Source organism: Balaenoptera acutorostrata, chromosome 20 (genome assembly GCF_949987535.1).
Source record: "Balaenoptera acutorostrata chromosome 20, mBalAcu1.1, whole genome shotgun sequence".
In the NCBI taxonomy this organism is placed as follows: domain Eukaryota; kingdom Metazoa; phylum Chordata; class Mammalia; order Artiodactyla; family Balaenopteridae; genus Balaenoptera; species Balaenoptera acutorostrata.
In genome coordinates, this window is record NC_080083.1 from 62,436,089 (window position 1) to 62,578,428 (window position 142,340).

The following is a 142,340-nucleotide window of genomic DNA, read 5'->3' on the forward strand; positions in this document are numbered from 1 at the left end:
ATATTTTAATAGAAATATACTATTCACTTAGGAAAGACAACATATACAGATCTTTCGAACATGTTTTCACAAACATGATTTTCACAAACAGAATGTGGTGCATATATTTTAAATCATTAAATTGTTTAAAGAAGCAGAATTTTGCATCACAGGCACACGTTACTCACTGTTCAAGCAGATGGCTTCCTGAAGAAACCTGAGTGACTTTGCACTATGTGGCCCTCTCCATCAGACCTCCCTGACTGACCCAGCTGTGATCTTTCTTCTTGTCAAGGTGCCCTCCGCAATCCAGTTCACCTGTGCTTCAGGCAGACAGAGACAGGGTCTCCCAAGCAGCCTTCCAGCTTCCTCTGCCCCCAGGGAGGAAAGTCTTTGTGTGACCACTCAGTACCCTATCTTTCTGCCCCAGGTGCAACTTCACGGAGGTCCAGCTGGATGGGGGCTGTAAACAGAAAAGATTGAACCAAGTCACTTGCATTGTACTCCAGCTCGAGAAAGAATATGGGGAGAGCATCTCTGAAAGAGATGTTCAAAGAGACAAAATGGCTTATCTTGTCTCTAGCACCATGGATGAAAGTGCTTTTACCCAGGAACATGAAGATCTAGCTAACCTGACAGGTACATCTGTAGGGTGAAGACACCCAACACCATTAAACTTGGGTATCATTCTTGTTCTGATTCCATGCCATGTGTCTCCAATATGATATACCCATAGTATATGAATCTGGACTCCCATGTAGATCTTCTTTCAAGAAGGAACACACTGTTGGTGAATAAAGTTTGCCAGCTGCCTGATAGTTACATTTTTCACTAGAAAGGAATTACCTTACACTCCGGGTTTATACATTGGTCCCTTTTGAGTTTGGTTAGCATTAGTGTGTCCTCTGGAGCCTGGTTATCTCTGTGCGAACAGTGTAGGTTTCTGGCCCTACAGGATGGAGGACCAGACACTGGAACAAGGACACTGTAATGTCTTGTTACTGTCATCCTTAGGCAGGTCCTGCTTGAAACTGCAAGTTTAGTCACATACTGGTAAGTCACTTCAAAGCTCCCCTTGATAGAGGTTTGCACCAAACACATGAAATTGCCTTAAGAGCTTCTGTTGTTACTTCAGCAGCTAAGTCATCGTGAATAAAGCTGAAGACAGTCCCTGTACTAAATTTTATTCTATAATGTTAGGGCAAGTTTCGAGTGAATGTCACTTCATATATACATACAACATACTTAAGTGTTTCTTAGCTACATTCTATTTATAGCAGGAAATGTTAATCATGTTTTACTAAAGTAGGTCCTTGAACAAATGTCCAAGGTTTGTCATTCAGAAGCCCTGAATTGTAGAATTTCCACTTGGAACGATCCGTGTTTTTCAAAGTAATTATTCCTATTGCTTTATGAATAATATGCTGATAATACGCTGATATTACTGGTGCAGTGACGTTAAGATGTTATTTACTGTCCATGATGTACGAAGGAGGAAGGGTGAGGAAGGTTCACTTCCTTTTCCGAATGTTAACGGCTTGTAGTACTTCATTATTTATGGACCAGTTTCTCCAATGTTTGTAAAACTGAAACTATCCTTACTGAAATCCAGTCAGGCGATTTTCAAGAAGTAGTTCTGAAATGTCTTTTGAGAAGTGAGAGTGACTCTTGCACAGGTCTGTGCTCACGTGAATGATTTATGTCAGCGTCTCCCAAAAATGTGTTCTGGTCAAAACCGCGTTGGGGAGATATTAATAGGGTGTTACTCAAGTTTCTGTGGTCAAATGCTTGAGAAACACCCGGCTCAACAGAGTTAGATGAGTTCCATTACTGCAGAGCCTCTCAGAACAATTTAATATTCTATCAGTAACTGTGGCGAGAGACCGCAGTTCAAATCCCAAGCTTGTCCATCTTTTATTTTCCCCTCAGGAACACACTGCGGTGAAAGTTTCTTTCTATGAAACATTCCCCCAACACAGTCTTCTAGTATCAGCGAAGGTAAATCCGGTTCACTAAAGAACATATGCTACAGTACAATCACACACAGTAGGACAGGATTACACACAGTAGGACAGGATCACATATGGTAGGACAGGATCACACAGTAGGATGGGATCCCCCCCCCCCCAGTAGGACAGGATCCCACACAGTAGGATAAGGTGATACATAGTAGGACAGGATCCCACAGTAGGACGGGATCTCCCCAGTAGGACAGGATCCCACAAAACAGGATGGCCAATACCATCCTCACTTTAGAATCGAGGACACTGAAGTCAAAGTCTCGGCAGTCAGCGCCTGTAGCGAGCTTGGTCCTGGAAGAGGAAGAACCGCGGCCAGTGCTCCGCAAGGATCTAATCGCCAGGCCCACTTCCGGGCGAGAGCTCGGTTCTGAGCCTCACCCTGCCCGCCCCCCGCCGGGGGAGGCCGTGCCGACCTTCCGGGCCGCCCTCTCCCCCGGCGCCCCGCTCCTTCCAGGGCGCAGGGCCTCGTCGTGCGCCCCAAGTCCTCCCCCCGCATCTGCACACGACGAAACACGAAGACACACTTGTTTGTTTTAGCTACTTGACTGTTTTTCACACAGGCAGCCGGTCGTTCTCTCAGATACACCAAGACAAGCCTAAATCACGTATTTTTAGGGCGGGTTTCACCACGGCCCGAGGAGTTATAACGAGGAAACAAGTCCACAGCGCTGGGGGTTCCAGGGGCCGACCCCGACCCCCCACTTCGGGGAAGGGGCCCCAAACTTCCGGGGTCCGCGCCGCCCACTAGCTTCCCGTAGGAGACCCACACCCAGCCGGCGCCCGGGCCCGGAGGGGCGGGGCCGGAAATGGCCGCCGCCGGAAGTCCGCCGCCGGGAGCCTGCGCTTCCTCCCTAGGACTTTGGAGGTATCCGCGCCTCTATGCTCTGGGCGGGCCCGGCACCTCTGCGGGCAGGGAGGGGGCGCTGGGGACCGCGGAACCCTTCCCTGCCGTTTCGTATCTGCGCATCCGGCCGCACTGCTAGCAGAGAGGCGGAAATTCCCCTCATCACGATGTTTAAAAACGGCGATGCAGGAACACAGTAGGGTTCCCCCAAACTCCCCATCAGTTTTCTAGCCGGTTTTTACCAGAGCAGGCGCACATCCATTTTTTAATGACGTGGAGTCTAGCTTTCATGCAATCACACAGCTGAAATGACCCTAAATAATTTTTTTTAAAAAAGGTTTTACACCGAAGTGCCTTTTGAACGTGAACCCCAGTCTGGGTGCTGGACCTGCGGCTCTTGTTTTCTTCTCCCAGACGCAGCCCTCTTGTCCCCTAAAACGGCAGGGATGAACGGGCACACCTGTCCTTGCCTCGCGCCGGCGCCCCCTCTGGCTCACCTGTGGATTCAGAGGGTCACGTTAACAACTTTGAGATAGTACCCTCTTATTTGGATTTTCTGGTCTAAGAAGGGAAAACTATGCACGTACAAATACAGAATCTAGAAAAATTAGAATTGTCTAGGTATAAGAAACGTAATAGCACCCAACACAAACAAGGGCGTGGTGAAATTAGTTCATTCTGGGCAAACGGAATGTAAATATGCGATCCTGCTGAAAAACTACTTGGCGCTCTGTGTCAGAAGCCATTGAAGAAGTAAGTTCAGACTCTTGACACATGAGATGACCATCTGTGGAAAACTCATCCCAGTCCAACAATCCGAGAGAGAGGAAAAGCTGCATTTCTGAGGTGACTCTACCATGGACAGCTGTTGACTTTGCTTGCCTAGCACCCAGTGTTCTCTGTTTCTGGTTTTCACACCATGATTTTTCTGTGGGAAACCAGCTAGCTCTCAGTTCACGACTGAGGCGGGCACGGGACGCAGTTCCTGGCCGATCCGAGGACCCTGGCATCGCGTGGAGGTGAGGTGTGAAGTCAGAGGCCAGGCTGCCTGGGTCCCAGTCCTGGCTCTGATGCTTAATAGGGGCAAAAACTTCAGCTTGTTATTTTTTCTCTTTACTCATTAAAAAAATTTTTTTAAATTTTATATTGGAGTAGAGTTGATTTACAAGTGATTCATATATGTACATCTATTCTTTTTCAGATTCTTTTCCCACATAGGTTATTACAGAGTATTGACTAGTGTTCCCTGTGCTATATGGTAGGTCCTTGTTGCTTATCTGTTTTATATACAGTAGTGTGTGTATGTTAATCCCAATCTCCTAACTTATCTCCCTCCCCACCTTTCCCCTCTCTTGACTCATTTGTTGACTGGGGGGTCTTAATAATAGACAACTACTCCTAGGTTGTTGTGAGCCCTCAGTGAGTGGGCAGGTACACTAAGGCCTGTTATGCGAAACCATTACGATTTCATCTGAGCAGTCTCTTACCACCTTTCTGTTCTTTCCTTTTCTTTTTTGCCTTCCACATACTCCCACACCATCCACTGCACTATCCCAGAATTATATTTTATGTCTTTCTTTTCTACTGGAGACATCTTCAAGGCAGGACCGTGTCTTATTCACCTTTATACCACGGGTGCTTGACATGGTTCCCAGCCCAGAAAGGGTGCTCAATCAAGGTTTGTTGAACAAAACTGAGTACTCCCTGACACAGAGCAGAGAACGCTGGAACAATGAATGAAAATGTCATGAATCCTAGAGGAGACACAAAAGGGAAATGGCGAAAGCCACACGAAACTAGAACAATTTTCTTAACAAAAATGGTGTGATCCCTGGAGATTGCAGACTCCATTTCTTCCTGGCCCTGGACTTGCTGTCTTATGGTGGGCAGGTGAGTTCCAGCAATACACTGGTACCCAAGACTGACTTTCTGAATTCCTGCTGCTTTTTTTCTGCCTTGGCACCTATTTCTTCCCTTGGGGACTGGCCAGGAGAAATAACCGCCGCCTTCAAGGAAATCAGATCTACCCGCAAGATATCAGACACCGCCCTGCAAGCCCAACGTTCATGTGCAAAACTTCACACATACGATGCAGAGTGAAGAGTGGGCTTAAAAGGGCAGGCTTCCTTAGGTACGTGGAAGAGGTGGATCGGGGCAGCCAGAAAACCCTTTCTAAGGGGTGATTGCCCAGCCTCTGAGGGTGATACTGGGTGAGCGATGCCAGCCATTCAAGACTCCCTGGGAACCACACCCATATGAGACTCAATCATTCTCAGAGTCGGAAGAGATGCAGCCATTGAGTGTAGTGTAGGTCTTGTCTACAACATCCTAGACCATGGCCTCTTAAGCCGCGAATATTCCAATGACTCCCGGTTCTCCTGGTCCATGAGATCACCTCTGAAGTTTCTGGAACAGTTCTAGTTGCTATAAAGTTTTCTGCTCAGTCTTTATGTAACGATGCTCCGGTTCAGGTTTTGCTAATCCTTTGCAGTTTTTGGTGCTGCAAAATGAATCCAACAGATACAGAAGGACCTTCACCTCCCGTCCAGTGATTCTGTGGTCACTGATGTCACATTAACAGGAGTATTTGCACCTCAGAAATTGGCAGTGCCACAATCAGATCTACCCCCTGCCAGAACCAAAACCAAAACCCAGAGACCGCTGCTCACAAGCTGCTGGCTGACCTTATTCTTGGTGAAACTCATCGATTAGCAGGGGATGTAAGATGTTCACCAATGATGTCCCACCCAAATTTGTGCGTGGAGAAATGCCACGGGGATGGCATCAACTCAGTGGTGAAGGAATGGGGAGGAGGGAGGTGTCAGCAGAACACCTGGTGGGAAAGACCTGGGGGCAGAAAATCCACCACAGGCTGGTGAAAAAGCAGACTTCAAGGCTGGCGAGAGAAAGAAACTCCATGTCGAGAGGCAGTGACACTACAGGTGACAGTTCAGATCGGGCCAGACTGGGAGAGAATGAATTTTATTAGGGAGGTGACAGGGAGCCGCTGAAGATTGTTGAGAAAGAGAGGGGGGCCTTATGATAGCAAAACCTGGGGAAAATTATTTCTCTGAGCTTTGCACTTTAAAAAATTGAGGTATAATTCCCATACCATTACAATTCACCGTTTTCAAGTGTACAGTTCTGTCCTTTTAGTCTATTCACAAGGTCGTGCAACCATCACCACTGTCTAATGCCAGAACATTTTCATTATCCCCAAGAAGAAACTCCATACTCATTAGCAGTCATTCCTTCCTCCCCTAAAGGTTTGCACTTTTTGCAAAACACCAAATTTGGTTGTCTGTAAAGTGACTTGAGTTTGAACCCAGGAGGGCTGTGTACCAAACATAAAGAGGGAAAGGGAAAGAGCAGAACTGGCTTTTCCAAGGTTCAGGTGCTGTACCAGACATTATCTATCTATCTATCTATCTATCTATCTATCTATCTATCTATCTATCATCTATCTATCTATCTATCTATCATCTATCATCTATCTACCTACCTACCTACCTAGAAAGAGAAGAGAGAGAGAAGAGAGAGAAAGCAGTACTAGACCCACACATGGGAGCAGAGAGCATGGGTGAAGTTGATCTTCAAATGCAGCATCTGGGTGACGTGGAAGCTATGGGTGTCAGAAGAAAATTCTTTTTTATTTTTTATTTTTAACATCTTTATTGGAGCATAATTGCTTTACAATGGTGTGTTAGTTTCTGCTTTATAACAAAGGGAATCAGTTATACATATACATATGTTCCCATATCTCTTTCAGAGAAACTTCTCTAGTAACGAACTATAGAAATGATCCCTGAGAGTATAGTCTTAGAAGAAAATTCCTGCATGGGCTAATATTTTTATTTCCTTGGCATCTCCTGTAGCGTTCATCTTCCTGTACCCTTCCAGACATCGCTGTTCCTGGGGAAGCCAAGGGAAAGAGAAGACGCAGGAACTTTGGAAGCCCTAAGAAAGACACTTGCTCTCCGTGGACAGAGGTGGCCGCTGGGAGCAGGACAGGGGCTGGGAACCCAGGGTTTTGGAGGCTGAGCCACCCCACAGGCAGGGGGAGCATGTGAGTATCAGTAGACGACCCTCGCTGGCATGCTTTGGGTTTAAAAATCCTTCGCAGGATGGGCATGTTTGACAGAAGAGAAGGATTTCGGTAAGATTGACGCAGATGGGGTGCACCAAGTCACACATTTTCTTGGGGTCTCTTCTCCTAAGGTGGGTCCCTCTTGCCCCTCTCCCCCACCCCTCCCCGAGCACGTGTGGCACGAATGGTTGGGGGCACGTCCATGGTGGCACTCAGCTCTTCGGCTCTTTTGAGTGTCTGCCACGTGGAATCCCGTTTTGGGGTGGCCGGTCTAAGTCCAGAGAGGCCTCGCTTTGTAGGGAGCGCTAAATCCCGCGCTGCCAGCCTTCAGGCTGATTGAGCTGTGTATTTATTTACCTTCACTTATTAAAGTCATGTGACTTTCAGTTTGGAGGGGAATTTTGAATTCATCAAGTCGGACTCTTTCTTATTACTACTGAGAAAGTAGAGACTTGGAGAGATTAGGTAACATGATCAGATTCACTCCTCCCACTAATTCACGGTGACAGAAGGCAGGTCAGGGGTTGCCTGGGGACAGCGGGGGGAGGGATCACAAAGGGCATAAGGAAACTTCGGGGGGTAACAGATGTGCTCCCCATCTTGACCGTGGGTGTAGTTTCATGGGGGTATGCATATATCGAAACTCATCGAAGTGTGCACTTCAGATACATGCAGTTTAGTGTGTGTCAGTTATCCCTCAATAAAGCTGTTAGAAAAAAGTCTCACATCCGGTGAGAGGCTGAGCAGGGACCAGAGAGGCCTTCACACTTCCCCTGAAGCCCTCAGCTGTCTTAAAACGAAAGCCTATTTCAAGTTGTGAAAATGCCTTTTCCCATAATGCCATTTTTTCCTTTTCTAAATTAAAATTTTTTTTAAAAATTGAAGTATAGTTGCTGTACAATATTATATAAGTTACAGGTGTACAATATAGTGATTCACAATTTTTAAAGGTCATACACCATTGGTAGTTATTATAAAATATTGGCTATTATGAAGTATTCCCCATATTGTACAATATATCCTTGTAGCTTGTTTGATACCTAATAGTTTGTACCCCTTAATCCCCTACCCATATTGCCCCTCCCCTCATCCCCCTCCCCACTGGTAACGACTAGTTTGTTCTCGGTACCTGTGAGTCTGCTTCTTTTTTGTTACATTTACTAGTTTGTTGTAGTTTTCAGATTCCACATATAAGTGATATCATACAGTATTTTTCTTTCTTTGTCTGACTTATTTCACTAAGCATAATGCCCTCCATGCCCATCCATGTTGCTGCCAATGGCAAAATTTCATTCTTTTTTCATGGCTGAGTAATATTCCATTGTATATATGTACCACATCATCTTTATCCATTCATCTGTTGATGGACATTTAGGTTGCTTCTATATCTTGGCTATTGTAAATCGTGCTACTCTGAACGTAGGGGTGCTTGTATCTTTTCGAATTAGTGGTTTTTTTTCTTTTGGATAAATACCCAGGAGTGGAATTGTTGGGTCATATGGTAGTTCTGTTTTTAGTTATTTTTAAGTTGAAGTAGAGTTGATTTACAAAGTTGTGGCAATCTCTGCTGTACAGTAAAGTGACTCAGTTATACACATATCTACATTCTTTTTTTTTAATATTCTTTCCTATTATGGTTTATCCCAGGAGATTGGATGTAGTTCCCTGTGCTCTACAGTAGGACCTTGTTCTCCATTCTAAACGTAACAGTTTGCATCTACCGACCCCAAACTCCCGATCCATTCCTCTCCCTCCCCCCTCCCCCTTGGCAACCACAAGTCTGTTCTCTCTGTCTGTGAGTCTGTTTCTGTTTTGTAGGTAGGTTCATTCATGTCATATTTTAGATTCCACATATAAGTGATATCATATGGTATTTGTCTTTTTCTTTCTGACTTAGTATGATAATCTCTAGGTCCATCCATGTTGCTACAAATGGCATTATTTCATTCTTTTTTATGGCTGAGTAGTATTCCATTGAATATATAAACCACATCTTCTTTGTCCATTCATCTGTCTTGGTTATTGTAAATAGTGCTGCTATGAACATAGGGTGCATGTATCTTTTAGAATTAGGGTTTTTTGGTTTTTTTTTTTGTTTTTCTTTTTTGGATAAATACCCAGGAGTAGAATTGCTGGGTCCTATGGTAGTTCTGTTTTTAGTTTCTTGAGAAACCTCTATACTATTTTCCATGGTAGCTGTACCAATTTACATAATTGTCATTTTTAAAAGGTCCATAGCTCCAAATTTTCTATAATGAAAAACAGTACTGCCCTTAACAAAAAAAAAGTTGCAGATGCCATTTACTCGTTGCAGCCTGACCTGCTCCACAGGTAGACAGAAGTGCACCCTGTGGAGTTGGGAAGAGAGTAGGGACAGAGGGAGGCGTGATCGTGTTCTATTTTCCTGTGTTTATCTCTAGCCATGCTTGTGAAAAGTATCACCTCTGGATGCATCCAATGCATTTAATTTAGGAGAAGACAGATAAGGATGGGATTTTTATTCTAGGACTGTACTAGGTGGTGGTACCTGGTAGCCCTTGCTGGGCCAAAATAGTTTCCGAACAATCCCCAGTTGATGAAGAAGCAGGAAACCTTCCAGAAAAGTTCCCCAAAGTTCCTCTTTTTCTCCCTCTCTCCCGGGTCAAGCACTCAGAGCCACACCAGGTGTGGTCAGCTTATGAGGGTCTCAAGTAGCTTCTTGTGGAGAAGGTGAAAGGCAGGGAGAAGCATAGGCGTGGGCTATGTAGGGCTCCACCCACACTTCCCTTTATTGCTGAACTGGCGCTGACCAGTGGGTGTGCAGAGAGGGTCTGTCCACGGGCCCAGTGTGCTCACTGCGTGGAAATTAAGGCCCTCTGAGTTCCCTCCCAGAATATGTTTTCATGAGCTATTGCCTCTCTCAGGGGAGCTAGGAAGAAACATTCATGCATCTAAGGTTTTTTTTTATATATATGATCTTTTAGAATCGCCAGTGTAATACACACTTGTGACAAAATGCAAACGAGACAGAATTATATGAAATGCAAACATGGCCCAAAGCACGGGCAGTGGCCCAGCGAGTCAGGTGAATTCAACATGACTTCTGTCTGAGTCAGGGAGACGTCTGTGCGGGGTGGGTGGTGCTGTCACCGAGCTGTCCAGAGTGCTTGGGGACACAAAATCCAAGATCTGTGCTCTGGGCTTCCACGCTATCGAAGACATTGAACCCATGGTGCTGCTTCTTCACGATTTGCCTCCCCTAAGTCCTTCCCACCCCCAACCCTTTGCCCTTCTCTGCCTGGCTGTGTGCCCTGGGAGGCTGATCTTGACAGGCTGCATCGCCGGGCCTCTATCACCCTCTGGCTTCCGGTCAGGACCGACAAATGGGAAGCACTCAGAGGAGAGAGAGTCGGGGTATTTATTCCGCCAGCACCCTTTCTAGCCATGGCTGTGTCCCTCCAGGATGACAGCCCCAGCATGGCAGCCCCCCACCAGGGCTCCGGCTCGCCATCCCTCGGGCCTGGGTGAGGGCAGTGGCGTCCCACGGCTGCTCGAACCTGACCCCTCTAAGAAGGTCTCTGCCTGCAGGCAGTCTGAGGCATCCGTCATGGAGAGATGAACTGTTGATGATTCTGCCCCTCCTCCCAGTGTGGGAGGAGGGCACAAGGGCTGAGAGCAGGACGTTTTAAGTTTTATCTCCTGAGCGCTAAGCACAGTGGACTGAACTGAATTGTTGAGTTGACCAGAGGTGTTGGGACATTTTCCTGGGAGGTGACCTTGGAACTGGGGTTTAAAGGGCACTGCTGTGTAAATGACCATATCATTGTGCTTGGATGAGGTTTATCCTACAGGGGCCAGGCTCATGGAGATCCCATTGTATGGTATCCAGGGCAGCAGGACCCCCATATAGGTCCCGAATCACACCTCTGTGTTGATGAGGAGGAGGCTGCGGATGACTATAGTGATGACGGTGGTGATGGTGGTGATGGTGATGGTGGTGATGGTGGTGATGATGGTGGTGATGATGATTAGATGTCCACTTACCTGACCGAGTCACAGGAGAATTTCATTTTAGCACGATGTCCCTCTGCTGCCTTGAAAGATAATACTTGCTTTTTTGGGTCAGTCTTTTTATTGAGGTATAGTTTACAGACAATGTCATGCTCCAATTCTAAGAGTACAGTTGGATGAGTTTTGACAAACATGATTACCTGTGTATAACCATCACTCCCATCCAGATAAAGAGCATCTTAAACAACAAGGATTTACTGTAGAGCACAGGGAACTATATTCAATCTCTTGTAATAACCTCTAACAGAAAAGAAACTGAAAAAATAGACCAGGCAGCTGGCCCAGCAGGGACTTCAACTTTCCTTCTTTATTCTTCACGTCCTTTCTTTTGTTAACCAACATCTTACCAATTCCGCGTAGAATTTGCTTTTCCCCTAAACACTTCTAAACATTTAAAAAATTTTTAATTTTTTTATTGGAGTATAGTTGAGTTACAATGTTGTGTTAGTTTCAGGTGTACAGCAAAGTGATTCAGTTATACGTATACATGTACCTATTCTTTTTCAAATTCTTTTCCCATTTAGGTTATTACAGAATATTGAGCAGAGTTCCCTGTGCTGTACAGTAGGTCTTTCAGGATTATCTATTTTATTTTATTTTTGCCATAAATGTCCTTTTTCTAAAAAATAAATTTTATTGGGGTATAGTCGTTTTATCTATTTTAAATATAGTGGTGTATATATGTTAATCCCAAACGCCGAATCTATCCCTTCACCCCCCTTTCCCGTGCCTTGTCACCCTTCCTAACCGAAGCCCCATCCTCCTTAAGGGCTCGCCCTCGGCCACAGAGCCTCCCACGCGGGTCCCGGGCGCGCGGGGCTCACCTGCGGCTCCGCGGGCCCCGGCGGAGCCCGACACCGCCCCCTGGCGGCAGGTGGGCGCCGGCGCGGAGCACGCCCGGCCCGCGGCGCGGCGCGCTGATTGGCCGGCGCGGATTCGGGCAGCTTCCCGGGGGCGCCGCAGTCCGCACCACCCCGCCCGCGCACGGGGACGCCGGCGCGCTCTCCGGGGGCTTCTTCTTCCCTCCGGTTGTGTCCAGGTTCTGCGTCCGCCAGGGTCCAGGATGACAGTCCGACACCAAGGCCAGCAGTACAGGCCGAGGATGGCATTTCTGCGGAAGGTGAGCGCGGTCCCATCACCTGGGCCCGGGAGGGGCGCGGGGACCAACTCCGGGAAGTGCCGGCGGCGATGCGGGGAGGGGCGGGGGGCAGCCCTTGTGGTCGGTTAGTGCCGCTAGATGTCATTAAGTGACTTACTTGCCTTGTGTTTCTGTCTGTACGTCTTTTCAAGACTCTAATGGTTAGGTTTCCTTGTTACCTGTTTGTAGTGGAGAATCTGCAGCCGAGGGCGATTGCCGGCTGGAGGCTGGAAACAACCTGTTACTTGGGAGAGCAGGCGGGAAGGCAGTTCAGCCAGGCTGGGTCAGATTTGAGACAGCCTCCTGATACTGTTAGAGGCTCCCAGATGTTAAATTAACACGTTTGCTGTTTTTCTGATTCAACACTGCAGTATTTTAAAGCGTGTGTGTGTGGTGAGTGTGTACACATAGACCGTGAAAACGGTGTGATTTGCAGGCTAAAGGGACACCCCACTTGCAGTGCCCCTAGATTCCTTATTCAAGTGTGTGTATTTGTGCATCTCAGGTCTCTCTGTGCGCAACGGAAGTCAGGACCCTCCCCATGCAAAGGCTTTCTCAGAGCAAGTGGCTGGGCACAGGGGGTGTCCATACTGGGGACTTGTGCGGGGTGGAACGCACCTTGTGGGGTGATGTATTTGGGGATGAAATGGCTCGTTTTGTTCTGGGCTTTTGAGGTGACCAGTATCAGAATAGGTCAGCAGAGGATTAGGTCCTGGGTCACTTGCCCGCCCTTCCTCCCATTTGCAGCCACTTTTCACAGTGTGGTGTCCACCGTCTTAGGCTTGTCTTGAGTAGAATTAGCTGAATGCTTTGTGACAGTAAGAGCCCTGCCCTGAGCCCTTGGAGCTCAGCAAATTGGCGTAGTCAAAACTGTCCTGATTTGTCTAAGACTTTCAACGCTAAACCCTGGACAGTCCTGGGCACCCTGGGACAGTTGGTCACCCTCGGTCCACCTGCTTCAATAAGCTTGTGCGTATTCCAGGTGGTAGAGGTGTGAGGATATAAAACAGAGGCGGAGTGTGGTCTCGCTGGGAAAGAACCCTGAGAGTCTCTACTGCAGACACCAGCGCCTAAAATCAGAGAAAACTGCCCAGACTGGATCTCTGAGAGCCATCAGTCATCTTCCAGGATTCCCCAGGACTGCCTTCTTCTCCCAGACAGGGCAGCTCTGGCGCTGAGGCTCTGAGAGCAATTGTCTGGAGACATGCTGTTTGTTTTTGAACCTCAGACATTGTGTTTCATCATGACTGTTATGTGGTCGACATACCTGTCTTTACCTGGGCCTTCTGACTGGTGTCTTGGTCTCCAGCCCATCCTCCTCCACCCCAGCCTCCTCTTTTCCACCTCAGCCTCCCGTCCTCCACCCCTGCCTCCTCTTTTCCACCCCAGCCTTCCATCCTCCACCCCAGCCTCCCGTCCTCCACCCCTGTCTCCTCATTTCTACCCCAGCCTCCCGTCCTCCACCCCAGCCTCCTGTCTTCCACCCCTGTCTCCTCATTTCCACCCGAGCCTCCCATCCTCCACCCCTGCCTCCTCTTTTCCACCCCAGCCTCCCGTCCTCCACCCCAGCCTCCCGTCCTCCACCCCTGTCTCCTCATTTCCACCCGAGCCTCCCATCCTCCACCCCAGCCTCCTGTCTTCCACCCCTGCCTCCTCTTTTCTACCCCAGCCTCTCATCCTCCATCCCAGCCTCCCATCCCCCACCCCTGCCTCCTCTTTTCCACCCCAGCCTCCCGTCCTCCACCCCAGCCTCCCATCCTCCATCCCAGCCTCCCATCTTCCACCCCAGCCTCCTCTTTACCAACCCGGTCTCCCGTCCTCCACCCCTGCCTCCTCTTTTCCACCCAGCCTCCTCTTTTCCACCCCAGCCTCTCATCCTCCATCCCAGCCTCCCATCTTCCACCCCAGCCTCCTCTTTTCCACCCAGCCTCCTCTTTTCCACCCCAGCCTCCTGTCCTCCACCCCTGCCTCCTCTTTTCCACCCCAGCCTCCTGTCCTCTACCCCTGCCTCGTCTTTTCCACCCCAGCCTCCCGTCCTCCACCGCTGCCTCCTCTTTTCCACCCCAGCCTCCTGTCTTCCACCCCACCTGCCGGCCTCCACAATACCATTCACCAGCATGTTGGGTTTCTTTCCCAAACTGACGCGGATCCCCTCGACCTGAAACCCTCCGCTGGTTTCCCACGTGCACAGGGTGACGTCCAGCCTTCCCAGCCCGGCCACTGAGGATCCTGCTCCCAGCCACCCCTCTGGCTTGACCTCCCGCCGGCCTCCTGCACCTGCCCTGCAGGGACACAGAACAGAGCAGCCCCCCTCACTCAAGGGGGCTCTGGCCTCTACGACTTCCTTGTCTTTCCAGGAACCCTGTGCCCTTCAAGCCTCAGATTCCTCCACTGGGAAAGCCCTACTGCCCCTTCTCACTGGCCGACCCCCCCGTCCCCCCCACTCCCAGACCCAGCTCAAGGGCCCCTCCCCTGTGACGGCCGGCTCTCCCCAACCCCTCTGCCCTGCAGACCCTGCCCGCACCTCAGCGCTGCTCTTTCCCTTTGCCTTGTTGGATGGGGGGTGACCCCCGTCTGTCTGTGTCTTCCGAGGTCCTTGGTCAGATCACAGAGCAGGTCCCAAGAGCCTGTGCCAGGGGGCCCTCAACCGTGAAGCAGCTGAACGAGGTGCCCAGCCTTCGGAGAAGGACCCAGACCTAAGGAATGTGGACTTGGGTGCAACTGTCACCCACCACTCAATGGATATTTTTGAAGTAGGCTGTGTCCCCAGTGGGAGCCGTACATGCGTGTTCTCGTCTGTTCCATGAGACAGACTTATCATCACGATTTTACAGAGCAGGAAGCTCAGAGAGGTGAAGTCACTCTCCCCAGTCGTAGCCGCTAAGTGGTGGAACCAGGAAAAACACAGGTTGTCGCCAAGTGTGATCCAGTGCTGTAAGCTTTCCTGTGATGTTGGGTGCAGGGGAGGCCGTGGGAAGGCCTGACCGAAGGTGCCTGGGGGACGCGGAGCTGAGAACTGAAGGATAAATGGGGGCTCTAGGTGGAGAGAAAGAAGGCTGTTCCAGGCAGGGGAATGGCGTGTGCTGAGTGCATGTGCGTGTGTGCGTGCGTGTGTGCGTGTGTGTGTGTGCGTCTGTGTGTGTGTCTGTGTGTGCGTCTGTGTGTGTCTATGTGTGTCTGTGTGTGTGTCTGTGTGTGTGCGTGTGTGCATGTGTGTGTGTCTGTGTGTGTGTCTGCGTGTGTGTCTGTGTGTGTGTCGTGTGTGTCTGTGTGTCTGTGTGTGTGTGTGCGTGTGTGTCTGTGTGTGTCTGTGTGTGTGTCTCTGTGTGTCTGTGTGTGTCTCTGTGTGTGTGTATGTGTGTGTGTGTCTGTGTGTGTCTGTGTGTGTCTTGTGTGTCTGTGTGTCTGTGTGTGTGTGCGTGTGTGTCTGTGTGTGTGTGTGTCTGTGTGTGTGTCTGTGTGTCTGTGTGTGTGTGTGTGCGTGTGTGTGTGTCTGTGTGTGTGTCTGTGTGTGTCTGTGTGTCTGTGTGTGTGTCTATGTGTGTGTGTGTGTGTCTGTGTCTGTGTGTGTCTGTGTGTCTGTGTGTGTGTCTATGTGTGTGTGTGTGTGTCTGTGTGTGTCTGTGTGTGTCTGTGTGTGTGTGTCTATGTGTGTGTGTGTGTCTGTGTGTGTGTGTCTGTGGGATGACGCACGGTGGACCGCCTCCCGTGGCTCCTGTGGGCTCCTGTCCTAGTGCTGGCCCGTCCCCCCCCCATCTCCCCCCCTCCCCCGTGATGTCCGGATCTCCATACCAGCCAGGAGCAGCTGCTGCCCTTGGGATGCACCTCAGGACCGACTGTCTTGGTGCCTCATGGAGAAGCCTCGACTGCTTTGCTTTCCTGTGTGGCGTCCGGCATCTCCTTTTGCTGCGGGGCGAGGGGGTGCGGAAACAAAAGTGAGGAGACCTGGGCAGAGCACGGGATCTTTCGCTTGTATCATTCTTTCTTTCAACACGTGCACAGGGTCGTGCGCGTCTGTGCTGGGCGCCGTGCCTGATGCTGGGGACACTGTGGGATTAGGACACGGCCCCTTCCTCCTGGAGCTTAGGGTCTAATAGAGAAGGACCGCTGTATAAGCAAGAAGAATGTTCTGTAGGTCGTGGGAGACGTCGTTAGAGGAGATGCACGTATATAAAACACAAAGCAGGGAGTGGTCAGTGCCATCTGGGGTGGGGACCAGCAGCCTTCACAGGGGGGCTTGTAACTGAGTGGAGGTGTGAAAAATTAGTAGGTGTTTTTTTTTGCCAGGAGGATGGGAAGATGAGTGGCATTTTGGGGAGTGCAAAGCTCGGAAGTGTGGAATAGCGCTGTGCTGTGGGAGAGTCTTCAGGGGTTGGGGTAGCTGGCCGGGGGGCAGGGGTGGGCAGGAAGTTGGTGATGGAAAGGCTGGTAGTGAAGGAGGCTCCAGACCTGGGGGCTTCGCACGTCCAGCCGGGGGTTTGACGCTTTCTGTGTTCGCTGAGAAGCCGTTTGACGTTTTCAAATCGGGGACGAATAAAACGAGTTGGTCCCCATGTTGGAAAGATGATCCTGATCAGAGGGTAGGAGTGCTTCTCTTCCCTGGCTGCACTTTAAAAAACATTGTTATCAGGTCACCATCCTTAGAGTTTCTGATTTACTTAGGAGATAATTAAGTAGTTAAGTCAGATGGAGTCCAAACATTGGTTTTTTTAAAAAAAGTATTTATTTATTCATTTGGCCGCACCGGGTCTTAGTTGCGGCATGCGGGCTCTAGTTCCCTGACCAGGGATCGAACCCCCTGCATTGGGAGTGTGGAGTCTTAACCACTGGGCCACCAGGGAAGTCCCAAAACATTGGTGTTTTCAAAGAAAAGCTTCCCATGGACTTCCCTGGTGGTCCAGTGGCTAAGACTCCACACTTCCACTGCAGGGGGCAAAGTTTCCATCCCTGGTCAGTGAACTAAGATCCCGCATGCTGTGCAGTGCATGTATATATATATATGCATATGTATAAAATCAAATACAGAAGAGCTTCCCAGGTGATTTGAATGCACAGCCCAGAGGAAAGCCCCAGGACATTTGGCGACATCTGGGGTTGTCCCAGCTGGGGAGGGGGCTACCCCTGGCAGCTGGAGGGAAGAGGCAGGAATGCTGCTAGACACCTACGGTGCACAGGACAGCCGGCCCCAAATGTCAACAGCACCGCCACTGGAGGGCGCCCTGGAGGCTGGGGACCTGCCAGGCCCAAGGCAGAGGCCAGTTGGGCCGAGCCTGACGGTCCAGGAGGGAGCTGAGACGTTCCACAGAGGCCTGTTAGGAGACAGGTCAGAAACAAAAGCAGTGTCCGCAGAAGCTGGCCGGGGTCGCGGAGGGTGCTTCCTGGGCTTCTGGCTGGGGTGGCCTAAGCACCGACCAGAGTGTGTGTGGTGCCCGCGAGGGTCCGAGAGGCTTCGGGGTGAGATGGCCCAGGGGTCCGCTGGCCTCTGGGCGGACAGGCTCCTTAGTGGGAGCCTCTTGTGTTTGCCAGACAACCCCGTGGTTCTGGGTCACTTGCTCCCTCTCTGTACAGAAAAGTACTGATTATTATCATCCCCCGGGGAACCTTCTCCGGCTCAAAGGAAAATCCCAGCCCGAGATCTCGCACAGGGAGTGACAGCCAGGAGCGGCGTGGGCGTGGAAGGTGGGACGTCGAGGCCTTCGGAGCCGTTGTTCCTGCTGCTTGGTGACACGCCTGCAGTCGCGCGGAGGCACGTGGCATCGATGCCCCCATCCCGCCCCCAGCTCGGGGTCACCCGGGGTTCAGCACCGCCCGGTTACCCCGCCGTCCTCGTGCGGCCCAGGATCGCGGGGAGCTGAGTCTGGGAGACCGGAGGGGGCCTGACGTTTGGGGCCGGGGTGGCCGTCCCTCCCCGTCTCTGGAGGGATGCCCACCAGGCACAAGGAGGAGGGGGTGAGAGTTGGCAGCAGTTGGGAGCAGACAGGCAAGGGCTCCTCACCCTCTGGGGACCTGGGGACACAACTCGGATTGTCCCCTGTCTGGGATGGGCAGAGGGGCTTTTCTGCTGGAAGCAGAGCTGGAGCGCAGAGCCTGTATGGCTGGGCTGGGGCCGCCATGGCAGAGCACCGCAGGCCCCAGGCAAGGTGTGGGCGGCTGGTTTCCGGCGGCCTCTCTCCGTGGCCTGCAGATGCCGTCTTCTCCCCGTGTCCCCACGTGCTCGTCCCCCGTGGTGTCTGTGTCCTCATCTCCTCTTCTTCAAAGGACACCAGTCACACTGTCACAGGGCCGCCCTAGTGACTTCCTTTTAACTCAGTTACCTGGTCAAGGACCCTCTCTCCCAATCCAGTCACATTCTGAGGTCCTGGGGGTTAGTTAGGACCCCAACCTATGAATTTGAGGGGCGGGCGCCATCCAGCCCATAACAGAGTCTCTCAGAGACGGGACCACCAGCCAGAGTCCCATGGTTTCCTTGTTGGGTGCCTGGGGAGACCCCTCAGAGGAACTGATACAAGGAAAGTTCTGAGGAAAATGGATCCAAACCCCAATGGGCCGAACTCCCTCAGAATGTTCTCGAGGCCCCTGTGACACGCCCTGCTCCCCCAGCCCTTCTCTTCTGTGAAGGTGACACACCTGCCAGAAAGAAGTCTGACTCCCCTCATTGTGTTTTTAAAATAACTCTCATTACTCCTCCTCTGAAGGTTATTTTCAAACTCTTTATAACTAGATTTTTTTTTTTTTTTTAATGCGGAGAGAAGGAATCAAATCCTCTGACTTTCTATCGGAGAAGCTCAGGTTTCTAACTCATAACAGGGGTTTCTATTTCTTCTCCAATATATGGGCTCCCTGACTCCATGAAATGCTGCTGTTTCAGCTGATAAACGTTTTGGAGCAAATGTGGACGTTCCTCTGGCAGTTACCATGGGCAAGGGGGGGCCCGGGCTCTCACGTCAGAATGGCGGGCAATTCTGGCAGGAGCAGGTGAATCCGAGGCTCACGGTCAGTCAAGAATTCCAGAAAACCATAATGGGAGAGGATATGTATAAAAAAGAATGTCTGTATGTGTGTAACTGAGTCACTTTGCTGTACAGCAGAGACCGGCCCAGCACTGTAAATCAACTGTGCTTCAGTTAGAAAAACAAACTCCAGAAAAGGTGACCCCTGCCGCCCATGGGGGAAGCAGCCGCCCTCCGGCCACCTCCTGGGGTGTCCCCGTGCCCCCTTCTCCGCTGGGAGCCGCTCGGTGCCCCCGTGGCCCGAGACGCCCCCAGGCCCCGACCTTGCAGGAGGCCAAGCACTGCAGCTCCGAGTGGAGCGGAAACGCGTCATTTCCGTTCCAGAAGGATCCTGCGAGCCGAGAGCGCGTCTGTGCGGACGAGCTCACGGTGGGTCTTGCACGAGGAGCCCCGGGCGCCCCTGGGCCCCGGCCGGTCCCGCGGGCGGCTGAGGGGCCGGCGCTGGGCCCGGAGCGGCCGTGACCTTGGCCCTGACCTCGGCCGCTTCTCAGGATTGTGGTTCTGCTACCGGTGCTGGTTTAGCAGCAGGTGGAAATAAGACAGCCCAGCCCTCGGCGCTAACCTAGGACGTCCTGTGTCCCCCCTCCTCCCGCCCTGGGGACATGGGGGGCCTACCAGCCTCCGGGGTGGCGGGTGGAGTGTCTCCAGTTCAGGGCTCCCCGCATGACCTTTCACCTCCAGCGCAGCCTGGCCATCTCTCTCTCTCTCTTTTAAAAAAAAATTCTGTTTTATTGTGGTGAGAACACGTCACACAAGAAACTACCCTCCTACATTTTTTAAAGTGTATAATTCACAATGTTGTTAATTATAGAAACAATATTGCAGGGCAGGTTTCTAGAACTTACTTCATGTTCTTGACTGTAACCTTATGCCCAGTGATTGCATCTCCCCGTCTCCCCCTCCCCCAGGCCCTGGCAACTGCCCTTCCACTGGTTCTGTGAATTAGCCGATTTTAGGTAGTGGAATCGTGCAGTCCTTCCGAGACTGGCTTATTCACTTAGCATAACGTCCTTCAGGTTCATCCGTGCTGTCGTGGGGGTCTGGCAGGAGGGGTGGCTGAGGTGGTCTGCCCGCCCCTTAGGTGGTGTTGAGCGCAGGGGGCCTGCGCAGGACCCTGCTTTTGCTCCCGGCTCTTCGGAAGTGGCAGTTGGGTTTTTTTGGCCTTTTTGTATCTTTTTGTCCAGAATTTGCCCCAACTGGGCATGGGTGCAGTCATTTTTCGTCCCTTATAGTTTCTTTGTATTTTGTTGCTTGAGGCGACGTGTGTCCAGGTGCGGGCACTGCAGCAAAGGACCCCAGGTCCCAGCCTGTCTCAGTTCTATTTTTAATTTTGGGAGGAACCTGCATACATTTTGCATTCCCACCAACCGTGCCCGAGGGTTCCAAATTTAGCCGTTCACTTTCCTGCGTCAGGCAGCCTGGGGCCCCTCGCACCATCCCTCCCTTGCAGTACAGCGGCCGGCTGGGAAAATCCTTCTCACTCTCTGCGTGTGATTTTTGGGGATCATCTCAGCCATCCTCTTCTTCTCCTGGCTCTTACTCCCATCACTGCTTTCCCTATTTTTTGGTGCGTAATTCAGTCTGCAGTTGCTGTCTAATAAATTCTTTGTGCGTAGCATGGTATTAGGTGCTTTCAGTGCTTCGTCTCCTTTGATCTTCACAACATCCGTCTGCTGATGTAGGTACTGTGCTCATCTCTGCTTTGCAGAGGATGAGTCTTAGTGAAGTTTAGTGATTTACCTCGCCTACTCATTGGAGGGGGATTTGAACTGAACTTTCTTCGCACGCAGATCCCTAGTGTTTGTCTTAGTTCATTTGTTTATCTTCATACCAATATCTTCCCGACTCTCTGAGGACTGGGAGCCTGTCTTTTACCATCCCCCCTGCCAGGGCTGGGCACCTAGTACATGCTCAATAAATACCTATATTTGGATGATTGGTGGAGCAGGGTTTTTATTCCCAGGCATCTAAAGACAGCTCTGCGTGCAAAATTTTAAAGATGCACTGATTATACGAACACTACTGATATTAATGATTCTACCCCACAAACACTAACAAATATCTCTCCTTATAAAGTGTATATCTTTATATATCTGTCCCTACAAAGCATTTTTACACAATTACTTAGATTCTAAGAGGTAACAAAACGCTATCAGTCGCGAATATACTGTCACTTTATGGTAGAGGACGGGAATTCAGAGAGGTTGAGCGGACTCCTGCAGGTAGGAGAGAACCTTGAGGTCATGAGAATCTTGGGTTCCTTTTCTCTGGGCCACCAGCACACGCAAACTCTAAAAGGACTCTGGAAATTGTAAAGGGCTGTACAGTGTGAGGATGAGTTATTTTATGAAGCTGCAGGAGAATAAGGGTCATGTAACCAAGCTAGTTAAACTGGGGAAGCGGTGGCTCAGTGAGCCGTTTTGCTTTGGGTCGTGGTTGGGACGTGGGCAGGTTGGGTTTGAGGGGCGACCCTCCATGAGCATCTGTCCAGCCGTGCGCAGCTGCCCTGACCTCAGGAGAGGGGCTTCCAGCCGGAGGAGGACAGGAGAGGTCTTTGTTTCCACCTACTCGTTCGTATTCTGTGTTTTTGCTTTTGCTGCTCACTGAGCCTTAGGGTCCTTGCCTGCCATCCTTTGCCCTTTCTGCCTCCTAATTCCTGTTCGTCTTTTTACGACCACTCCAGGAGTGCCCATCCCGGCCACCTCCTGGCACAGGTGTGTTCTCAGGACACCGTGGCCTCACCCTAGTCGCTGTACTTCCCGTGTCGTCCTGTAATATCCTTGCACTAGACGGTGAACTCCTTAAGCTCAGGGACCAGATCTCTTTGGTTCCCTGAGTCCACCACAGCTGCCTGGTGGTTGAATGACGGACTGATCGTTTGCAAGCACCTGGGGAGCTGGGGGTGTGCACGATTTCCCCCTCGCAAGGAGTTCCCTGGAGGAGCATGAACTTTGAAGCGTCTGCATGTGAGGCTTTGTCGATGCCTGTCATCAGCATTGACCAGAGAAGCGCTTGGGTGTCTTTTTGCAATTGTGCCAACCCATCCGGTTTGTTTTAAAATATCCTTCAGTTAAGTTTGCTCCCATTAATTTTTTCAAGTGGAAAAATATTTTGTATTCATCGGTGTTAAAAAAATACTCTAAAGACAATCAGGGCTGTCCTTGTGGGTGTCTTCCTGCACTTCCAGCTTCCTCCGATGGTTCATGGATTCCCTCTGGTGTCAACTCTCGCGTCGATGTTCGTGAATCGAGTTCATATCTCTGACCGTCGTGTCCTTTGAAGTTGGGACATTCATTTCCAGTCGCCTTCCAGACGTTGTGGCTATCCCAGCAGCCCTTCACAGTCAGCATTCCAAAAGCCGATGTGTTTGCTCTCTCAAAGTGCTCCTCCTTTTGAAACTTCTATTTTGGTAACTGGCAACTCGGATCGTATAAGTTATAAACTTTGCCGTTATTCTCTGCCACCCTGACTGATCCAGTCAGTCACTTGCATGTACAGTTAATTCTAGGTAATTAGAGCCAGAACGAGGGCTCTAAAAGCCATACCTTCTTATCACCTGCTCTGCCCCTGCCTTTATTTATTAATTCATGTGCCGGCTGTTTACTGGGTACTGTCCATGTGCTGGGCGCTGTTCCAGGCAGTCACAAAACAGCAGCAAACAGCAACAGACAAAAGATTTGCCCTCGGGACTTCCCTGGCGGTCCACTGGTCAAGATTCTGTGCTTCCGCTGCAGGGGACGCGGGTTTGATCCCTGGTCGGGGAACTAAGAACCCACATGCTGTGCAGCGCGGTCAAAAAATTAAAAAAAGACAAAAAAGAAAGATTTGCTCTTGAAGACCTTACTTTCTCGGAGCGAGGGAGACACATGGCAAACGTTATGATCGCAGGTAGATTATTTCATACGTTGGAAGGTGAGTGCTATAGGAATGCCGGGGGGAGTCCGAGGTTGCAGCACGAAGTAGGATGCAGCTGGGGGTGGCCCCTGAGCCTTTTAGGGGGAGAGTCGGGGGGAAGTGGCCCCAGCCACGTAGACCAGTAGGAGAACTTGGCCCCTGACTGAGTGGAATGGCCCTTGCGGGGTTTCAAGCGGAGGAGAGATACAGCCTAAAATAATTGAAAGTCTCGCACGGGCTGCCCTGCTCAGGACAGGCCGAGGGGCGGAAGTGGGAGGGGTGGAAGCCCCATCGTCTTGTGCCTGGACGATCGCAGTAGTGTTGAACAGGCCCCTGCTTTTCTCTGTTGGGGCGGGTTTCTTCATGCTTCGACGCGCCTCTCTCAGGTGTGGGCCACGTTTCCAGATGCGGGCCTGATGGCGCTGCTCCCCAGCCAGAGCTGCTGGGACAGAGCCCACGCTCTGGGGGGGGACATCCAAGGCCCCGTGAGACCCGGCCCCTCCCCTCCCCCCGTCCCGCTCCCACCCTGGGCGCTGTCGTTCTCCCGTGCCTTGTAGCTCTCTCACTTTCTATCCAGCAAAACCCTTTTTTTGCCAGGTCCCATCTTCTCCTAAAAGCCTCTGCAGCATCTCCTTGTCGGAATGAATCCGTCCGAGCTCTCACACCTGGGCGGGTGTTTGTGCCTCTGATGCACGCGTTTAGTTCTGGCTGCCCGACAGCTGCGCGCTGCCCATCTAGGCGGTGGGCTCCTGGTTATACGTGCCCTGCGTTCCGCTTTGCATCTTTTGCTCCCTTGGTGCTGCCAGAAGGGCCTCACTCAGCCTTCGAGATGGTTCTGCTTAGCCAGCTTTGGCGGTTCTGTCTTGCAGATTGAAGCCCTCGTCAAGGACATGCAGGACCCAGAGATGGGGGTCAGAGTGCAGATCCAGAAGGTCACGGTCATCAGCGTCCCTCACGCCATGATGGGTAATGTATCTTGTGATTTGATCTTGGCCTGGTACGGACCGTACACAGAGGTTGGCAAACTATAGCTCGTGGACCAAATGCGCCCCGTGTTCTGTATCTGTGAATAAAGTTTTATTGGAACAGATACATGCCCCCATTTATGTATTGTCTGTGGCTGCTTTTACTCTGCAATGGCAGAGTTAAATAGCTGTGCAGAGACCGTAACATGGCCCACAAAGCCGAATATACTTACTGCTTACTTGCCGATCCATGCACCACAGGTTCCTTCTGGGCAAGGAGTCAGAAAGGAAAGAGAAAAGAATCCAGTAGGTCACCTTGTGAAGCCATTCCTCCTCCCCAGGAGGTCATTTTAAAAACCTTTACTGTTGTTTTTTATTTGATTGTCTTGTTTGATTTGTTTTAATAAAATCAAGTAGCAGGAAAAATACTATTTAGCAAAAAAATAAAAAGAATTGGCCTTTGTTTTCTCCATCCTTCCCTGTCTTCTAATTCACATTCAGACCCTTCTTGACTCCTCAAAGGGCAGGGCACCTTAGTCTCCTTTCTCTGGGGGTGGGATAAAGGGCGTCATTTCAGGATATCGGCAGAAGGGGCTGGACCCCCAAATAAGAATGCATTTTGATCTGTGCATTGCGTTTGTTTTGTGATTTTGGTTTTGCAGTAAAGAGTCCCTTTCCCACCGAGTCGTGTTGTTGGCAGAGGGGGGCAGCTTCTCAGAGCACGTGCCTGGGACTCGCCACTGTGCTGAGTTCCTTGTGAGCCCTCGCTCTTGACCTCACCCATGACCTGAGTATTTGTCACTCAAGGTACTGGGGTCTCTGCAGAGGCAAGCTGGCCGGAAGGAGGCGTGTCCCAGCCAGCACAGCGTCTGTTGGGTTCCCTGTGAACGACAGAAGGCCAGCTCTGGCTGGTGGGAGCAGTAGAGGAATGGATTGGCATGCGACAGGCTAGCTCACAGAAGAAAAGAAAACTCCAATGGTCTAGACTTGGGAAAGACTAGGACCCAGAGGAGCCTGGGCGCCCCAAGACTTTGCAGGCTGTCTCTGACCCCTGACCCCACCCCCTCTCGGCTCCTGGTCGTCATGAATTCTGGCTTGAATTCTCCACTGGGTTGGGCAGCCCTCGAGGGGAGAGATCTCGTCTAGCTCATCTGAGTAACCCCTGCGCTTAGTGCAGCTGGGGGTCAGGGTGGAAGTTTAATAAAAGTTTATCGAGTGCATGAATCAATCCTGGTCTCGAACTGTCCAAAGGGCGCTGACGTTGAGTCAGGCACCCTGGGATTGAATCCTTTGGGTGCCTTTTCTTTTTCTTTTTTTGCTGTGTAGCCCTAGTCTCCATTTCCTCATTTTACAAGCAGAAGTAGTGATCCCTGCCCCAGGGGATGCCTGCAGGAACCAGACAAGACTCTCGTGTACACGTGGCCGGTGCTCAGTGACGCTCCACGGGCCCCATAGCTGGCAGTGTCCCGCGCTGTCACCCACGATGAGCGTAGGGACAGATGTGACCCCCCCAGCCCTTTCTTGCAGCCGGGGACACGGAGATGCAGAGTTCCAGCATCTTGTCCCCAGGTCACTAAACGCACCCAGGGCTGAGCGTGGGCTTGAGCCCAGCTACACAGCTCCAGCGTCCGTGCTCCCATCCCCTGTCCGGGTTTGTGAGCTGCTTTCCTTCCTGGCACGTGGGGCCCCTGGTTTCCTGGATTGGTTCGGGGGCTGCCCACCCAGCCATGTTCTGCCTTGTTCCTCCTACTCGGGTGAATCCCAGCTGCGGTTGGAACCCAGGAGGAGCCCTGTCCTGCAGTGTCGGCACTAATCAAAGCAAACTGCATCAGTGCCACCCGACTCCTCAGAGGGCAGGTGACTCAGGGCTTAAGGGGACGACGGTGGCCGACGGGGGCGCTGAGCAGCCTGTGGTGCTGTCAGCACAAATCGCGTGGCGGACACACCGGGACCCCCGTGATCTCATTCCATCTATTTCAGGAAGCGGTCAAGTGGACGAGAAAACCTTCAGCCCCTTGGTGGGGAGCGCTAAGCCGTCTGCTGTCCGCCGGGGGCTCTCTTTCCTGGTCTGCACACCACCATCTAGAGACTTGGGGTGGAAAGTCTAAAACACCCAGTCCTGGGATTTTTAAGTAGGGGTTTAGGTGAAGAATTTTGCTTTTGAATAAGCAAAGCGCTGACTAAAGCCAGGAACCACAGGGGACCCTCTGAAAGCCGTCGTGGGGGGCACGTGGGCACGGAGAGCTGTTGGCTGGATGTCTGTGGCCCAGGGCGTGCGCAGGAAGGGCAGTTACAGGGGGTCCATCCTCAGACACACTGTGGGCAGCTCCTTCAGCCCAGAGAGGGGGAAGGGGCCCTAAGCCCTCCCACCCCCCCGCGGGCTCAGAAGAAACGCCCCTTCGCCACCTCCAAGCAAGCGAGGAGGTGTCCTTTGTGACAGTCCAGCTACAAGGACACAGGCAGTGGGGTTTCAGACCCTGACCCTCCTCCTTGGTGTGTTTTGTGGGCTGGTTTCCACGCAGGCAGGGGACGCAGCTCGGCCTCTGGAAAGCAGGCCGGGGTGGCTGGAGAATATGGTTGTTGGCAGTTGCAAGATGATGTCGGAGTTGGGGTGCATCTTTCTCCCGAGATGATCCCGCCCGCCTCCTACAAGGAGCGTGTGTTCTGCCGACGGGGCCAGAGGGCCCGGGCCGAGGAGGAGGCCGCAGCTTCCCTGGGGTCCTGCATCAGCTCTGGACTTGGTGGGACCCGGCTTGCCTTGGCCCTTAGGTCGATCTGAACACTTGTGGGGGGCGGTGGGGTGCACATTCCCTCCTGATCTTGTCCCCGTGTGCCTCCCCCGATTTCTTCCACGCCGGCCTGCAGTCTGCGTTGTTCCCAGGCCAGCCCCTCGGCCTCGCAGGGCCCAGGGCGAGAGGGCACACGGAGCCCGCATGCCATGGTCTGAAGTTGTAAATCAACCCACAAAGTGTTCCTAAAAAAGTGTCTCATCTTCCTGCTTTGACAAAAGCGTCTTTACAACGACCTGGGAAGCCAGGTTTGGATTTAGAATTCTCTGACCCCTCAGAGTTCTGCCTGGGGACTTGGGGGTGTGGGAGAACCAGCCCTGCCCTTGGTGCACCCCTTTCCCCTCCCATCCCTGGCTCTGATTTACTCCCCTGGGTCCGGGCTCCATCCAGAGTTCCACGGACAGCTTGCTTTGGGTCTGTTTCTTTTTTTTTTTTTTCATTGTTAAGTCTTAGTCTGTTTACTTCCTACTCGGTGAATGACAGTCCAGGCACCAATTATTGTAAGGAAAGAGAATAAGTATCACAAGAGAGGTGAAGCCTGAAGGATGTAGGGGATGTTAGGCTGGAAATCTGGCCGGAGTCGGATCATGGATGGCCCTGAATTATGGGCTGCAGGGTTCGGGCTGAACTTTGTTGGGGGGGGAGGGGTGGAGGGGAATCCCTGAAGGTTTTGAGCAGAAGGACGAGATCACGGCTGAACAGGGAGGAGGCCAGTTGGGCAACCGTGTGGAGGAGGGCGTGGAGGTCGGGGAGGCTCTGACGGTGGCCAAATGCTTCTGCTTTGCAGGGAGTGATGTTCTCCAGTGGATCACCCAGCGGCTGTGGGTCTCCAGTCTGGGTGAGAGCTCGTCTTTTCCTCCGAGACCAAGGGCTGCTGTATGCGCGTCACCCTGGGGGCATCTCTGGAGGGTAGAAGCTAAACGGGGGCTGAGCCCCCCGTCTCTGAGAAACTGACATTTTAATTGGAGAGATGAGAACTTCATGGGTAATCAAGAAAGAGTTCCTGGAGGGGGTGATGCATACGTACCCTTGGTCTCGAAACAAGTGTTAACCTGTGAATCCTGGAGGGAAGCTCAGAGGGTCTGTCTTCTCAGCGGGGAAATTAGCAAAGACGTAAACATGGAATGAACGAGGAATGGAGCGGTAACAGGGGAAATGGGGAGTAGTGACTTCAGCTGGGTGTGGAGGGCAGTGGACGGGTGGCGTGCACCTGGTACATTCTTGGATTCCAAGTTTTACCTGGGAGAGAGGCAGTGTAACCCGTGGAGGGTTTTGCAGCGTGGCGGTGTGTACAGTAATCACACTTAAGCTGGGATGTTAGGCAGCAGTCTGAAGGATGGATTGGAGCAGAAAGACTCGGGGACCTGACTTGCCACTAGCGAAAGGGCTGTTGGTATAACGAGGGTCTGGTCTCTGATAGAGGGAGGGAGGGTGGGGAGGAAGCCTCCCCACTCCTGGGAGGCTGAGCTGTGGGACGGGATGTGGGTTGGGTCCCTGGGCCTGCAGGATGGGAGGGCTGGGATTCTCTCTTGGTGGTAGAAAGACACCTGCTCTCATTGGTGCCTCTGAGAATGAACCAGGACAGTTTTCCTTTAATCGGTGCAAATCCAGAACCAAGGCTGTGTTTCTGAGCAGACTGGAGGCGGGTGGGAGTTGAAGGGAAGTGGCAAGGAGCCGAGGGTCTGGACCCAGGGTGCAGGCAGAGTTGAGCTTGGGGTAGAAGTTGACCATAAACACAGCCTCCCCTTCCTGCCCCTCTCGGGATGAAGACGTTCTCTCCCTGCTCCTCTGGACTTCTCCAGACCCAAAGGGCCCAGCGATGCTCCTCCAGGATTTCCCCATCCGTCACCCCAAATGCCTGCAGTGGATGACCTGTGGCACTGTCAACACTGGGGTCACTGACTCCCCTCCAGACTTACTGAGTTGTCATTCGGGGGTTGGGCTGGGGGACCCTCCTTTTAGCCTTGGCTACCCATATGATACCTGTCCACAGCTAAGTTCAGGAACCACTGTCCCCACTTCTTGGCTGAAGTGCTGTTAGGATGGGGGTACCTGCCTTGAGTTTGGGGTGCTATGCGGGGGCGGGGCTGTGAGCTTCTGCTCTTGGCCTCCGCTCTTAGCTTCCTTGTCTCAACTGCTTCTCCCCAGAGGCACAGAACTTGGGCAACTTTATTGTCAAGTACGGCTACATTTATCCCCTGCAAGACCCCAGGAACCTCGTTCTCAAGCCTGACAGCAGCCTCTATCGATTTCAGGTGAGCCTTGGCCTTGACCTTGGGTGTTAATGGGGGTTAGTGTCATCTGAAAAGATAATTGGTTGGCTTCACATCCTCACAGATCTTTAGAAACAGTGGAGGGGGCTGAGGCAGCTTTATGTTTTAAGCTACAGGGCTGGGGGCCAGGGGTTCACAGCCCAGTGTGTAAGCCTGGTTCCCTGGTTTCTCTTGTAGACACCGTATTTCTGGCCCACCCAGCAGTGGCCGGCTGAAGACACAGACTATGGTAAAACTCCGCCCCTCCTCCTATGCCTTGGGGAGGGCTTACCATGCTGCTTATTTACTTGCTGCATTTTGGTGACATTTGTCTTGCTGTCATCACGACAGTCAGTTCTTTACATCAGTTCTCATCTGTATTAGGAGTGATTCCCAGGGGAGGGACTGGGTCTGCTGAGTGTCCTCTTCACTGAGCTGAGCACAACAGGCTCACGCATAGAGGGGTTTTGAAATATGATGATGATGGAAAATGTCATTGTTTTCTTTTCCAGCCATCTATCTGACCAAGAGAAATATCAAGAAGAAAGGGGTTTTAGAAGAATATGAAAAGGTATAGAGATGCTTTCAAGTATAGGTTCTTATAATTGAGTGGAATATAGTCTTGAGTTGTTTTCCCCTGTTCCCCCCATTAATCGATTCATATGTACCATCATCCATCCATCCCTCATCCATCCATCCCTCCATCCCTCATCCATCCATGTCTCATCCATCCATCCATCCCTCATCCATCCATCCATCCCTCCGTCATCCATCTATGCCTCATCTGTCCATCCATCCATCCCTCATCCATCCCTCCATCCCTCATCCATCTGTCATCTGTCTGTCGATCCCTCATCCATCCATCCCTCATCCATCCATCCATCCATCCATCCATCCATCCATCCATCCCTCCATCCCTCCCTCATCCATCTATGCCTCATCCATCCATCCATCCATCCCTCATCCATCCATCCATCCCTCTTCCATCCATCCATCCCTCATCCATCCATATATTTAGAAGCAGCCGGCTGAAGTAAATTCTCCTCCATGTGGAGGTTCAGTTTCTCCTGCTGTAACTTACGCCCTTGCCTGGGCACACAGTAGCTACCACTTTCCTTTTGCTGTCCCAACATAATAGGACTTAATTAGTATGTGTGATAATGCATATTACAGGATGGACAAATTTGAACTTGAGTTTGAGATGGGAAAACAAGAGTGCAGACTTTTGTTTTAGGCAGGATGAGTCATATTTCTCAAAGAACACACCCTAACCCTCAAAAGGCTAGATTTCTGGGCAGAAAGCAACAATCTTGCTGGTTTTTTTTTTTTGCTTTTTACAAACATGTTTTTAGAAAGCCAGCATCACACCAATGTTAGGGCTTAGCTTTTTGGATTTGTTGTGCTCTGTTGTTGAATATTAAGTTCCCATATTCTCCTCCACGCTACCCCCCTCTTCCTTATCAGATTTGGGATACATTTATTAAAACAAAATCCAACCCGAGGGTTAAAAACAAAAACAAAAACAAACAAACAAAAAATCCAAGCCAACCTGTGGCTTCTGTTTTGAAGGCTTGTCGAGAATTCGGTGCTACCCTTTGAATGACTGCCTTTGCACAGCTGGGCTGGGAGACCGTTTGGCTGCGTCTCGTTGTTGACTTAGGACTTCCTGCCCTCTGCACACAGCATAGGTTGTGGGGCTCAGTGTTCTCATTTTGTTTTCCTCCTCTAGGAAGATTATAATTTCTTGAACAAAAAAATTAACTACAAGTGGGACTTTGTCATCATGCAGGCCAAAGAGCAGTACCGGTGAGTCAAAGATCTTGTTGGTCCCCCGGTTGTCTTTCCTCCTCCCTTCCTTCTTTGTTTCTTTTTAATGAAACTAACTTTTATTGGGTGTGTATGTGTTAAACAGTGGGTGAGACATAGGGAAGGTAGAGGCATCGTCTAGGGAGCCCAACAGACAAGCAGACAGGACATGATGCCTCAGTGAGTTGAGAGCCCCACGTCGGGGTTTGGAGAAGGAGCTGCAGAAACAACATTGAATCTGGAGGCTGCAGAGGGTGTATCCAGGTGAGGGATGGTGGTGGTGGATGGAGAGGAGAGGTGGGAGGGAGGGTGCTCTAAGCAGACAATCAGAATCTGCGGGCATGGGAGTGCCCGCCTGATGCCGTCCCTTGGAGCTGGCACAGAGAGTGCAAAGCCCCAAACTGGCGGAAGTGAAGAACAGGGGAGAGCTGTCATCAGAGTCACCTGTTAGAGCCACTCACTGCTCGCCCTCATTTGTCGGTTCAAAACTGGACCTGAAGTTCTCCCTGGGGGCCCTGCCTTGTCTGTAAGGGCCAGCTATACATGTTGGGGAGCGTGTATCAGTCAGGACGAGGTTAGGCTGTCGTAACAAACATCACCCAGCAACAGAGGCATGAAACCACAAGGCTCATTTCTTGCTCGTGTCACGTGTCCACCGTGGGTCAGCTGGGGCCCTGACATGCTTGCACCCACTCCAGGACTCACGTCACTTGTGCTCACAATTCACTAGCCAAGGCAGCTCATGTGGTTATGCCTGCTTCAAAGGAGGGTGCACGGGGTGTGCAGTCCTCCTGTGTGTCTGAGATGCAGGAGAGTCAGGAATATCTGGGGACCAATACCAGTGATCACCAAAACAGTGAGTCCAGCTGGCCTGGCCTCACTCACCCTGGCAGGTCCAGACCCCGGGAGGTCTAGAGTGGCTGGCACATGGTTGGGCTGGATGGTGGAGACCCCGTCCTCCTGAAGCAGCCCTGGAAGAAGAGCAGTGGTGGGTGAGTCAGGGTTCTCCAGAGAAACAGAATCTCGATGTATTGATCTAGCTAGAGAAGAGGTGGGGGAGGGGAAGGAGGGGGGAGAGAGAGGAGAGAGACTGAGATTGAGATTTATTACGAGGTATTAGGTCACACAGTTGTGGAGGCTGAGACGTCCCAGTACCTGCAGTCGGCCAGCTGGACCCCCAGGAGAGCTGATGTTTCGGTTGGAGCCTGAGGGCAGGAAGAGACCGATGTCCCAGCCCGAGGCCACCAGGCATGAGGCACTTCCTCTTCTTTGCAGGAGGATCAACCTCTTTGTTCTATTCAGGTCTTCAACTAAAAGCACCCTCATCCAAAGACACCCTCACAGACACCCGCAGAATAATGTTGACCCATCACCTGGGCACCCCCGGGCCCATAAAATTAACCATACCAAGTGGTGAGCACTGTTATGCAGGAGGGCCATCCGGGAAAAACAGAAATCCGAAAGGCAGAATGGCTTTATTGCTCACGTGGGGAAAATTTGTTCTCAGGCCTTAATTCATGCGGAGGGGCATTATGGGGAGAGCTGGCTCTGCGCTTTCACCACGAACATGCCTCTGCCTGGGTATTTTTGAGACAGAGCGGCAGGGGGGATGTTTGCTAATCTGTTGTCACGTGCATTTGTGTGTGAGGCTCCGCTGGGTGGGTTCCGTGCACTGTCTCATCCCACGCTGGGGCGAGGAAATGCCTGGAGCAGTAATTCTTGTCGCCCCTCACATCTGCAGCTGGGGAAACGGAGGCTTAGAGGGGTCAGAATACTTGGCCAAGGTCACTTGGTGAGGTTGTGGTCCAGCCTGGCCTAGTGTTACTCCCACTCAGTGGGCGGTTTTTAGTGCCTACTGGGTTCCAGCACTGGGCCGGGCCCCAGGGACACAGAGTTGGCTGGGATATGCCCCCGCCCCACCCCTGACCCCTCTCTATCTTCCTCTGCCTCTCTACTCCAAGCAGGAAGAGCCCATGACCCAGAGGACTGTGGACCCCCGAGCTGCCTTGCAGCACAGAGGTACCCCCAGTGGCCCCCGTGAGCCCCACCACACAGGCCTGAGTGTAAAGCTCTGAGCTGCCCACATCATGGGGCAGCCCCTTGGCCATTCGCTTCTAGACGCCTTGGGATGAGTGCTTCCTGAAAGCCACTCTCCTCCTGAGATGCTGGCTTTTCCCCACTGATTCTGTTGCTTCACTCAAAGGCTGCCTCAGATTTCAGGTTTAGGATCTGTGATGGTTGATTTTATGTGTCCGCTTGGCTGGGCCACAGTGCCTAGAGAGTTGGTCCAATACCCATCTCAGATGTCACTGTGAAGGTGTTCTTTAGATGAGATGAGTATTGAATCAATAGACTTGAAGTAAAGCAAATGACTCCCCCAACGTGGGTGGGCCTCATCCAAACAGTTGAAGGCGTTACAAGACTGGGGTTCCCAGAGGAAGAAGCAATTCTGCCTCTAGACGGGCTTGGACTTGAGTTGCCGCATCAGCTCTTTCCTAGTCCTCCAGCCTGCTGGCATGTCCTGCAGAATTTGGACTTGCTAGCCTCCTCAATCGTGTGAGCGAATTCCTTGAAATAAATAAATTCTGTCTCTGGCTCTCTCTGTTTATTCTCCTACTGCTTCTGTTTCTCTGGAGAAGCCTAACTAACACAAGTACAAGATCTCACCACAAAAGCAGGTTGGCCACGTAGTCTGGCTCATGAGGCACCCATTTCGTTCCCCTGAGTCTCTGCACACAGACCTCTCTCCTGAATCCCAGACTCAGCATCTCAGCTATAAACTCAACATCTCACGTTGACATCACACCTCAGCCTGACCTTGTCCATACTTGAATGTTTCCGCCTCGCTCCCCAAGCCTTCTCTCCCTTCAGCGTTATGCGTATCAGTACAACGAACCCCCATTCACCTCTCCCCGACCCGTGTCCTGTGTTCAGTCATCCAGTCTCGCTGGTACCGCTGGCAGAATCTCTTCTGCCACACCTGTCCACTTCTGTCTGCTTCCGTCACCCTGGAGCCAATCTCACTGTCAGCTGGACCATGGCAGCATCCTCTGCTCCCACATGCCCCCAGTTTTGAAACACAAACAGGATCCTGTCCCACCCTTTCGAGAGAGAACACTCAGTTCAAATGTCATGTGCTCAAAGAAGCTTTTATTTCTTTTTTTTTTGTTTAAGTTTTATCGGGGTATAGTTGGTTTACAATGTTGTGTTGGTTTCAGGTGTACAGAAAAGTGAATCAGTTAGACATAGACATATATACACTCTTTTTTAGGTTCTTTTCCCATTCAGGTCGTTACAGAGTACTGAGCAGAGTTCCCTGTGCTGTACAGTAGGGCCTTATTAGTTATCTAGTTTATATACGGTAGTGTGTGTATATCAATCCCAATCAAAGAAGCTTTTCTGATTAGCTGTTATTCTGCTCACAATCATCCTGAAACTCCATGGCTCAGAGTGGCAACAGTATTTTATTATCTCTAAAGTGTTCTGTGGGTCTGGAGTTTGGGACGGCTGGGCTGGGCAGTTGTGGATCAGAGCCTCTCAAGTGCTTGCAGCCAGAGGGCTGGAAGGTCTGCCTTGGGCTTCCTCACAGCACCAGGCATATAACACTGCCTACAGGTGGTTGGAAGCCCCAAGGGCAAATACTTCACTGAGGAGGGTGGCAGCTGCCCCACCTTCGATGGCCCAGCCTCAGAAATCACACAGTGCCGTTTGTGATATACTCTGTTGGTCAGCACAGCCACAAACCCCACCTGGTCTCAGTGGGGGAAGACATAGACCTACCTGGCAATGGAAGGAGGGTCACAGGACTGTAGACATACTATTTAAAAAGTACCACACTGGCCATCCCTGATTCTGCATTATAGTACACTGAATGTGTCCTCACAGCTCATGACACTATTTGTAATTTTATATTTATTTCTTGACTATTTGTGGAATGTTTAGACCTAAAGGTACTCAAGGAAGGGCAAGAAATATGTCTTTGTCAGTCTGCTCAGGCTGCCGTATCAGAGTACCATAGACTGGGTGTCTTTTTTTTTTTTTAAAGTAACTCTTTTTTTTTTAAAGGATTTTCTTATTTATTTATTTATTTATTTATTTATTTTTGGCTGTGTTGGGTCTTCGGTTCGTGCGAGGGCTTTCTCCAGTTGCGGCAAGCGGTGGCCACTCTTCATCGCGGTGCGGGGACCGCTCTTCATCGCGGTGCGCGGGCCTTTCTCTATCGCGGCCCCTCCCGTCACGGGGCACAGGCTCCAGACGCGCAGGCTCAGCAATTGTGGCTCACGGGCCCAGCTGCTCCGTGGCATGTGGGATCTTCCCAGACCAGGGCTCGAACCCGTGTCCCCTGCATTAGCAGGCAGATTCTCAACCACTGCGCCACCAGGGAAGCCCTAGACTGGGTGTCTTAAACAACAGACATTTATTTTCTCACAGGTCTGGAGCGGGGGAAGTTCAAGATCAAGGTTCTGGCAGGGTTTGGTTTCTGATGAGGACTCTCTTCTCAGCTTGCAGACAGCTGCCTTTTTGTTGTGCTCTCACATGGGGGAGAGTGACAGACAGAGAGACAGAGAGACTCTTCTGGTATCTCCTATTACCAGGGCACTAATCCTGTCATAAGGGCCCCACCCTCATGACCTCATCTAATTACTTCTAAACCCTAATTCCTTCTTAAAGGCCCCATCTGCAGATACTGTCGCATTGGGAATTAGGGCTTCAACGTATGAGTTTTTTGGGGGTGCAAACGTTCAGTCCATTACAGTCTATTTGGCTCACCCGAATTCTCCCAGTGTTTGGAACATAGTGGAGATCAGTAAATACATGATTGAATCAAAGTGTCATTGATGAAGGGATACTGTTGCTGTAAAGATCACAACATGACAAACTAAGATAATTCTTCGTTTACTGGTTCTCTTGAACGCCGTTCATCACCACTCTCCTCCAATAACCTCTGTCACGCAAGAGCACAAGAGCAAAGCCAGAAAGGGCATTGCAGTAAATTAGCGATCAACTCTATTGCCAAGGTGGTCCAGCATTATGGAAAGTCCACAGTGCCTCAGGCCATCTGCAGCCCATCTTCCTGAGGACACGGGGTAGTTAATGCGGTAGAAAATCCATTTCAGTTGGCAAGGGGGAAGTTGGAGTGACAGTGTTTATAGTTAATTTCCAGAGGAGGCTGCAAAACACCCCACTGGAAGGGCACTCTCCACCCACCTGGCTCTCTGGATATTATGTTACTCACAATACATGAGCTGGCACATAAATCCGCCGACTCTGTCTCGAGGAGGGCGCGTGCGTCATCCTGCGTTGCCTGGGCAAACAAGCATCACCGAGCGGAGCGCAGGTCGCCGTGGCAATGGCACTGGATGGGGTATGATAATGAGCCCTGCCTCACCCCTGTCATTTCCTACCTGTAATGGGAAAGAGGGAGACTGGGAGATGAGAGGGAGCGTGAATAACCTTTCACAGTAATCAGCTGGGCTCAGAGAAACCCTGACTTGGTGCGAACTCTTTGAAGTGACAGAGTGGAACTGACAGAGAGAAACCAGAACTCCCCAGAGCCTGCGTTTTCCCCATCTCAGGCTCTGGCATTGCCGTTGCCTCCTGACTCAGGTGTTGATTATGTTGTTTATCAGAGCAGGGAAAGATCCGGAAGCCAGGTGGGCCCAGAACGTCATCCACGCTCACTCCAGTGGCGACGCTGGTGGAGGTGGTCTGATCATGGTGGCACGATCGCATCTCACGCTGGTGCTCTCAGGGGGAGCTGGACTCTGGGACCAGATTCCTGGTTCAGGTCCCACCTCTGCCCCCTGGGGACAGCACGACCCTCAGTGGGACATTCAACCTCTCCGTGCTTCAGCCCCTGAACTGCAAATTGAGAATTGCTCACTGGGAGGATCCGAGTTAATATGTATAAAAGTATTTAGCAGGGTATTTAGCACATAAGTATGATATTAATGTTCGCTGTTTTCATTATTCTCATTATGGCAAAAGCACAGATTATTTGGGCAGATTGAGAGAGTGGTCCGGAATGCGGTCCAGCAGGAAGGGGGTCCATCAGTGAGCAAAAGATGCAAAACCTTACTGGCCTTTAACGTGGCTTTTGGCTTTTCAGGGCTGGAAAGGAAAGGAAGAAAGCAGACAGGTACGCACTGGATTGCCAGGAGAAGGCGTATTGGCTGGTCCACCGATGCCCCGTGAGTGCCATCCTCCCTGGTTTCACCCATCTCTTCTTGCGCCTGACCACTCCCAACCTTACTCCCCATCCCCCTTTTGTGGCTCATCTCTGCCTGGAGCTAGAATTGAATCTGCAGGAGTTGCTGCTCAGTGTTGATTAACATCCAAGGGCCTCTGACTGGAAGAGGAGATTCACCATCTGGATGGAGTCTGCCCGTGGCCCATCCGTTGCTCTTAGGACTGAGTGCATTTCCGTAGCGGAGGGACCTGAATGAGTCTGCCTTGTGTGAGGGCTAGGACTCGATGCCTTAGAAGAGGAATGTAAGAAGAAAAAAGTAGGACACAGGCTCCACCGCACGAAAAAAATCACACGTGTAGGGAACCGGAAGCCGGCCTCGCCACGGCCATGCTGTGTCTCTTGCTGCCCTCCTTTTCCTCTCTGGATCTGGTCCCCGGCGGAGATGGGGGCCAGGGGGTAAATGTGTGCTCAGCCTCATGGCTTAGAACACGTGGCGTCTCTGGCTTTGGGACGTTAGGTGGCCTAGAGGCACAAGCTGTACATACGAGATGCGACTTGTAGCAGCTCATTACTTGGGAGGGAAGCCACATCCCCAGCGCGGAGAAGCAGGCTGTAACCGCCACCCACCGCGGGGACCTCTGCCGCCTCGGTTCCCTCCTGCGTCAGACCCGTGTGCTGCCTCCCGGGCACTGGAGGTGGGAGATATGGAAGGAATTCTGCAAAGTGGAGCATTCGGAACACACGTTTCTCCTCTTCCTCCTTTAGTTTTCTTGCCTGGCCGAGAACCAAGTTCTCAGAACCAGAGAGCGAACCGCGTCCCTCACGGGGCCAAAGCTTCTGGAGTTTTGAACTTGGAGCCCATCGGATTTGGGCCGTTTTGCTACTTTTCTTTCTGCATTCAAGACAGGCAGCCCATAAGGTGTTCCAGCTGCGAGGGCATTGGTTTGGATGCCTTGTTGCCGAGGTTAAGGCCCTGGGGTTGAGGCGTGTTTGGTTTTGCTTTGTTTCAGGGCACCTCCTCCAGCTAGACCACTTGGCCGATGCCCGACCCAGGTCCCTGGGGGCCTGAGCGGAAGGCTGGTTGACCTAGCACAGGGTCCCGGAGGTCAGAGCCCACACCCGCCGTCCCGCTGGTAGCGCAGGAGTGAGATCTTTGTGTGAGAGGGAGCCAGACCTTGCGCAGCCCATATTATCTTCTGATCCTGAAGGGGGGGACCCTTGGTGAGGAGAATGGCGAATGGTGGATAAGCCTCTCAGATGGTAAGGGGCGCTGGTGCCCCGTGGCACCCGTGACCGAGGCGGTCCTGCTCCTTGTAGGATGGAAAACGGCCTCCGTATCACATGTGGAGACTCCATGCTGTGGGATGCCCATGTGCCTGCATCCCTTGCCAGGCGACAGAGTCTGACTGTGCACGCGATCTGCCCTGGGACCCTCTCCTCCCCTCTGTCCCTGCAGCCAGGAGGTCTACAGGGACACGACGAGAAGCAGAATATCCGTGTTGTTCTCAGGCCTCCTGGGGCAGCTCTCAGTCCCGACGCCGGGCAGGTGGCCGAGTGGCTCTTCCCTGCGTGATACAGAAGCACAGACGTTCAACAGTGTGTCCCTGGCAATGGCTTCTACCACCACCTCCCCCATGGTCCCCACTTCCTCCACCTCCATCACCTCCGTTGTCACGGTCACCGTCACCGCAGACCTGAGTGGAGACCTTACGGTGCCCCGGGCTGTGGGCCAAGCATCGTTCTGCACGCGCTTTCTCGTTCCACCTCTGCGGCCCTACCTGAGAGGCCACGTAATTAGTCCCGTTTTGCTGATGAGGAAGCAGAGGCCCAGGGCTGCTGCTGACTCGCCAGTGACAGCCAGTGAGTGAGCGCCAGGGGACCTGGACCCACAGGCTGCAGAGCCTTGCCTCCTGGTCTCCGTGCTCCTTTGCCTCCAATGACAGTGTCACGTGATGTTGTTGTGCGTTTAGGGTCTTTTGTCACTAGAGCATCACGTGGTTGCTGCCACTGTCATGCATGTGGTGTAGGGTTCAGAGGTGCCCGTCCCTCACTGGTGGCACTGGGGAGCCCACGCTCAGAAGGAGGCCTGATGCGCTTGGAGCAGACATGAAGCTCCCCGGACACAAAGCCTCTCTCCCCGCCCCGGCCCTCTCACCGCCGATCCCCTCTCGCCCAAAACCGGACCAGGAGTCGGGGACGGGCCCTGGTGGCCCTGGCTCCTTCTCTCCCTGACTTTCGTAAAACCTTCAGCCTCTCGGTGGCCCAAGAGCGTCAGGATGAGGGACGCGTCCTGTGTGAAGAGCATCCGGTTTGAGGTCTGCCTCGGCTGGAAACTGCGCAATCTGACTGACAACCCAGCAGCCCAGGCGCTTGGGGGCTGTCAGACCGTCTCCAGGGGCCCCAGACACACTGTCAGCTGGGCGGGAGGAAGCCAGCCGGGCAGACAAAGCGTTAGGCTGGGTGGGGTGACCTTAGCCAGCTGCCGTACTTACTGAGCAGATTCATCCCCTGTTCGCTGGTCTGTCCCTGAATCCGCGAAACCTTCCTGGGGCCCTGAGTCTGCACGAGCCGAGGAGCCGGGCGCTGGGTGTGAGGTAACTGCTGAAGGCCGCTGAGCACCTGCCACGTGCCTGGGCTAAGCTCTGGGTCTGGCTGATCCCATGGACCTGACGGAAATGCTGTGACACAGGGGTGTCATTGCCCCGTCGTTCAGGTGGGGACATCGGGGCTCTGGAAGCTGCAGCGGCCCGGGCAGCACTGGGACGTGAACACACCTCTGTCTGACACGCTGCTGCCGTGGGAGGTGCACCCACGGGTGGGCCCCTCTCTCAGCTCAAGCAGCTCCAAGTCCAGACTGCTGACCCTGGTGAGCCACGCCCTCCCGGAGCTGAGACCTCAGTGTGAGGGGCACAGCGAGGGGGGATGGATTCAGGGAGTGGGGGGCATCCTGTCACGAAGAAAAACGAGGTTCCTCTCACATTTTTCCCCAGTGGAACAGGGTACAGATCTGGGCACGATGCAAACAACGGTTCATTGTGTGTAAACGAACAGAAGGAGAAACGGTTCCTTTAGAAAAGTCACCTTGGGGCCTCCCGTGCATCGTTGCTGTGGCATCCGTGTCTCCCCAGGACACAGGCCGCTGACACGTGGGCCATGGGTACAAGGAGGGTGTGGTCTGGGGACAGAGGCGGCCTGTGGCACGTGTGCTCTAAGTCGGGCGGTTGCTGGTCTGAGCGTCGAGCTGAACGGCCTTTGTTTCAACCACGAGTGCAGACACTCACCCGAGAGGATGCCTGTCCTCCACTTCCCGCTGAGGTTGGACTGAATGTCCAGAGAGGGGCAAAGTAAATTAAGTTACAGCTCCGTGACTGAACGCTGTGACACTATGAAAATAATATTTTCGAAGGCCATTTGTGAACCTGGGGAAGTGGTCTGACATACAACGTTTTACCATTAAAACAGGATGGGAGAGTCCATTGACTCTGATCCAAATTAAGAAGAAAAACCCCAAGCATCTGTTTTGTGAATTTCCACTCTGTGCCAGGGGCTTAGGAGGCAATGGGGGTCTTTGCCCTGGGAGCCGAGACAGACGTGGCCCTCAGGGAGCTTACAGTCTGGTGGAGGGTCTGAGACTAGAACTGCTGCACAGCAAATGTGTCCTGTGCGGATGCGGGGACAGCTGTGAGGGGCGGGGTCCTGCTTCAGATCCGGGGTCTGGGACCAACTCTCCGTGGAAGTAACGTTCACGCCAAAGTCAGGCTCCTCCAGCCCTTCCCTCCAGTTCTGTCTCTCCCTGCGTCAACCTCATCTCTCTCTCTGTCCCCTGTTTTGTTTTGTTTTTAAAACGATCTGGTGTTTTATTTGTTCTTTGTTTTCTGTGCCGTGCACCAGAAAGGTCCAAACTGTACGTTAGGGGAGAGAGTGATGGTGAGAAGAGGAGAGAACAAGACAAGGGACGGGAGGGATGTGGTGCAACCATGTGTCACCGGGACGTGACACCAGCGCCCACCCCGGCCCTGCTCTGGGACCGTCCCCTCCTCGTGGGCAGCCCTTGGGGGTACGAGGGTCCTTTCCCAACCTGAGTTAAGGAGCCGTTAGCAAATTGTTTCTTTGGCTTTCGCGTCAGGGATGTTCTCGGGCATCACGCCCTGGCGTTCACACTTCCTCCGGCTGGAGGCGGTGGTGGTGGGCTTGGCGTCTCTGGGCAGGCGGGGCTTCCTGCACTTGGCCCGGGCTGCACGCGGCTGCATGGCTCCCTGTCTGCTGACAGCCCACCGCCAGGCCCCCGTGGCCCTTGTGTCCTGTGCGCTGACGGTCAGCTCTGCGGTATCTGCATTCCGGCTGCCTCTTGCATCCCAGAAACTGTATCAGCGGTGGCTCTGGTGACTGTTGTGGAGAGCAGAGACCCCCATGCTACCTGGTGAATGAGTGGATGGATGAATGAGTGAGTGCATGAGTGGGTGAATGAATGCATGCCTGAATGAATGAGTGAATGATGAATGAGTGCGTGAGTGAATGAATGAGTGGATAAGGGAATGAGTGAATGAATGAATGAGTGGATAAGGGAATGAGTGAATGAATGAATGAGTGCGTGAGTGAATGAGTGGGTGAATGAATGCATGCCTGAATGAATGAGTGAATGATGAATGAGTGCGTGAGTGAATGAATGAGTGGGTAAAAGACTGAGTGAATGAATGAATGAATGCATGAGCGAATGCAGCCTGGGAGTCTCCCAAAACAGCAGCAGGAGAAAGGCAGCCCCATGCAGAGGTCTGAAGGCAGGGCCCCGGGGTGGGACTGCAGCTGGATGGGAGCGGCTGAGAGGTGAGGAGAGGCCGGCAGGGACCGGCCGGCAGGACAGGGGCCGGCGGGGACCGGCCGGCAGGACAAGGCCCGCGGGCGGCTCCGGCTCAGGGTCCTGCGCCGATTACACAGGTGCACCGTGTAGCAGCTGAATTCACATCAGAGTGTGGATCAAGTTCAGAGCCAAGAGTTGGAGAAGGGGCCCAAGACGCGAGCAGACGACTGCGCGGAAGCCCCTGAGGCTGGAGGGCCTGCTGGGGGGCAGGGGCCCCGAGGGCGCGGGCCGGGGGGGAGCGTGTGTGTGTGCGTGTGCGTGGCTGTGCCGGGACGTACGTGTGTGAGCTGCAGACGTGAGCACATGTGCCTGTGTTCGAGCGTGAGTGCATACCTGTGAGACTGTGAAAGAGTGATGATGTGAGTTGTGAGTGGGAGGGTGTGTGTGCACGTGAGCGAGTCTTTGAGCGTGAGAGTGAGTGTGTACGTGTGAGTAGTGTGAGAGTATGCGAGTGTGCATGTGTGATGTCTGTCTTCCGTCACCCTGGGGGGATTTCTTTGTCCCAGACGGGTGCCCGCACCAGACAGACAGAGGAGGTGGAAGACCCGAATTGCTGGCCCCGAGGGTCTGAGAGACGGAGCAGGACTGGCTGGGGAGGTGGCTTCCTGAGGGAGACAGACAGACGCTGAGGCCGGCTTTGGGCCCGGTGTTCACACACGTGATCCTACGATGAACACAGCCTTTGCTTGGTAACAGGGACGCTCTGCTGAGAGCTCCATACTCCATCGTGCTAAATCCTCACAGGAACCTGACAGGCAGCAGGGATCGTCTGCAGTTCTCAGGGGTGGGCAGGGCAGAGAGGAGAAGTGGTTTCCAAGATCTTCCTCACAGCTGGGAAGTGGCAGAACCGGGATTGGAAACTCTGGGTGCCTGACGGAAGCCTGGACTCTCCAACACAATGAACTGTAGAGCGGGAAGGGAGTCGGGAGTCCCATGTGCTAATCCCAGAGAACTCTGATTGAGTTTGCATGTTGTTTATCCATCTGTGTACCCGCCTGCTCATTCATCCATCCCCCTACCCACCCCTCATCCGTCCATCCATCCACCTACCCACCCTCCATCCATCCATCCATCCATCACTTATCCATCCATCCATCCACCTACCCACCTACCCACCCTCCATCCATCCATCCATCCATCCATCCATCCATCCATCCATCCATCCTCCCTCCCTCCATCCCTCTCTCCATCCCTCTGTTTTAGGCTCTGGGGATGCTGTGGTGGTGGAATAGCCCCATGAAACTCACCAGCTCACCTGGAGAATCGTACACACCCCTGTAGCTCCCCACAGGCTGGACCACGACCCTCAGCTTGGTCTCACAATTGGCAGCTTGACCAAGATCCAAAGTTAATCAGAAACTGGAGACTCTCCCAGCGGTGGTTCTTATGTTGTTTTTGTTTTTGTTTTCCCACTCAGCCGGGAATGAATGACGTGCTGGACTATGGCCTGGACCGAGTGAGCAATCCAAATGAAGATCAGGTAAAACAGGTAGGTCTCTGCTGCATACGTTGGGCGGGGCCTAGGTCAGGGTCTCAGGCTGGGAAGGTGTCCACATGTCTGTTGTCTGTTTGTGTCTGTGGGGCACTGGTACCTCCCCTTTGAGACTGCCAAAGAGGGGAGGCCTATGGGCTGTGTGGTATCAGAGCAGGGAGACCATGGCAGGGGTTCTGGTCAAGAGAGACTGGAGTCGGCAGCGTGCAGGTCAGAGCCAATGGGATCTAGATGGTTGGTTTTCAGACTTTTCTGAGTCACTTCCCCCTTTGAAAACCTGATGAAAGTTATGAACCCATTTCACCCAGAGGTGCACAGACAGGCATTTCGCACACAATTTCCGCCAGTCCCCCCTCCCCCGCCCCGAAGTCTGTAGGCCCCAGGCTCACAACCCTTGAATCAACTTTGGGTTTAAACCTTAATCCGCGTGACCGGACCTGGACTGTCCCACTTTCTTTTGCATCTCGTTGGGTGGGATCTTTGGAAAGATTCTCCTGTGCTTTTTATTTTAAAAGGACCCTTTTCCCCCAGTAGGCCACCATTGATGATGGATGGCCAATTTCCTAAGACGGGTTTTTATTTAAAGAAAGGTGGTGCAGAAGCTTCTGAAAGAGTGGGCACCCGGTTAGGGTTTCCCGACCGTGGCACTGTTACTTGGGGCCAGACCGTGCCCTGGGGGCTGTCCTGCGCGCTGTGCAGTGTTCGGCAGCATACCTGGCCTCCACGCCCTGGATGCCAGTAGCTCCGCGCCTTTCCCTGCCTGCCCCTCAGTCCCAACTATTAAAAGTGTCTCCAGACTTTGTCCGGTGTCCCCCGGGGGGCCAAGATTGCCCCAGCTGAGAACCAGAGCTGCCAGTAAACCAGCCTAAACCCACGTAAACTAGCGGTAGATGGTTTCCTTGCTTTCTGTCTACCGTTGTCTTTGGGCAGCAAGGGGTCAGGGGCCTTGTTAGCCTAGCGTGTCATCCGTGAGCCAGTGCCTAAAGCCCTGGGCGGGGGCCGGGGGGTGGGGGGTGGGCCCGGAAAGGAGGAGGAAGGAAGTCGGAGGGGCAAGAGGAAGGAGCACGCGAAAGCTGGCTGGGAGGCTCTGACTTGTGTATGCTGCCCACCGGGGCCGGGAGCTCAGGATGGCTTTGGGGACCGCCCCCGCAGTGTGTGGGCCAGAGGCCCAGGTTTCGGCTGGAGTCCACCTGCAGGGGACGTCGCGTCCCCAGAGGGCATCCCCCGGGGACGTTGCTGGGACCCTCATCTGTAATTCAGAGTCACCCTTCCTTTGGTGCATGCTTGGCACTGTCAGCCTTCAGCGGCCTTTCCTACGTTCCCCTCGTCAGATAACAGATAATTGCTGGGGCCTTGTCAGGCTTGGTTACCAAGGAAACAGTGTCATCAAGGAAAATACTGAACCGGGCTGGAAGATTTGCAGTTATTATGGGTCAGGCAGCTCTGGAAACCTCTGTGGTGTGGAGGAGGGGAGGGTGGAGGGGGAAGGCCCATCACTCGCTCTGACCGGGCGCTGCTGTGTGTGTCTGTGTATATGTGTGTGTGCGCGCGTATGTGTGTGTATGTATGTGTATGCGTCTGTGTACGTGTGTGTGTGTATGTATGTGTGTGTGTGCGCGTCTGTGTGTGTGTATGTGCGTGTATGCATGTGTCTGTGTGCGCGCCTGTGTGTGTATGTGTATTTGTGTGTGTATGTGTGTGTTTGTGTGTGTGTGCATGCGTCTGTGTGTGTGCGTGTATGCATGTGTCTGTGTGTGTATCTATTTGTGTGTGTGTATGTGTTTGTGTGTGCGCGCCTGTGTGTGTATGTGTGTGTCTGTATATGTATGTATGTGTGTATGTGTCTGTGTGCACACGTCTGTGTGTGTATGTGCATGTATGCATGTGTCTGTGCGCCTGTGTGTGTGTATGTGTTTGTGTGTGTGCGTGCGTGCATCTGTGTGTGTATGTGCGTGTATGCATGTGTCTGTGTGTGTCTATTTGTGTGTGTGTGTATGTATGTGTTTGTGTGTGTGCGCATCTGTGTGTGTATGTGCGTGTATGCATGTGTCTGTGTGCGCGCCTGTGTGTGTGTATGTGTATTTGTGTGTGTGTGTATGTGTGTGTTTGTGTGTGCGCGCATCTGTCTGTGTGTGTATGCAGGTGTCTGTGCATCTGTGTGTGTGTGTCTATTTGTGTGTGTGCGCGCGTCTGTGTGTGTATGTGCATGTATGCATGTGTCTGTGTGTGCGTCTGTGTGTGTGTGTCTATTTGTGTGTGTATGCATGTGTGTGTGTGTGCACGCGTCTGTCTGTGTGTGTATGTGCGTGTATGCACGTGTCTGTGTGGCGCGCGTCTGTGTGTGTATGTGTGTGTATGCACGTGTCCGTGTGCGCGCCGGTGCACGTGTGTGTGCGCACGTGTGCGTGGGGCGGGATCTCTAGTTTCAGCCCTGGCAGGACGGTGCAGATGCTGAGTGAGCTGCCTCCTCTCGGGCGCTCTCTGGGGTGCCTTCCCAGGAGGGCGGCCAGGCCCCGCCGCCGAGGAAGTGTATCCAGGCTCCCTGGCGGGCAGGCCCGGGGCCGAGATGCCTCCTGCTCTCCGAGCCCCTTTCCTGGCAGACGCGGGCCATGCTCTCAGCCCGGGGTCCGCGCACGGGCCGGGGGTGAGGCTGCGGCCGTGGCGCTGTGTGACCGGGGTGCTGTCACTGCCGTTTACGCTCTGTCTTCTGTGTCTCTCTCCCACCAGCTCTCTTTCTCCTGTCTGCACTCTGGCTGCCCTGGTGCATTAAGAAGAACAAAGAACCGTAATCCTCCCTCCGTCCTCCTCTCGGCCAGCGCGGGTCACAGCCAGCTGTTAGGGGCTGGGCTTTACCTGTGTGACCTTCCCCACAGTGGGACCCAGTGTCCCCTGTTTATCTGGCCTGAGAGGAGAGGGTCCGGAGGACGGGGCGTGTGTCCAGGAGGCCTTGGGGTTGCAGAGGTGTCGGATTGCTGCCTCGATCAAAGAAGATCTCTCAGTGCCGGTTTGAAGAGATGGCCCATTTCCAAGAATTCGTAAATTCTTGAAAAGATCTCTTTTTTCCTTAAACAGGGGCAAATTATCCAAGAGCCATAAACACCATCGAGCACAGGAAGGAGGCTGTGGGGTTGGCAGGTGTCCACGACCTGGGGTGACCCACTTCCTCAAGCTGACGGCCGCTGGTCGCTGGGGCACCCAGCCCTGGGAGGAGCCAGCCAGAGCCAGGGTGACACGTAGGGAGCGTGTCCTCTCAGTCCTGATGCCTGGAGGTGGGGGGCCACCTTCCCGTTATCTCAGAGAGGATTTGGCCCTGCAGGGAGGGGCTGAGTGGTGGCCGGGCCCCAGCCTGCTGTGGGCAGCAATGCCCGGGGCCGGCCCTCCCTCCCCGACCCCGACAGGGTCACCAGGGTCATTTTGTGACGAGGGCCAGTGCCGTGTGCTCGAGGGAGCTACGACACCAGAGTGACTACAGCTCCGCCACCCCCTGGAGCTGTGACCTTGGACAAGCTCTTGAGCTCAAAGCCTCAGTTTTCCCATCTATAAAATGGGAATAAGAATAGTTCCTTCTTCAGGGGCCTCAGCGAGGTCATTTATGTGAAGTGTCTGGAACGGAATCTGACGTGTACACAGCAGCTTTCACCGTCATTACAACCGTCTCCCTGCTGCCAGAGAGCATTTATGGGGTCTGGAGGCCCTCGACCCTGCTTGGGGGACTGTCCCTCGCCAGTTTCCTTCTTGTCCTTGTCGCTTCTCATCCTTCTGCCCCGGCTGGGGGTGGGGGGGAGGCAGGTACACACCAGTGTCCACACCCCTGCCTGGTGCCTCCGACGGCTGCCGAGAACAGCACTGTTGACGCTGGCGGCCGCGCCGGCCTTTGGGCGAAGGACGGAAGTGTGGCTATGCAGACGTAAGTGCTGTGCCCTGCAGAGCCCCCGGCCTGGAGCCCCCCGTGAGCGATAACCCCGCCCGCCGTGTGTCCCCCCCAGCTGGGGACAAACGGCTGCCTTCCTGGGGCTCCTGCGTGACCGGTGGTAGCAGGGGCAGGGCTGAGGCTTGCCCACAGCTCCCTGTGTGCCGGCCACGGGGCCGGCCGCTTCACCCCTGGTCAGGGCTCTGCAGATTCGGCAGCTCACGAGGTAGAAGCTGTAGCATCTCTGCTCCACAGTTGAGACAGGCCGAGGGACCAGGCAACGTATCCGAGTCACACGTCTCAGAGACGGTGAAGCTGGGGTTTGCGCCCCAGGGGACGGGCCCCCGGGCCCACTCCGTGTCCTGCTGACGTGCCCTGATGTCCGTCATGCAGCTTCTAGAAGCTTCGCTGGATTTTATTACCTTCTCCCAGCAGCTTGGGAAGTGAGGCTTATATAAGTTCCCTTTTTCAGAGGACAAAACGGAAACAGACAGATTGAGCCGTTTGCCCAGGCTGGGCCAGCCACGGGGACATTTAGGGCCTGTGGGTACCACCTCTGCTCCCCGACCGCACCCTTCGGTGCTGCACCCAGGGCCCCTTTCAGGAGCAGACAGCCTGTGCTCAGGCCCCCAGCTCCACGCTCAGCAGGCCCACACTTGCCTTGATGTTCTGCTGTCTTAGAATTCTTACTACTTTTTCGGACCAGGGGCTGGGCATTTTCATCTTGCCTTGGGCCCTAGAAGCTGTGTGGTCATCCCCCCCCGACCTGATCGGGAAGGACATGGCAGGACAGACCTCCTTCGGATGCTCACAGCCTCGGATTCTCGGCTCCTTGGCCGGCCGGCTGCCCCCATCTCTTTCCTGTCTGCTTTGCAATAAGTGCCTCAGTTCCCGGATTTCCTGATTTCTGGCTTTTGACCCTTTCTCTGCTCCCAAGGCCTGTGTTCCCCGATTCCCTGTGGTTCTCCCCACCTTGCGTCTCACTCCATGGCTTGCCCAGCTCTCAGCCCTTTTTACACAGATTCCTGCCTGGCTGCCTGACCCCAGGGTCCCTGCTCACCCCTCTCTGGGGCTCCCGCGTCTCTGTCCACTGTCACTCCAGGGTCTCCCAGGGCATGGGCTTGACCCCTCCTGCCCTGTGACAGTCGTCTGCAGCCTGCATCAGGGTTTCAGGGCCAGCAAGCTGGCTGCAGAGCTGTGTAAACAAGATCTGGATGCGTCCCTATTTGGGCAACTCTGCAAGTGAAAAATCATAAGTCAGAATCCCAAGAATGCAGAGTATTTGACAATTCCTTAGGCGGAGTGTTCCTGTTGTAGTGAAATGTGTCACTGGGATGAAGGATAAAGAAGTGACTTCATCCCAGGTGGACCAGCTGCTGAGAAAGCCGGGGTTTGTGCATGCCTTCCAAGGTGCGACAAATGTTTATTTCTTATTTTACCATGAGGTGGCTTTCTTTGAATTGCTTAGAAGTGTGTGTGTGTGTGTGTGTGTGTGTGTGTGTGTGTGTGTGTATTTTTTAATAACTGCACTTTAATGTTTCTTATGGCCTTTGGCTAGGTAATAATCATATTGAAAGTAGGTTTGTGAGGTTTAGCGAGTAAAATACAGGATGCCCAGTTAAATTTAAATTTCACATAAGCAGCGAATAACTTTTGTTGGCGTGACTATGTCCCCGGTATTGCCTGGGCATCCTGTATTTTATCTCGTAATTGGGGCTAATGCCGTACCCTGTATCTTCTCAGCAGCAGTATTTGAACCCTAATCAGTAGCCAGGGTACGTTGAGTCCCCGCCTTATGCCAGTCACTTAAGGATTCTGTCATTTAATCCCCCCCTTTTCTATTCCCTTTTACGAATGAGAAAACAGAGGCTTTGAGATGCCAAATAAGTCATCCAAAGTCAGCTCACCGATTAGTGACAGAACAGGGATTTTGACCTTTCTGACCCCAAAGTCGATACTCTTTCTTATAACGACCCCCAGCCCATCAAATTCTCTCTCAGTCTTTCAGAAAAGTCCGGAACCCTCTCCCTCACTGCCCAGATACACATGCACTCCTAAAAGCACAGAGATACCCTATATGTCAATCCACAGGGGGCAGATCCTATGTACAGCTTTTTTTTTTTTTTTTTAGTATTTATTTATTTGGTTGCACTGGGTCTTTAGTTGCGGCAGGTGGGCTCCTTAGTCATGGCTCGCGGGCTCCTTAGTTGTAGCACGCGAACTCTTAGTTGAGGCGTGCATGTGGGATCTAGTTCCCTGACCAGGGGTCGAACCCAGGCCCCCTTCATTGGGAGTGTGGAGTCTTAACCACCACACCACCAGGGAAGTCCCTGGACAGCTGTTTTTAAAGCTAGAAATGCTGAAATCCACACGGACAGTCCAGGGTGGAGGTGGGCAAACTCTTAGACTCAATCAAATCCACTGCAGTCTGATTCCCAGGAGACAGCTGGTAATCTGGGGACTCAGAAAACCCACAGCAAACCACACCTTCGACACAGAGCCCTAAAAGGATAGCAAAGTCAAGAAGAGAATTAAAATATAAAAATGTTAAAACCCTGAAGCTTGAGATAATGACCCCAGAAATAAAGGTATTAAGCCGAAGTCAGACCACGCTAAGTAGACTGGAAATAAGTGAGCTGGTGACCGGTTTGTAAGCACAGCTCCCCGGGGAGCCCAGAGACCATCAGACAGGCTGAGAGTCTGCCTGTCTTGTCTGTGTTCGTCCACGCAGGGTCCCTGAGGCCAGAGGACAGTGGCCCACAGGATGGCTCATCCTGGGGCCTGGGCGCTTCGAAGGAGGGTGTTTGTGATGGTGCCTGCTTGATAGTACAATTGCCATCTTTATACCAATGTTCGTGCTTCCGGACTCCAGCTTCATTGAAGTATCATTGGCTCATAACATATGTAGGTTTCAGGTGTACAATGTGTGATTAGATGCATGTAGATATTGCAGAATGATTACCGCCAATAAGGTGAGGTAACACCTCCATCCCCTGACGTAATTGCGATTTTTGTGGTGGTAACAGTTAAGCTCTACTTTCTGACCAACTCCCAAATATCGTTAATTATAGTCACCATGCTGTGCTTTAGGTCCCCAGATCTTATTTCCCTTCTAGCTGGGAGTGTGTTTTCCCATCACTAGTGTCAATTACAGAGTGTCTTCTGTGTGTGTGCTTCCTCTTGTGATTGGGGCCCTAGCACTCTTTTTTGTTTTAATTTTAAACTAAATGGCCGGACAGAGAAGACATTTAGTTCGGCGGTATCCTCAGCTTCAGGGCAAGGAGGAAGGCATTGGTGAAGAGAGCAGATCATTTTCTGTCTTTCCTGGATCACTCCTTGGCTTTGCAAAGGGCAGATCTAGGTTTGAATACTGCCTCAGCCAGTTACTGACCAGGAGATGTCAGGGCCTTGGTTTCCTCAGCTGAAAATCAGAAAAATAAAACCTTCCTCCCTCAAACTCTGTAAGGGCTCAGAGATGTGTAAATTGCTTTGTACTATTGCTTGGTAGTTATTATTACACAAAAGTCCAGCTTCCCTACTCTGACCCCAGGGTTCTTTTCTACCTGAAATATGTGTCTTCTAAAACAGCCCTATGTTAGGGCTGTTAGAGAATTAGAACAGATAATCAGTGTGATTGCCAAAATATTTGGGGAGTGTTCTCAATTTTTTAAGTGGAAAAATATTCTATTAACCTTAAAATACATCTCCATTTTTCTAGGCCTCCAAGCACACTGCACTCATCATTTGTTTGACGTTTAATGAGCACCTACTCTGTGCCGTACATTACGCTCAGGAAGATAAACATGGCCTTCCTGCTCTTCATGGTGCTTAATGGGTGATACACAGATTGAACAAAGAGTCACACAAACAAATATCTAATTATACTGTGATCAGTGCTATGAAGAAGGAAGTTTGGGGGGGGTGGCAGATTAGAGAGGCCTATCTGAGCATTACCTTTCTGAGTTAACTCTCCCTACCCCACCCAGGAAGAAGGATTTCCTGCGAAAAGCAAGCACATAAAAACAATCTAAGGATGCAAAATGAAACCCAGCGTGGATTAGAAAGGAGAGACTTGCATATGACGTTCCAGATCAGACCTTCCTTCATTCCTTGTTAATGGGCTCTGGTCCAGTACTTATTTTACTAACTGGCTAAGGGAGGTCGTGTCCTCCTTGGACTTCTGACTCTATATCAAGCGCAAACCTGGCGGCACTCAGCAGCATGGGTTTTAGCAGCCAGCAATTAGATGCTCAGCTTGAAGTATAAGAGTCAGCACCAGGCAGCCCCTGGACCAGACCTAGGAAAACTGAATTGGAATCACCCACCGTGCCCAGCCTCCAAGAGTTGCATGGGGCAGACAGGTGGTACCGGGGAAGCATGTCAGATGGTAGGAGAGCTTAGTAGGAGGCAGGTCTGAATGGTTTCCAGGAGCTTCCAAGACCCTAAACACGGAGCCCCTCTTGGAGCCCTCCTTCCTCGGCTATGACGCGAAAAGTCCAGAGAGAGGACGCGAACTTGCTTCAGCGGCTTCAGAGAGGATAGGGCCCAGTGTGAGCTCTTCCACGTTACAGCTCAGCTCTTGGACTCAGCTTGCAGTGGAGGCTCCTCTTGAGTCTTTTAATTGTGTGCTTTGTTTTTGACAGCGTGGCTTTCCCCCCCGCAACATATGGTATTGGTCAAGTTGCTAGTTTCCCCCCCTCCCCCATTCCATTTCAGACGTTCTGTAGGCACTACGGTGGGTTGGGAGCAATCCCAAACTTAGTCCTCAATTCATCTTGGCTTTTAGGAGAGTAGGATGAAGTTACAGTGGTAAAACATCCCCTTCCCTCACCAAACCTCTTAGTTGATCTTATTCTCTAGTAGTTGTGTAGAATAGGGTGGAAGGGGTGGTGATGGGGAAATACTATCTTTTAAGTCAAAAGAGATGGGCAGTTTCCTCTCGGGGAAGGGTTTTTATTTTTCAAGTGGGTTATTGGACTGTAATGATTTCATGACATCTGTTAACGGTTTTTGCTTCTTTGTTTTACAGAAACAAACAGTGGTTTCTGTCAGAAAAGAGGTAATTAGTCTCCCAGTTTCAAGGGAAGTCTGATTTTTAATCCTCTTAACAAATTATATGTACTTTGGCTTCTTGCTCTGCACTCAGTGATGAAATGAAAACCATGTGTGACGTTCAAACAGTTGTTTCCCGATTAACGGACGGCACAGAATGCCAAAGCGTCTCATGTAAGATCTGGATGGGGCTGATGCTCAGGGTCAGGGTCAGGCTGTGAGATGCCCTCCGGAGGCTCAGATCTGAGGGACGTGGGGCAGGTGCATCCACCCTGGTCCCTGCTCCTACCGTTACGGGGCCGCTCAGCATCTGTCCAGGGTGACAGGCTACCTGTGTTGGCAAATCTTGTATCCGGGGCGCATGACAGAGAGCCCTGGGGAGTGTTGGCCGTGAGGTTAGTTAGATCTGCTTCTGTGAGTCAGAGGCATTTGGGGGCAAAGCTAAGCTTCTGTGTCTATCCCATGTCTCACTTGAACGCACCTTAGAACTTTTTTTTTTCCCAGTTGGTGCCTTTTCCGAGACTAACACACGATGAGATGAGTGAAGGAGGCATGGGGGCCACCCATCTGCTGCAGACCTGAGCCCTGCTGGTCCTGGGGTGGCTGGCTTGCGGGAACGGAACGGGGTGCTTTGATGGGGACATGGCTTCTGGTTTGGAGCCATATGTGTGTGTCGGCGTTGGCGACACCCCAGTGGGGCAGTTGGACATCTAACAACTGTGTCTCTTCCAGATCATGTATTACCGACAGGCCTTAATGAGGTCCACGGTGAAGTCTTCCGTGTCCCTTGGCGGGTATGTCCCTGCTTTGTTGGTCTTGGTGAGGTTTGCACGATAGTTAGGCAGGAGGAGAACTGCTTCAAGGCGAGCTTGGCAAGTCATAGGTTGACGTAAGAGCCTGAAGGACTCAGAGGGACAAAAGCAGTCTCTTGGGGGTTTAGTGCCTAGTTCTTCACTCAGTGCTAGTCTCCAGGTCTCGGGCTAGGCAAAATCAGGGTTGGGTGAGGCCCTAGACAAGCCTGTCTGTGTGGATGGGAAAGTGGGAAGAGTCAAAAGTTCACCGGCTGGATTCTGCAGTTCAATGTAGTGATAAGTATCTGTTGTTAATGTTTGATTTAAAATCCCATTGGGAGAAACTGGAAATTTATGTTTGATCCTTGAACGTTCAGGCTACTTTGATCCAGTCTCCCAGAGTGCATTATTTGGAAGACATGAAAAGGTTTAGTGCCCCCCAAATGTAAGCAATTACCCTTTCAAAATGTGGAATTCCTTGGAGGATCACCTTTCTAGCTCTGCGATTTTCCTGCACACTTGAAAATGGACTTGGCTGATTTCTGGGGACACACAACATGACTAGTCATTTATTCTGACCACAGGTACCCATTGGGGTGGGAGATACTGTGTTTTGTCCAGTGCCTTTCTTCCAATGCGGTTAGGGTTAGGCTCTTGTAAAAATCTTCAAGTATCTTTTGACATCATCTCAAACCCCTAGTTTGCAAAACTACCACCTGCCCAAAGATACATGCCCTGACCTCACCCACCTTTTGCAGTGACTTCTGTCTGTGGCTGCTGAGTCACAGGTGGGTCTGCACCCGGGTGCTCGGTGGGCGCTCGCTTTGGGTTATAATGATACTCATTGTTCTGTGATAAAGTCAGACCCATCTACTCTGATGTTCCAGAAACCCAGTTCCGTGAAACCAAATAGAAAGTCCATTAGAGGAGGTTGGAAGGCTACACTGGATACTCTGTAGGCCCACCTTCCAAGTTTTATTTGTCTCAGAGCCTCATTACCATAATTTTGACGTCATTATACTGTTTGGACCTGTGGATGCATTTTTTCCCCTTCCCTTCAGCTGCTCCGCTGAAAAGGTCTGGTAAGAATAAGAAGGTCGTGGGGGAAATGGAGCCCAGGGGCTTGAGTTCTGCACAGAACTGTAAACCGAGAGCTCTGGTGTATCTCTCGGGCATGGTCCTGCTCTATCAAACCCTCGTGGCTGTGGGCAGACTTCGTGGCAGGTGCCTTACGTGTATACTACGGATGCAATCCCCACCTACAGGGTGAAGGCATGCCAGGTTTTTTCCAAACTGCCAGATACCAGGACACGTGTTGACTCAGAAGGTCTAACCCGACTAGGAGGAATTAGCTCTTGCCCACATTTGTCTCAGTGAGACCACCGTTTTGAATCCTGGGTCTGAGTTCCCAAATGCAGGCATTATTTGACCAAGGGTGGACCCCAGGGTGGCAACAGAATCTCACCGAGTCCGTGGAGACCTTGTGTTTCCAAAATGGTGCCAAGGCACCTGTGTGAACGAGTCAGCTTTGCATTTTGAAAACTCGTGATCAAATGGAAAGAGGCTGTACGGTAATGAAATAGGTACAGAGAAGTCACAAAGAACTGGTTTGGGAGACGACGACGTTTCATTTCACAACTAGAATAGGACAGATCTTGTTGAACACCCGCCAATCCCGAGGGCTGTTAGAGCGTTTTTCTAAGAAGACAGTAACAAGCATGTAACGAAATCCATCAAGTTGAAGGAGGACAGCCTGGTCGATCAACCTGAGTGTTGATTTGGTCTCTGGGGTGTTGAACTTCTAGGAAATCGCTTTCCGTTTGCCTTTCAGGATCGTCAAGTACAGTGAGCAGTTTTCGTCCAACGACGCCATCATGTCGGGCTGCCTTCCTAGCAATCCTTGGGTAACGGATGACACCCAGTTCTGGGATTTAAATGCCAAACTGTATGTATTCGAGATATCGGGGTCCTTTCAAAAGTAACTTTTTGAGTTAGAATTCACACACCATATAATTCACCCATTTAAAGTGTACAATTCAACGGTTTTTACTATAGTCATAGAATTGTGCAGCCATCACCACAATTTTAAAATGTTTTCATCACCCAAATAAGAAACCCCCTACCCTTTAGCTGTTACCCTCCAAATCCTCCTCCCCCCAAAACCCTCCAGCCCTCGGCAACCACTAAACTTTCTGTCTCCAGAGGTTTGCCCGTTCTGGACATTCATATCAATGGAATCATACAATATGTGGTCTTTTGTGATTAGCTTTTTTCACTTAGCATAATGCCTTCAAAGCTTATCCATGCTGAAGCAGGTGTTCATACTCAATCCTGATTTATGGCTGAAAAATATTAATTTATATGCATATGCCACATTTTGTTTATCCATTCATCAGTTGATGGACATTTGGGTTGTCTCTGCCATTTAGCGATTGTGAATAATGCTGCTATGAACATTCGTTTGCTGGTTTTTATGTGAACATATGTTTTTCATTTCTCTGGAGTATGTACCTAGGAATGGAAGTGCTGGGTCAAGCGGTAACTCTGTTTTAACAATACATAGATCGTTTTCGAAAAGAAAACAATCATCTTTATGGCTTTGCGTTTTTGACTTCTGATTAGAGTAAAAATAAGCTCCTGGAAGGCAGAGCCCTAAACTTGCCTTGGGGAATTACATCACTCACTCCTTTGCTGTTTGTGAAATTTGAACAGTTGTTGCTGCTACCTGTGTCTGCGTAAATCTGTCGTCTGGAAGAGGGGGCAAAGGCCAAAATGCAGAAAGGAAAAGCCCAAGCTAACATAGGGAGGAAGAAGAGAAGGGCAGCTCAGAGGGAAAGGTGGAGGAGGAGGAGGAGAGGGGAGAAGGGGCCGGGATGAGCGTGTGAGATGGGTGGGGAGATTGGAAAGACAGAGGGCGTCAGGTACGTGCCACAGCTGGGTCTACGCCAAGGCCATCACCACCTAAGGCATGAGGAACACCCAGGAGGCACAGGTCCGGCCGGGTGAGCCGGCGTAGCTGCGGAGGCCTTTCACCCCCTCCGTGTAGCCTGCTGTGGGTAGCGGACAGGTGAAGGAGGGCGCTCATCTGGAGTCGGGGGTCCACCGCAGAGCCCAAGACTCTAGAACCATCTTCTGGGGAGTCTTCCGGGGCCTCTAGTTATTAGGACGGTTTTCTGGAGCTTGTGTCTCTCTCGCAGTTATCAGAAGGGAGAGGCAGCCTGAACCTCCCCGTGCACAAGGATGTGCAGAAGTCGGGTCTTGTGGGGGAAAAGGCAGGGCCACTTGGCCAGGACAGGGATCGTCCTGAGAGGGTTTGGGGAGGAGGCGTGGATGCTGCCGGATGCTACGTGAAATGGAGAGCAGAGTATGGAAGCCTGAGGTAGAGATTTGCTGGTGAAGAAGAGAGGTGATGCTTATGTAGGAGCCCTTGCTCAGAGGGTACTGGGTGGATGCCAGATGAACCCCCCCCCAAATGGGAGGCCTTCTTCTTAATGGTTTAGATTTTAGAATGGTATTAACATCACCTGGGAAGCTTAAAAAAAAAACAAAAACGGACTTGCCTGGTGGTCCAGTGGTAAAGACTCCGCGCTTCCAATGCTGGGGATGCGGGTTCACACCTTGGTCTGGGAACTAAGATCCCACATGCCGCGCAGTGCGGCCAAACAAACAAAACAAAACAGATGAAAACCCAATATCCAGCCCTTATCTCCAAAGCCTCTTGTTAACTGGCCTGGCTTACCTCCTCACCCCCATCAGCCCGTTGATCTCAGTGAGCAGCGAGGGTTCACAGGACGGGCTCGGAGCGTCCGCCCCCAGGGTTGGCCACGGACCAGCCGCATCAGGATCCTCCAGGAACTCGTGGGAAATGCAAGTTCTTGGGCCGCACCCGAGACTGAATCGGGAAGTTGGGAGTTGGCGCCCAGCAGTCCGTGTTTTAATGAGTCTCCCAGGGGATTCTGATGTCCGCTGAAGTTGGCACACCTGTTTGACGCCGGGCCCTGCCTCTTACTGTGTGGGCCCGGGCAAGGGTTTACCCTCTCTGAGCCTCTGTCGTCTTGGAAATACAGTGGGGACGATGTTATCCAGCTGGCCGTGTTCCCTTAGGGACCCAGCAATGGGTGTGTGTGTAAAGCACAGTGCATCACAGATGGTGACTGCGTAAGTGGTAGCTGTTATTCCGGGATTCTTACTGTTTCCACGCTGATGTTAGGGAAGTGTAAGCTCGCCTGGCCGACTTGAGATCCCACAGACATCACTTGTACCCAGCCACGGTTTCAGCTGTTGCATCAGTGGGCAACGTGGTGTCTGGGACTTGGGAACCTCTGTTTCCAAGGGGCTGTGTTGGGTTACGGAGAATTCCATAAGGAATAGGAGAAAAGCCAACAGTTTTCCGGATTTTCTAGACCGTGAGACCCATCCCATGCTAGCTGGGCTCGCGTGTCCTTCCTGAGATCGAGGCATGTTCAGAACGAGTGGGGGTGGAGTGGGCCTGGCATCGTAGGGGAGGCTCTGGGAGAGGGTGCACGGCTGGCCGGGCCTGTGGGGTGTCCGCCTGGGGGCACGGGGCCTGAAGCAGGGCAGGAAGGGTCACCAGATGTCCCCGTAGGGAAGGGGGGTCGAGGGGGTGGCGGTGGCCGCAGCACCCATCACCGGGGCCGTTCTGGGGTTCTCTCTGGTCTGGTGTGGCAGCCTGGCCCCCTGGTCTCCACAGGCCTTGGAGGAGGCGTGCATGGCCCTCTGCCCTGAAGGGTTAGCGTGAGGCTCTCTGCTGGGGGCCTCCTTCCCCCCGCTGGGGAGGCCAGATCCTGAGACGAGGCCCAGGGGACATGTCTGAGGCTGCATTTTCCAAGCAACGGGTTACTCCGCTTGTTTGTGCGGGGATGGGGGAGGGGAGGGTTGGGTCGTGCCCTGGGCCGGGGGACTCGCGGAGGTTAGCAGGGGCTGAAGCCCCCTCGCCCCACGCAAGCCGCCCCCTGGCACAGCCCCGAGTGTCTGGAGCACTTAACAAATCGTGGTCCTTGCAGGGTGGAAATCCCAACCAAGATGCGGGTGGAACGATGGGCCTTCAACTTCAGCGAGCTGATCCGAGACCCCAAGGGCCGACAGAGCTTCCAGTACTTTCTCAAGAAAGAATTCAGTGGTGGGTCTCTGAGTTTTTTAAATAAAATATTTGCTTTTAGAAATATTCCTGAACGTCTAGCCTAGGGCTCCGAGGATGCTGGGCAGGTGTTTCCATAGCTCTGCTTGGGCCGACTCTCACCCCGGACCCGGCCTCTCCATCGGCTCCCGGGGGCCCCGCAGTTGGGGGAATTGCTTTGCTCACAGAATCCACGTGGACATGACTCAGGTTTCCAAGGCTTCGTCCCCTCTGGCTGCCCTCACTGGCTCGCCCTGATCCCTGGCTCTCCCACCCCCGAGCTCCCAGGTCTGCTGCTGCCCTGGGCCTGGTTTTCTTCAGCTCAGGGCTCCTCTGCTGTGGCCGCCCGTTCAGTTCACCTGGATCCCATCCCCAGAGGTTCCTTTTTAATTGGTTTGGGGCGGAATCTCTGAAGTCTTGAAAACCCCCCAGGTGATTCTGACATGTGGCCATGATCGAGAGCCACCGTCTCAGCTCCTGGTCCGCTGCTTCCTCGGAGGATTTGAATGGAATGGGTGGGGCCACATTTTATACCCCAGCTCCGGGCGGCTCATTGTGGGAGGCCCCTGCAGCCTCGTAAATACACTGCAGTGGGAGACACCTGGGAAAAGCAAAGGCCAGATCAGGACCAACTTCCCTAGGCGGAGCATTCCATGGGCTTCACCACCTTCCCTGAAAGATTTACTTTTATGGGGTCCCTTTATTTCTCTCCAAGTCCCCAGTCGTGAGGAGCATCACATTTGAGCCTTGACACAGGCTGGCTCCCCAAGAGCCACTGGCCTGTGAGGTTGCACCTGAAAGCATCCCACGGGACTTGCCATGAGCCTGTTTGACTGCCGGATGCACACCTTACATGCTAAGATGGATTCTTGAAAATCGTTTTTTTCTGATTAAGCCTCATTGCCGTGAGGTAATAAAACCCGGAACAGTTGGATGGGAAAGGGAGCTGCTTTTAGGCCGGAAGCAACTGGTGAATAAGTGGATCCGGCGCCATCTAGTGGTCGGCTAACAAACTACACCCTGAGCTTATCCCACCCACGTGTTGCTTAGTGTTGGTAAGAATCCATCCCCAAGATTTCCCTGCGTCATTAAAAGAGCGCTATTGGTGATCTCGGGATGAGATTCCCGAGGCTTCCGGTACGAACAGAACAGGTAAATAATCAGTTCATTTAATTAAAATTAAAAAAATTGAGATACGCTTCACATGCTATAAATTCACAGACCGTATCATTCGCATGCCCTTTTAAAGTCTGCAGTTCAGTGCTGTGTAGTAGGTTCACAGAGTTGCACAACAATCACCGCTATATAATTCTAGAACCTTTTCACCACCTCAAAAAGAAACCCCTGACCCATAGAAGTCACTCCCTTTTTCTCTGTCTTCCTCTGCTCCCAACTCCCCGGCCCACCCCCCCCAGCCCTAGGCAACCACTAATTTACTTTCTATTTTCATGGATTTGCCTATTCTGGACATTTCCTATAAATGGAATCATGCCATATGTGGCTTTCTGTCCTCTTTCACTTAGCATAGTATTTTCAAAGGCCGTCCACGTTGGAGCATGTAACAGTGCTTCATTCCTTTTCATGACCAAATAATATTCCATTCTGTGAAGATACCACATTTTGTTTATCTACTTCTCAAGTGGTGGACATTTGGGTTGTTTCAACTTTTTGGCTATTATGGGTAGTACTGCTATGAACATTCACGTACACATTTTTCTGTGCTCATTTAATTTTTTTTACCCTGGTAAAATATTCATAACATAAGACTTACCATTTTAACCATTCTAAGTGTAGAGTTCAGTGAAATTAACATCATTGTGCAACTGTCACCACCATCCGTCTCCGGAACTTTTTTATCCTCCCAAACCGAAAGTCTATCCCCATTAAACACTAACTCCCCACTCCACTCCCCGCCAGCTCCTGGGAACCATTCTACTTTCTGTTTCTATGAACTTGACGACTCTAGGGACCACATATAAATGGAATCACACTGTATTTGTCCTTCTGTGTCTGGCTTGTTTCACTTTGCATGCTGTTTTCAAGGTTCATCCACATTGTAGCTATGTCAGAATTTCCTTCCTCTTTAAGGCTGAATAATACTCATTGTATGTATGCACCACATTTTGTTTATCCATTCATCGGCTGATGAACGTGTGGGTTGTTTCCATCTTTTGACTAGTGTGAATAATTGCTCATTTAATTTTACCTTTAAGCAATTAACCGTCTTGCCGTGGGCAAGGTGGTCTACAGGGCGCTTGCTGTAAGACCAGCGGCTGTCACTTAAGAGCACTGCTGGCCTGTTTACTCATGCTTGTGACCTCGGTCCCAAGAACACCCTGAACTTTATGCTGAAGAGGAAGGAGCTCTGTAGAGTTACGGGACAGAGGTCAGCTAGCTTAGGATCGTGCAAACTTTTCCAGTCTAAAATGCCTGGGAGCCTTCCAGAGAATACTGGGAATGGAGAGGAGGGGATGGTCTGGTCCATTTCCGCCCACCATGGCATTCCGTGATTCACCTCCCCCCCCGCCTCACATGCACACACAGGCACACACATGCGCACACGCGAATACACAGACACATGCGCACGCACAATGTACACACATACACACGCACACATAAGCTCTTGCTCTCCCACTGGAGTGACCCCCTTTATTTTCTCAGGCGAAAACTGGCCACCTGGGATGGTGCACCGAGGTGTTCGCACTACTGGGGGCTGGGAGAACCCGTTAGAGAAGTTGGAAGGAAAGGGGGTGGGGCGGCAGCTGACTTTCCTTCTGGGCCCAGAGGCGCAGACTCTCTGGCTCAGGTGACCAGGCCTTCCTCGAGAGCCAGCCCATCAGCATCGCCGCTTCGGCAGCATCTCCGTGAGGGTCTTTGGCTGGAATACGCCCCGCGAGGAGCCCTAAGAGACGGGCTCTCTGTGCACAAAGGAGGTGGGAGTCACGTGCGTCATCGACCAGGAGCAAAGTCACCAGGACCCTTCACGGAGAAAACCTACAGAGCAGCGACGCATGCGTCCCAGCCTAATCAGATGTCACTTGTCCAAGCAAGGTGTGCGACATCCTGGATGAAGAGGAATGAGACCGCCTCTGGGGGTTCATCTGAGCTCTGACTTGTGTGCCCTGGGGGAAAGCGCAGGTTCCCGGCAGACACGTAGGGCTGCACACAGGGCACGTGCCCCCCTGGTTCACTGCCCGAGCACGTAGGTGCGCTCACTGGGGTAACAAGCCTCTCAGGGGCCCTGGACGGAGGACGGGCTCCTTCTCCCAAGGAGCGTGTGGTCCCGCCCCCGACGTGCTCGCCGCTCCAGGATGGGATGTACCCCAGCTGACCCGTTTCTTTTCTTTCCTCCCTTCCCCTCCCGTCTGGGCTCCTGTGGACCCTTCCCCCGCCCCTCCCCCCCCCCCCCCCCCCCCCGCATCCTGGCCCGCGCAGGGGAGAATCTGGGATTCTGGGAAGCCTGTGAAGATCTGAAGTATGGAGATCAGTCCAAGGTCAAGGAGAAAGCGGAGGAGATTTACAAGTGAGGATGAGCCAGATTGGTGGGGAGGCCTCCCCGCGGCCCCCCAGCCGGCCCCCCCACCCCCGGTTACGCTTGAGGTCGGAGACTGGATGGAGGCCCCCCCACGCCTCGCGTCCCCATCGGTCACCGCACCTCGCGCTGTGGACACCTCACCCCTGCTCCGGGAGGCTGGAGGTCCTGGGAGAAAGCTGGGGGAGGGTCACCCCACCCACTTTTTGCTCTCTCTGCCAGAGGTTGGGAATTCCAAAGTCAAACACAAGTTCACATTCCCGATGCTGGCAGGGCTGTTTTCTTGCTTCTAGGAAACGTTGCTTGACGCCCTGTTCAAATGCTTTAGTGTCTCCTAAGAAAAGGACCACTTTCACCCCGGGGGACCCAAGCCACGTCTGTCAACCCCTCGCTCCCAAGCAGCTGTGAGCTTTTCATTCACTGACTCGGTCTGGCTACTTTTGCTGACATTTTCCTCCCGGTCTCAGGCTGTTCCTGGCCCCAGGGGCGAGGCGGTGGATAAACATAGACGGCAAAACCATGGACATCACGGTCAGGGGGCTGAAGCATCCCCACCGCTACGTGCTGGACGCCGCGCAGACCCACATCTACATGCTCATGAAGAAGGTAGGCGCGGCCGTGGTGAGGGTGCACGGAGGCCCGGAAGCCCTTCCCTCCCCAGGTACCGGGAAGGTTCTTTAGATGTGGGGAAAAGGGAGAGAATGTGTGGTTTCTGCTTTGCTGGTGTTAGATGCAGAGCTGTCAACTCCCTCTTCCTCCTGCCCGCCCGGCTGGCCCCTCCGTGTGTTTCTGAGCCCTCTGGCCGGGGAGGACTGCCTGTCTGCAGAGGCTGTGTGCCCTTTTTTTAAAAAATCTTTTTATTTATTTATTTATTTTTGGCTGCGTTGGGTCTTCGTTGCTGCGCGCGGGCTTTGTCTAGTTGAGGCGAGCGGGGGCTACTCTTCGTTGCGGTGCGCGCGCTTCTCATTGCGGTGGCTTCTCTCGTTGCGGAGCATGGGCTTCAGGCACGTGGGCTCAGTAGTTGTGGCAAGTGGGCTCAGTAGTTGTGGCTCGCGGGCTCTAGAGCGCAGGCTCAGTAATTGTGGCTCACGGGCTTAGTTGCTCCATGGCATGTGGGATCTTCCCAGACCAGGGCTTGAACACATGTCCCCTGCATTGGCAGGTGGATTCTTAACCACTGTGCCACCAGGGAAGCCCCTGCGTGCCTTCTTAAGGCTTCTCACTCTGCAGTCGTTGTATAGACCGTCGTGACATAGTGGCTGCACCAATTTACATTCCCCCCACCGTGTAGGAGGGTTCCCTTTTCTCCACACCCTCTCCAGCATTTGTTATCTGTAGACTCTTTGATGATGGCCCTTCTGACCAGTGTGAGGTGATAACTCATGGTGGTCCTGATTTGCATTCTCTAATGATTAGCGACGTGGAGCAGCTTTTCATGTTCCTGTTGGCCATCTGGATGTCTTCTTTGGAGAAATGTCTATTTAGGTCTTCTGCCCATAGTTCTCATGACTTTGACTGCTACTACTTAGTCTTTAGAATGGTACCGTTTCAATAATTTTTTTAAAATTCTCAATTGGTTGTTGAGAAATTCTCCTAGATGTTTCTGTGGGCTTTGTCCCATGTATGTTACGACTAGAGTTTGCAGTCGGCTTGTGGGGAGCAAGCGTTCAGGAAGCGACTTCCCTGAACCTGCCGAGGGTCCCAGCAAACGGCCACACGAGAGGAATCTGAGCCTGGGGCTTTGTTTGGTTGGGCTGGGTTTGGTATTCTCTTGCCTTTCTACTGAAATTCAGGGGAGAAGGGGTTGTGAGTGGGCTTCGAAGTGGAGGTACTGGGTGGGCAAGGTTGGAAGCAAGGGTCTGCTGTTGCATGCGTACTTCGCCGAAGAGCCCTCGAGACTCTTTGGGGGGCGGCTATGGACCAGGTTCTCCAGCGCAAAGGGCAGCAGCATCTGGCCAAGACTCAGCGTGTCCCACACCCCGGGTCTCTGATTCAGCAGGACTGGCGTGGGCCTGAGAATGTGCATTTCTAGCAAGTGGCCAGGTGAAATGGATGCTGCCGGCATGGGGACCACACTTGAGCACCGCGGCTTTAGACACACATCTGAATGCCTTGCACACAAGGATACAAATCCTCTTAACTTTGCAATCTCACTGCCGAGGGAAGGCTGGGGAAACGGCAAGTGTATTCGTTTGATGTGACACTTTCCCTCTCATAGTAACTGCTTTTCTCTTGTTCCCGCTAGGACTCTTATGCCCGCTACTTAAAATCCCCAATCTATAAGGAAATGCTGGCCAGATCAGTTGAACCTCAGGAAACCACCAAGAGAAGGCAAGTGGAATGGGTTGCAATCACTCATTGCCTGCTGCTTTGTTTACAGGGAAAGGAGGGTCTCTTTCAGCCAAATGGCTATTATCAAGATATTTGCTGGATGAAAATATTGGGGACTGGGAAGTATTTCTTATGGTCTGACTGCCTTATTGTCTTCACCATGCTCTGAAATCATGCTGGCAAGATGTACATAGTAATTACCGCCAGTAAGTTTTGTTTCCCTAATGCTGGTTTCAAAGAGTTTTGATTATGAGCTGGGATAATGACCTTTATTACAAATGGAAGCATCTCATTGGCTTTTTAATGGCTACACTTCTCCACTTCCACACTGATGTGTAGGAATTAATTTAGCTACATCCTGATAATGTCCTTTGTAACGGCCTAAGACCGTGGAGAGAAGAGCAGATTGCACCCCAAGAAAAATATAGACTCTTAGGGAGAATGTACAGGAAAACTCTAAGTATTCTTGCTGACCCTGGGGGACTGCCTTCTGTATTCATTCTCACCTTCCTCACTGGAGATATAGAGCATCCCATCTGGCAGAGCCCTTGGGCAAAGGATGAAATGTTCTGAGGGGCAGTTTGAACTCCTTTTTTGGAGGAAAAAGAAAACTCTACAGGGACTGAAGATTCAAAAGAGTAGCCAAACGGCAGCTTGAACAAAGACGCAGGACTTTGGCGGAGGTTTTCCCAGCGCCAGCGCATGCCCTGTCCCCCCCTCCCCAGGGCCCCCCCTTAGTAGATGTTCCCCCCCCCACCGCCCCGTTTGCCAGCTCAGCCCACGCTGGGCTCTTTTTCCAGAGTCTCCAGTCAATTCAAAAGAGGGGTGGTTGGACCAGAGCCTTTGTCAAAGGAGCTTAAAAAAAAACCCAACTTGGTTTCATTCTTGAGGATAATGGCCCTGTTATGAAAAGGAGAGAAAGGAGGTCTTTGTGGTGCTATTCTTCTAGGTTCACGGGGTAAGGAAGGGAGTTCAGTGTCCCTGGGGACTTGAAAGCTTTTCTTTAAGCCACAAGAAAGGGCCATAATAGCTCCAGAAGTTCTGCCAGAAAGTAGTGGGGAAGGGAGGAGAGCCTCGTATGTCTCTCTCCAGATGTTTTTTAAGTTGGCACAGACCTGAGAAATCAGCTGAGATCTTTTGTGGGGCATCCGGGTGCTTGGCTGGGGTGGCACTAGACCACAGGTGCAGTGCTCGGCTGTGAGGTCGGGTACCGCGGTCCGGTGATGCTGTCACCGCTACCGGGAGTGAGAAGACCCCCGTGGGGCGTGGGAAGCCCGGCCTGGAACTATGTGGGGATGGCAGGGCGGGTATGAGTTTGTCCCGTGACTCTCAGGCGTGAGACAGCGCACAAAACTTAATTTTTCCAGAACAAGCTAAATGGAGCTCCAGGGAGTCAGGGCTGGTGGGAGCCCTGACTTACGGGTAGGGGAGCCCTCTTCCTCCCTAGGGTGGATGCTGGAGTTCCAGGGGCTCACGTGGTCCTGAAATTTGCGGAGGTCCTAGGTTTTAAGTCTCCCCTTGCTGCTGAAACGCTTATTTTCCAAGCCTGCTCTCCATCGCCTGCCTCACTCAGATACCTGGAGCTTTGTCGTGGCTCCCGAGGTCGTGGGGGAGGGTTTGGGGTCGGGGATCCACGCTTGGCTTTCGCGGACGGGGCTGACGACTCGCGCATGCGCACAGCGCTTTGGAGGCAGGGGCCGCCGGGTGTGGTGCATGCGCACAGCGCACGGCTGCTCGTCAACCCTCTTCCGGACCCTTCCCCTTGCTCTGCCCGTGCAGCCTCGCTCTTCGATGGCCCCGCCCTTTCCTTCCTTTCCAGAACCTTGGCTTTTGAAAGCAAGCGTTCCAATTCTCCCCGGAGCCAAGAACCCCTGGGTCTCCAGTCTCCAGACCCTCCTTGTCCGCTTCTTTCTGGAAGGGCCTCCAGGAAGATAAGATGCCTCGTTGATTTCTAAGCCTCATGAAAGGTGGTCTTACTTGGCACCACCTGAGTCTTCCTGGCCGCGTCTAAGCCTAAGGTCTGATGGCAGCTGGTCCTCCGTCTGGTCCCACCCTCCCAGCGGCGAGGAAAGAGCCACGGCTGGATGTACCTCTGAGGCCCCCCTTGAGGTTCCCCGCGGGGATACGGGGCCGATGCCGAGCCCGCCCCGCCTCCCGCCCGCTGTGCCAGTGTCGCTTCGGGGAGCGCGCGGCCCTCCACCGACCACCGTTCTCTCCTCCCGTTCAGATCGAGCCTCCCGTTCATGCGGCGCCCCCTGCGCTCCAGCCCCAGCCCCGTCATCCTCCGGCAGCTGGAAGAAGAAGCCAAGGCTCGGGAAGCGGCCACCACGGTGGACATCACCCAGGTCATGAGCAAGCTGGACCGCAGGAGCCAACTCAGAAAAGAGCTGCCTCCCAAATAAATCCACAGTTACTTACTTATTCCTGGGGGCGGGGGGGGGGAGGCACGCGGGCGAGGGCGGCAGAGGGGGTAGGGGGAGAGTCTAGAGGGTTCTGCGCCCCATTCATGGGGCGGTGGGCCAGTCGGGTTCACCCCCGATTCCTCGGACCCCTGTCTTGGGCTTCCTCCTACCCCTCCGGATCGCCAAGGGGCCGGGCGGGCACGGGGGAGGGGGGGAGAGGGGGGCTGCACCTGACTCCGTTGCTGTGACATCGCCTGTCTTACCCTCCGGAGTCCTTGGGGGTGAGAGCCAGAGGGAAAAGCTGCTTCGTGAACCGCCATTGGCGAGAAGGGCGTAGTTAACTACCCCCAGGGTGTCGTTCCGCACGTTTGTTTCCAGTAGCTTCATGAAGCTCCTCCTCCCGTCTCTCCAGTTTAGACTGTGCCTCTAAAGCAGCCAGGGACGGGCCCCCCAACCAGGGGCTGGCTGCAGGCCTCCCCTGTAGATGCCCTTTCCTGGGGCCCCTCTGTCACACCTGCCTAGAGAAGCTCTGCTGAGACATTTCTTTTGAGCTTGTCCTTAGTCCTAAGTTTTGAGGGTTGGTGGGCTCTCTCCTTCGCTTTTGCCTCCCCATCCCCCTTTTACATGATGCCAGGGGAATTAGTAGCTTGTAGGAATGAAGGACTTAGGCCAGAGGCTTCCAGAGAAGTCCAGGTAAAATGGAGCATCTTTTTGGTTAAAGGACGAAGGTGCCGATGTCTTCATTCATGGGAGGAGGGATGGTTAGAGGTCTGTGACATTTTCAAAATGAGTCAGGGTCAAAGATAGTACTCTTTGGGATATCTAGATGTTGGTGCTTCCCTCCTCCGTAGCTTTAGATTAGGCTAGCCTGTGGTCAGGGGTGGGGGGGGGTGGCGGTGGTCAGGACAGTTCCAGCTCTGACCTTGGAGGCCTAAAGGTAATTCTTGAAGTTGGGTTTGCTCCTGTACACCTGTGTAAGAATGCAAAAGAGATAGAACAAGTGGATGAGCAAGGTACCGACCTTCTGCATCAAGAAGACTCACTCAGCAAAATAACTGAGCACCTATTATGTGCCAGGCATTGGTGAATAACATAGACATGGTCCCTGCCTCATGGAGCTTATAGTCCAGGACTGACAAAAAAATAAGGTGTATCAGGTAGTGTATCAGGTAGCTGCTGCTGTGTAACAAACAAGCACACAACTAGAGTGGTATAGAAGAATAAGTGTTCATGGCTTATGCATATAGGGTCATCTCTGTGGCTCTGTTGATCTTGGTGGGGCTCATTCCCACGCCTGGTGAGGGTTGATCTGTGGCAGCCTAGGCCGGGATGAATTGAAAGATTCTGCTCACATGTTTCTTATCCTTCAACAGCCTGGCCTGGGCATGATCCTATGAGGATGGGAAAATTGCAGGGGAGTTGGTGGAAGCACGTAAGATTCTTGAGATGAAGGCCTGGAACTGGTGCCTCATCTTAATAACCAAAGCAAGTCACAAATCCAGCCTAGAATCAAGGGCTGGGGAAATTGATTCTACCTCTTCAGTGAGAGAAATTTCAAAGTCTCCTGGCAAAAGACAGGGAGATGTGGAGGACTGAAGAACTGAGGCCATCCTTGCAATCGGCAACTCAAACAAAAATATGATAAAACCCATAGAATGTGCTTTAATGCATATGGTGCCGTAGTAGGGAGGACGAGGCATGTGTGGACTCGGGGTCTCTCTGAGGTGGTGGTGGATAAGCAGAGGATGCAAAAGATTTGGCCGTAGAAGGAGTGCTGGTGAGGCAGGAAGAACTTTCCAGGCAGAGGGAGCTGCATGAGCAAAGGCCCAGAGGTGGGAAATGGCTCAGACTGAAAGGCCAGGTGAAAGGAGCCTGGTAGACAAAGGGGCAGTGGTACCAGATGAGGTTCAAGAGGTGGGCAGGGCAGGCCATCGAGGGCTTTCCAGGCCACTGTAAGAGGTTTGAGGCTCTTGGTTTCATGTTAGCAAAGGGATTCTATTACTCTCCCCGTCTTCCCCAGTCATAGACTGGTTTACACTCTGGAAGAGCAACTAGAGAGATGCTTTGTTCATCTCTCTTTTGAAGAATGTTGGAGTCCTCCAACTCAGGGGGAGCGCCTCAAGCAGAAATTTCAGATGATGAACCATTGTAAACTGAGTGACATGAGGGAAGGGACCGTGTCTCACTCACTATTTGGAATCTGATGCTTTAGATCTAGTGAATTCTGCATAAACACATTACATGGATGGATGGATGGATGGGTGGATGGATGGGTGGGTGGAAAGAGCCCTGGGTTTGGAGAAGGCCTCTTAGGCTCTTGTCCTCATTCTGTCGCTAGCCATGTGGTCTTGAGCAAGTCACTTCACCTCTCTGCTTCATAATTTTTGAAATGAGGGGTTGGGACCAGATCCATGTTTCTCAAACCAGACTCAGTGAATTCCAGGAGCATACCCAGCCTGGGGCATCAGTTTTACTTGAAGATTTGCAATGGAAGGAAAGTTAGATAATTTTTAAAATTTCACATTAAAATAATCATGAATATATTACGAATTAGACTGCAAGATGTACATGAATTTTTTAAGATAAAAGCTGAGACATCAAAGATATCTCATGCCTGGCTGTGGCAGGTTCAGGCTTTTGCCCTCAGACTCCTGGGAGAGCATGGTTGCCCAGTTCTCCTGCTGTTTGGCCTACTTCTGTGGGGAAGTTTGAGAAGCATGGAACTGGAGGTATTTGCCACCCATCCTAGTTACCCCTGTATGAGCTGAGGTTACACACCTAGCAAAATGGTGGTGGGGTGGTGGGAGAGTTGAAATGCACCTTGAATTCGTCAGGACACAGAGCATGTCTTGGTCATCTTTGACTCAGCAATTCACCAGCCCACTCCTCACTCATGAGACATGTCTGCCTCATGTGCCTGTCAACCTCCTGCAGAGTACCCAATGCTCTGTGTCAGACGCGTAGTAGGTGTGGCACACGCATTGATGGAAACCTTCTCAGTGTCAGACACACAAGAATCCCCAGTCAAAGGAGAGGCACAGACATGTCAACAAAGTAGGTTATCGTTCCTTATTGGACGGATGAGTGCTTCCACATTACCCTTCTGAAGGAAGGGAGATGACACATGGCTTCACTTCTGGATGCGTTCCACAAGTGTATTCTATATATTTTTTATTATTAAAGTATAGTTGGTTTACAATATTATATTAGTTTCAGGTGTACAACATAGTGATTCAATAATTTTATAGATTATACTCCGTTTAAATTTATTATAAAACGTTGGCTATATTCCCTGTGCTGTACATTACGTACTGGTATCATTTATTTTATACCTAGTAGTTTGTACCTCTTAATCTCCATCCACAAATGTATTTTAAACACCTGTTTTGTGTGAGAGCCCATGGTGGGTGCTATGCACAGATGCAAAAATGGCCGAGGTGTTCTCTGCCCTCAGGGGGCTGACAAGGGTGCATGGAGGTGATCTAGGCTGGGTGGTGTACAGCACACCCGTGGAGCACAGAGATGGGGGAGAATTGTCTGGCCTGGGGGGTCGAGGGGGATCCACCAGGAAATTCTCATGTTTGGTAGAAAGGAGCCCTACCCAGTTTTGAGGTTTTGGAAGTGTGTCTGCTTCTAGACTCCAGCCACTGGTATCTGCTCCTGCCAGCTTTGAGGCACCAACAGTAGCCCCACAGGGTCCATTTGAATCTCAAATGGTGTAAAAATAGTATTTATTTGGAGAATAGTATTGATACATTTAAATTACTATGATATTCTCTATTCTGCCACGTACTTAGGCACCGTCTTAATTCCATTAATGCAATATTGTAAACAGCTTGAGTTTCTCTACCCATGTGGTGTATATCTGATGCTAGAATATAAGTTATGCCATAAGGTACCAGGATTCATTTTCAGGCTTGGCTTTTAGAGAAAAGACTGCTTTTGTTGTGAGGGTTGAGTGGAAATACAAGGGCTAGGGAGTAGAGTAGAGTGCTTAGGAAAATGCCTGGCATATAAGTGCTCAGTAAATGCTAGCTGCCGTGATCATCATCACAACCATCATTATTATTACCATCACCACCATCATCCCCATCATCCTTACCATCACCATCATCAGCACCATCATCATCATCAATATCACCATCATCACCATCATCCTCACCGTCGTCATCACCATCATCACCATCACCACCATCATCACCATCACCACCATCATCACCATCGTCACCACCATCATCATCATCAATATCACCATCATCCTCATCAATATCACCATCATCATCATCACCATCATCACCATCACTATCGTCATTGTTGTCATCAGTATCATCAGCACCAACCCTAGTAGCTTCATGGTCTTAAAGTAAGCTTGTTCTTCCTTGCATTTGTCAGTGTTGCCCAATACAGTGGTTCGTTATTCTTTATTATTTAGGGCATTTCCTGAGGTGTATTTAAAGCCTTGTTGACCCAAGCCATCTTGCTGCTCTTCTCTCTCAGAGTCTAGCTCTCCAGGGACCATTAGGATATATTTGAGGGGAAGAGAGTGGGGAATTGATGTCATGTCGTATGTCCGCAGTTCCTAGGAGAGGGCTGACCAGCAGCAGTGTAGTGACTGGTCAGTCCATGGGTCCCCAGTTTTGTCTGTTCAAGATGGGAAGGTCTTGCGCTGGGCGGTGGCAGATGAGCTGACTGGTAGGAGAAATGGGGTGTTTGCCCACGTGGATTTTTCTCCACGGGGCCAGCTGTGCTCATTTGCTTTTGGGGGCAGCAGGGAAAGGGCGAGTGAGAGGGGCTGGGAAGGGGGGACCGGTGCATGGAAGGCGGCCCTCTCCGCCTGCCTGCTCCCAGGAAGTGGCCACAGGGTCTCCTGCAAATTCTCAGCCAGTTTCTGTACGGAAAGTGAGTTGCGTCTCTGCATCATCTGCTTTGTCTTTCATGAAAAGCCTGTGCTCGTGTTCTCATGCCACTGAACCCACTCCATGTCATGCTCTTTCTGCAGCAGAATAAAACAGCAGCACGAAAGAAAGCCAAGCACTCCTTCACTGCGTCTCTGTTGTGTCATTTCTTTGCCACGTGCCTCGCATGCCGCTGCTTTGCTGCTTCACACCCGTGGTGGGTATGGGAGGGGCCAGGGTCGTGGTGGGAGTGGGTAGAAAAAGGCATCTTGCTCAGAGTGTCCAGGGCCACGTGGGCTGATGCCTGTTTGCCCAGAAGAAGGGACCTTCTCAGGCCAGGTAGGTGCAGCGGGACAGTAGCCATCTTCCTAACGTGTCCTGTCATTCATCCTGGAAAAAAGCAGGTGCTGGGGGGAGGAGTGGGGTGGAGAGGAAGGGCCAGAATTGGGTGGGGGGATGTGGCGGGGCTTGGCTGTCCTAAGCTGTATCGTCTTGGTCAAGCTGCATCATCTCCATGAGCCTCTGTTTTTTTATCTGTAAAGTGAGGATTATAGCAGGAGTTGACTGCAAATTCTGAATGAGTGGGATTTAAGGTAATGAACTGGGGGTGGGTGTGTCCTCGCTTAACTCGATGCCTCGCCATCTCTCTGGACAAAGCCTGGTTCCTAGTTTGGCGTTTTGCCCCAGGACCCCAAGTCCCGTCCAGACCCCCCAGGCAATGGGCTGGCAGCGTGGACCAGTAGGAAAAGCAAAGGCTTTGGGGTTACACGGACCTGGGGTCAGAGTCTCATTTGGTCACTGTATTAGTTAGCGATCACCGAGGGACACATTAGCACCGACAAGCAGCATTTATCAGCTCGTAGTTGGCCAGGTGAGACTGGGCAGGACTCTCTGTTCGGGGTACACAGTCAAGGTGTTGCAAGGCTGTGCGTGCTCTCATCTGGAGCCTCTTCCACGGTGTTGGAAGGATTCCGTCTCTTGTTGTGGGACTGAGGGCCCCCTTGTTTTTGCCAGCTGTCGGCTGAGGGCTGCTCTCAGCTTCCAGAAGCCGCCCGAACTCCTTGCTGCACGCTCCCCACCCTCCATCTTCAGAGCCAACCGTGGAGAACTCCTCCCTCGTTGAATTCCTAATCATGCTCCGAACCTCTCTGACTTCTGTCTCTCTGGCTTCTAGACTCAGATTTGAAGGGATCAGGTGATGAGATCAGGGTCACCGGGATAATCCCTTTTTAGAGTCGCCTGTGCCGTATGCCATAGCCTGACCTTGGGGGTGACTGCCACGTGACTTCCACAGCTCACACCCATCCTGAAGGGCAGGGGCAGGCATCTTGGTGCCACCTTAGAGTTCTGTGTTCCCAGTCACTGGTTTGTGGTGGGAGCATGGGGACGGTACTGAACCCCTCTGGTCCTCAGTATTCTGGTCTCTAAAATGGGGTGGTTATAGACGCGTTGAGCACCTGGAACATCGTAAGTGCTTCATAAACTGCAGGGCCGTACACCTGACGGTCATCTCCCAAACCCTTCATCAGGGCCCAGCCGTGCCTCTTGTTATTCTCCTTTGCAGGCTGTGCCCTGTAGGAGACAGGTGTCGGAAGTGCAGTGCACAGCTCCCCAAACTTACTGGGTCTTGCTTACTTGCAAAGCATCTCCTTCTCACACGCAAAGTTTGTGAGACTTTGCTTTCCCTGAGTCCCCCCCGTGAGGTTCTCCTCCAGTGGGTCTTGGGTGGGGCGGGATCTGCATTTGTAACGGGCACCCTGCGCGATTCTGACCTGCAGCCTGCACTGAGACATCCGGCTGGCGTCACCCACGCAAACTACGGAGCCAGTGAGCCTGGTTTTACAAAATCTGCTCACCGTTCCCCACGTTCCTGGGGCTTGGCTTCTGGAAGCCTTAGTTTTCTCATCTGTAAAATGGGCATAATGAGAGTTGACTGCCTCACCGAGTGGCTCTGGGAGATAAATGCAATAGTCCACATAAAGTGCTCAGCCCAGAAACTCACATTTGCTAAATTGTCACTGCGTGTTAACAGTAATCACAATGATGATTAGTGTAATAACCCAGTGGCCTCAGCTCTGGGCCTCGGCTCTGGTTTGTCGGCCTGTCTGAGCAGTGGAACAGCATCAGCGGCTCCGAGCTGCTGTTTCAGAACCGAGTGTTGCTTGAGCTTCAGGGAGCTGGTGGGAGAGAGTGGAGACGGCCCTCCCCGACCCCGGCGGCAAAGCCCCCTGCGGCCCCCTGGCCTTGCTTTTCCTCTCAGGGCTGTTCTCAGATGTGCCCGTCCCTCTTGAGGGCGGGACCAGCACACTCCTCAGAAGCCAGGAGACTCCAGCTCAGCGCCCGGAGCTGCCCTCCTTCGGCCCCAGGGCAGTGCCCAGGCCCCTGGGGACAGGTGGCCCCCTCTAACCGGGACGTCTGTGTGGCGGTGACAGTTTCAAAGAGGCTTTTTCTTCCCTGAAGGCATTTCTCTCCTGGGGGCAGTGTTGGTCCAGCTGTCCCGGGTGCCCTCTCCCCGCCAGGACCAGCACAGCCCCCAGCTCCGTCCACACTGGGCTTTGATGCGGCACGTGGCCGGGGCAGGCCTTCGGGGTGGCGGGGGGCGGGGGGACACAAAGCAGGCCGAGGAGAGGTGAGAGCAGAGAGCCTTCCTGCTGAGGATTCGGATTCTAGCTTCCGCCGTTAGCTCAGACGAAGCTGTCTCGGGCTCCTTCCCGACAGCGTGCCTGACCCCATGCTCCTGCCCCCTGCTCGGCCCCCGTGGCCCGGAGGGGCTGATCTGCTGACCTGCTTTCCCTTTCCCCACCCATAACCTCCTTGTCTGTGTTTCCAGGCTCCTTCTCCGCGGAAGGTCCAGGTCCTGCTGCGCTGCCTGCGGGGAAGGGCACGGGAAAGGGTGGGCCCGGCCATCCCCAGGGGAGACCCGTGGACATGGGTCGGGGCTCAGGACCAGACGGGTGGTCTTAGGCCTGGGGGGGGTCAGCACGAGGTCCTCGTGCCGCCTCCGCTGCTCTGTGGAAAGGGTGTTAGACGCCTCCAGACTCGAGGCGGTACCGAGGACGGAGAAGGGAGGGCATGATGGCCCGTGGGTGCAGGCGGTGCTCGCTGGGGGCGGAGTCCAAGGCCGATTGGAAATCCAGCCTGGCCACACCCCTGTCCCAGGCCTGGAAGAACGGCCGTCTGTGCCCTGGGGTGCAACCCCCCAGCTCTGGGGACGTGGCCAGGACCTGGGGACGGGCAGGCCCCTTGGTGGGAGGTCTGTGTGCGGCGTGCCCTCGGCCCAGGCGGCGGGGTCAGCCGAGCGCGGCCCGCGGGCCGTGGACCAGCCACACGGCTCACTCGGCGCTCTCCCCCTCCTTCTCCGCAGCCGGGCCAGCGCGCGGCGCCCAGCCCTCACCTGGCCGTGTACACCGGGACCCGCCTGCCCCCCTCTCCTTCCAGCCCCCGCTCCCCGCGCTGCCGCTCGCCGCGGAGGCCCTTCCCCTCGCCCGGCCGCTTCCTCCGGCGGCCCAGCAGCACCGTCTGCCCCTCGCCCATCACGGTGGCCTTGGAGGGCTCCCCGGGCGGGGAGCAGAAGCGGGAGGCCGCCCGCGGGCGCGCGGATGCTGGGAGCGGCGGGGCCTCCGCGGACCAGCCCCGGCCCCGGGCCCCTCCCAAGGCCCGCGTGGCCCTGTCGCTCGGCCGGTTCCTGAGACGAGGCTGCTTGGCCTCCCCGGCCTTTGCCAGGCTCTCCCCCAGGTGCCCCCCTGTGCCTCACGGGAAGGTGCAGCCGCTGGGGGACGCGGGCCGGCAGCTGCCACGACCGAGGTCCCGGAGAGCAGCCAAGTAAGGATGGAGGGGTGTGTGTGTGTGTGTGTGTGTGTGTGTGTGTGTGTGTGTGTGTGTGATGGAGGGGTGTGTGTGTGTGATGGAGGGGTGTGTGTGTGTGAGTGTGTGTGATGGAGGGGTGTGTGTGTCTGTGTGCGCACGCGCGGGCACGTGGATGTCTGGTGAGGACTGAGGCTCTGGGGGCTGGGGGCTGGGGGCTGGGCTAGGGGGCAGTAGGGGGCTGGGGGTCAGTGGGGGGCTGGGGGCTGGGGGTCAGTAGGGGGCTGGGGGCTGGGGGCTGGGCTGGGGGGCAGTAGGGGGCTGGGGGCTGGGGGCTGGGCTGGGGGGCAGTAGGGGGCTGCGGGCTGGGCTAGGGGGTCAGTAGGGGGCTGGGGGCTGGGGGCTGGGGGTCAGTAGGGGGGTGGGGGCTGGGTGTCAGTGGGGGGCTGGGGGCTGGGGGCTGGGGGCTGGGCTAGGGGGCAGTAGGGGGGCAGTAGGGGGCTGGGGGCTGGGCTAGGGGGGCAGTAGGGGGCTGGGGGCTGGGTAAGGAGGATTCTGGGAGAACAGACACCACCCACAGGCCCATTAAACTCCTCGGCCTCTGGGTCGTTTCCAGACACTCAGTGCTGCCCTCTCCTGTCTTCCTGAGGAAAAGGAGAAGAGTGCCTTTCTTTTCCATCTTCTTTCCCCCTTTTTATACTCTTGCACCCACCCTGCTCCACCCCCAAAACGTTAATCTAATGAATCCGTCGCATTTTTAAAGGGCCGGAAAGGTCAGTGGCAGCAGTGGGACCCACAGGCGGTGCTGGGGCCCCGGCACCCCCTCCCCTCCCCCACCCCCTCCTGCACACACCTGCCCCGTGGCTCAGAGGCGCTGCAGGGGTGCTGACCGTGTCCAGTCTCTGCGCAGGGGTGGCCCCTCTAAACCCCACTGTGGGCGGTGCGGCTCCCACCTCTGAGGACGCCCTGCCCCGAAGCAGCTCTCTGGGTGCAGAACAGAGGCTCTGAGGGGCGCTTGATCACTCCCGGACCAGGGGCAGAAAGAAAAGTTACAGACAGTGCAAAACAAAGAATCAGCCCCCATCTTTATTTGGTTGTGGGGGGGAGACAGCAGGCGGGGGGGCAACCTTGCACCAACCAACAGGCTCCTGCGTTTGGCCCTGCCAGGTCTTGGAGAAAGAAGGCGCCTGCCGAGGTCTCAGGTTGCCATGGAGACCCACGCATCCGGCCTCTGCTGTGCGCTGTGCATCCGGGCATGGGGGAGGGGAGGGGTCAGGACCCAGGGTGGACACATCTGTTGATTCCTCCCAACTGGCTCTGCTGAGGGAATGTTCTAGCTTTGTGGCCACAGCCAGGCCACACATACAGGCTTGGGGCTTTTAAAACTGTTCTCAGTGGCCACCACTTCATCAGAAGGCAGTTTAAAGGGGCTGAGGATTAAGTCCTGGCATGTTCTATAGGAACATCCTGAATTCATCAAAACCATAAAAACTCAAGCCCCTTGAAAATGAAAGTAAAGCATTTTCTGAGTTATCCTTCATTCAGCAGGAAAATAGGAGCCTCCCTCCTTCCCCAATGAAAGGGATCCGCCGAGCCAATCCCTGCACACACAGCTTTTGGCAAATGCACCTGTGTCCACGCTTCTTCAGGGATGTCAGGGTGAGTTGGGGATTTGGTGACCTCCTATCCCCACACACCTGCTTTCCTCTTGTGCCTGAAGCTTCTTCCAGATCAAAATGGATGTGCCTATGGGGAGCGGGACCTGCCTGATGGACTCGGAGGACACGGGGACAGGAGAACGGAGTGACCAGGCCATAGAAAAGGAGGTCATCTGCCCCTGGGAGAGCCTGGCCGAGGGCAAAGCTAGCTGAGCCCGGGGCCTCGGACTAGGCAGTCGCTCCCGCACACTCGGCTGGATGGGGCCGCGGGACATGCTTGCTCTAAACCAAAGCGCATTAAGATCATATTTGGGGATTGGAGAGACAAGACGGATGGATGATGGAGAAGAGTGCTGTGGCTGGGCTGCCCCTGGCCGGCCCCTTCCCTCGACCCTGACCCTCGGTCAGAAGAGAGGCATGTGGACCAGAGGACTTGACTTGCTGCCTTAAAACCGATAAAAGGTTACCTTGTCAAAGTGTTTTTGGATTGGAATGTTAGTGTGTGTCTGGTTTTATTAGCGATTTATGAGATAATCTCAAGTCTTCTTTGGTTTTCTGGACCAAGGGAACTGAATCACTTCCAAGAACTCCCTCCCTGTCTAAACTGGGTTTTCTGTGATGCTCTCGTCGACGGAGCCCCCCAGGAGAAAGCCCCAGGCTGTGGCATCACACAGGAAGAGGGGGCTGGGGAAAGGCATCCTTCTAGAATGCCAGGCGTGCTCCGATCCGCCCAGAAGCAGAGGCCAAGATGGGATGAGGTGGGCAAGGGGATTGCTGGGGGAGACACCTGTGAAGGATGATGGGTGGAGGCTGGAGAACAGGGGGAGGGCTCTCGAACCACGACCACGGTGCGGGGCTGACCTCTGGGGAGGCGGTGGGCAGGGAGTCTCAGGTGGCGGAGCATTTCCAAGAAGGTTTTGGCCAGGCTGCCCGGGTGTCCTTGAGCCTGTCTTGTGAGAATGGTTCTGCCTTAGGACCCCCACCAAGCAAGGTCATTGGCTGGGAGGCCCTGTGGGCAGCCTGGCCCTGGTGTGGACGTGCTGGGGACCCTCAGTCCATTTGCCCCCTGAGCGCACATTTTCACGTCCGCTGCACAAACTTAGGAGGCACTTCTGGAGGTTTGGGCCTCGGTGCACCCCGCCCACCTCTCCTCCAGTTATTAACGCAACACGCCTTGACGGAGCCCCAACAAGCATTGACGGAGCACCCCCTAAGAGTGCAGTCTGCACTGAGCCCTTGTGGATGCAGCTGTGACTTCTCAATGCGTGGAGTTCATCTAGAGCACCGGTTCTCAACCGGCGTCCAGCTCTGGCCGCAGGGGACGTTGAGCAGGGCCTGGAGACCTTTTCAGACGCCGTGACTGGGGCGGGGAGCGGTCCTGGCATCGCGTGGGCAGAGGCCAGGGATGCTGCTACACATCCTACAGCGCACGGGGCAGCCCACACCCCCCTGACGGAAGATGATCTGGTCTCAAATTTCAGTGCCGCTGTGGAGAAGCCCGGGACTCGAAGCTACGGGTTACGCCCTGGGCTGCTCGACATTGTCATTGGTTTCTGCCCAAAGCCCTGAAGTGTTGCCCTAAAGGGTCCCGCTGGGCTCATACTTGGATTGGACAGTGGGTTGAGATTAAGGGTTACGTGGTGAATAAAACATTTCTTAAAAGTTGCCTGGAAAGTCCTCGTTGGAGAAAAGATAGTAAGTGACTTGCCAAACACTCATTATGCCCTTCACCGTTAATCCTCAGCTTCAGCAGAAACCAGTTAGCAGGTAGGAGCCCCTCACTTGCTTGTAAACTCAGACAACTTACCTTATTTAGCCCATAAGTACTGGGGCCGCTGAGCCATCTCTCTGCACGCCTCTGAAGATGAATGCAGGTAGGTGTGTGCCCAAGACCCGGACTCACTGCCCCTGCAGGGAACACAGATGCTTCACCACTGAAAGAGTGTCTCATCTTAGATTCTACCGAATCCACTCTTTGGGGCTCACAAGAGTCCCTCGTCTAGGGGAAAGGAAACATTTCTCCCAGAGAGTAAGCAAAATCGGCCAGATCTTTCTTGGAAGGCGAGCAGGCCAATTAATTTGATGCCTTTACTTGCAAAGCTCGTCTACAATGAGATTAAAGGCAAATCCATACCCTACCAGCAGCCAGTGTGTCTAGAAATCAGGAGAATTTCAACCCTGGACTTGCATACTTGTGTTAGGGGGCTGTACTCCTAGGCCCCCAGGGTCCTACAGAGAAACCAAGCCCAGCATCAATTATGGGAGACTGGAGGATTCCCTGGTTGGACTAGGTGAGGTCCAGGCCAAAGAGCAGTAACAAAGAAGCCTGGAAGGGAGGCAGTGGTTCACACGTGGAGGGGTTTCTGTCTCTGTGACATCCTTGCTCAAAGGCAGGAGGCGGCCCAGGGTGAGTGGACTCCAAGGAAGAGCGGAAATCTAGGGACCGAGACGTTTTCATCTTGCTGCTCCACCCCTCCCCTCGGCACTGGTATGATTATTCTCTGTCTTGTCTGGACATTAGAATCTTCTGGTCCAATCAAGTCAGAATCTGGAGGTGGAGCCCTGGCATCAGAGGGCTTTTTTAGAGCCTTTGCCCAGGTGATCCCAAGGTCCAGACAAGGTGGGCAACCACTGCCCTGGGGTAGTGACTGAAGCTGATTCACCACCCCCACGTCCATGGTCATGCCTGGGAAGACAGTGGGAAGAGAGGAAGGGGTGGGTGTCATCTCCACCCATCTCCCATTGGCCTGTACTTGGTCACGTGGCTGTACCTGGGTGCAAAGGAAGCTGGGAATTGTAGTCTTTCATTAGTCCAGCTTGTGACTAGCTGAACTTCTGGAGGTTCTAATACTGGGAAGGAAGGTGGGGAGAATGGATATTGGTGGATACATAGGCACTCCCACACTGGAATGGTTACACTGCCTTGGTTGGGGGATGGGAAAATGGGAGGATGCAGGAGGTGGGGCAGGAGAGGATTGGAGTGCTGGTTAGTTTTTATGTAGCCAAATAGTTTGTAAATATCTATGAAATGCAGTCATGCTCTATTCCGTGGCTGGGTGGCTTTTCATTCATTCAGATGGAATGCCTGTGGGGCGCCAAACACCAAGAAAGGGGGCAGGAAAGCTGCTTACCTATGGAGCTCTGTTCTTGCTCAGAAGAAGGTGGGGAAGTTGGGTCTGTGGGTCCTTGGTGGATTGTAGGGTTGTGAGATGCTTGAGCTCCCCCAGCCCCTTTCCAGCTTGGGACAGCTCCTTGATTTCTGTGAACCCAGGGTGATCATTTGACCTTCTTCCTAGGGTTATTTGGAGATACATAAAATGAGGTGATACATATGTAACTTTTTGTCTGTTCAGAACTTTATAGGGTGCAAGAGGAAAACAACTGTATTTCCCCACCAACACACACCCCCCCCATTCTCCCTTTAAACCTACACTGTGCATTCTTTCTTTTCCTAAACCCTGAATGAAAGCTCTGGCAAGTCCTGTATCTTTTCTGGTCTCTTTCAGAAAACAAATCCTCCAAGCACTGTCCGTGACAAAAACCATCTCGAGTTAATTCTGTTTGCACTGCAAATGTTAGCGTAATGAGCAAACTCAGAACTTCATCCAGAGGTCAAGCTCCTTCCTTCCTGCAGCCTGCATTGTTCCAGGCTGCGCCGCCTGGGGTGCCCGGGCTGCGGAGACAGGGGTCAGCTTCTTCTCTCTTGTCTGCCTTGCTCTTCTTTCCTTCCTTTCCCACTCATTGTGGAGCCCTGGCCCCTGGAGCGGGGAGATGGGAGAACAGGGAAGCGCTTAGTTGACTGACTGATGCAGAAACCACCCGTCCTGCTGACTCTTACTAGGGTGGGGGGTTTCCTAGATCCTTGAGGGCTTTCTGGCTTCGGCTTCCGTAGTCAGAAGGGACCACGAGTCCCCTTGCTGGTTGCATGAGGGCCTCTCTGGGCCCTTGAGTGTCCCCTGGTCCCCATCTTAGTTGTGGTCACATCTCCAGTTGCCTGGGGCGAGATTATAATGGCTGCAGCCACTCCCTTCCGCGCAGCCCCTCCGACGCCAGCATCCTTGCCCCAACAGGGCACCTGGTCCTCCCTCCGTCCCCTCTGCTGCGTGGCCTCAACTGACCTTCACTTTCCTCCGGTCCCGCCCTTCTCACTCCGGAGCACAAGCCAAGCCCCCTGAACGGCCCTGTGACCCCCCCTCACTTAACTGAAGAGAGGGCACAACCCCTCTTCCCCAGCAGGCTGGACGGCAAGGATGCCTTTTGGCCCACCAGGTGGGCACTGCTGTCCAGCACCTTGTCTGGACCTGGGCGAGTGGTCGGCACCTACCGGTTTATTCTCAGTCTTCGGGTCCACAGCAGAAACAGAGACAGAATCCCGTTGCCTTTGTCAGAGTTTTGGGAATGTGCTTATTTTCCTGCTTTTGAAAATTGACCACCAGGGCCATTTCTCCAGGAGTCCTCAGGCGTTTGTCCCTTGGCCCTCTGGGGAGGGGACCATTAGTGGCCCCCTGGAGGCTGTGAAGTCGTTTACCCTTAGAGGAGACAGTGCTGCCGGTTACTAGTTTTAGGAAACGGAAGAAGCATCGTGACGTCTGCGTCAGCCAAGGGCTCTGGGGTCCCAGGGTGCAGAGAAGGCGAGCCGGGGGTCTGTGTGTCTGGGGACACGGGGCGTCCCTCTCCTCAGCCTCAGAGGCCCCGCCCTCCGCTCTGGGGACAGTCCCCTCCCCACACTTCACCAGAAGGGGGCGTCCCAGGCTCATGGATCCCCAAAGAGGGGCGGCTGGGCTTTCCCCTTAGGGATTCAGGGGCCTGTTGTGGAGAAAGTCCTTTCCTTGTTGGAAAGCCGGCTTGGGGTGGCGTGGGGAGCAGAGGGGACCGGGCTTCCCCACGCCCCCCGTCCTCAGCCCCAGGGTCCCCGGAGCCGGCGAGGTGGGAGCTGATGGTGGCCGGGGGGGGGGGTGGGGGGGAGGGAGTCGCCTCAGGGTCTCCTGGCTGCTGTGCCCTGAGGGGATGAGGGGCCTCTGCCCTGTTTCTAGTGGCTTCGGATAAGTGTTGAGACTCTGCCGAAAACCTCGTGCGGAAAGGAAACTCCCTCCCTGGCCTGTGGACCACGGCCAAGAGAATTCCTCCCTTTGAGGGTCATCTCTGTGTGTCCAGCTCCAACTCCTGGCACCGCAAACTGATCAAGCCCCCTTCATCTCCCCTCCTCAGCCTGAGTGACTCGTCAGCCCCTCCGCTGAGCAGGTGAGGTCGGGGGCTGGGGCATCGGGGGCGCCTGCGCGGGGTGATGTGCAGGGGGAATAAGTTGTGCCAGAAAAGAAGCTTTTTCCGCTTCTGGTGGGAGGGCGCTGTATGGCCACACGATAGGGGATTGAGGGAGGAGACGGCTCATCTTCTCAAGAAGTGAACCAAGGGTGTCTGAAGGCCGCTGTGGCTAGAAGGAGCGTATTAGGGACGGCGGGGTGAGTGTACAGGCGCCAGTTCATTGGCGTCAGCCGCGGAGGGGAGGGAGCCGGCCCGTGTGCATGACAGTGTGCGCGTTCACACGTATGCACGCACAGGGACCACGTGCGAACGCCCTGTCCGCGTGTGTAGGGAGTGCCTCTGTGCTGCCCACATGGCATGCTGCGGGTGTGAGCCAGGTTCCGGCTGCAGTGGGCGCACCGCGTACACCCAACACAACAGCAACTCAGCGGTGAACTTGGAGACCACGATGCACGTGGCAAACATCACAGGATGTGTCCTTGAGATGTTGGTGACGAATGCCTCTGTCTTCCTTCAGTTCTTTCCCTTCCGTCCCTCATTATTTAATTTATTTATTATTATTATTATTATTATTTCTTGTGGCATGCGGGCTCAGTAGTTGTGGCTCGCGGGCTCAGTAGTTGCGGCACGCGGGCTCTAGAGCACAGGCTCAGTAGTTGTGGTGCATGGGCTTAGTTGCTCCGCAGCATGCGGGATCCTCCCGGACCAGGGATCGAACCCCTGTCCCCTGCATTGACAGGCGGATTCTTAACCACTGCCCCACCAGGGAAGTCTCCGCCTCTGTCTTCCTGATCCCAAATGTTTAGGGAGAGGGGGCACTGCATGTGAGACAGGGTGCTGGGGTCCAGGGAGATTCAACTGACCTGACCAAGCCCATGCTCTGGGCTGGTCCTGGGCAGAATTCCTGCAGGACTCTGCTCAGAACCTTGAGAAAGAAATCCTTTTTCCGTCTTCTAACCGGCTCTTCTTCCTCAACCATAGGCGGCCACCAAGCTGTGTTGTCCTGAAGTTCCCCGTCTCGGGGAATTAGGGATTTGGACAACCACAGCTTCCAGGCTTACACTGAAAGAGTCCCTCCATGAATTCTTGCTTCATTTCATTCTCACTACAGCGCTGTGGGGGGAGAGCATCTCTACCTTCATTTTGCAGGTGTGATTTCCCCACTTGTAACAGGTAGAAGCACTCCAATGGAATCTAATGCACCTTCCTTATTTTCTTTGTGTGTGTGTTAATTATAATTCAATTTTGGAATTTAAAATTACATAAAAATACAATGAATAACATAGCAAACATCCATATGCACAACACCTAGAATTAACTCATGTTAACTTTTTGCCCAAATTACTTCTAATACTTAATAAAAAAGCAAAATAATATTTCTATACTCCTCCCTGCATCCATCCTCCCTTCCATCTTCTATGTCAGCAAAAATGAACAGACAATAAAGATATGAACGGATGCTTAACATCACTAATCTTTATGTAAATGCAAGTTCAAACCACAACGAGATACCACCTCACCTCTGTTAGGAGGGCTACTATCAAAACCCCTGAAAACAACAAGTGTTGGCAAGGATGTGGAGAAATTGGAGCCCTTGTGTATTGTTGGTGGAAACGTAAAATGGTGCAGCTGCTCTGGAAAACAGTATGGTTGTTCCTCAAAAAATCAAAAACAGAATTGCCATATGATCCAGCAATTCAGTTTCTTGGTCTATACCCCAGAGAATTGAGATCAGGGATTTGGACAGATATTTGCGTATTCATGCTCATAGCAGCTTTATCCACAAGACCCAAAAGGTGGAAACAACTCAAGTGTCTATCAGTGGAAGAACGGATAACTGGAATGTGGTCTGTCCATACAGTGGAATATTATTCAGCTTTATGAAGGAAGAAAACGCTGACACAGGCCACACCATGGATGAACCTTGAGGACGTTACACTGAGTGAAGTAAGCCAGTCACAAAAGAACAAATACAGTATATGATTCCAATTATATGTGGTCCCTAGAGTCGTCAAATTCATAGAAACAGAAAGCAGAGTGGTGGTTGCCAGGGCCTGAGGGGCAGAGGGGAATGGGATAGAGTTCCAGTGTGGGAAGATGAAGAAAGTTCTGGAGATGGACGGTGGTGATGGTTGTACAACAACGTGAATATACCTAATGCCACTGAACTGTTAAAAATTGTTAAAATGGTAATTTTTATGTCGGGTATTTTACCACCACACAAAAAAATGGAAAAACCATTTTTACCACAAGGGCCATATGAAAACAGGCTGTTGACTGGATTTAGCTCCAGGGTCAAGGTTTGCCAACCTTGATGTTATTATTAGTACCATTATGGTTTTAAACAAATGAGTCATTGTGACAGTTATTATTGTTTATTATAGTCAATGCTGATTTAGCTTCAACTGCATGTTTACCCAGCTCTTTGCTCACCGTCACCCCTAGGATCCCACTTCCTCCTTCCAGGTCCACTTTCTTTTTACTGGAGTGCATCTTTTAGTGATCTTTCATCAATGGCTTTGATTTGGAAACTGAGTTTTTTGTCTGAAAATGTCTCTGTTTTACCCTCATTCTTACTGTACCCTAACACTATTATTTTCTTTGAGTATTGCTTTAGTTTTATTTATTTTTTATTTTTATTATTATTTTTTTATCGAAGTATAGTTGATTACAATGTTGTGTTAATTTCTGCTATACAGCAAAGTGATTCAGTTGTGCACATATATATATATATTCTTTTTTTCATATTCTTTTCCATTATGGTTTATCATAGGATATTGATATAATTCTCTGTGCTATACAGTAGGACTTTGTTGTTTATGCATTCTATTTATACATAAAAGCTTACATCTGCTCATCCCACCCTCCCACTCCATCCCTCCCCCAACCCCCTCCCCCTTGGCAACCACCAGTCTGTTCTCTATGTCCACCTGTCACGATTTTTATCATTACCATTAAATGATTTTTAGCTGGATAAAGAATAAGTTGAGAGTAAGTTCCTCTCTGCATTTCAGATATTATTTCATCCTTCTGCCCTGTCTTGCTGCTGATGAGAAGTCCAACTGTTGTTATTTTATAGATTTTCTTCCCCATTTCACTGCCAAGAAGAGTTCTTTACCTTGAGGGTCCTGCAGCTTCCCTGCCGTGTGTCTAAAGGTGGGCGTGCGTCTGTGTGTCCTGCTCAGGATGGTGCTTCTTCAATCTGAGGAGTCAGGTCTTGTTTCCATTCTCAAAATTCTCATCCACTGTCCTTTGAATAATGTTCCTCTGTTCTCTTTCGGCAGCTCCTATTATATGTTTGTTATACCTTAGGGAGAAGTCCTGTCTTTTATCTGAGCCCCCTTTTCCTGTCCTGGGCAGCCCTTCAGGTATTCCAGCTTGATGGAGGGGACCTGGGTCTGATCCCCCAAGTCTCTGAGCCTCCTGTTGTTCTCCCCCAGGGCCTATGTAATTGTTATCTTCATTTAGTATTATTTCTGCATTTTATAACAGAAGGGAGTCCGTGTTAGCTCAGCTCTCCTGTTGCTGGAACTAGAAATTCATCTGGGGTCTTCTTTTCCACTGCAACATAGCTGTCTGACATATATATATATATATATATATATACACACACACTCATATATATAGGTAGATATGTATATATATTATATATATGTATATATACAATATAACATATATAATATATATTATTATACACATATATTTATAAGTATACATTTCATATAAATTCTCAAATTATACTATTTCCGTCTCTATTGTAGCCCCGTTTAAACAGGGATCTCTGGCTCAAGAAAATGCATCTCCAAACTTAGAACGGTAGGCACCTCAGCAAGCTGTGGATGTAATTTGGTGGCAGGGAGATTCATACGGAACGTCTTGTGAGGCTGACTGTGGCTCTGGCCCTGATGTAAAATGCCTCTTTACTCTCCACCCCAAACGCACAGATGAGTTTATACCATCCACTTTCATCATTCCATCCACCCCTCCATCCACCCATCCACCCACCCGCCCATCCATCTACCCACCAATCCACTCATCCATCCATCTATCCAACCATCCATCTGATAGTATCCACTTGGACCCACCAATGTGATATGAAGCCTATTTTAAGCTGAAAATATCTGAACAAACAGCAATAGCAGCAAAAATCTTACCTGATTTTTTTTTCTTTCTGACTTAAACAAAGCCTCAAAAATACAGCTGCCATAAATCCCCTCTCTGGGAGGTTTACAACCAGAAAGGAGATGGACCACTTGCACCTGCATGAGAAATTACATAAACAAAACCTTACCAAAACTTTCCATACCCTTTGCTTGTTTCTCCTATTTGTTTCTCGTTAGTTTCCCACCATTTGCTTTCCCTTGAAGTCCTAACCTCCCTTTTGATTAAGATGACATATAGACCCTTAACTAGTTGTTTAGGAGCCATTTCTTTGTGTGCTCTCATGCTCATGAATAAACTTTGTTTTTTCTCTGTCAATCTGAGAATTAACCTCCATTCATTAATCTGTTAATCTGTCCTTTTGTCAGTTAATTTGCAGGCCCCCAAGCAATGGACATAAATTGATAGAGGGAAAAGGTTTTTCCTTCCTATCATTTTCATCCATCCATCCATCCATCCAATTTCATAGAAGGCCAACTAGGCATTTGGTATGTTGCCATGAACAAAATTAGGTCCTGCTCTCAAGAATTCATAGTTTAGTTGGGAAACATACTTTCAAACTAAGAATTAGAATACACTATATTAAGAGGGGGGGCAGAGCATGACAGTAGGAGCACACTGCCTGGTGCACAGCACCTCGGGGCAGATCCAGGTTCTACCCTTTCCTAGCTGAGTGACCTTAAACATTTAATAAAACTCTCCAAACTTGGTTCTCTCGTCCATAAAATTGATATCTGCGTAATACCTGCCTCATACAGGGGTATGAAAATTATGGGAAATTTTATGTAAAAAACAACTCAGTTCAGTGCCTGGTACCTAGTGAATGCTCGATGACTATTTGCAATTTTTACATGCAAGGTTGTATTGATGCAAAGAAGAGCCTTCATAAAGTCTTTCTGGCCCCAGAATGTGGCTCTCTGTGAGTTGGGCTTCTATGGGGAAGGATTTCGTTCCCTTGAGGAACATGTGAAACATATCAAAATAATCTCAGAGCACTGACCTTCAATAAAATGCAAAACAATGTGGTGAGATGTTATCCATATAAAATGAGAAGGCATAGAACGAAGGAGACACCCGTCTCGGTGAGGAGCTGGCATAAAACACCTTCTGGGATCCCGTTTCTAGAAGCCCAGGGAAGGAGGACAGACCAGAGCCTATTTCAGCCAGCAGGGAAGCATGACTACCTATTCTGGGAGGAGAGCAAGCTTCATTCCCAGTAGGGTGCAAACCTTTGACCCAAGCCGTTAGCTTCTATTATGTGTTGATATGTTATTAATTAGATGTTAGAGAGACCTAGGTTATGGGTTTCTACTTTCCTTGCAGCCTCCCTGGTGCTGGTCCTTCCCTGTATTAATCCTCTATATCCTCTCACTCTTTGGCTTTGAGGCAAAAGGAGAGCTTGAAGCATTTGTACTGCCCATTTCTCTCACCTCAATCAGTTTCAACAAAGGGAACTTCTCCAGGGCAGGAGTCACGTCTATAACCTCATCTTTGTACAGATCCCAAGGCAGTACCACACTTAGTTTGGGGTTTAGGGGGTTGAGGATATTGGGTCACCTATTAAAATAAAAATCTCCTGATTACACAGCAAATGTCCAGATACATCAGTACACATTGAGACTAATACTGTGAATTGGTGGCCCTATTATTACCTCACTTTTACATCTCATATTACTTTCTATTATTTTTGGTGAAATAGGTGAAAAGTCAATGACTTCACAGCAGTTATGGGTGTCCAAATTTTTATGTTTAAAAAAAAAAAAATCTCGGGACTTCCCTGGTGGTCCAGTGGTTAAGACTCCGCGCTTCCAATGCAGGGGGCACTGGTTCGATCCTGGTCAGGGAACTAAGATCCCATATGCCGTGCCGTGCAGTCAAAACAACAAAAAAATCCCTAATGGTGAATCTACTGAAACGTTAGTCATGCTGGATTCGGTTGGGCCCCAAATCCAATGAATGGAATCCTAAGAAGAGGAGACGATACCCAGAGACGCACCGAGGGAACGTGAAGACAGAGGCAGAGATTGGAGCGATGCAGCGACAAGCCAAGGGATGCTGTGAATTGCCAGGGCAACCAGAAGCTGGAAGAGGCAAACAAGGACACTCCCCAGAGCTTTCAGAGGGACACTCCGCTCTGAAAACAAGGACACTACCCTGCCTGCACCTTGATTCCAGACTTCTAGCCTCCAGAACTATGAGAGAATGCATTTCTGTTATTTTAAGCCCCCTAGTTTGTCCTACTTTGTCACAGCAGCGCTGGGAAACCAATACATTTAGTTTGTTGTCACAGCAGCGCTGGGAAACCAATACATTTAGTTTGTATCATGGTTTGATTATTCTCCTGTAGATGAACTTTAAGTTGTTTCCAAGTTTTCATGAAAACAAACAATGTTGCATCCAACACCCTGGTGCATTCCTCTCTGGGCACATCTGCAAGTACCTCCCCAGGACAGAAACAAAAAAAGAATCCCTGGGTTAAAAAGTATGCATATTTTAAAGACCAATCCACCATAACAAATGGCCTTTTTTTTTTTTGCTGCGTTGGGTCTTTGTTGCGGTGCGCGGGCTTCTCATTGCGGTGGCTTTTCTTGTTGCGGAGCACGGGCTCTAGGCACGTGGGCTTCAGTAGTTGGGGCACGCAGGCTCAGTAGTTGCGGCGCACGGGCTTAGTTGCTCCGCAGCATGTGGGCTCTTCCTGGACCAAGGATCAAACCCGTGTCCCCTGCATTAGCAGGTGGATTCTTAACCACTGTGCCACCAGGGAGGTCCCCAAATTGCCTTTTTAAAACTCTGTACTAATTCAGATTTCTACCGACCTGAAGGTCTGCGGGCAATCATTTCCTTGCATGCTAGCCGGAGCTGATGTTGACACTGTTACATTGTCTGTGCTGCATCTGCTCAGCACGGAGACCACCTGGGCTCGAGCACTTTTTTCTAGAGTCTAGGGCACGAGGCCAAGTGTGCTGGGGCCTTAGTCTCTCTGAGCACCGCTGACCCTTGGGGGACAGGACAGTGGGGACGGTCACAGAGACTGAAGGACATGGGCCTCCCTGCCTGTCCCCTGGGGCATCCCAGCCCCGCTGGGGCTTTGGGTGTTTGTTGTTTGGTGTCACTGTCACCCGGGGTCCCAGCCTACAGCTTAACAGGAAGTGGAGGAGCCTTTATTATGACCTCAGTTACAACGCATTTTGTGTTGTTTCCATATGTGGTTTATTTTCCCTAGAAGCGGTGACGTCTTTGGGATCACGTACACGTCGGTCATCTTTGCATGGATGCAAAAGGTAGAGAAAAGTCTGGTTCCTGGAGGGTAGAGAAGTGAGAATCTGTTTCCAGCCTTCTCTTGGGTGTTCTTCCCTTGAGGCTGCTGGTACCTCCACATCTTCCCCAGCAATGAACTCTGTGTCTGGAGACGTAAGTGTGATCCAGACGTCACACTTAACAGGTCTCAGGATATCAGTTACCAGGTTGGGCCGCCCTGACCCCAGAAAGTGACTCAGGTCCCTCAAGGCCACCCGGCACGCTCACAGTGGGAAGACCCACCCAGGAGAGGCTAGCTCCAGGGCTGTTGAAATAGGAGAGGCGGGTTCTGCTGATGACTGCTTAAAATTCATGTTGCCATGGCAGCGTGGCATTAGGCCACGGGTGATCCCGGCTGCACAGAGCTTTCATCTCGGGGAAGGCAGGGTTTCTTCTGCTCTCGAGCTGGTTCCGAGGGGACTCTGCCTTGGGGTCAAGCTTTGGCTTTGCTCTTGCGCCTGGGGATTGTCCCAGAAGTGAAAAGCTGGGGATGAGAAGACAAAGAAAGAGGCCCTAAGAAGTCAGCTAAGCCCTGAGACTGAGATTCTAGTCTGGGGGTGTTGGCTGGAAACCCTCTGGGCAAGAGATCTGGGTCTGAAGAGAGAGCAGTTGGGCGGGTCTGTGGTGAGGGATGTGTCTGCGCTGCTTGACTTGTGAGGAAGCACCAGTGAGATGGTGTGTGTGTGTGTTTAGCAGCGGAGCCAAGGAAGAGAGTTCTTTATCCACATATGTGGCCTGGCTCGGCAAGTCTCAACAACCTGCGTAACTTAAGGGTTCACTGAACACCCGTTATGAGGATTTACGCACGGCTGTTGCTGGAAGATGCAGGAATGGATCGCACGGCCTCAGCCCTCAAGGACCTTCTGGGTAGTCAGAGCGCTAAGACCTGCATTAAAAGGATACAGAGCAGAATGTGATCAACTGCCTAGAGAGTACAGAGCTTCAGAGAAGGGAGACTCACCCCACTGGTGTCATCAGGGTTTTCGTAGATGAGTTTAGGTTGAAACTTAAATGATGGGAAGGGGAGAAGGAAAGCGTTCCAGTTCCAGAGGGACCCACGAGGACAATGAGGTGGCCAGAGGATAGAGGGGGGAAGAATTCAAGAACAATGAGGAGCCCAGCTTACTAAAGGGCCAGTAGGGGATGATATTGTAGCTTAGGTTGACCCCAGAGCTGAGCTCAGGAGGATGGACGCAACTTGATAGGTGACGGGAGAGTCGCAGGAAGCTTTTTTTTTTTTTTTTAAGTTTTTAATCGTTTATTTATTTATTTATTTATGGCTGTGTTGGGTCTTTGTTTCTGTGCAAGGGCTTTCTCTAGTTGCGGCAAGTGGGGGCCACTCTTCATCGCAGTGCGCGGGCCTCTCACTATCGCGGCCTCTCTTGTTGCGGAGCACAGGCTCCAGACGCGCAGGCTCAGTAGTTGTGGCTCACGGGCCCAGTTGCTCCGCGGCATGTGGGATCTTCCCAGACCAGGGCTCGAACCCGTGTCCCTTGCATTGGCAGGCGGATTCTCAACCACTGCGCCACCAGGGAAGCCCCATCGCAGGAAGCTTTTGAGCCTGGCGGTGGCTGATCAGAGCCACACTTTGGGAGAATAACTCTGGGGACCGGGTTTGGGATGGATGGAGACACGGCTAGCTTGCGAAATCTCCATAGGGCTGGAGAGGTTAGGGGACTGTACGAGGGTGACAGCAATGGGACTAGAAAGGAAAGAGCAGCCAGAGGTCGAACAGACCTGGACCATGTCATCAGGGGAAAGGAGAGGGTGAAGGCAAAGGCGCTGAGACTGGGGAACCCTGTGAGTTAGAGAACGGAGCTGCCTTTGATGGGACCAGGAAACCAAGAGGAGGGAGTGGTTTGGGGGAGATGAATTCATGACGTTGAGTCTGAAGACGCCGAATGGGTTCCTGGGAGAGGAGACGGGAAGGGTGATGTAGCTCTTGTGGGCTTCCTCAGAGACGTGATGGGAGCGTTGAAGGCCTGGTGTTTGAGGAGGATATTGAGGGACAGAGCAGAGGGAGAGAAGAGATTCAAGCGCAGAATCTGGGGGAGAGTGAAGTGAGAAAGGGCCAGAGGAATGCGGAGGGTGCCTGGCAGCGTTGAGGACCCACTGGTGGTTAGAGACCATGAGTGCACGTTGACGGCGCCCAGGGAGGATGTGTGTTGTGTGGCCACTCGATATCACAAGCGTTTTCATAGGCAAATGCCTCAGCCCCACCACTTACTTATGTGTCTAAATATGTGTTCTTTAGTCCTTTCTCCCTGTAGGCTGAATCTACATATTTGACCTCATAAGCCACATTTTTGGTGACTTTCAACTCTTTCTTCTTTTTCCCAAGACATAGTTGAAATTCCCTGGTGTTATCACTCCTATGTAGAATACAGAAAAAAATACTTAGTCCTCAAACAACTTTTTCTTTCACCTTTCTCTTCACCCACTTGACCCACCATGTATGATGAGGGGTATATGGGTAATAATATTATTTTTTCCTTCCCTCATCGGTATTTATGATCATCTATGTTCTGTGTGTATCTCAGTGGTTCTTAAACTTGGCACTAAAGACCTTTTTATTATTCCATCAACATCCTGGTGTCCATCAACAGGAGAATGAAAAAACAAACTTTGGTATGTTCATACAGTAGAATGCAATAAAAAAGCAATAAAAAGAAACAAACTATTGGTATATGCAACAGCATTTCTAAATCTTGATATGAATTTAGAGTTTAAAAAAATTTCTTGGGCTTCCCTGGTGGCGCAGTGGTTGAGAATCTGCCTGCCAATGCAGGGGACACGGGTTCGAGCCCTGGTATGGGAAGATCCCACATGCCACGGAGCAACTGGGCCCGTGAGCCACAATTACTGAGCCTGCGCGTCTGGAGCCTGTGCTCCGCACCAAGAGAGGCCGCAACGGTGAGAGGCCCGCGCACCGCGATGAAGAGTGGTCCCCACTTGCCACAACTAGAGAAAGCCCTCGCACAGAAACGAAGACTCAACACAGTCATAAATAAAATAAATAAAATAAATAAATAAATAAAAGAACGTGAATTTCTAAAAAAAAAAGGCATGCCTTTAAAAAAAAAAAAAATTTCTTATAGGGCTTCCCTGGTGGCGCAGTGGTTGAGAGTCTGCCTGCCAATGCAGGGGACACGGGTTCGAGCCCTGGTCTGGGAGGATCCCACATGCCGCGGAGCGGCTGGGCCCGTGAGCCACAATTGCTGAGCCTGCGCGTCTGGAGCCTGTGCTCCGCAACAGGAGAGGCCGCGACGGTGAGAGGCCCGCGCACCGTGATGAAGAGTGGCCCACACTTGCCGCAACTGGAGAAAGCCCTCGCACGGAAACGAAGACCCAACACAGCCATAAATAAATAACTAAATAAATAAATAAATAAAAATTAAAAAAAAAATTTCTTACAAAGTAATTCCACACCTAGGAGTCTAGTTGGAGGAAATTATCTGAAATGCAGTGTTATTTCCGAAAGTAAAAACAAACAAACAAAAATCCCCAAACAGACAAAAACTCCCTAGCACTTTAAGTACTTTTGTAATGTTGCCATTAAAATTATTTTCAGAGGTGACATTTAATGGTGTTAGAAAATGCTTGTGATAAATGAAAATAGAAGATAAAGCTGACTGTACAATATGCTTTTAGCAATAGAAAAATGCAGTTAAAAGGTAAATTGTGTGAGGTAGTTTTTTGGTTGGCTTATTTGAAGAACATGCCTTATTTTTCCCTGTCTATGCATTATTTCCCCCCGTAGAACAGTGGTTGCAAATTGTTAGTCATGGGTTGAATTTGGCCCACAATCATATTTGTTTTGCCTGGTGTTTTAAAAACAAAAAAGATTTCCAGTATTTAAAAATTGAGATATTTTACATATAAATTCTGATTTTCAGGTCCTCTTGAAGATCTGGCAACAATGCTCCCACATGGCAACTTCTCATTAGAGCTGTGTAGTGGCTCCTACAGGAAATGCGCCCTCCGATCATTTTTGTTCTCACTGGTGCCTTGTTTACACCACCTTGCCTCCACAGGCATCTGCTTGTGCAATCCCTGATTACATGCTGAATTTAAACCTTGGATTTTATCAGAGCATCAGAGCATCTTTTCCTCAACCACACCACTTCAGCTCTTTGCCTTCAGCTTATGGACTTTGTTACTATAATCACTGCAGGCAGTTGTTGAGGAGGTGGTTCTCTGCATGTCACAGGGTAAATTTTTCTCTGCACTCAATGCTAGAACATACCTCTGCTTCTCTCCAGCTATGTTTTGTTTTTTTTTTTTAATCCCATGGATGCCTTGAATCATGTGACCAATCATGGCTCTCTCGGCACTGGCTTCGGGGAAGATCAGAGCCAAGTTGTCCATAAAGTACAGCGTGTACTTTCTCTAGATTCTCCCTTTTCACTCACCCCCAACCCCTCACAACCTGGTCACCAAACTCCGGGTTGGGGAGTTGGGGGTGAGTGAAAAGGGAGAATCTCTAATGTATAGAGAAAAGAAGGGAAGGAGATGCATTTGAGCATCAACAGCAACAACATAGCTGTTTTCCTAAAAGCAGACCCTGAGATGGAGATTCGTGTGCAGGTGATTTACTACGGAAGTGCTTCCAGGAGAACCTGGTCAGGGAGGGGGAAGCAGGATAGGGATGGGGAGGAAGCCAAGTCAGAATGCAGTCTCAGTAGAGTTAAGAGTAGCTCCAGTCTCCTCCCACAGGGAAACTCAGGAGTGTAAATTATGCCTCACCGCATGTTCTACTCCTTCGCGTGTAGTCTGCCCAGCCACCTCTCCCTCTCTGCACATTCGGGCAAAGCAGCTCCAGGATCCTGAAGGTAGCCCTTCAAAGAGAGTCACAGGTGCTCGTGGTGAGAAGCAAAGCCACACTGGACCCCGGAGAGGAGCTCCAGAAATGGTCGAAGGAATCCGTGGGCTCTCAGTGGAACACCAGAGTCCACTCCCCAGTGATCATTTCTGAGAAGCAAGCTTATGTGTGATGACTACACTTTTTGTACATTTTAGTAATGTTCAGATTTCTACATGATTAGAATATATTATTTTAGAATTGGAATAAAGACTAAAATAAAATGTTAAACCATCTCTTGATACTATTTTCCTCTAGCCACTGGCCTTTCTTCTTTCCCTCTTTGATAAGCTCCCTTTAAAGAACATTTAAGATAAATTTAAGATAAACTTTATTTTTCTTATTAAAAGCACTACAGAAGTACTCCACAGTCATTGTAGAAAGGATAGAAAATACAGATTAGTAAAAAGAAGAAAATAAGTGCCCCTGATCCTACCACACAGAATAACCACTATGATCACCTTCAAATATATTCTTCAGTGTGTATGTCAAATATCAGTACAAATAAGACAGGACTGTAAATATCTGGTTTTTAAGATATTTAGACAAACTTTTACATTTGAGAATAGTTTTAGATTTACAGAAAAGTCGTGAAGTAGCACAGAGAGTTCCCATGTACCTTTCACCCAGTTTAATACCTACTTTTTTCACTTAATTTGTCATGAACACTTTCCCATGACAATAAATATTCATCTCAACATCATTTTAAATAATCAGATTGTATTCAATTGTAGGGAATATAGCATATTTATTGAACTAATCCCATTTTGTTGGCTATTTGGGATATTTCTAATTTTTCACTTTTACAGGCGTTTCTTACCAAAAAATTCCTACAAGTATTGCTTGTCAAGTGAGCAGAAAAATTTGAATGCTCTTCATACCTGTTGGTCATTTGCCTTCCAGGAAAATACTCTCAGCAGAATATGTGAGCACCCATTTCGCCTACTGTGGGTACTACAGTTTTAAACGTACATTTTTTAAAAACACCACTTTAAATAGAGTTTGGTTCTCTAAACCCATCATGCCACTTCCTTCTTCCAGAAAATTTCTCACACTCGTTTATCATCCTGCCTGGTAAACAGTCATCCATTTTTCCAAGACTCATTTCCAGCAGTACCTTCTCTAGGAGGATCTTATGTACCCCTCTTCTCTCCTCTTCCAGCCCCCTACTTGGCCTTCTTCTCCTTTGTGCTCAGCCCTTGAGGTCACCTTAGGCAAAGTCAAGTTCTCAGCTTCCAGTCTGCCAACATTTAACACATGTGCCACAGGTCCCTAAGGTGGTGGGAAGACAGAGTCTGGTTATGTGTAGAGTGCAGTGATCCGGGTAAGAAGATGGCGTGGATGGGATGGTGTGGGTGGGAAAGAGGGATTGATTCTGGAGATAATAAAGAGGTGAAACCAAAGAGTTTGGTGACCGGGTTGTGAGGGGTTGGGGGTGAGTGAAAAGGGAGAATCTAGGTGTTATTAATCAGTGTTCTCCAGAGAAACAGAACCAAAAGGAGATACACAGATAGGTATGTAGGTAGGTAGATAGATAGATAGATATCGAGAGAGAGATCTTAAGGAATTGGCTCACATGATAGTGGAGCCTTGGTGAGTCTAAAATCTGATGGGGGAGGAAGGCTGGGGAGAGCTGCAGATTCAGTCCCAAAGCTGTCTTCTGGCAGATTTCCTTCTTGCTCGGGGGAGGTCAGTCTGTTCTTCTGAGGTCTTTGATTGGATGAGGCTTACCCACATTATAGAGGGCAATCTGCTTTACTCAAAATCCACTCGTTTATATGTTCATCTAATCCCCAAACACCTTCACAGAAACATTTAGAATAATGCTTGACCAAATACCCAGGTACCGTGATCCCAACCGTCATGCAGGGGCAAGTCCTACTTCCTGACTCGGTCTTTGACTGGTTGCATGATGTCTTCCAGCTGGCGCTTTTTGCTTAGCTTTGTCTTCTGATCAGATCATCAGTACCTCAATGCCCTGATTGCCCACAGCACCAAGCGCCATGTCGAGCATTCAGTAGGTGCTCAGTGATCCCCCCCGCCACCGTGGTTCATAAACTGGTTTCAAATTCAACTCACCCTTTGTTGAGTAGCCATTCCAGGCCAGCACTCTGCTGGGCTCATTGACCTCCATGGGCTTCTGCCGTGCCAACATCACTAACTTGTCAGGTAAATGTAGTAAGTTAGTGAATGTAGTTGATACAGGGCTTTCAAGAAAAGTCTAGAAGGCTTAAAGGATACTCTAGTGGTATGGGTGATGGCTCTCCTACCTTTATCTTCTAGGGCAGGGATGTTCAGACTGTTCTGACTGCCATCCGTGATACAAAATACATCTTACATGGTGGAGCAAATGCTGCTGTGCTCCGTGTATAGTCCCTTGGTCTCCCCCAGCGTCCTCACAGACAGTTTCTCTGCACTCTGTCCCATCCCTCTGCCCGAAGGGGTTCTCTGGCCACGGGGACATATTTGGTCTACGCGTGGAGCATCCTAGAAGCGACAGGGAGCTAATACCCAGGCGAGACCCTGACCGATGGAGGACAAGCCTTTGTGGACCAAGGTTTCAGCTCCCTCATTTTTGGTGGGACAACTCAGAATGTCCCCAGAGGGACGGAGCTCCAGTGGCCCATGGTGGCAGCCCAGTAATTAACATGCAGTTCATTGGCTTTCTTCCTTCTTCTCTCATTTACCCCGCCTAGCACAGAACTTTCTGGAATCACCACCCTCCCCAAATAAGCGACTTGCCCCCAGATCCTTGTCTCAGGGTTTCTCTGGTGAGGAAGTGGTGGTGGTGATGCGGTAGTTGACCCAGGGCACTCAGATCTGAAGTAGAGTTTCAAGGAACAATACTTAGCCTAATACATCCAATGCATTCTGATCTTTCCTTTTCTTTTCTCTTCAGTTCTGCTGGACACAATCCACTACATTGATTAGATGACTCACTCATGGGTCTCAGCCTGGAGATGGAAAAATCACCATCCCAGAGGGCGGGTGTATTCAAAGGAACTGGGTCTTGATCAGAAGGGTGGTTTGATAGCTGACCTCTTCCTTGGGGGGTACAGCGGGCAGCTGAGGTCAGCTGGGGGGCGGTGTTCTAACAGCCTGGGGACGCCTCCATTTCATCAGATTTCAAACCAACACTTCTTGTCAAGGGGCTACTTCATTGGCCTCTGCTGACCATCCTGGCACGAAGCCAGATAGAAACAATGCCCCTGTTTTCTCTGCAGTCCTTCGGGTCACCTTGAAGAGGACCAGGGCTCTGAGTGAGGGTGGGGAAAGCAATTAGTAAGGAGGAGGAGGAGGAGACGTGGATTTTCAAAGGTCAGCTGGAGTATGATTAGCAAACGCTTGGAGGTTTATTCCAAGGGCCTTTCCTGACTGGAAAAACAACAATAAAAGAAAAAAAAATGCCCCAAACCCACAAATGGGGTGGAAATTGAAGAACACTTTAATTCATAAGGAAAAGGACTTGAATAATTGATGCTGCCGCCATGCCAAAGATAATTTCAGCTCGCTCTCTATCTCACAAAGACATTTAGCATTGATTGAGATCAAAGCACCTAGAACCCCTGCTGCTGGGCTGAATGGCAGAGCTCGCAGCCGCCTTTCTCCGCTCTGATAATGTCGTCTTTATGTAGTTAATAAACTGCACACTTCAGTCAAACTACATCATTACAGAAGACTTAGGGAGCTAATAATTTAAAAGCAAAGAATTGCCTCTGTTCCTCACTTTGAACTAAACAACATTCTGTTGAATGAGGAGCACATCAAAGTCTTGTCACTATTACCAGTGTGGATTGAGCAAAAGGCCGTACAGAGTGGGTACTTCAGTCATCGAGGGGGAGAGAGACAGAGACAGAGACAGAGAGACCGAGACAGAGAGAGACAGAGAGAGAGACAGAGAGAGAGAGACAGAGAGAGAGAGACCGAGACAGAGAGAGATAGAGACAGAGACAGAGAGAGAGAGAGAGAGAAACCGAGACAGAGAGACAGAGACTGAGAGAGACAGAGAGAGACAGAGAGAGAAACGGAGACAGAGAGAGAGACAGAGACAGAGAGAGAGAGAAACCGAGACAGAGAGACAGAGACAGACACAGAGAGAGACAGACACAGAGAGAGACAGAGAGAGAGAGACAGAGAGAGACAGAGAGAGACAGAGAGAGAGAGACCGAGACAGAGAGAGACAGAGAGAGAAACCGAGACAGAGAGACAGAGACAGACACAGAGAGAGACAGAGAGAGAGACAGAGAGAGAGAATAAAGATATTGGCTGATCAACCCAAAGGCAGTGCCGGGTGTTTTATTAATATTTTTCCTACCATGCAAGCATCAGGTGGTTTGCTTATTCAATGAGCATCTTTGTTGCACGGATGTACTTGAACGAGGTCACAGTGCCCGTTTTTCACCTTGGCCCCATTCTGGACTTTGTCTCAGCTGCCTCAGCCTGCCCACCCCCTCACCGCTCCTGGACCCCCAGGTTCTGTGTGCCGGCTTCCTCGGCCTCTCTCCGTGAAGGGCAGGGAAGCTCCATGCCGCCTTCTCATAGTGCTGGCTTGTTTGTTATTGCACGGCTTGTCTGCTCCTACTTCGCCTCGAGACTCACTGGCTCGCTGGGTGAGGGCAGCCCGTGCACGTGTGTTTGGGGAGATGCGTCCATTCAGAGCAGGATGTCCTGGGATGGAGACCCCCATTCTACCAGCACACACGCTCGTGCTGCCTAGCTGTGTGGTCACGCGCTTTAAAGAGTGACAACCACACAATGCACCTAAGACCTCCCACCTGACGCCCCCCACTGCTATTGGATGGGTGTTTCAAGGTGGATTCTGTGGAAGGGATTCCCAGGGAAATGATCTACTGATCGAGGAAGGCTCTTGGGAGAAAAGCCTTTAAGGAAGTGAAGGAAGCGGGCTAGAGGAAGAAACTCAGCCGCGATGTGGTTCAGCTGAAGTCCGGTCTTAACCTGATCCCGTGGGGAGCTTGGGAGCAAGAATGGACCACGGGTTGACCCACCTTGAGGCCAGGGAGCTGGCCTTTGCAGCCTGTGTCAGTCAGCCACTGGCTGTGGCCTGCCCTGGGGGCGGGCTAACATGCCAGGCACTTCTCAGGTGGGTGGCTCCCATAGGCCAAGGGTGACGCTCCAAATGACAGTGCAGCTGTGAGCCCTTTGCAGTCAACGCGCCCAACAGGTGGGAGACAGGTGCACCAGGCTGGCAATGGGGTTCTGGGCAAGGGCCATGGAGGGTAAATCAAAATAGTTCTCAGAAGATTTTAGAAAATGTACCTATCGTTTAACCCAGCGGTTTTGTTTTCTTGGCCCTTGTTTATCTATTTTACATATAGTAGTGTGTGTCTGCTGATCTGAAACTCCTAATCTAACCCTCCTCCCCTCTCTTTCCCCTTTGGTAACCTTAAGTTTGTTTTCTTTTTTAAAAATTTATTTATTTATTTATTTTTGGCTGCGTTGGGTCTTCGTTGCTGTGCGCGGGCTTTCTCTAGTTGCAGCGAGCAGGGGCTACTCTTCATTGTGGAGCACGGGCTCTAGGTGTGCGGGCTTCAGTAGTTGTGGCATGGGGGCTCAGTAGTTGTGGCTCACAGGCTTAGCCACTCTGCGGCACCTGGGATCTTCCTGGACCAGATATCAAACCCATGTCCCCTGCATTGGCAGGCGGATTCTCAACCACTGCGCCACCAGGGAAGCCCCATGAGTTTGTTTTCTATGTGGACCTATTTCTGTTTTGTAAATAAGTTAATTTGTAACATTTTTTTTAGATTCCACGTATAAGTGATATCATATGATATTTGTCTTTCTCTGTCTGACTTACTTCACTTAGTATGATAGTCTCTAGGTCCATCCATGTTGCTGCAAAGGCATTATTTCATTCTTCTTTATGGCTGAGTAATATTCCATTGTATCTATATACTACATCTTCTTTATTCCTCTGTTGATGGACATTTAGGTTGCTTCCACGTCTTGGCTATTGTGAGTAATGCTGCTGTGAACACTGGAGTGCATGTGTCTTTTTGAATTAGAGTTTTCTATGGATACATGCCCAGGAGTGGGATTGCTGGATCATATGGTAACTCTATTTTCAGTTTTTTAAGGAACCTCTAGCCCAGCAGTTTTGTTTTTAGGTTTTTATCCTGAGAAGAATAGAGATGTGTAAGAAGCTGTGTGACTGTCACCATCACTGTCATCACCATCTTCATCATCCTTGAAGGAACACGTTTTTGCTGGGCACTTTACACCTTTACATCTACTATCTTATTTAATTCTTCCAACGACTCTGTGAGGTAGTGCCAGTGTTTTATAAATCAAGACACTAAGGCTTAGAGAGATAATGACCCTTGTCTTAGAACCCACAGCTGAGAGCGGCCTGCCCATGGGACGTGCGTGGCAATGTTATTTACGGTAATAAAGATTTGGAGATTCAGACAGTCCCCAACTTAACAGTGGTTTGACTTATGATTTCTCAACTTTAAGGTGGTGCGAATTTGGATCTTTTCCTGGGCTGGCGATATGAGGTCCGATCCTCTTTTTTTTTAAATAAATTTATTTATTTATTTATTTATTTATTTTTGGCTGTGTTGGGTCTTCGTTTCTGTGCGAGGGCCCTCCCCAGTTGCGGCGAGCGGGGGCCACTCTTCATCGCGGTGCACGGGCCTCTCACTATCGTGGCCTCTCTTGTTGCTGAGCACAGGCTCCAGACGCACAGGCTCAGCAATTGTGGCTCACGGGCCTAGTTGCTCCGCGGCATGTGGGATCCTCCCAGACCAGGGCTCGAACCCGTGTCCCCTGCATTGGCAGGCAGATTCTCAACCACTGCGCCACCAGGGAAGCCCTACATCTACTATCTTATTTAATTCTTCCAACGACTCTGTGAGGTAGTGCCAGTGTTTTATAAATCAAGACACTAAGGCTTAGAGAGATAATGACCCTTGTCTTAGAACCCACAGCTGAGAGTGGCCTGCCCATGGGACGTGCGTGGCAATGTTATTTACGGTAATAAAGATTTGCAGGGCTTCCCTGGTGGCGCAGCGGTTGAGAATCTGCCTGCCAATGCAGGAGACACGGGTTCGAGCCCTGGTCTGGGAAGATCCCACATGCCGCGGAGCAACTAGGCCCGTGAGCCACAACTACTGAGCCTGCGCGTCTGGAGCTTGTGCTCCGCAACAAGAGAGGCCGCGACAGTGAGAGGCCCGCGCACCGCGATGAAGAGTGGCCCCTGCTTGCCACAACTAGAGAAAGCCCTCGCACAGAAACGAAGACCCAACACAGCCAAAAATAAATATAAATAAATAAAAATTAAAAAAAAAAAAAGCATTTGTCAGAGAAGCTGACATTTAAAAAAAAAAAAAAAAAAAAAAAGATTTGCAGATTCAGACAGTCCCCGACTTAACAGTGGTTTGACTTATGATTTCTCAACTTTAAGGTGGTGCGAATTTGGATCTTTTCCTGGGCTGGCGATATGAGGTCCGATCCTCTTTTTTTTAAAATAAATTTATTTATTTATTTATTTATTTTTGGCTGTGTTGGGTCTTCGTTTCTGTGCGAGGGCTTTCTCTAGTTGCGGCGAGCGGGGGCCACTCTTCATCGCGGTGCGTGGGCCTCTCACTATCGCGGCCTCTCTTGTTGCGGAGCACAGGCTCCAGACGCGCAGGCTCAGTAGTTGTGGTGCACGGGCCTAGTTGCTCCGCGGCATGTGGGATCTTCCCGGACCAGGGCTCGAGCCCGTGTACCCTGCATTGGCAGGCAGATTCTCAACCACTGCGCCACCAGGGAAGCCCCCGATCCTCTTTTGATGCTGTCTGTGCAGAGGCAGCTTCAACACTTCATTATAAAACAGGCTTTGTGTTGGATGATTTTGCCCAGGCTAACGTTAAGTGTTCTGAGCACTGTTAAGGCGGGCCGGGCTAAGCTATGACGTTTGGTAGGTGAGGTGATTTAAATGCATTTCCGACTTAAGGTGTTTTCAATTTACAGTGGGTTTATTGGGATGTAAGCCCATCACAACTCAAGGAAGACGTGTCATGAGTTTCTCCAACGCTGGGTGCACTAAGGTAAGTGACCGCACCGCAGACAATGGCGCGGCATGAAGTCAACAAAAATGCCATCATGACACGGGCCTGGGTCCACAAGGCATCGCTCCATGGAAGAATTGGGCCACAAAGCTGCGTCCTCCTGGGGTGCGTGTGTGCGCGCACATGTGTGTGTGTAGACAATATCTTTTCAACATTAAGGGGTATTTCTGTATGTCCATTTCCTTTTACCCTTTGCTGAACTTCCTCCCAGACCACTATCTCGGAATTAAAGTTCAGCTCTTTGGTGCTTATTGCCTCGGGGAAGGGATGTAAAACAGGAAGCAGTGGAAAAGGAGAGTCTCAGGGTTTGGGGCTTGACAAACAGAAAGGTCTTGAGGGCTGCCACAACAGAAGGCATGATGGATAAACTTTCCCCCAGCTCCACCCCAGAAAATGTCCTCTGGGGTTAAGATTGGAGGGGTGAGGAGGGACAGAGCGTTGCTGGAGAGGGGGTAGAGGGAGAGAGGCTGAGAGTTTAGAGGCTGGAGGGTTCCTGAGAAAAAGTCCTGGGACTTCCGCAGTGGTCCAGTGGTTAAGACTCTGCGCTTCCCCTGCCGTGGGCACGGGTTCGATCCCTGGTGGGGGAACTAAGGTCCCGCTGTGAGGCACGGCCAAAAAAAAAAAAAAAAAGGAAAAAAAGAAAAAGTCCTGAGCCTTGCTCATCTCTTAGGCCGAGCCTTCCGGGGGGCTGCATGGAGGTGGAGGAACCTTCAAAGGCTCTGAGAACCAAGGGCGTCGGAGGCAATTCCCCTGAGGCCTTTGACCCCAGAGAGAGGGTGCTTTGTGGAGAGGATCCTGTGATGGGGCCTCAGACCGCCTCTGTGGCAGGCCCCGGCTTGCCCCCAGCTCCAGGGGACCTGCGGGGCCTGCAGATGGGAGTGAGGGGCAGTGGGCAGCAAACCACATAGATGGATGCCCAGAGCCGTGGACCAGATCCCCCCACCCCCAGTTCCTCCTCCTTCTCTCCTCCACCCACCCTGAGAATTTGGATACGACTCCAGCGAAAAGAAGGGGGTTGAACTGATGAGGTGAATTCCTGCCTGCAAGGAGGTGGGCTCATAACAGAATTCAAGCTGAACTAGAGGAAATCAACATCTATTTCTTGCCCACCTGAAGCTGGGGACCAGGGTGTATGGACAGGAACGGAGTAAGAGGACACACCACAGAATTACGATTCGGGGTTTATCGCTGAGCGATTTCTGTCTCCTTCTGGGTGCGTTCCTGTGGTTTTCATGTGTTTGGCAATAGAACATCCTTAATTTTGAAATTAGAAAAAAACTTATTTCAGATCCTTTTCCAACAACAACAGTAAGAGTTCACATTTACTCAGGAAGTTCAATATGCCGGGCATGGGGCTGGCTACTTTACATCACCCCATTCATTCCTCACAACTGCCATGATCACATTTTACAGGTGAGCAACTTGAGGCTCAGAGAGGTTAAGCAACTTACCTGAAGCGGCAGAAATGTGTCAATCGTCCAGATCTGGCCCCACAGAAGCAGATCTGGTTCTCTGCTCTTTCCATCTTACCCTGTGGTCTATCAGACAACTTTTTTTCCTGCCGAACGCAAAATTAGCCAAAGCATCTGGGATGGGGTTAGAGGTTCCAAGCGAGCACAGGTGCTGAGCAGAGCTGGCCTTGCCAATAAACAAGATGAGTCCACACAAAGGACCGGCCAGCATGGGGCCTGGGACACAGCTGTCTGTACAGTGTGAAAGGAAAGCTTGCCATGATGAATTATATTGATGCAACAATGAAAGAATCGTTTTTGAAAGAATTGAACTGTTTTTGAAAGACAAAGGCACATGAATCACATCAACATTGATCTATTCAGTGTAATTTTTGAGCCAGGCGGTCTTTTTCTTTTTTAAGGTACATTCTCATTGAAGTCTGACATAAATAGAGAGGCTCATACAGCGAACCAGGGTACAGCTTGATGGATTTTCACAGGCATTTCAAGAACCCCAGGAGCCTCCCTGGTACCCCTTCCAGTTTCCTGCCCCTTGATGACAATAATAACCACCCTGACTTCTAACACCTTAGGTTAGTTTTGCCTGATTTAAACTTTATGTGGATGGAACTTTCTGAACATTATATAAATGGATCACACAGTATGTTTATGAGATTTGCCCATGATGTTTATCTAAAATTTGTTCAAGCTCATTGACATACAGTATCCACCGAGTAACTACATTTATCAACTGTGAGTCTACACAGTAGATTTTACCCATTCTCCTGCCGATGGGCATTTGATTGTTTCTGATTTTTTTCATGTTGTTCGGTGAATGTGTTTCTTTGGGGCACATACCTAGGAGTGGAATTGTTGGGTCACAGGGTCTATGTGTGTTCCGCTTTGGTAGATCCCACCAAACAGTTTTCCAAAGTGGTTGTACCAGGTTACGTCCCATCCTCACAGTGAGTAAGAGTTTCTCGTGCTCTGCTTCTTTGCCAACACTTGGTATTTTCTATTTCGATGGGCACGTAGTGGTATGTCATTGCCTTCTTGAAGCTGAGTACCTGAATACCTCTTCACGTGTTTATTGGCCATTTGGGTATCCTTTTTTTTTTTTTTTTTTTTGTGAAGTCCTGTTCAAGTCTTTTGTAGAGAGTGCTATTTTAAAGACTAATTACTACAGTCCTTTGTGGTATAATTCTGGTTCTGTTGATAAGTTGAACACTGGGGTCTGTGTGGTATGATTTTTTTATGTTTCCTTACTTAAAATATATGTACCGACTAGTCTTTTCACTAATGCCTGAAATGTCTACATCAAACTTTCTTTTGAGGGAAGACCTGCACGTGTTAGGCGGAGAGAAAGGTATGAGAGGTTCTTTTAAACTGTTTGGAACAGGGGTACGTTCAGGCTGTGTTAATGGGGTTTATGATAAGGGGACCCAGGGAATCTAGAGAGACAGCAAACATCTTAGCAGCTGCATAGCCACGCCCCACAAAGAACGGGAACGTCTTATACCATAACAGGAGTTATGGGATTCTGATAGCCAGGTTCTTCAATAGGGCATTTCAAGAGTTAGGGTATTTCCATGGCAACGCCAGTCATCCAGCAGAGTGACTTGGTCATACTATTGCCCTTTGAGCAGAAGACATCTGTTAGCTGCCTGGCCAGTAGGTCCCTGCTGCTATTGACATAGTGGCATCAGATTTCTTTCTTCCCGTTTCCTGGATGTTGCCATGTTAAGCTTCTAAGTCTCAGACCATCTATGACATCTCCTGTCTTCTTCTCTCTGTGTGTCTTTCAGTGGCTTCCCCCACCCCATAATCACACCTCTCTCTCTTTTTCTCTACAAGCCTCATTTTTCAGTGAGAGAATCTGATTGGACGGCCACTGTACGTCACTCCTGGTGAGTAGAGCTCTTCCACCAAAGCACCGCAAGGGCCACTGGCCAGCCAAGACCACTGCTCATGTCAGTTGGCTGTGCCAGCATCAGTTGGTTCAAAACACAGCAACACATGCATAGGTACCACTTCTGACCACGCTGCTTGGAAGGAGACGGTGGTAGAAGATCCGATACACACAGATGCTTCTCCCGCAGGCCAAGACATCATGAGGCATAGATGCTGTTCCAGTTAGTCAGATCAGCTGGGCCCACAGGGAGAAAGACGTGGCAGAAAGAATTCTTGTGAGGCCCTTGAGGCTGGGAGACTTTCCATATATGTTTATGTTATTTCTAATAACAGTTACAGGTGGGAAACAGACAGTGCGTTATTTCCATTTTAAAAAGGAGGGGGTTAAATTCCAGTACATTTCAGTGGCTCCTGTAATTTGCATCTTATAAACGGTAGATCTGGGATTTGAACCCACCTCTGTCGTATTGTCATCATTCATTCTATGGCATCCTTGCAATGGCTCGGGCACCTTTCTGGGAACTAGACACATCAGTGAACAAAGCTGACCTACCGGTTTTCAAAGAACTGAGCCCTGCGGAGGAGGCCAAGTCTAGGTAGGGGGCTGTATTAGTCAGCATTGTAAGTGACAGAAGCCAACTCGAACCAGCTTAAGGGAAAGTGGGTCTTGATTCGAAGGATACCGAGCGGGTAACAGGGCAGCTCTGAGGACCTCAGAGTCACAGACTCTCACTCTGCTCCCATGTCTGCTTCTTCCTGGGGGGGCACCTCCTTTCTCTCAAGCAGAGAGCATGGCTGCTGGTAGCTCTGGGGTCCCGTTCATCACCATTGTATGGGGTCTATGATTAGACCATCCTAGCAAACGTGTCCATCCCAGCAACCAGGGAATTGGCATTTTTCGTGAGAAGCTGCAAGTAGGGAGCAATGCTGAGAAGACAAAAACTAGTTCCCCAGGTGCCTCAGAGGGGCCCCCCTGAGTAGCCGGGAGTAATAAGAAGATGGGATTCACAAGGGATTTGACTCCAAGATGAACTTGGTCTATATTCAGGCAATATTCATTGAGTTCCTTAAAATATCAGGCCCTGAGTGTGCTGCTCCGAACAAAGGGTTAAATAAGATATTGTTCTTATCCTTGAAAAACTCAGTCCAGCCAGAAGATAGTGATATTTGTCTCACATTAAGTGATAACAGACAAAAAACTCTGTTGTGACCACATGGTCGGGACAGATGGGCCCCTCTCAGACCCAAGGGAGAAACCGTGATTGGATGAAGCCAAGTGTAATCCCCAGTTCTACGGATTGGCTTAGGGTGTGGTCATGTGACCAGATTTGGCCAATGAGACACTAGGAGAATTTCGTGGGGAGACCTCGCGCATCTTTTTTTTTTTTTTTAACATGACATTTTTTTTTTTTAATTTATTTAATTATGGCTGTGTTGGGTCTTCGTTTCTGTGCTAAGGCTTTCTCTAGTTGTGGCAAGCGGGGGCCACTCTTCATCGCGGTGCGCGGGCCTCTCACTATCGCGGCCTCTCTTGTTGCGGAGCACAGACTCCAGACGCGCAGGCTCAGTAATTGTGGCTCACGGGCCTAGTCGCTCCGCGGCATGTGGGATCCTCCCAGACCAGGGCTCCAACCTGCTTCCCCCTCATTGGCAGGCAGACTCTCAACCACTGCGCCACCAGGAAAGCCCTCGCGCATCTTTTTGACTTGAGAATGGTCGTGTATAGAGACGGCATTTGGAGAGGTAGCAGCTAGATTGGGATCAAACCAAGGATGAAAAGTCAAATGCTGAGTTTCTCAACATGGAAAGAGAGAACCTGATTCCTAGAGGGCCTCGTAGAAATGCTGTGCCAATCCCAGAACCCCCTCCCCCTGGGTTTTTTCTTAGGCAGGACAATCAGATCCCTTCAGCCGCTGTCAGGCACTGTACACCTGGGAGCAGGACACATCCCAGACGTACAGAGGACTGAGGATGTGGAGAAGGGAGGCGGGTGTCGAAGGTGGGACAGATCACGGAAAGCTTCTTGGGGAGGAAATTTTTGAGGTGAACCCCGCAGTGTAAATGGATGTGTTAGAGAAGTGTGGGGTGAGGGAGAGAAGAGAAGGAACACCCCAAAAGAACAAGGCAGAACTGCACGGCATTTCTATGACTTAGCCTTTGACATCACATGGTGTCACTTCTACATCCTCAACTGGTCAGGCAGCCCTCAGGCCCACCCTGGTTCAAGGGCAGGGGGATGCCAAGGTTCTAGAAGAGCATGTGGGGAAAGAAGACATTATTGCAGCCATCTTTGGAAAATGCCATTGGGCAGAATCCTTTACCCTGGGCCCCAGAACTACTTCACAAGTCCTAGGGCTTTCATGAAGGTAAACGTATCGGAGGGAGAAGCGGAGAAAATTACAGCTGCAGCCTGAGACAGAGCAGGTGAGTGGGTGTAGCGGCCAGGTGGCATTTCTGTGTTCTCCACATCTCTCCCTCTGGACATAGAAGCCACCTTTCCATTCTGCTTGTCCTCAGCCTCAGCTGCTTAACCTGGCCTGACCAATCAGAGCGTTTATTCCATTTCCCACCCCGCCGCCATCACAGTGATTGGTTCAGGAACAGTCAAGGGACCCAAGGCAGGCCTAGCAGAGTCAGCCCTGGGAACTTAGCTAGAACTACTGGGCGAGTCCTACTCTTTTCACTGTGATCATTGGCTCTAAGGACCAAGCAGGCTTGGAGCTACTTGGGCAGCATCTTTTTGAAGGCTCCGTGTGTAAGAACCTGCCTAAGAAGGAAGCTGGAACTGAGGAAAGCAAGGCTGAGGGATGAAGAGAGAGAAAGATTTCTGATCACGTCGTTTATGGACCTGGTTTCAGCTATAGGCAGAGGCAAATCCACCTCTGGAGTTTTGGTTTACATACACCAATAATTCCCCTCAGGCCTTAAGCCGGGTTGGATTGAGTTTCTGGCACTTGTAACCCAAAGTGTTCGATTAACATAGTGAGCTTTGTACATAAGTATTAACATGAAGAAATTGGATCAGAAGTTTGCAAGGTGCTCCTTGGAAAAAAGATTCGAGGTTCCACGGAAATCAAATCACTTCCTCCTCCTCCGGAATGGACAAAACAGAGGCAAGGCTGGGCCTGAAAGAAATGAACCTACAGCTAAGTGAGACTTGGATGGCTAAAGAAAGATGGGTCACATTGGGTTGGTTCTGCTGTGTTTCTGAACCTGATCATGTCTATTGTGACATGGAACCCTGGGCAGGAGAGAAAGCATCTGCTGGTCTGATAGCATCTCCATCCACCCATTCATCTATCCATCCATCCATCTCTGCATTTGCCCATTAATTAAACAAATATTGAGTTTAAATAACTGGCACAAGAAAGTAAGTCAGACAGAGAAAGACAAATATCATATGATCTCACTTATATGTGGAATCTAAAAAAAATGATGCAAATGAACTTATTTACAAAACAGAAATAGACTCACAGACATAGAAAACAGACTTATGGTTACCAAAAGGGAAAGTTAGGGGAGGGATAAATTAGGAGTTTGGGATTAACATATACACACTACTATATATAAAATAGATAAACAACAAGATCCTATTGTATAGCACAGGGAACTCTACTCAGTATTCTGTAATAACCTATATGGGAAAAGAACCTGAAAAAGAATGGATATATATGTATATGTATAACTGAATCATTTTGCTGTACACCTGAAACTAACATAACATTGTAAATCAATTGTACTCCAATATAAGATAAAAATTAAATTAAAATAATAAAATTAAAAAGTAAATAACCGGCACAAGGTGTTACGAGGGAGAGGGCTTGAGGCACTAAGTCACAGTCAAATAAGCCTTCCATGCCTGGAGGCTGGGACTCAGTCAGATGCCCTCTTTTTCATTAGAAAAATGAGAAAATCTAACTAGATACTTGCTCACATCCCTTTGAGGCTATTCTATGATGATTCAAATGGTTTTCAAAATGGATGATAATTCAGAGGGTTATCTGGCCTGATTTTCTCACGTCTGGGGTGAGAACAACCAAACTTTTGGTACCCAAAGACCTGACACCCACTCCACTCCCTCATGACTTCATCATTTGCTGATGGCTGGTGGGCGGGGAGAGAAGAAAGACTGTGACAGAACCGCTGCTGGTTACAGGCAACAGGGCTGGTTAAAGACCAGTGGCCGCTGCTGTTGTGATGGTGCAGCGAGGGGCGGGGGGAACCCGCCCAGGCAGCAAAAGTGGAAAAAAAAGAGCTGGGAGCCACAGGAAAGCTGCCTTGGGGTTCTTTCCCCCAGCAGTTGAAACACAGAGCATCTCTGCCTAGACTGGGAAAGGAAACAGGCCCAGCCGCCTTGCGGGACACGATTTCTGAGCGGTGGCCCTGGGAGCATGTGAAATGCCACTCCGGGCAGGCTCGCGGGGATGCCAGGCTGCTCTACCCAGTAGCTGTTGCCCTCACTCCCCTCCTTCAGAAAGGAAACGGCAGGCTTGTTACTGCTTTGCTCAGGACCGGGGATTATGGAGCTTAAACTCTCTCCTTCAAGCCACGTTCAAGTTTTTGACTTAAAAGGGAAATGTTTCATTTTAGGCCAAATGCATCCCCCTCTTTCCCCCTTCCTGGACCAAGAACAAAGCAATTCAAATCAGAAAACAGAGGGAACTCCGTGTGCACTGTCCACAGGGACCCGGCTCCCAACTGGATCTGACGGAATTTGATTGAAGTACAACTGAACCCCTCCGCGTTTGTTCAAATGTCATTTCAATAGAAACGTTTCAAATCTCTGCCAAGGAACTGCCCAGGGGGTGGCGGGCAGCTTGGGCCGGAGACCGCAGGGGCGGGACCCAGGCGAGGCTGACTCAACCCAGCTCAAAAGGGTGGTGGTGGGGGGGGAGTAGTGGGAAAAGGGGAGGAGGGGAAGGAAGGAAGGGGGTAGAGGTGGGCTTTCTGGGCAGCTCTTACACTGCAGAGGCAAGATATAAATGAGACACGAGATGCCTGGATTTTGGCAACGTATTTTCCTTTTATTTTTTTTTTGTTACAGACAAATTCAAAGCCTGGAAGGATTCATATCAGAAAAGTGACGAGGCTTCAAGACTTGGCTCGTCACCCCCTTGGCCCACGGTGATCCAGCGCAAACGCACCACGCTTGTCAGTTTGGAAAGGGGACCATGTGTCTGGCTGGCCTGGGCTTGTCAAGGCAACTGAATAGGATTTGGTTTGAGGTTGGGGCAAGGAGGTGGCTCTTGGTTTTCTTACCCTGCGTGGTCGGTAAAGGTGGCTGAGGTCAGGGGCTTGATAGACAAAACAATCTTTAAAAAGTAGACCTAGGGGCTTCCCTGGTAGCTCAGTGGTTAAGAATCTGCCTGCCAATGCAGGGGACACAGGTTTGAGCCCTGGTCCGGGAAGATCCCACATGCTACAGAGCAGCTGAGCCCGTGCGCCGCAACTACTGAGTCTGCGCTCTAGAGCCCGTGAGCCACAACTACTGAGCCCACGTGCCACAACTACTGAGCCCGTGCGCCTAGAGCCTGTGCTCCACAACAAGAGAAGCCACCGCAGTGAGAAGCCCGCACACCGCAACGAAGAGTAGCCCCCGCTCGCCGCAACTAGAGAAAGCCCGTGCGCAGCAACGAAGACCCAACGCAGCCAAAAATAAATAAATAATAAATAAATAAAATTTTAAAATAAATAAATAAAATAAAATAAAAATAGACCTAAGTTGGAAGACTCATACTTTCTCGATTTCAAAACATAGAGTAAGCTACAGTAATCAAAAATGTATACAAAGCTATAGGAATCAGGACTGCTTGGTCCTGGCATGAGGATAGACCTGTGGATCAATGGAATAGAATTGAGAGTCTAGAAATAAATCCGTATACTTATGATCAATTGATTTTAGACAAATGTGTCAAGACAATTTGGTGGGGAATGAATAGTCTTTTCAACCAATGGTGCTGGTACAATGGGACATCCACATGCAAAACAATGAAGTCGGACCCTTCCCTCATACCATATACGCGAATTACCTCAGCATGGTCATAGACCTAAATGTAAGAGCTAAAACTTTTAGAAGAAAACATAGGTGTAAGTCTTTATGGCCTTGGATTGGGCAACAGCTTCTTAGATATAACACTAAAGGCAAAGAAATCCCCCCAAAACGGATAAATTGAACTTCATCAAAATTAATTGCTTCAAAGGACACGATCAAAAAAGTGAAAAGACAACCCACTGAATGGGAGAAAATATTTGCAAATCATATATCTAATAAGGACTTCATATCCAGAGCTCTTGTAACTCAAAAACAAAAGACAACTAACCAATTTTAAAAATGGACAAAGGATTTGGACATTTCTCCAAAGAAGATGTGCAAGCAGCCAATAAGCATATGAATGATGCTCAACATCATTAGCCTTTAGAGAAATGCAAGTCAAAACCACAATGAGGTAGCACTTCACACTCACTAGGATGGCTGCAATAAAAAAGACAGACAGTAACAGATGTTGGCAAAGATGTGGACAAATTGGAAGTCTCCTCCATTGCTGATGGGAATGTGAAATGGTGCAGCCATTTTGGAAAACAATTTGGTAATTCCTTGGAAAGTTAAGTATAGTGTTAGCATATGACTCAGCAATTCCACTTTTTGGTATATCCCAAGAGAACTGAAAACAAATGTCTACACAAAAACTTGTACCTGAATGTTCATAACAGGATTACTCATAATGGCCAAAGGTAGAAACAGCCCACATGTCCATCAATTGATGAATAGATACAAATTATTCCTACAAGGGAATATTTTTCAGCCATAAAAAGGAATGAAGTACTGATACATGCTACAACAAGGATGAACTTTGAAAACATTATGTTATCTGAAAGAAGCCAGACACAGCAGGCCACATATTATACGAGTGCATCTATATGAAATGCCCAGAATAGGCAAATCCATAGAGACAGAAAGTAGACTGGTGATTGCCAAGGCCTGAGGGTTGGAGATGGGGTAGAAAGGACAATGGGTACAAGGTTTCTTTTAGAGGTGATGAAATTCCTCTATAATTTTAGAGGAATTATATAGTGGTGATGGTTGCACAACTGTGTTAACATACTAAAACCACTGAATTGTCTGCTTTTAAAGTGTGAATTTTGTGGTATATGAATTATACCTCAATATTTTTAAAAGGCCATGGGGATGAATTTGGGGGATGGCTTAGGAAAGCTAAGAGGGCACGTGAGAGCTTAGGAGGTAACAAGACTCATTTCTCTTGGCCACACTAGGGTTTTTCCTTAATTATCAAATATCAGTGAGGCATGCAAGAGGTCACTCATGCGTAGTGACAGCGGCCCAAACTAAGTGACTGAGACATGCATGTTTTGGTCTCGTTTCTTCCACTGCTAAGGGACGTTAATCCGGTCATCGGACATCTCTTGATTTTCTCTTACACACGTAGGTGGCTCTGTACAGAAGAAGGAACTAGAGCTTCAAAGCCAGGCAAGGCTGTGTTGCATCTTGGTTCTGCCCTTTGCCCGCCGGGGGACCTTCGGCAGGTTACGTGGCTGCCTTCACCTGTATTTTCTCATCTCCAACGTGGGTTGGTGGGAAGATGCAATGGCAGCTCCGGGCACCTGCTGCATACCCAAAATGCCTTGCTTGTCCCTCCTCCTTATCTTCCCAGAGTCTTGTTTATACGTGACAGAGCAAGAGTACAGGAAGACTGTGTGAAGGGACAAATTATACTCCCCCCGACCCCATGCACCCTCTCCAACAGGAGGGGAAGCTGATTACAGCCAAATCCTCCAGGTCTACATTTTGTCTGAGGGCAATGTCAGAATTGGGCTTACTGTGCTATCTCTCTAGGGCTGCCCCCAAAGGATGGGGAACAATCCCATTCCAAATCCCTCAGGTGTAGACTTTGAGGGCAACTTCCCATGAGCCCTACAAGAATTCAGCTGGACCACAAGGCTCGGGGCCGGATGCAAACCACTATAAACTAGGTAACACCCATGAGTTTTCAGGAACCCAAGCTTCTGTTGCCCCCTCTCCCCCCCCACCCCCGGAAAAATTCAGATTCCTTGTCAGGTTCCCAGGTGCCTGCACCACTGCAATGGCTGCCATGATGTCACTGGACTTGCCCTCGTGAACTCCCTGCCACCCCCTCCTTAACACCAGAGAGAGCCTTCGGTGGACGTGGAAACTGAGTCAGATGGTTCCTTCCAGAAGCCACTTCCCCCTCTCCCTGCCCTCCCTCCCCACTCTCTGACCCGCAAGCTGGTTTTCATTCTCCATCTCTCTCAAGCTGCGAAGGGTATGTCTTCCTAACACTTGTCAAAAATTAAAGCGAGACCTGCTTTCAAGCGTTCTGTCTGTGCTTGCCGCCAGGAAAGCAAGTCTATCTCCAAAGAATTTGCATCTACAGTTCCAAATATGCACTGGTGCTCAGACGAAAGAATGTCTTCCCGCTTTCAAGCTGGGTTTGGCGTGACCTCTAGGTTTTAATATTTTCAACAAAGTGTCATTTGACAATGCCACCGCGTTCAGAAAGAGGAGAAAAGTGAATGTCCTTTCATATACGTGTAGCCTGGCTTGAGAGTCAGATGAGAAGAATTAGCCCAGAGCCACCTACTTGATTTTATCTTTTGCTTTCACCCTTTATTTAATTTAAAAAACCTGCACAGAAGCATTATTGTTTTCATTTCTAGGTTTTAACTGCTGTTTTGGTGAAGGGGGTCAACGTGAGTTTTTTTAAGAAGACCGAGGTGTCTGCAATTCCTAACACAAGAGCAGCAAGTAAAGCCCTTTCTCCTGCGTGTCCATCGCTGACCTCACGCCCAGCCCCCTGCCACGCACCCTCTCCCCAGCTCCAGCAGCAGGGGAAGCCGATCGCAGCCAAGCCCCCCACGTCTAGATTTTGTCCCAGGGCAACGTTGCACGAGTCCTGCAAGAATCCGGCTGACTGAGCTCTAGCGCTGCCCCTAAAGCATGGTGACCGGTGGGGTTCCCGCTCAGAGTGCTCGGCTCTGGCCACCCCCAGACAGGGAGCCCCAGGGGCTGTGACAGGCGCAGTGCCCCGGGTGGCCAGGAGGAGGGCATCTCGTGCCTCGGAAGGTCCTCTTTCAGGGCCGTGGTCCCCGGCTCTTAGCTGATATCCCCCTGCCCGTCATGCGCAGAAGGCTCCGTCTTGACAGAAGTGGCGGCCACCGCCCGGCTCTGCCTGTCCATCAGCTTGTCAAAATAATCAGCGCTGCCCCAGGCCACGCCGCCCAGTTTGACTTAGAAGTCGGCCCAGCGGTGGGTTTCTCAGCTTCACTCAACACCCCGACAGGCCTGGGGGCCCAGGATGGGCAGGTTGACACAGATGTGGGCCTCTCGGCGCCCGAGCAGGTGTCCGATAACCTCATTCTCCACCCTCCCCGTGAAGAGCCCCCTCGTGCTGGAGGGAGGAGAGGCCGGTCTTTGGAGAAGACTCGGGGGGACCCATCCCCTGCCTGTGCTGCGGGCTGGCTGGGGAGTGGGAGCTTGAGCTGAGGCTGGGGGGCCGTGGCTTCGGTCCAGTTTCGAGAGAGCGCGTGCACGCTTCCCATAAACCCTTCATCGATTCATCGCGGCCGCCCCTCGAGGTGTTAGTTTTCCCATCTACACCCCCGAAGACAGGCTCAGATTCACGAAGTTCTTCGCCAGAGGTCACAAAACCAGGAGGTCTCGGAGCTGGGCCCGACCGGAGGCCCTCTGAGCTCTCGGCCCAGGCCTGTCCGCCTGCCCCACCTGTACAAACAGACGTGACCCTTCGGAGGCGGAGGAAACAGCCAACCATCAACATGTGCTTTCAACCTGTAAGAGCCTTTCCGCATCTACTTCCGTTATCTTGTTTGCTTCTCCCGGGAGATCTGTGATTCCATGGAGGGGGGAGACGGCAGTTCTGGCGCTGCCTCTCCTCCCTGCTGACCTCTCTCCCCCAAGGGACCCCACCCACCGTGTCGGGCAGCCTGCACCCCAGAGTGTGCGGGCGGCCGCCCTCTCCTGAGAAGCCCGCTTGGGCGCAGTGGCCTTCGTGGGCCCCATGAACCAAAGGAAGATGCCCGAAAGTTCTTTGAAGCCTTCTATTTTATCTAAAGAAGAAATTTCCCGGAAAATTACATTCAACTTCATCACCTATCTGCTTCTCTTTTTTCTTTCTTTTTTTAAAAAAATTGTGATAAAACGCATATAACGTAAAATTGACCATATTAGCTGTTTTTAGCTTCAGTGGCATTAAGTACATTCACACTGTTGGGAAACCATCACCATCACTCACCTCCAGAACTTTCTTGTCTTCCCAAATTGCACCTCTGTCCCCATTAAACACTAACTCTGCACCCCACCTCCCCCCAGGTCCTGACAACCACCGCTACTTTCTGTCCCTATGAATTTGACCCCTCTAAGTACCTCACATAAGTGGAATCATACGGTGTGTGTCCTTTTGTGACTGGCTTTTTCACGTAATGTCCTGAAGTTTCATCAATGTTGTAGCATGTGTCAGAATTTCCTCCTTTTTTAAAGCTGAAGAACATTCCAGTGTGTGTGTGTGTGTGTGTGTACACACACACTACGTGTTATCCATTCATCTATACCTGTTTCTTTCAAATAAAATATCTTAAAATTACTTACTGGTTAAACAGATTATTTGCACCGTAATAAAGCCTGGCAAATAGGGCCAGGGGTCAGCAGATGTTTCCTTAACAGGCCAGATAGTAAATATTTTAGGCTTTATAGGCCATTATGTTCTCTGCCGCAATCACGCTACTATATAACTGCCGTGGTGGTATGACCACCATGGACCAAGCAGAAATGAATGGGGTAGTTTGTGTTCCAATAAAACTTTATTTACAAAGGCAGGCAATAGGGCGGATTTGACCTGTGGTTTATAGGCACCTGTCCTGGGGGTCAATATGGTATCTCATTGAGATCACAGGTTAGTGGGATGATTGAGTTCACACAAAAAACTTCCCTCCCAGGCTCACATGGTCAAGGCCCGGCCAGCACGCTCCGTCCCGAGCCACCCTCAGCCCTGATCTTCAGGTTCTGTGGCCACGTCTGCCACCCTCTGGCCAAAGTCCTTTTCCCAGCGCGACTGATTCTCAGATGACCCAGGCCTTCCCAGCACCACTGCCCCACGTTTGCCAAATACATCTGCCAATGACTGAACGACAGTTGTGTACAAGAAGATTTTCCCCAAGAGGCCCTCAGTCCCTCAGGTCCCAGATGGAAATAGACACCTATGGAGTTGGGTGTTGTAGCTCCAGATGCCGGGAGAACCTGATGCCCAGCACTGGCCCAAACAAGAACCCTAAGTCACTGTGTCCCAGTGAAATCTTTGTCGTTTCTTGCAAAGTATCCCTGTCTGTTTTCCCTTCTTGGGAGGGGTTTCACCTGGGATACTCGGCCCCCGGACTAGGCCTCTTAGAGATGCTCTCTCTAAACCAGGAATGTCTCAGGAGCAGAACACAGGAGCCTGGGCACCAGGCAGATTGTGCAGCTGGGAAAACAAGATTGCAAGGGGAGACTTTCTCCTCTGCCTTCTGGAAAGCCTTAAGACATTTTAAACAACAGCTTTCTTAAGGTGTAATGGACATATAATAGGCTGCACATAAAATGTACAATTTGACAAATTTCGACGTACATCTATATCCATGAACCATCACCACAACCAAGAGGGTGAACCTCTCTCTGCCCCCCTAAAGTTTCTTCATGCTCCTTGTTGATATTCCCTCTCTCTCCTCCCCACACCTTTCTCCCCAAGCAACCATGATCTGCCTTCTGTCTTTATAGATTAATTTGCATTTTCTGGAGCTTTATATAAATGGATTCATGGACTTCTCTGGTGGTCCAGTGGTTAAGACTCTGCACGTCCACTGCAAGGGGCGCGGGTTCGATCCCTGGTCAGGGAACTAAGATCCCACATACCATGCGGCATGGCCAAAAGATTTTATAAAAAAAGGATTCATAAAGTATGCACTCCTTTTTGGTTCACTTCTTTTGCTAAGCATAATAATTCTGAGGTTCATCCATTTCATTGAATGATTCATAGTTTATTCTTTTTTGTTGCTGATAGCTTTTCACTCTAGGCGTATAGCACGATTTGTTTTTTCATTCCCTGTGGATGAGCATTTGGGTTATTTCCAGTTAATTAGGTCAAGTTGGTTGATAGTGTTGTCCAAATCTACTACATCTTTGCTGATTTTCTGTCTACATGATTTATCAATGATATAGAGAGGGGTGCTGGGATCTCCAACTATAATGGGAATGTGTCTACTTCTGCTCTCAGGTCTATCAGGTTTTGCTTCATGGATTTTGAAGCACTGTTATTAGAAGCATAAATGTTCAGGACCATTACGTCCTCTTGATTCACTGATCCATTTATCATTATGAAACGATTTTGTTTATCTCTGGTGCATGGCCCAGAAGGCAACATTTTTGTTGCTTAAACTTGGTTTCACCAATCAAGGCTGCAGTGACTCAGTCAGCCCCTGATGGGAGGCTGAGTCAGTCTTGTACTTGGCCTGCCTTGATGGGCTGTGCGAGGTACCATTTCCAGTTTCCTTCCTGTGTTTCTCCACTGGGAGGGGCTTCGTGAAAGCCAGACCCAGGGTGGGGTTGGGTTAGGGCTGGGGGCCCAGGACTTGGAATTTCTTGGTTTATCACTGGGCACGATCCCCAACCTGATGACGTATGAAGACCCAGGGGTGGCAAAGAGGTCATGATGACCCTGTCTAGACTCTGAATTTATTTTTAAGAGACAGTTTTGTTGGAACCAGGTCCCAGACTGTTCCGTGTGTTCTGAGATGGTGCTAAAAGGATCTTCTGTACGGGGGCCATGTCCTAGGTTTACTAAGTCCGCCATAAACTTAACTGTCTTTTCTTGGGCTTTGAAGCCCTAAGACTCCCCTTTTGGCACGGGACTCCCGCCCCCCGCACACACCCAGATTCCTGGCAGGAAGCACCGGCTGAGGATCCAAGTGCCAGGGCGTTGGCACTCTCCCTCTTCAGGAGGTGACGTCAGGGAGAAGCCACATTGCCAACAGCACGCTGGAGCGTTTGGAAGCAAGTGCCCGGGCGTTGCTGCTTCTAGGCCCTGCCCCGAGTGCTGTCTTGAGCACCAGGGAGTCCAGCTCATCATCTCGTCTGCCCAAGCCCACCCTTCTATGGCACAGGAGCTCTGCCGAGTCTGCCAGGTCTTACCCATGTTGTCTTAGATCTCGTGTTATTCTCACCACAACTCTGGAAGCCAGGTATTAGTGTACCCGTTCTACAGAGGAAGACACTGAGGCCTGGGTGAAAGTAAAGGAGTTGAGTGAAGATACACAGCTAGGAGGTGTAGAGCCAGGGCTCAAACCCAGGTCATCTTGTTCTAAATTCAGGGTTTGTTCCATTATGCTGCACACCTGTATCTGTTTCCTACGGCCGCCATGAAAATTATCTCGAAACTGGTGGCTGAAAGCAATAGGAATTTATTCTTTTCTATGGTCCTGGAAGTCAGAAGTCCAAAATCAAGGTGTTGGCAGGGGAGGTTCCTTCCAGAAGGAGATTCTGTTCCACGTCTCTCTCCAAGCTTCTGGTGTTCTATGGCTTGTGGGTGCCTCGCTTCAGTCTGTGTTTGTCTTCACAAGGGTCTTGACATGACCTTCTTCTTTGGATAACAACGAAATAAGTTGGAGAGTTGGAGGCCCGGTGGAAAAGGTAGTCCAAGACGGAAGGAGGGTATAGAGTCAGGGACTTCTAGGCCTGGGCAATCATGCTTTCCACGCCTGAGCCTCCTTCCTCATCTGTAACATGAGACTAGTGATCTCACACCTCAGGGGCTCTTGTAAGAGTTAATTGTATGCAAAGTGCTTCGCCCCAGGCCTGGCACCAATGAATATGAGTTATGAAAAAAATAGGATTGATAAGATGGCTCCTATTTCCCTGCAAATAAAGCCCGAAGTCTTTGCCGTGGTCAACAAGACCTTCCATGATACGGACCCAGTTCTTTCCGCCCTCACTTCTGACCCCTCACCCCTCTGTTCTTGGCATTTCAGCTGCTCTGACCTCATGGCTGTTGTTCCCTGCATCTGCCCAGGGGCTTTGCATCTGTAGCTGCTTCTGCCTGGCTTGAGTCTGGTCTCTCTTTAAAGGTCATCTGATCTGAGACCTGCCCTGGTGTCCCTATTTAAAATGCTACCCAATCAATCAATCAATCAATCAAATTCCACCCTGGTCCTCCTATGTGTCCCCGTTTCCAGCACTCTGGCCCCTGTGGGCTGCTTTCTTTCTTCTTAGCACTTAGCATTAATTGATGTATTAAATACTGTTGACACTTGAACAATGCGGGGTTTAGGGGTGCTACCGTGTATAACTTTGCAGTCGACTCTCCACATCCTAGGTTCCTTATTTGCTGACTCAACCAACCGCGGACTGTGTTGTACCGTAGTATTGACGGAAAAAAAACCCCTGCATACAAGTCGACCTGCGCAGTTCAAACCTGTGTTGTTCAAGGGTCTATCGGATTTATTTATCTGATTATTTATTTCTGTCTTCCTCCGCCAGAGTGCAAGCTTTTAGGGAGCCTGTTTTGTTCACTGCCAAATCCCTAGTGCCCATGACAGTGGTTGGCAGGTAGTAGCTCTCAATCTCTCTGTGACATGCATGCATGGAATCCGATTGGGCAGCCCAGTTGGTAGTGCAATTCACGTATACAATCTTGCCCCACTAGCCATCTTTTGAAGAGGAAAATGACATTGAGCATCTACCACCTACTCCAGGCACTATACTCAGTGTCTCAATTCACCTCACATCTACTTTTGTAGGTGAAGAAACAGGATCAGAGAGGTTAAGTCAGTTGCCTAAGATCACACAGTTCATCAGTGGAGAGATGGAATTCATACCCGTGTCTGCCTCTTTCCTGCCCCCGGTCCCTCAAGCTGAGGTGTCCCTCAGCTTTTGATTCTAGAGGAAGAAACTGGGGAAAGATGGAATCTGCCCCCGTTAGGGGGCTCCCTGGGAAAGTCTCCAACCTCGGCTCCCAGAAGAGGGTCCTGGCCTCTGGAATTCCTGGCAGGAGGCAGGAGATGTGCCTCGGCCCTCCTGTCGCTGACCTTGAAGAAGTGTCTTCAGAAACTCTTTTAATCTAAAATCCCCTGCAGCTTCCAGCCACCCACATCTTAAGTCATGTCAGCAGAGCCTCTCATATTTGACATTCTTTCCCCGAGTTCCTGACCCCGGCATTCTCCAGCACTGCTCTCCTCTGCTTTCTCCCGTCCGTGGTTACTGGTGCGTCGGGGAAGGAGGGGTGAAGGCCGGGAGGGACCAGACCTTAGCGCCCCGGCCCCATGGGGGATGGGCGGGGAGCCGCAGGTCCTCTGGGGCTGTGCCTCAGAAAGCCCACCTCTAGGAAAGGTTCCAGAAGCTGCCATGAGAGGCTGGGGTCCTCCAGGGGATGTCTGGGGTCAGGGGCCACGGGCTTGCGGCTCAGCACGTCCTAGTCCAACGTCGGGGGCACGGGCCCACCGCGTGGGCCAGCAGAGTCGTCCTCAGACAGCGGGACCCGCACCCTGGGCCTCCGAGTCCACCCCGCACAGCTCCCTACCCGCCACGCTGTCTCCATCAGGACCGAACCGAAAACGCGTATGGACCCAACGTGCAACTTGTCTGGGGCTCTGGGCCTTCTGTGCCCACCTTCCCTGCCCATCCATTGCCTGCTCAAGACCTAGCCCAGATCTCAAAACCATCCTGAAGGCTCCCCAGCTTAACCTGCTCCAGATTTTGACACCGATTCCAGCATGTGGGGTTTTCCCCAACCACAACCGAGCAATTCTCTGCGACACCAGCGGGGTGTCCTGCAGTTCAACTCAGCTCTGACACTGTCTACCCGGAAACGGCATCAGATCCTACAGGCGAAGGGCTCAGTCCTACAGGACTGCCCCTTGCCCTTCAGACACCAGCTGAAAGTCCAAATTGTCCCCCGCGTGTCTGACAGAATTGCTACAGATCCGAGGGTCCAACGACCCCCTCCTTGGGTTCAATTAATTTGCTAGGGTGGCTCACAGAACTCAGAGAGACATTTTACTCGCTAGATTACCCGTTTATTGTAAAAGGATATGATTTAGGGGCAGACAGATGGAAGAGATGCATGGTGCAACGTATGGGGAAAGCTTGTGTGCCCTTTCCAGGCGCGACACGTTCCTCAGATCTCCACGTGCCCCAGATCTCCACGTGCCCTCCGAGCCCGTCCTTTTCGGGGTTTTTATGGCGGTTTCATTACCTAGGTAGGCTTGATTAAATCATTGGCCACTGGCGACTGATTCAACCTCCAGCCCCTCTCCTCTTGGGGTAGGGGGTTGGGGGATGGGATTGAAAGTTCCAACCTTCTAATAACTCCGTTGGGTCTCCTGGCAACCAGCCCCCATCCTTAGGTGCGGGTCCAAAAGTCATTTTATTAACATAACAAAAGACACCTTGATCGCTCTCATCATTTAGGATGGGTTTTAGGAGCTCTGGGCCAGACGAGGGACAAAGAACAAATATACATTTCTTATTATAAATCATCATATCACGTTGCTCAACTCAGATCCCTTCAAACTGCAGGCCACATGGGGGCCCAGGTTCCCTCTAGAGCAAAGATCTGATGAGGAGTCTCGCTCCTGGGTCAGGCTAAGCCCCGGGCTTTCCAAGCTCCTGGGACGCCCGCTTGACTGTCTGCCCAGCCTCATCTTTGCTCTTCCTGATCTCTGGAGCCATGCCACCACTCCAGCCACTTTCTGTGGCCTGGCTTTCCCTTTCTTCTTCCTGCCTTTTTTGCGTGCTGTCCCTCCTGTGGGCAGTGTTCCCCACAAACTTGTGTCCTTCCCAGAACCGCAGAATGTGAACTTCTTCGGAAGTAGGGATGTCATTTGTTAAGCTGTAGGCCTACTGGAGTAGGGAGGGCCCCGAGGAGACTCAGAAACACGCAGAGGAGAAGCCAGGGAAGATGCAGGCAGAGATTGGAGTGAGGCGGGCCGCAAGCCCAGGACCTTCAGGGCTCGCCTGCCACCACGAGAAGTGAGGATAAGGGCAAGGAAGTCTCCTCCCTTTGAGCCTGGCCCTGCCAACACCTTGAGTTTGGACTTCAGGACTGTGAGAGAATAGATTTCTGTTGTTTCCAGCCATCCGTTTGTGGTGCTTTGTGACGGTGGCCCTAGGGAACTAGTACTTGCTGCATGGACACGGCTTCTCCCCTCCCGCATCACACCTCACTTTCCGACCTCACCAGGTGGGGTCGTCCCAAAACGCATCGTGTATTTTTCCTATTGGAGCAATTTCCTTGTGGTCCCTGGAGGGCCAGATTCAGGACTGCGGCTCTCTGAGCCATTGCAGGCAGACTGCAGCCTGTTTCCCAGAGCATCTACCAAGAGAAGACTCCCCCTGAATGAGCTCTGTGGTTGTACTCGCCATGAAGCCATGGGCGCTCTCAGATCCCCTTGCCTGTCTTCTTCCCCGCTCTGGGCTGGCGTCCTTGCTCTTCTTGAAGACTGAGATGGAAACTCACACCTCCAGATATGGAATCTGGAATCACTGCTGAGGGGTCTGGAGAGACCCTGTGTGCCCAGCAAGCACAGCTGCTGGGCAGCCTCGTGGTCAAGCGGTACCCAGGGAGATGACGCATCGTGTGATGACGCTTTGCACCTCTCCTCGCCCCCTTTCTCCTCCCTTCATCCTTTCTGCCTTTATCCTCACAAATAAAGCATCAGCACTTTCTTCTGTCTCCTAGAGGGCCCAGTCTAAAACAGTGGTCAAATAAGATTAGGAAATACTACCTATTTTACCCCACTCCCTGCTTCCGGAGTCACGTAAGCACATAAGCATGTCAAAGACTGAGCAATTCTGCAGTAAAAAAACAAAAAACAAAAAACAAAAAATCTGTTTACCTTCCAGGCTAACATTTATTGAACACTTACTCTGTGGTAAACATGATTCTAAGCATTTTACATATATTGACTTGTTAAAATTCCCATGGCCATCCTCTGAGGTAGGTATTATCTTTCCATTTTACAAACAGGGAAACTGAGGCACAGAGCATTTAAGTAATTGTCTAAGGTAGCACAGTGAGCCAGTAGAGAAGCCTGGCCCGAGTGCCTATGCATAGTCATAATGCTGTATATACTCTTGCTCTCAGTCAGAATTGCCTTTGTTTTTGGATGATGGATTTAAAAAAAAATCATATCACCTACGAACATCGACTGAGCCGGTTCTACCGAAAACAGTTTGCTCCAAGTTTATCTTAATTTCCTGCAGAAATGTCGTTGCAGCCGGCAGGGATCCTTCTGCCTTGATCTGCTCAGAGACCTACCCCAACCCCCATGAGCTCACAACTTTGCCCTATAATAAATGTTTGTAGGAAGGGAAGGAAGGAAAAAAGGAGGGAAAGTTGTCCTTATAAAAAAAGCAGGCTCCCTGTCTTAAGAGCAGGAACCCTGGACAGAAATTCAGTGGTACTTTCGATTCTCACCTGTGGCTCACACATGGAAAGAGAGAGTCTTCTTCTACTACCTACATCATCATCAGCTGCTCTACTACTTGGTGGCTTCTAAACGTGGGCATGGCAGAGAAGAAAACCAGAAGAGGCTGCTGCGATAATGAGACACAGTTCCCTGGTTCCTGGAAGCGGAGCTGCCTCGTACAGTCGTATAGGTTGCACACTGCACAACTGTAGGGGCGGCCATTCCCATGATCGTCCATTGCACGGTTGCCCTGAGCGGGAAGCCCACAATCCAGCAGCCACAATGCTGAGGTTTGGGTGGGGTGGGCTGAGGGTAATTGCAGGGCTATAATCATTCCAAACACAATCTGTCTTATCTGAGTGGCTCAGGGTGTAGTCCATGCCATATCACAAAGCACCAGGAAGGTCTGACACTGGCGCCTGGAAGCCTGCCCGGTCTGAGGCGAGGCCTGAGCTCTAGCGGGAGTGTCTGCAGTGGCATCGCCCTGACAACCTGGCCTTGAGTACCCACTTCCGCCCAGTGTCCTGTGGCCTCTATCAGCGGGTTGGGCCGGGTCATTCTTTGCTGTGGGCGTGCTGCCTGGTGTCTTGAAGGATGTGTAGCACATCTTTGGTCTCTACCCCCAGATACAACCAAAACTGTCCCTAGACATTGGCAAATGTCCCCTGGGGAAGAAGATCACCTGGGATTTGCAAAGCAATGCTTTCGAGGTTAACTCAGTGTTGTCTAGATGGTAGCAGCCGTGGCTCTCGAGCACTTGGAATGGGACGGGTCCAAACTGAGATGTGCTCTGCGTGTAAAATACACACGAGATTTCAAAGAGTTGGTATTGGGTTGGCCAACAAGTTAGTTTGGGTTTTTCTAACACAGCTTACGGACAACCCCGAACGAACTTTTGGGCCAACCCATTACAAAACAAAACAAAACAAACTGAAAAGAGTGTCAAAGATCTCCATAACAATTGTAAAGCCTTGATTACACATTAAAATGACAATATTCTGGATAGGTGGGGTTAAAATATAACATTCTTTTCATCTATTTCTTTTTACTTTTTTTTTTTTATGTGACCCCTAGAAAACCTAAAATTTACGTGTGAGTCTTGGCCGCGCTTTCTGCTGGAGAGCGTGAGGCTAGCTGTTCCCTGGCCCCCACCCCCGCCACCCACCCCCCGCCCCCCGTCATCCAGGACTCAAGGTAACACTATGGAATGAGTGTCCTGGGCCTGCCTCTTTCTTACCCTGGCCCCCCTCCTGCCCCACCCCAGGGAACCTCCTGCTGCATCTGAACACCCAAAGACCATGCTCAGGCCCAGCCCCTTTAAAAACACCCGATGGATGAAGTGAGAGTGTTGCATGGACATATGCATACTACCAAACGTAAAACAGATAACTAGTGGAAAGCACCTGCATAGCACAGGGAGATCAGCTCGGTGCCTTGTGACCACCTAGAGGGGTGAGATATGGAGGGTGAGAGGGAGGGGATATTTGTATGCATATAGCTGATTCACTTTGTTATACAGCAGAAAGTAACACACCATTGTAAAGCAATTACACTCCAATAAAGATGTTAAAAAAAACAAAACCAAACCAAACACCCCGTGCTTGAAACTTCACCCTGTCAATAGCTCCAGGGAAGAAGGACCCAATAGGCCTGCTCCTCTATCCCAGCTGGGCATGCAGGGACCTCCCCCTACCCTCAAAAGCATCTGCATTCTTGTGCCCCCAGTCATGGGGTTCTACTGTTTTTGCCATTCTGGAACCATTCCATCAGTTTCTTAACGCTTTTCCTGCTGCAATCTTCCAGATGCATTGCTCTGATCCTATCGATTCCCCCGTTTAAGAACCTTCAATGGCTGCCCCATGACACCGAGACAGCCCAGACCTCTTAGCTGGGTGTTCAAAACCTGTTGCAAACTGGCCACAACCCACTCCAGGGGTTGGGACTTTCGGTCACAGGGTTTCCTTCCTGTTCCAAACAAATGGGTTTACTTCCTCGTATGTCCTCTGCCCTTGGCATTGTCTCCTCCTGCCAAAGCCTATTCATCCTTTAAGACCCTTTTCAATCTCTCCTCCTCTAAGAAGCCTTCCACGTTTACACCATCCATGGTCACCTTTCCAGTTGTCAGACCACATCTGCACCAAGTACTTGGGAACAGTCATCTGATTGTCTTGAGGAAACTCTGGTATCTATTCTTAAATGACTGTATCACTCTTTAGCTTTTCCTGGGTTTAGATCTTCTTTACGCACAGAGTTTGTAAATTCCTTGGACTTGCCTTCTAGGAATATACTCATGAGAATAACTAGACCCGATATTTAAATATGAGGGCTCTCCCTCTTACATTGGAGATGGATGGTGATTACGTTTAAGCCTCTTGCCATTTCCTAAAAGCCCAGTACTGTGCAAGGTGCATCTGAGTATTCACAGATGTTGGCTGGAGAATAAGGCCCCCATTCAGAAGAGCAAATCAGTTGGGAGGGGTTCAGGCAGGAGAGAACCTTGGAGATGCTTTGGGTGCATGTATTGCCACCTCTTTGCTGTGACTTAGATATGCATGTGTAATCGCCCCACCTCTGATGTTCTTCTCTGAGCGGGGAGAGAGTCGGGGGGCATGGCTGGCAGCGGCATCCCGCGTTCTTTGATGGAACATCTGAGGTGCAGTCTCCCTGGCTCTCTTCTCGATCAGCGATTTCCTCGGAAGTGGCGATCCTCTCCTCCTGCCACCTTACAGCTCAATATCTGAACTGGCAAATTATGGCAATTAACCAGAATGGTGGGCCTCTTTTCTCTGCATCAAATGGTGCCAGGCCCTGGAGAAGGGGCTGTAAACCCTGACTCAAAGGGAGACGGCCAGCCGAGGAGGACGGTCCTTCCTGAATAGCACACTTCACGTACAATCGACCTGCGAGAGCCGTCACTGCCCCGCCATTTATATGACGGAAAAACCACCCTTTGTTTACCGGGCTCTAAATGCTCTGCCCTCTTCTTCCTGACACCTAAGCTGTGAGCAGCCTCTCATCATCAGGGGCTGATGCTTTGCCATAAAAGTTACTCCTTCCCTTTGGCTTTGTCCTCAGCAGGATGAGAGGAAGAGATCTGGGTCTTCCCGGGCCTTCTCGGGGACAGTCTAGCCTGGCCTGAGAAGGGGCAGCACAGACAGAAAACCCTGCCAAGTAGCTGTGTCCATCTGCCCTCTCAGGCCTGAGCCTGTTCCAGGGCCTGTTCTCAGAGCCGCCGGTAGGTGGCTCTGTGACACACTGATCACGTCCCCTCGGGTCCTGCAGGAGGACGGGCACCAGAAACCAGATGCTGAGAGGCCTTCCTCCCCCTCGGCCCAAACTGCATCACCCACCTTGCCCAGGGGACTCCTCAGGTCCTCTCTTCTTGGCAGGAAGCAGGAGAGGCCATTTTAGGGACTCGGAGAAGGCTGGGAGGACCAGAGCAAGTGTGACTCGATGAAGAGACCGGGGAGAGTGAGGTTTGCGCAGAGTGGAGGAGAAGCTGGGGGCGGTGGGCGCACCCTCAGTACCAGGCGGGCAGGAGGTGGAGGAGGAGGGAAGGGGCCTGGTGGAAGGGGGGTGCTATTGCAGAGGCGTTAATCGCACAGCCCCTGGAGGAAGGGCTGAGTCTGGGTTTGTCTCCTAGCTCGAACTCCTACAAGCTGTGTGGCTTTAGGTAAATGACTCAACCTCTCCGTTTCCATGGATTCATCCATAAATTTAAGACACGCTACCTCATAGGGTTCTTGAGATAAGAGCCCACATGAACAGTGCCTGCCATGTAGTAAGCACTCAGTGAATCTTAGCTATTGCTTTTTTTTCTTATTTTTTTTCTTTTTGGCCACACCACGCGGCTTGTGTTCAATCCATAACCAGGGATTGAACCCAAGGCCCCCTGCATTGGAAGCGCAGAGTCTTAACCACTGGACAGCCAGGGAAGTCCCTTAGCTATTTCTTATTAAATAGAATAGGCAGGCTGGAGAGGCTGGTGCAAACTTACCCTCCCCCCACCACACACACACACACACACACACACACACACACACACACACACACACACTCCCTTTAAAGACAGGAAGAGGAAGGCAAGAAAATAGGGCAGGGAACAGGAATGATCCTTTCCCTTTGGCAGTACAGAGAGCTGATACCACCAGGGGATTAGATGAAGTCTCCGTGATAAAGGAAGGCTCCCCTGGAGATGGGAGAAAACAGTTGAGAACTTGGAGGCCAGATTCATTCAAACCAGCAGGACCTGTGGAGGTGCACCTGAGGGATCCCCGAGGGACTGGTGCATGCCTGGGTGGGCCTGTTATCCTAGTGGCATCACGGAAGATGGGGGGGGGCCAAGAGTGGGACGTGGCAAATGACCACCCACCTCTGAAGGGGGACAAGAGCAGAGAAGCCCTGTTACCCAGGGACCCGCAGGCTGAAGCTTTCCTGGGAAGATGCTAGAACTGACCAACGACCATCTGGGGGGGAGGAATGAGGGGGGTACGGCTTAGCGACAAGAGCAGGGGCCCTAGGTTTCAAATCCCAATTCCCGCACTGATTACGTGACCACCGGGCAGGTGCATTAACCCCTCCAGTTCCTTCTACCTGCCCTGAGGAGGCTGTAAGGACCCAGTGAGCTAACCTAGGAAGTGCTAAATAAACGATGCCCGTTACCGTGAGACGGAGGAAGTAACCAGGTGATGCTGGGAAGCGCACGTGATCCCAGACCGATTTAGCTTAATTCATCGTCGCTTTAATGCAAAAACAGGGCACGCTGGGGTTACCAGGGAAATCCAAGCATTTTGCTAAACCAAGGCTCAGACAAAAGTAACTTATCCAAGGTCATAAGCTCATTAAAGGCAAAGGTGGGATCTGGTCTCCTGACTTTAAGTCAAGTGCTTTTAAGAATTATTATTACGCTTCATCCTGATGTCAAGACTTAATCGATAACAGCATTTCTACAAATGTTTTTCGAAGAAATAGTAATAGGTGTGTCTAGAAACAGGGTTTTATAGATAATTAAATTTGGGGAATGCTGAGTTTGAAAAAATTACATAGGATTTTTCTTTTTGTTTTACTGCAGGACTTCTCAGAGCCTTTACTATGTGTACACACATTGGGAATCTCCTAGAGGCCAGTATCGTGAAAAGCATTTCTCAAAGGAATTAACAATGCTACCCTTGTTTTCTTGGACCATTTCATGGAGGTATTCATGGAGTATACAGTTAACTCTTGAACAAGGCAGGGGTTACGGGGTGCCAACCCACCATGCAGTTAAAAATCTGAGTATAATTTATAGTTCGCCCTCCCTATCTGTGTTTCCTCCGTGTCGACGCCTCCTCCGCATCCCGAGGTCCTCCCATCCGCAGATTCAACCAACCATGGATCACGTAGTACTGTAATGTTTACTACTGAAAAAAATCCTTGTCTAAGTGGACCCATGCAGTTCAAACCCGTGTTGTTCAGGGGCCAGCTGTAGTTTGGGTTGCACTCGCATGTGTGCTTGTGTGTACACATTACATATAAAAGCTTTTGATTTGGGCATGTCCGTGTAGTAGCTGAGCATGAATAGTAACTAGCTCTCAGGTCATGCTATACGATCAAGTTTGCAAATAAACACAAATGTGTATCGTTTAATCCCCGTTGATTAATGTGTGTGTGTGTATACATATATATAAAACAAGAAGGGCTCACACAAAAAGACAGCACTTACACCTGCATGGTGGGATTACAAGTTATTTTTATTTCCTTCTTATGCTTATCTGCACTTTGTAAATGTTCTACAATGAACGCACTTTCTAGGGCTAGCAAGGAAAGCCATGCTTTATTGCATAATCAGTACTCTGGCCTCGGCTTGAAAGGCTGCCGCCCCTCTGGGGATTAAGTGCCGGGCCTATCTTTACTAATGACTTAAACAAAAGGATGGAGGTTGTACTCATCAAATCCTCACATGATGCTAAATTTGGTGGGGTGGCTCCCACTCAGAAAGCCAAGAATAAAATTCAAAACAACCATGACAAATTGAAAACACGACCCTACAAAAACCGGATGAAATTCAATAGTACAATTAGACAGGGATCTATTTCGGGCTAAAAGCAGCCACCGTATGCGGAGGATGAAGAGAGGACCAGCTCCCAGTGGGTCACCGACACCAGGTGAGCATCCACGAGGTGCTTTCCCCTGAGCTACGGATCAGGGCCAGACACGGGGATGGAGAAAAAGGACTAGCGGCGATCGCTGCCCAAGTGACCACACTTTCCGAATACAGACTCCGAACAGAGTGGTCTGGCATGAAGAATAACTCCCGGTTTGCTACAGGGAAGGGTCTTTGAAATCTAGTACCACCATCATGTGACCTCGCCACATGGGGATGTCATCTGTCCCCTGCCAGGCTGGGGGACACTTTAGTGTCACATCCCTGGGTAGGAGGCACTCTGGGGCCTGCAGGGTGGAAGCAGAAAAGTTAGAAGTTCTGGGACATTTTACAGGTTTATGGGGACCATCAAATAGAATATTTGAAATCTGAACCATCTCCAAAAAGCCCGTCCTGGAAACTCCGGGGCATCTGGTCGCAGTCAACAGAGCGCCTTGCCTTCTTCAAAGCCGGCTGGATTCCACACGCATAAAAGGCCCGTGACATGCCCCGGCCCCCAGGTTATCCAGCCTCTCGGGTCCGCATTAGTCAGCTCCTCGTTAGGCCGCTGAGCTGGGTCTGTGTCACCCTCCTGCGAGGGCTGGGGAGGCTGGAGAGTGTCCAGCAAGAGCCACAGAAACGATCAAAGCAGTGGAAACAAGGGCCTGTGAGGCAAGGTTAAAGGAATTGGAACCATTTCTCTTGGAAAAAGCTAGGGAGAGTCTGAATAACTCAACTCCAGAGACGAACCGCACAAACCCCACGTTAGCCTGACTGTCTTCCATCGATGGCTCTCATCCAAGGGCCCGACCGGAAGTAATCCCAAGAGCTCCTAATCCCAAGTAATCCCATGACCAGAGCTCCTCGTCACGCACGTGGGATGCTCCAAGCTTTCTGCTAAGAGCTCTGCACAGTCGCCATCTCGTTTCATCATCACGACAGTCCTGGGACGGCCCTGCCTGCACATGAGGTCCAGCACAGAAGTTATGTAACTTGCTTCGGTTCTTGCTGGGCTCCAGCGCCAGCAGTCAGTCTCATGCTGTTCCAGACGATCTTCCGACAGCAAAGGTTCTTTCTGGTGCCCTTTACGAGAGTATCCTGATCTCCCACTGTAGGGCATGAAACGTGTGGGTGACTGCTAGCGAGGAAAACTTGTGAAATGACAGAAGGTACCGGGCTGTCGCCAGATTCGCTTTCAACAGTGCATGCTATACAACCACGTGATAAATACAACCACGTCCCCCTACGTTACATCTGGAGTTACAGGCCGAATTGTGCCCCCGTCCCCGTGCCCGCAATTCGTATGTTGAGGTCCAAACCCCCAGGACCTCAGATCATGACTGTATTTGGAGACGGCTCCTTTAAAAAGGTCATTAAGGTAAAAGGAGGTCATTAGTGTGGGTCCTAATCCAACATGACTGGTGTCCTTCTAAGAAGAGGAGACTGGGGCACAGACACAGAGGGACGACCACGTGAGGACACAGGGAGAAAATGACCATCTGCAAGCCACGGAGAGGCCTCAGAAGAACCCTGGTGACACCTTGATCTTGGATTTCCAGCCTCCAGAACTGAGAGCAAATACATTTTTATTGTTTAAACCCCCCCAGCCTGTGGTACCCTGTGATGGCAGCCTCAGCAAACTAATACCCCGAGAAATTCTCAGCCAACCCCCTTTTCAGAAGAGGAAACCGTGTCTTGGAGGATCCAGTAACTTGTCCACTGTGACAGAGGAAGCCTGCGGGGGAAAGAGATTCAAGCCCCTTTCTGTGACCCGGGTCCCGCATTCTTTCCAGTGTCCCCAGGAACACGGAGGAGAGAAAGAAAACATGCAAATATTACACAGCACACACCAGGTGTGGGCAGGGGAGGGTGTCAAACCTCGACTGGTCCAGGCTGTATTTCGATTCCACATTTCAGTGGATTCGCACAGAGTTCTTTTTAAATCAGTATATATCTTTAATTGAAGTATAGTTGATTTACTATGTTAATTTCTGCTGTACAGCAAAGTGATTCAGTTACACATATATATATATACATTCTTTCTTTTATATTCTTTTCCATTATGGTTTATCACAGGATACTGAATATAGTTCTCTGCACTCTACAGTAGGACCTTGTTGCTTATCCATCCTGTATATAAAAGCTTAACATCAATTCGCAGAGCTTCAATAGCAGAGTTAAACGTGGGATGGGGCAACCCTGTTTGCTGAAAAAAAAACAAAAAACAAAAAACAAACAGGAGCCAAGGACCTGGCAAGGCACACTTACAACGTAAGCCTGAAAAAGCTTCCCCGGCTCCTCTGGGGGGGATAATACAACGGATCAGAGTGTGGAAACACAAACCTGGCCCACCTCGAACTCCAGCAAAGTTCTTGCGGATCAAAGAAGGACGCGCCGGCTATCGTCCTGCAAGGGAAAATGTGAATTAGGTGTTGGTAATCAGACCTCCACTTAGGTGCAGGGCAACGATGACCACTGAGTGAAGAGAAATAGAGGATTAATCCACAGGCTCCAGCTTGGGCTCCCTGGGCCAACGTGGGAGACAGGGCTGGTGGGGGAGAGTGGCCCAGAGGGCTGGGGGCTCCGAAGAGACCAAAAGGCAATCAGGATCTGGCTGCCCCGGGAGGAATCTGGTTTCTGAATGGGTTTTGGGAGGGGGCTGGGGGATTTGCTCACAGACCCTGGACCAGAGCAGCTGAGTCCTCTGATTTCTGCCCACTGAGGGTGCGGCCTATACATGACGTAGTGATGGCTACCACCTATAGCACGTGCGTGAGTACCAAGTACTTTATATCTGTTTTATCTTGAGGCAGCCCTGATGTTCCAAGATATCCTTACTTTACGCAGGAAGAAACGGAAGCACAGAGAGGTCAAGTAACTAGTCAGAGGTCACACAGCTCATAAATAGCAAACCCAGGTCTTGAACCCTGGTCCACCTCGTTCCAAGGGCCCTGTCCTCTCCAATACGCTGTGTTTTCTCTTTCCCTGCCATCTCTTTGCTTTTCAGTCTTCCCAGTGTTCAGCCTGGTACTCGGTACTGAGCGTGGGTCTCCATTCTGCCGGATCAGGTAATAGCCGTGGTGAAACACAAACCAAAGCATCCAGCTCCCCTTTGGACCGAAGTATTACTGAGTGTTCCTCAAAGCATCTGTTTTGGCACACTGCTCCTCAAAGAAAGGTTTATGTGGTCAGATAGGAGCAGGGACTACGCCTTTGAAGGCACCCTCTTTGAGAACCACAAAGCACTTTGAAGGTAAAAGACACGGAGAATGCCTGCCCAGCCAGGTCCCTGACTCCAGAGGAGCTCAGCCAATACTACACAAGTGAAAGAATGAGTGACCGTCCTACTGGAAACTTCCACAAGGTTTAACACAGTAGGTTAGTCTGCTCAGGCTGCCGTAGCAAGACATCATAAACTGGGCGGCTTAAACAACAAAAATTTCTTTTCTCACTGTTCTGGAGGCTGGAAGCGCAAGATCAAGGTGCCGGCAGGTTTGGTGTCTGGCGAGGGCAGATGGTCAGGTGGTGGTGGGAGGGGGAGGTGGGGGACAGTAGAGAGAGAGAGAGGGACAGAGACAGAGACAGAGAGACAAAGAGAGACAGAGAGGGAGGGAGCAAGCCCTGTCATGCCTCTTCTTCTAAGGGCACCAATCCCATCATGAGGCCTCCCCCTTCACGTCCTAATTCCCTCCCAAAGGGGCACCTCCAAGCGCCTTCACACTCCAAGTGCCTTGGACATGAATTTGGGGGAGACACAGATATGTGGTCTATAACACAGATTGAAAAGGATTCTGGGTTTTTTCCCCCCCTTGGAAATTGAGAAGAAGGGGAGAGAAAGAGAGAGAGAGAGAGATTGATGGAAGATTGAATCAGCTCAACCTTGACACCGAGGGTAGGCACAAAATGACCTGACGAGGTGGCCACCTCCAAAGATGAGGGCAGGAACCAGGGAAAGCCAGTGGGTCCCTGTAAGGAACGAATCCCGCCGTCGCCCCGTGCCGAGCCCACAGAAGGATGGCGGGTCCCTCTGCGGCAAACTTGGCGCCCCTTGTGCCCACAGAGGTTGGCAGGACGAGGGCTCAGGTCATGGAGGTGCCCACAGTGCCCTGGGTGATGAGAGCTACAGGATCCCCGGGGAACCCCATCTCTGGCTGCTGTTTCCTGGGGTGGGGAAACCCTGGGATACCTCCCCCCAGAAAGTGCACTCGGGCAAGAGGGACAGGATTCTCTTCCCGCTTCCATGAACTTGACGCATCACGGATGCTCTGTCCTCAGAATTTCATCTGCTAAGTGACCCCCCCGCATAAGTTCCCTTCAACAGTGGCATACGATTCCATGATTCAGCATGGATCTAGGGGGCTTGGAGCCCATTTGCCTGGAAGCCAAAAGGTCTGGCTCGGTGGGAGGGAGGACCCCACCTGGCCTCCCCTCCCCTCTCCGAAGCGGGAGCCCCATCCCGGCGGGCCCACGGCCTCACGGCAGAGCCAGTTTGGAATATTTTTGTTCCATTCATGGGCCTCTAATGGAATCAAGACCGGGCTATTTATATTTACAGATGGTGCAAACTTCAGTGGAACATCAAATGTGCCAGATGTTGTCAGGACAGAGCAACATGAGGGAACTTGGCTGATAGAAATCAAAGAGCCCCCCACCCAAGACTTCTTTCTGGACCCAAGATACACAGGACCCTGAACAGGCAGGTGATGAGAAACGCCAGGATGCTGGACCCCTGGGATGGAGGGCGGCCCCTGCGACCTGGGGAGGAGAGTTGGTCCGGGCTTGTCTTGCTGGAGGACAAAATGGAATCACTGTCTCTTCCATCGTTCCTTCCGAGACAACTCGGGGGACCAGGCAGCAGGCGTTTCCTCTCCAATTATTTTCAGCCAAAGGAAAAAACAGATGGTAAATAGCACTGGAAAAAAAACTTTTTTGGAATTAATATTAATAAAAGATATGTGGGCGGCTCTGGCTGAATCCCGGGGAACCAGGGCGGGGTGCGGGGGGGATGAAGGGAGAAGGAGGCACGGGGTAGGGCCGAGCTGACTGCTCCCCGAGGGATCCCCAAGGGGCCAGAGGGCAGGGTGGGTGGGGGGGCACCCTTTGGAGCCCAGCATCTGGCGGGGGCTGGAGCCCTGCAGCCACGAGGCGCCTGGCCAGGCCCTGAGCCCCGGGGGAAGGACAGGACTGCCCAGTGCTTGCGAGGGACACTGGCATCACGGGGCCCCGCTTCCAGTGCACAGAGGGGGCGCGGGGGTCCTCACCTCCCCAGCCACGCCAGCTCCTCTCGGCCAGTCCCCGCGTCCACCTGTCAGCGAGTCCCATCGGCTGTCCGCCGGCTGTCCAACTGTCTGTCCTCTGAGAGTCTGGATTCCACGTTCAAGCAGAGACACTGATCGGGCTCCTTCAGGATTTGTAGGTTTCATGGGGGAGGAAAGAGTGACAGGCGGTGGGTCCTGGGTGCGGAGGGGGAAGGGCAGCTTCCTGGGGACACTCGTTTATTCCACGAAAGCTCTGGAGCACGGTTAGTTGCTTGGGATTGTTCTAAGGAACCAAGGAGATGAGGCCCCTACCCTGCAGGGTCTTCCAATCCAGCCAGAGAGAAGCAATCATCAAATGCACGCTCACGTGTATGTCAACGACTGTCAAGTTCAATTAATCCATAGGAAGTGACAAATAATGACAGTGTCGTGAAAGAAAGAACAAGAATGCTGGGAGAGCTTCCTGGGGGTGAGTCTGCGTCGTGTTGATTAACAGTGTCTCCGAGCTTCCTTCTCCCCTTCATCCCAGAGTTCAGGGTGGTATAAGCTTGGAGAAGAAGCTGGAAGAGGGTAGGCACCCTAGGCATTAACACTGAAAAAATAAAGTTACCCAACAAGACAGAAACCTCCACCTGGGACCATCCTGCTGTCTTGTCTCTCTGATCTTGTTTCTTTCTTTGCTTTGGCCAATAGAAAGCTCAAGATGGAAGCATGGTTCATCTCCATCGACAACCGTGAAGGGTTTCACGCGATGTCTTTTTCTGAAGTAATCTCGTTCTCAGCTCTAGTGTTTCTTCCCTTCTGTTTCATTTCCTTCGTTGGATATTTTTAATTTGTATTTTATCTTATTATAGACGCGTGCCCCCTTTTTGGTATGCTGTTTGAAATCCTTTCTGAAACCCAGCAGAGAAAATATAAACAAAACAGGATGCATATTGATGGGGTTCAATGAAGACCAAAAAATCTTCCTTGTTTTCTGTGATTCGAGATGGATCATAAACCAGAAGGTAAACGTTGCCAGAAAGGACATTATTGGGATAATTGATGAAATCAGAATATGGACTATGGACTGTAGATTAGGTAAAAGCCTTGTTTGAATGGAAATTTCCTAAATTTGGTAATTTACTGTGGTTATATAAGAGAATGTCCTTGCTCTTGGGAAATACACCCTAAAAAGGGTAAAGAAGTATGGTATCTGCCACCTCCTCTCAAATGGTCCAGAAATGGGGAGGAAAAAATGTATATGTATTTATATACAGACGTCTTTTTGTATGTATATATAAATGTATATTTATATATGATGAGAGAGAGAGAAAACAGGGAAAGAGGAAAGATTACAATCTCATCCTTGAAAAATGAAAGCACTTGTACATCTAAGTGAATTTGCCTTGCAATTTTAATTACAGTGGGTGTCCTTTTAAAAGGAGATCTCAAAAAACAGATTTCTTCTTGCTTTCAACACTGCCTGTTTCCTTCTGCCCTCTCCCTGAGGACTCTCACCGCCCCTACCCACGAAATGCTAAAAGAAGAGTGCATTTTGGAGTGATTCCGGGAAGAATTGTTTTCAGATAATTAGGCATGGTCTGCAGTTGCCTCTGGCATCGGTGTAGATACAAAAATCCCATCTGGATGATCAGCAAGTGTTTAAGCTTTGAAACTTTTTCTTCTGGAGGCTTTTATTAATCCACTGGGGAAACGCCTCCACCTTTCTCTCCCAGCCCCAACTTCTTGTCATTTGCAATCCAGCCACTTTGGGCTTCAGAAGAGAGAATGTTGCCAGCGTGGGTCATCGCAGGCTTTCTAGAATCGGAAATAAGCCCTTTCCACTGACTCAGCGGCACTCCAGCCCAGCACCGCCTCCCTCTCTCTCTCTCTCTCCCCACCCCCTGTACTCCAGGCAAGACGGGCTTGGGTGGAAAGCTCTGGCAGACACTGCTGAGTGCCCACCTGTACCTGTTACTCAGGAACACTCAGAACAGGATGCTCTGGTCCTTCTCTTCACCCCCTGCTCCTACTCCTGAGCCATCAAGACTCCAAGACAAGGACACGACCCTTCTAAGAAGACCTTCCGCTCTGGCAATGTCCCTGCCATCCTCTCCTGTCTTCAGACCACGGGGCGGACACCCAGCACCCCCCGGGGGGGCTCAAGCCCAGTTCAGGGACTTCAGCCTGCGTCCAGCCAGTGGAATTGGTCCCGCTGGCCCCTCTCCTTGGCCAAGGCTCGGCAGGGCGGCCTTCTTACATATCTGCCTTCCTCTGACCACTGACCCTCTCACCCTCCTGCAGGTCCTGCTGCCCTGCACTTGCCGGGTGGCTAGTGGGGTGACCCCCGTTCAATGACCGTCCTTCTCTCTGAGTCTCCAAGTCGTGGGCATGCTGTGAACCTGACTTGTTTATTCCGCAGCCATGCCCGTGTGATCTGATCAGGGGTCAGTATAGTCCACGTCTATGGGGAGGAGAGGCAGAGAAAACATGGTGATGGCAGGACGGCCTCCAGTGGGTAAAAACTGTGGTGCGAGCGCAGAGACACAACGCGATTTTTCTCTTAGCGCCCAGCAGTGGCTCTTTATCCCCGTGGCCCATTATTTTGCTCTTTTCAGCTCTCTCCTTCAGACCCTCTCTTTCCTGCAGTTCAAAGTGGCTTTTGAACCTGGAGCTCTTTAATCCTGACACTCAGGCAGCCGACGATGACCGTGATCAACCCCGGAGCAGAGGAGCTGAGCCCCGGCCAAACCGGGGGGTTGAGCCTGGGACACGTGGGCCCCCCGCCCTACAGGAGCTCCTGGCAGGGGTGGGAGGGGCCGGCTGAGCAGGGCTTCCGGTTCAGGTGGAGAAATTGGGGGTGAGCCGGTGGGTCACCGGGGCTCGGGGTCTCTCCAGCCAGCGGCAGCGATGGCGGTGGGCCAGGGTCGAGACCTTGAACTTTGCTCCATCTCCCGGCCCAGCCCCTGGCTCTGTCCCCTCCCCACCCACCCTGCTCCTGACACCCTCATTCGGCTCTCAAACTGCCCAGGCCCTCCAGCAGGGAACAGAGGCCCGGATTCAAGTCCCCTCCTAATCACCTGCCAGCTGGGTTTACTTGGATGTCTCTGGGCAGTTGGGGTGTCTGACCTTATAACGTGGTCCATCCTTGACCTGCCCAAGCTGGTCCCTCTCTTACTCTTAAACCAGTGGGTATTTATTTTCCCTGCAGCCTCTCTGCTCTCAACCTACAACTTAACTTATATTGAGGTTTGTGTAGGCAAAGGGTGACTGTGGTCCCCCTTCCAGGGAAAACGTTTTCTCTTAATTTAGACCTTGTGGCGGTATGGAAGGGGCTAAGGGGATGACAGTCGGCATTTAGGAAGGGGGTTGAAGGATGTGTTAGGACGATCCACCTCCCCACCCCATCATCACAGTGGCGACCAGGCCCACCAGAGTAATTACAATTCACTGCTGGGCGCCAGGCTCATCCTGACCCAAACCATTTAAGATAGGCTGGCATTTCCCATGTTATAAATGACGAGTCTGAGACCCAAGATGCTGCAGTAACTCACCCAAGCCCCCGTTGCTGGGAAGCAGCCCAGCAGCATTTGCAACCTCAGTGCCTCAAATCTGCCCTAATCCTCCATCCTGAATTCAAGGTACTTTGAAGAGCTCCCACAGAATAGTCCAGGGGCAGCATTTTATCCATCAATTAAAAAGTGTATACGTACATATGTCAACAGGTACCATGTCCTGTCCTGGGACTTGGGGAAAAGGAGGGTGTCAGATGGACGCAGCTCTTGGGGAGTTTGCAGCTGAGTTAGTTTCCAGCCCTGTAAATCGGAGTTTGCTGTGCGGATGGTGGAAAAGGCCCAGAGTGAAGAGAGAAGAATCTGGCAGGGGAGAGGCCACTTTGGATCAGGTGGTCCGGGAGGGCTCCTCAGAGGAGGTGACTTTGGGTAGAGATCTGGAGGGTTGAGGGAGCTGAGAGAAGCAGAATCCGGGTGGAGGGGACCACAAGGGCAAAGGCTCAGAGGCAGGGCCCAGCCTGGCAAGTCAGAGGATCTGAAAGTGGCCTGTTGTGGGTCGGAGAGACATGAGCATCAAGGTGGGCTTTGCAGGCTGTAGGAAGACGTTGGGATTGTATCTTATTGGAGGGACTCTAGCCGGGGTGGGAGGCTCTGATTGGTGCTCTGAATAGATGGTTCTGGCTTCTGTTGAAGGGTGGACCCCTGGAGCGGGGGAGTGGAAGCTGGGAGACCCTCCGGGAGTACCTGGGAGGAGGCCAGCGCATCTCACACTGGGGAGAAAGGAGTCTGGGGCCACAGACTTAGGAAAAATAAATAGTGAGACCCCAGCACGGGGGCTGCTGCTTTGCTGAGGCCGAGAGAGGATGGACGGGAGGTATGAAGGCCCTTGGGATGGGGCCCCCCCGGGGGTCTAACTCGAGGACAAGGCGCCTTAGAGGCACATTCACAGGGGTCAGCTCGGAGCTGGCGCCCGCCCCAGAGTCACTGCCAGAAGCAGCCGCCCGGGCAGCACCCAGGCCCTCTGGGCAGGCAGAGCCCCAAAGGGTGCCCGGCCTGCAGTAGTTGCAGAGCGAAATGTCCTGTTTCAGCTCCACTTTGGGCCCCTGGGCTGGGGGCCTTTGTGAGCTCCTGCCCCGCATCACACGGTGGCCGGTTCAGAAGATGAGCAAACCGCTCACACAGTTGTCAGGGGCACCACCAGGGGGGCAGAGCAATGACGGCTAAGAGTCGTGCAGAATTTACCAAGAACCAGGCTAGTCCTGGTTCTAAGGCCTTCACGTGCATTAGCCCTTGACCCATCCTCAAACAACCCTATGAGGGGGGCACTGTCGTTACCCCTACTTTACACTGAGGAAACAGGAAGGTGGTGCACAAAATGACTAAGCAACTTCCCCCAGGTGAGGGAGAGAGACAACGAGAGAGACAGAGACAGAGATAGAGAAATAGCGAGACAATGAGAGAGACAGAGACAGAGACAGAGAAATAGCGAGACAATGAGAGAGGCAGACAGAGACAGACAGAGACAGAGAGACAGAGACAGAGACAGAGAAATAGCGAGACAATGAGAGAGAGAGACAATGAGAGAGACAGAGACAGAGAGACAGAGACAGAGAGACAGAGACAGAGAAATAGCGAGACAATGAGAGAGAGAGACAGAGACAGAGAGAGAGACAGAGACAGAGACAGAGAGACAGAGACAGAGACAGAAATAACGAGACAATGAGAGAGACAGACAGAGACAGACAGAGGCAGAGAGACAGAGACAGAGAGACAGAGACAGAGACAGAGAAATAGCGAGACAATGAGACACAGAGACAGAGAAATAGTGAGACAATGAGAGAGAGAGACAATGAGAGAGACAATGAGAGAGAGAGACAGAGACAGAGAGACAGAGACAGAGACAGAAATAGTGAGACAATGAGAGAGACAGAGAGACAGAGACAGAGACAGAGAAATAGCGAGACAATGAGAGAGACAGAGAGAGAGAGACAATGAGAGAGAGAGACAGAGACAGAGAAATAGCGAGACAATGAGAGAGAGACAGAGAGAGAGAGAGAGACAATGAGAGAGAGAGACAGACAGAGACAGAGACAGAGAAATAGCGAGACAATGAGAGAGACAGAGAGACAGACAGAGACAGAGAAACAGAGACAGAGAAATAGCAAGACAATGAGAGAGAGAGACAGAGAGAGAGAGAGAGACAATGAGAGAGAGCGACAGAGAGACAGAGACAGAGAGACAGAGACAGAAATAGCGAGACAATGAGAGAGAGAGACAGAGAGAGAAAGAGAGAGACAATGAGAGAGAGAGACAATGAGAGAGAGAGACAGAGAGACAGAGACAGAGACAGAGAGAGTCAGGGGCCCAGCCAGCATCCAAAACCCCCGTCAGCTTTGAAGTTCTTGCTATTGAGGCCGACCCTACCCTGCCTCTCAGAAAGTTCCTCGAGGCGCTAAGAGCTCACATGTCCTTCAAGGTCCAAGCTCTCCACAGTAGCTGGCAGCAGCCCAAGCCCTCGCTTCACCAGAAGACCATGGGGCAATTCAGCCTCAAAAAATGTCACCCACGAGTCTGTCCTCTATGTATGTGACTCTGTTTCTGTTTCGTAGATACGTTGATTTGTGTCGTGTTTTAGATTCCACAGATAAGTGATATGTGGTATTTGTCCTTCTCTTTCTGACTTAACTTTGCTTAGTATGATCATCTCTAGGACCATCCATGTTGCTGCAAAGGGGAAGGAGGTTTGGGGGAGGGAACGATTGGGAGTTTGGGATTACAAGATGCACACTATTATATATAGGATGGATGAACAACAAGGACCTACTGTATAGCATGGGGAACTATATTCAATATCCTGGGATAAACCATCATGGAAAAGAATATGAAAAAGAATGTATATATATATATGTATAACGGAATCACTTTGCTGTACAGAAGAACTGAACACAACACGGTAAATCAACTACACTTCAATAAAATTTTAAAAAAACAAAAAAATAAAGATCACATAAAAAGTGAAAAAAAAATAAGTCGATCAGAAAATGAAAACCCTTACAAGAGAGAGAAAAAGGCCGGGCAT

The 142,340-nt window shown here is 51.1% G+C and overlaps 1 protein-coding gene, 1 long non-coding RNA gene and 1 pseudogene across 2 annotated transcripts; 2 read left to right on the forward strand and 1 right to left on the reverse strand.

Moving 5' to 3' along the window:
* Positions 1 to 6,583: 6,583 nt before the first annotated feature.
* LOC114238321 (small nucleolar RNA U3) lies at positions 6,584 to 6,665 on the reverse strand (annotated as a pseudogene).
* A 5,340-nt stretch (positions 6,666 to 12,005) lies between these two features.
* Positions 12,006 to 78,541, forward strand: RGS9 (regulator of G protein signaling 9). The gene is made up of 19 exons (XM_057536064.1): positions 12,006 to 12,101; positions 23,893 to 23,989; positions 27,565 to 27,615; positions 28,926 to 29,032; positions 29,228 to 29,279; positions 29,542 to 29,600; positions 30,759 to 30,835; positions 36,945 to 37,026; positions 43,301 to 43,363; positions 52,315 to 52,344; positions 53,070 to 53,131; positions 54,960 to 55,073; positions 58,153 to 58,268; positions 61,701 to 61,788; positions 62,265 to 62,403; positions 64,043 to 64,128; positions 66,356 to 66,473; positions 74,790 to 75,247; positions 76,950 to 78,541. Exons 1-19 carry the CDS (start codon positions 12,045 to 12,047, stop codon positions 77,098 to 77,100), a joined length of 2,007 nt encoding a protein of 668 aa, XP_057392047.1. The 5' UTR covers positions 12,006 to 12,044; the 3' UTR covers positions 77,101 to 78,541.
* Positions 78,542 to 81,868: 3,327 nt separating this feature from the next.
* On the forward strand, positions 81,869 to 111,845 carry LOC130705952 (uncharacterized). The gene is made up of 3 exons (XR_009006350.1): positions 81,869 to 82,128; positions 105,849 to 105,901; positions 110,950 to 111,845. It is a non-coding gene; the product is annotated as an uncharacterized LOC130705952 (long non-coding RNA).
* Positions 111,846 to 142,340: the final 30,495 nt, after the last annotated feature.

Coding starts and splice junctions, on each gene's coding strand:
- RGS9 (XM_057536064.1), top strand. CDS start 12,045: ATGACAGTCCGACACCAAGGCCAGCAGTACAGGCCGAGGATGGCATTT. Junction 29,033..29,227: donor GCAGCCTCTATCGATTTCAG/GTGAGCCTTGGC, acceptor TTTCTCTTGTAG/ACACCGTATTTCTGGCCCAC. Junction 53,132..54,959: donor TCTTCCGTGTCCCTTGGCGG/GTATGTCCCTGC, acceptor TTTGCCTTTCAG/GATCGTCAAGTACAGTGAGC.